General features: G+C 40.2%; 1 protein-coding gene across 3 annotated transcripts; it reads right to left on the bottom strand.

The window, feature by feature from the left end:
* Nucleotides 1-28,791: 28,791 nt before the first annotated feature.
* ATP10A (ATPase phospholipid transporting 10A (putative)) lies at nucleotides 28,792-141,809 on the bottom strand. 3 transcript variants are annotated; one of them, XM_064646237.1, is made up of 21 exons: nucleotides 141,094-141,799; nucleotides 97,529-97,733; nucleotides 81,133-81,218; nucleotides 74,622-74,728; nucleotides 74,388-74,519; nucleotides 71,843-71,976; nucleotides 69,220-69,472; nucleotides 57,320-57,537; nucleotides 55,584-55,778; nucleotides 53,577-54,138; nucleotides 48,706-48,809; nucleotides 48,409-48,535; nucleotides 45,850-46,034; nucleotides 44,181-44,502; nucleotides 42,165-42,241; nucleotides 38,248-38,373; nucleotides 33,807-34,007; nucleotides 31,513-31,593; nucleotides 31,318-31,422; nucleotides 30,789-30,976; nucleotides 28,792-30,103 (listed from the first exon to the last, which is right to left on the bottom strand). In XM_064646237.1, the coding sequence occupies exons 1-21, from the start codon at nucleotides 141,531-141,533 to the stop codon at nucleotides 29,398-29,400; spliced, it is 4,554 nt and encodes a 1,517-aa protein (XP_064502307.1). In that variant the 5' UTR covers nucleotides 141,534-141,799; the 3' UTR covers nucleotides 28,792-29,397. The 3 variants fall into 3 exon arrangements, with proteins under 3 accessions (XP_064502307.1, XP_064502308.1, XP_064502309.1); XM_064646238.1 differs by lacking the exons at nucleotides 28,792-30,103; nucleotides 30,789-30,976; nucleotides 31,318-31,422 and adding an exon at nucleotides 33,076-33,190 and having other exon boundaries at nucleotides 141,094-141,806; XM_064646239.1 differs by lacking the exons at nucleotides 28,792-30,103; nucleotides 30,789-30,976; nucleotides 31,318-31,422; ... (3 more) ...; nucleotides 42,165-42,241; nucleotides 44,181-44,502 and adding an exon at nucleotides 45,577-45,712 and having other exon boundaries at nucleotides 141,094-141,809.
* Nucleotides 141,810-144,179: the final 2,370 nt, after the last annotated feature.

Below are 144,179 nucleotides of genomic sequence, written 5' to 3'. Positions count from 1 at the left end.
TCTCACAAGAACTGGTGCAGGTCCCTGTCCCCCCAGAGGGAAGATTTTTGAGCAATCCATGCACCTGCGCTGCTGATCTCTTCCACCCAAAATGCCTCTGAGTACTTTTCCAACATAATTATGGTCATCAAGAGGATACTGAAAGCTATTTATTACATGTAGGCAGGCAGAATGGTGCTACTGCCTTCTCATTGTTCTTAGGAAGAAAACAAAAGATAAGTGAATGAAATATTCAAAATACTAAAGGTTCATACATTTAAAGGTATTAAATGTGTTTTCCTGTCAATCCTTTGCTCAAAAGCATTAGGCCCAGGGCTAGCTCACCTAGATCTTGGGACTATCCCAAATGAGTGACACTGCTAGGCCAGATCTCATAAAACAAACCGCTTTTCGAGGCCTGGTAAGTGCTTTTAGGGCCATGACAGTTCTGATACTAGACAGACAGTCAAACTCCTGATCTGCCACCAGTGCTGTTATAACATGGTTTCACTAGTCTTCTGTATGTCCCTTGTCTGTGTCCTAAGAGGATTTGGGCAAATCTGTCCACTTTGAAGCTCAAAGAAAAGTCCAGATGCTGTGGCAGCTCCTGTCAGGGTGGCAGACTTGGGACTAATTGGAGGAGTAATTAACCACATTTACTGCCAAGGAAAGCATGCACAGCAGCCCCCTGGAAGGGCTGTGCTGTACTCGTGGAGTGGGATGGCAACCCTCTCCTGATTTCCTTTTGCTGACAAGATCAAGCTGAGATCTGTGTCTTCTCCTGACTTGGGGTACAATGGCAGCTCTGATTAATGCTCTTGTCACATCCTGTATTTATCCTTTCGGCTCTTCTCCTCCATTTCTCCTGCCTGACCTGCTTCAGGAATGGGCTGCTCTGCAAGAAAGCCCCCATTCCTCTCACATGACAAATGTGACCTATCTAGCCATGATCTGCTCCACAGAGTGATCTGTGGTGGACTGGAGTTGCATGCAGTGTTTTGCCACGTTTCACCCCAGGATTCATGAGGGCTATCTTACCACTCTGCTGGGCACCCACCCCACGTGGTCTGGGGTGGTTCACCCACTGCAGGCACCAGAGGGGGGTCTGTGGTCACCTTCAGAGGCTGCTCACTACTTTCTGAAAATCGCTATTTTCATAGGTACTGTAGTTCGAATAGTAAAGTCTCCATGATCTTTCAGCACAGGCTACACAGGGATCCACACTCCTGATGCAGCACTGTGCAGCTCCCAGAAGTGGCACAAGGGGGGCGTTGGGTGTGAAAAGGCTGGAGTCACCATGTGTCCACCCCTCCAGCACCCAAAGCAGCAAAGGTCCAACTCTACCTTTGATCATGGAGGTTACTAAATGGGGATATAGTGGTAAATTATTGGGAAACTGTGATATGTATTTGCATGTTGTTAAATGGTCCAAAATGGATTCCTGACATTGCCTGCTGTCGTAGAAAGACGATGAGCATGGTCAGACAACTAGTGGCCTCAGGTAGAACTGACTCAGGCCAAGCACATTGCCTCATTCTCCCTTGCCTGGGGAGAAAGCATTTCCATACATGATCTCCTCTCTGTCCTGGAGCCTGTGACACACATTGGTGGCAGGACTATTCTAGCCCAGGACTCGTCTAAACATGCCCTGCTGTCACACAAGTGTCCTAAGCTGTGCTGAGTAACAAGACCAAATGCACTAATGAAAGAACAAACCCAATTTATCAACAAGGGTCTGTGTACACTTTACATCCCCATGAGTTTTACCAGTGTATGTGAACTTCCCCGTAAAATTTGTTATCTTTGTCCTTCCAGGAACAAAAGAGAAAGTTTTTACAGTCACCCAAACATGCCCATTTTATTAAAGATATATGTTTTTAATATGAACTGTGGCCTTAGAACTAAAAGAGCAATTTTTCACCACTAGATGGCAGAATATTCCTCTGATCTAACAATCTAATAGCAGAACAATTTGCTAAAATTAAAGAGAAATTGGAACTGTCATAATCAATCTGGTGTCTGATCAAAGTGGAAGGATCTACTGGAAATGTAATTGCAGAGGCAAAAGTTACATTTTTTAGAAACTTCTTTCTGACTATAGCATGTCAGATATCTCTCCTGTTCACATGAATTACTGGGCACTTGTTCTTCTGAGGATTTGTCAGTGTCCCCCAACATTACTCACCTTGTCAATGTGGTGCTTATGTCTACAATGAGTATTTTTTTCTCTTGCATCCCATATTGTGTCACAACTAAATGTCTGAATTACAGAAATCACTACATACTTGGGAGATGTATTTAGGAAGATGCTATAGTTGTTAATACTATAACCTCTTAAAAACACAAGCAATAGTAGGCATAGGTGCTAAAGCTCGAGTAATATAGTAATTAGACCAGCAATGGCAATATTATAAAAGAAAAATATATTTTGAATAGAGATTGAGTGGATGTGATATTTTTAAATCTTGACTGGAACTTTTCAGGAGTTTCTTTTAAATAGGGGGAAAAAAAAGTCTAAATTCATCATTGCTTCTTTACTTATAGCATACACTGAGCAGCTTTATTGGACTGTGCCTGAGCAAAAGGAGAATATGGAAATGAGTTAAGACTTCACCGTTGCCAAGTGGGAAGACAAACTTTGTGCTTAACTTCAGAGGGTTTGGAATTAGTTTCTATCAAGCAGAGACTATTAGTTTCTATTAGCAGAGACCATTAAGCAATTCTGAGTATTGTTAAGAATCTAAAACTCTAATTCTTTTCTAAATTCTACTTCCATGGGAATATCCATGTGAAGGTTTTCACAGAGATCTGAGTAACATTCAAAATAAATCTTGCAACATTTGTCAATCCTTGTTTTAAGAGAACCTTTTAAAATGTTCAAATGAAAGAATTTCCAAAAATGGTTAGCCATTATATAGAAAACAAAAGGTTTGTGGACAGATCAGAAGGGACAAAAACCAAGCTGTGACATAAACTAAGTTGTTTCAGTATATGAAACATCCACTTCGTATCTTTGACTTCTGCAGCATCCTGTGGCAATGAGTTCAATGGCTTCATTATGTACTTTGTAGAGTATGCCTTCAGAAGTCTTTGTTCATGTTATTTTCACTCTCCTCTTTCCTGTGTATTGGCAGGTACCGTGCTGGAGCAGCACTTCAGCAAGCAGCAGCAGCAGCTCACGGGGCAAACCGTAGTGAGGGGCTGGGAAGTTACCTATTCTTCCCCTTCTGGCAATTACCACTTGGCCCAGGATTAAAGCTTGCCTTGATTAAAGTGTCCCCCTGGATCACCTAGGATCTGCCCCACCCTCCCTCTGTGTGGAGCAGCTTTCCTGGTGTGTTCTCCAAAGAGCATCTTGACTCTGAAAACTGCAGAGCTGCACTTCCTCTGCACAGCACTTGTTAAGTCATGCCGGAGGGTAAGAGGGTCTTAAGAACATCTGGATTATAATTAAACAGGAATTTACAGTAACTAGACCTAAATGGCTTGAACAACAAATTTACTGCGGATAAAGCAAGATGAATTTACCAGGGTAATCCTCTGTGTTTTCTTCTGTCTTGAATAAAATGTAGCTTTGTAATTTATATTGGGGAACACTGGGAAAGCTTCATTTTCACTTGAGGGCTAATTGCAGGTCCAATCAAGACTTTATCAATGACATTACCCAGCAGTATTACTGTTTGCCTGAGTTCACTGGGCTCATTGGAGAAATATAGGGTTCAAGCTGCTGATTAAGAAGTGCAAAACCAGATTCAGGGCAGATAAACCCTCACTCATGATGTTTTAAATTATCCCATTAAAGCTACAGTGAAAGTACACAAAGAGTTTGCAGCATGGCCTGTAGTTTATTTTTCTAAAGACCTCCTCATTCAGCAGAGGCACATCAGGATAAATTCTCAACACTCAGACTCAATGCTTGCATGTCACTGATATTCATAATCTGATACTCATAACAGGGTAGGACATTGAGGTTACACCTGAATTAAACACACTTGGGAGTCCTCTCTGGCAACAGGCCAGCAAGTATGAGTCCACACTCATCACATTTTTCAGTCTCTCTTCCTTTTGGGAAATAATATTAATGCTGATGCCTTACACTTGCCATATCTCTGTGCTGTTACAGTTAGATGTCACTTTTGATGAACGGCAGACAACGTTTTTCCTCCTTTAATGCATGGGGAACTGCTAAAGAGGGGGTTCCCAATACACTGCTAACAGAAAACGAGGCTCTGAGAGGCTGACTTTTAGGGCAGCTCTTGTTTGATGTCACACAGCCCTCAGTGCTGTGTCCTCATACACTGCATCATAGATTCACTTTGGAAGGAGCCAATGGACTAATTTGGCATGTCAAAGCTAATGTTGCAAAATCCTTGGGCATATCAATGTTTCAAAGCACAGCCATAAATGTCAGCAATTTCAGCGATGGAATGAGTCACAACAAAATTATGGCTTGACCTGTCATGAAGAGTAGGCTCTGAAAAATTGGTACTCCTGCCTGTGTTTTGCAATGTATGTCATTGGCTGAGGTCACATTGAGAAGTCACTGTTGACTGTTTAACAGAAAGAAATGTTAAAATACAACCTGGTGCTTAGAAACTATTCCTTAATTTTTGCTTGTGCTTTGCACATTCATTTATTTTTCCCATTTCTTTCTGCAAGGTTATCCCTGCTGTATGAATGTCCCTGTGACATGTTACTGTCTTTCAGTGTTAATGTCACAGATACGGGGCTTTTTCACACTGTGACTCTGTTCCTGTATGTAAAACAACACAGCTAACCTTGGAAGACCACAAAAAAAGCTGTTGGTCCTCCCTTTATCATTGTCACCCAATCCATTAATAATTGGGTCTTCATTTATGGCCTATCCCTGCTCAGTAAGTTCAGGATTAAATGGAAGGGTTTCCTTAACTGAACTCCTCAGGGCTCATTCCTTTCCTCTGGCAAAAGGACTTGTGAGATAAGATTCAAGCTTGATGTCTTGGATGTGTGGAAAAAGTCCCATCCCTTATTTCCAACAGCTTTTTCTTCTAACAGTTCAAGTCCTTCTTAAGGTCATTCTGAAGGCTCGAGGGGATCCTTTGTTCTTGTGCCAGCTCTGTGTGGATGCAAACCATCACCTCAGGACACTAAATTTTCCGGTTTGCGAAGGTGGAAATCTGCTTCTGCTTCAGAAAATGGGGTCTGACTTGTGAGGGCATTTGGGAATGAATGGGAGGTGCCATCTTTGTGACTCACTCTCTCAGGCAAGATGCAAAGTAGGGTAAAGACTGTATAGCAGCAACAGGGAATAAATAGGTTTCTGTTTTGCATAGCTGTTATCCAGGGAGATAGGGCTAGAGCAAACATATTCAGTGATAAGTCTCCTTTTTTTGTCTCATCACTGGGTGTAAAAATCACTGCTCTAAGCTTGAGCAGGAAGGATTTGATGCACAGCAAGAAGTGGCCAGAATAAATGAGGAGGCATGAACACGGACCAAAGTGGGTTTGTGCTGAGAGGAGCACCTGCAGTTCTTGTGAAGACAACTACAGGGATGTCTCTGCAAATCCAGCCTCTTTATTTTTATTGTAAAAAAATTAGAAAACCTGCACAGCAGGGAAATGAAACTCCCCATGCCTCTCTAGAAATGGTGGTTCACACTCCTCCAGAGGTTCTTATTCCCTTGATAGTCTTTAGAGGGCAATGAGGTGATCTGTGGAGGACTCCTTCAGCTATTAGTCTTCCTGGGACTGAGTGGTACTGCAGAGAATTAAAACTCCCAGAAGACAATGGCCATTCCCATGGCCTCAATACATTTTATTTCTGTAAGTGGAAGAAAGGTTACAACAGAATTATTCATCCTACCCCCACCCCCATAACTTCCTTCATTGCTGCTGTATAAATTAAAGCTTGCAAGGGTTTTTCTCCTGAGCAGATTCTCAGGGAGAGTGCAAAACTCATTAAATCGAAACAAATGTTCAACCCTTTCCTGTTATTTCCCTCTCCAGTTGGCCTGTTAAAGAAAATAAAAAAAATCCTAAAACCGAAATAGAAAAAGGTAGGAGTTTCCTGTTCTGCTAACTAAAGGGAAAGGGCAAGCTGAACCATGGTGCAAACAGTGAGACCATCCATCCAAGCCTTCAACTGGGATTGACCAAGAAGGGAGAAGCAGTCTCAGAAGTGAGTGGAGGAATGCTGAGCCCCAGGAATAGCTGGTGGACAACGGGGAATGAGGCATGTGTCTCCTTCCTGGAGCACTCTCTCAGGCCACCCCTAGGTGGAGACCTCTGTGCAGGCAGCATGTCAACAACCAGCAGCTTGAGGAAAGGCTTTAGTTCAGAATCACAAATCACAGAATATTCTGAGTTGGAAGGGGCCCACAAGAATCATGGTGTCCAACTCATAAGTGAATGGCCCCTCTGGGGATCAAACCCACAACCCTGGCATTATTAGCACTGTACTGTAACCACTGCCATTTACTGAGAGAAGAAGCACTCAGGTTGACTCCAGCCATGGTGCAATGAAGAAAAATGCCACAGAGATACATTGGCTTCATGGAAACATGGAGTAAGCTTGCCCCTGCAGCAATTAGATGGAATTGTAAACAGTGAAACTGCATAAGGAATTTGAAGGGGTAAAATGGCCACACAATGCCAAACAGAGCCCCTCACAATCTCAAGTTGTGAAAACACAGTGCCAATGAACAAAATACAGCCGAAACCACAATTTCCTGGAAACTTTGGGTGGACTTTACTGGGGTCCATTGGTGCTGGAAATAGCTGTATTTCTGCATGGTAACTTGCCAGCACTGTAGGTATGGGTTTGGTAGGAACACCAGAGCCCACATGGCAGTTTCCCTTTGCCCTGGTGTGAACTAATGTCTTCATAACTCTCTGTCAGTGAATTGTATTAGCTGCAGTTCAGAGTAATCAGTCTCTCTTGGGAAGTTACCATTTGACTTTAGCACTTGCCCTTACTAAGTAATACTATAAATCTCTGAATCATCTGGCTGCCTCTGATCTAGCTGGAAGTCTGTTGAATACTTGGTGACTGGAGTGGAGGAGGGAGAGAGAGAAGTACCTCTTTGCTGTGCTAAAGTCATTCAGAGCGCTGAAAAAAGGGAGATGGCTTATCTTCCTAATGAAATTAGTTCAGTTTGCAATGTTACAATTTGTGTTATCACACTTCAGAGCTGGGGAGGAATAATTATTTTCTTAAGTGTATTTTTTTTTGGAAAGTGAAAAGATATATTTAGTTGTATCTTAAAATGACTTCAAAATAAGACCCTGCCAATAGCATAACTCACAGGTTGTTTGTAAGTGGCACTTCGATGCATTATAAAACAAAATATTTGAATAAGACAGATTCAGGGGGAGGGTGGGGCATATACTCTTTGCAGGTGGAGCACCCACCGCAGAACATGGGGAACCAGGTGCTAGAGTAGAGTATGCTACATTTGTAACATAAAACCTCTGAGTCATAAACTTAAAAAATTGCAATCCAGAAAAAGCACTGGATTTCCCGAGGGTGCAATTTAACTCATTAAGTTCAGGTCTTGCACAGTCATCTGGAGTCCCTCAGAAGCTAACGAACAGACGCAGCTCATTGCATGTGTACTGGAATGTGGAGCTGACCTTGCTTCTTGTTCCTAGTTACCTGAGAGCTGCTGTTGGCCCTACCCCTTCACACAGGCAAAGAGGCAATTTCTTGTCCCCTGCACACTTGTTACCTATGTTCTTGTGACATTGTGAATAGGAGAACAGACCCAATCCTATAACCAGCTTAGCATGGGCTGTATCAGCATTTGGAATAGATAGCATCTGGTGGGCAGCTCTCTTTGGGTGGATCTGTCATTAGTACAGGGTATTAGGTGCAGCACTGCAAGATGATCTGTGGGAGGTGCTTTAATGAGAGCCAACGTGTTCTGTTGAAGCTATATTGGCCTTATCACAACACAGCAACATCACAGAGACCACTTTGCCCTGAAATCTGTTCAGAAAAATGAGAGTGATGGCTGTGCCAAACAATGCATAAAAAAAAAAAAAAAAAGGAAAAGAAGCTCATTGTACTCAATATTTGCAAGACCATCAGCCACACCCATCAGCAATCATATCTATTAACATGATTACTATTGATAATGTACCCTTCAGTTCTGAGCTTCCTTAATTTGAATATTCATGGCACTCAGGTACCAGCTGAAAAGCTTCTGATTTTTTACCCTGAATATTACTGGGCAAAATTATTATCAATGACGAGAAATTTTTGAAAAATACCTTTCTCTGAGAATTTAATTTTGGCATCCTTTTTTGTAATATTTGGTACTCTTTGAGTGCCTGCAACAAGAGCAGAAATGGGAGAGAAATGCATCCTTGAGCACATGTTTGGTGCTCAAATTCAGCTGCAGCACCAGATCTGAATGACACAGCAAAGTAGGAAAATCATCTTTTACTCCTGAATGCTCTTGAGGTCAAAAGGGAGAAAATGCACCATTCAGCTATAGAGACTTCCAGTTTCTGAGGCAATCACTTCTTTTTTGCTGTTATCAGCTACTTGTGCTACCGTCTGTTATAAAAAATTACTCCCACACCCTTTATATCCTTGTATTATGCTTGTTTATGCAGTTCTGCTGAGGCACTTATGGAACAAACTGAGGAAGCTTGAAACTAATCTTCCTGTTATATTAAACACATGTGTGAGTGTATGTGTGAATACATATATATTTCTCTGGAGACTGGTAGTCAGACATCCCTGGATACCTTTATATATCTCCTAAGGAGAAAAGTGTATCTGCCTATAAAAAAAGCTTATGTTTATCTATATACCTATACCTATATCTATATCATAGAATCAAAGAATGGCTTGGGTTGGAAGGGACCTTGAAAACCGTCTAGTTCCAACTCCTGTTCAGTGGGCAGCGACACCTTTCACTAGACCAGGTTGCTCAGAGTTCCAGTTCAACCTTGCCTTGAACACTTCCAGGGATGGGGCATCCACAACTTTTCTGGCAACCTGTTCCAGTGCCCCACCACCCTCATAGTAAAGAATTTCTTCCTAATATCAAATCTAAACCTATTCTCTTTCACTTTGAAGCCATTCTCCCTTGTCCTGTCACTACACACCCTTGTGAGAAATCCCTCTCTGTCTTTCTTGTAGACTCCCTGCAGGTACTGGGGGGCCACAATTAGGTCACAATGAAACTGTTTCTTTTCCAGGCTGAATAATCTCAAATCTCTTAGCCTTTCCTCATAGGAGAGTTGCTCCATCAATTTGAGAGAGGTGCTCTAATCAACTTGGTAACCCTTCTCTGGTCAACGTTCTTCCTGTGATGGGTGATAGCCCAGATATTCCCAGAGCTGGATGATCTCTGTTTCCACACGCAAAGAAAAAATAGAAATAAATGTGTGAAATAGACAAAACTCCAATGTTTATTCCTGTATTTGAAATTAAATCATCGAGGGCTCTGATTTGCTCATGCAAAGCAACAGTGAGATCCTTGCCTCAGACAATCTTACGTGGACTCAAGCCTTCTGCAGCTTAGAAATGCTCAGAGGGAAATTATGAGCTCAGTCTATATTGTTGCAGGCATGTCCACAAATGTGTTATGCAGTTAGTTTTCTGGTTACCTGCTCCTAAAATGTATGTTGTACATAGGTCTATAAATACCCCAGAAGAAAGAAGGGTTGTATGCCTTGTGACTAGCTTTCCAGTCCTTATGGGAAATATTAGTTTCAGCTTAAAATATACCAGGGTTTAGTGGTCTTGAATTTCTTATGAAAAAGGAAAGCTTTTGATCTTCAGGAAGGAATGTTGACTGGAAAACAAGTTTGATTTGTATTTTTGAGGAAAAATATTGATATTTTTTATTATATGCCAGGACAACACTAACCCTTTCCCATTTTTTTGTGAGCAGTAGGGAAAGCGTATTTTGTGAAACACACTTTAACTGTCTTTATGGTTTGATGTATGTGAGACTCAGCACACTGTAAAAATGTGTTTGGTGAAAACAACAGGCAAGAAAGCCATGTGCCAGACTACTGAGAATCGGGCAATGAAAGAACTTTTCTCTCCTGTAACAGAATCAGAGGTGTAAGTTACAAAAACCACACTGCCTGCTTTCCTCCAATATGTGTGACTCACCTCTGTGACTGCTCACCTGGATGCAATATGGGACTTTTGAGGAGGGAAAGTGTTGCAAAAATAGTTGTAAAAAAGTGAAGGAAAGCCAAAGAGTAGGTGTTGTGGTGCATTTTCTGCCTCCTTTAGTTAGTTCACTCTGCCATTAGAAAGTGGTCCCCTCTTCCCACACTTGCAACAGAGCACTCCCACAGTGTAAAACAAGCCAAGGGAACAACCTTCAACCCAGCTATCAGGATCAACTCACTAGCCAGTGCTGGTGTCTGAAGATAAAATGTCAGGAGGAGGTTGTATGAGAAATACTAATTCCCACTAATGGTTGAGAGCAGAGGCATGAGCAACAGTTTGATTTGATGCATTTTCTTCAGTACTGAAACAGGTCATCTTGGATCTGTTCCAGACAGCTTATTCTTGGCTTGTAATAAAGTAAATAAATATCACTCCTTGCTTGTAAGGCAGGTCCAAGCAGGTGGCTTTCCCCTGAGGATGCTCCATCAACCACTGTTCAGCTCTACCATGTTCCTTTGATTAGGTTGAGTGTATTATATAGTAATAACCCTCTTCAGAACTTCAAAAATCTGTATTGGAACCAGCAAACAGGGATTACTCGGCAGCGTGGATGGATGGGTCTGGTGACAGCAGCAGCATCAGCAACAGCAGCAGGGTATCATTACTTGGCAAAAGCTGCAGCAGGCCAAAAACAAGAGTGAGTTCAAGGAAGCTTAAAAAACATGTCCCTGGAGGTTGTTGTTGCAGCTCAAGTCATATTTGTATCCACAGACCATGTAAGTGAGCAGTGGCAGCGATCACTCCCTAAGGGAGATGCCACTGACCTGCTTGCCCAGGGCAGCTGCTCTCTTACACCTGCCCTGTGGCTGCCTCTGCCTCCAAACATCCCTCCTATGTAAATGACCACAGAGACCATTTATATACCTATTTAATTTGCAACTGAACCCTGCATGGGTAAAGCAGAAGAGCTCCTTCTGTGGTGAGGTGTGATGCCAGAAGAAAAAGTCCTTGTTATGGAGCGAAGAAGGAAGGGGCACTTCAGTTCTCCTTTGACTATTTGTTCCCCTCTTTGTGTTAATTGGTAACCAAAAAAAAAAAAAAAAAAAGAAAAAGGTAATGTAGAAACAATAAGCAAAATGAACAAACCTAGAATCCATCCTTTGCTGTCAAGAGTTCTGCACCACAAATGCCAAAAAGCCACCAAAATACCCAAGGCTGCAGGTGCAGGTCCTTGCTCTGAGGGCACTGCAGCCAAGCTAAGCACATGCCCTGTGAGGGAAGAGCAGCTTGTGTCACTTGTGGTGACAGTGAGCACAGCACCGCAGCATATTTGCTGCAGGAGCAACACTCTCACTGTTGTGTTTTATGTGGCAATGAAGCACCTTCCAAGAGTGTAAAGCTACTGGGTCAAAGCCCATGGGGAGCTGTGTTCTTGCTGGTGTTAATTATAACCAAGTGGAATCAGGGTAAGGTATGGCAGCCATTACACTGGGGCACAAGCCACTACCTCAAAAAAAAAAAAAAAAAAAAAAAAAAGGCATTTCTGACTGTCTTTTTTCCAAGCCTACACAAGAGTTCAGATTTCCCAGGATAGACACGCTGACCTCTGCAGTTCCCAAGCACAGCCAGATTGCTCTAGGCTGTTGGCCCTCACATCACTAACTTTTTAAAGGAAGGGAAAACCCCTTAGAAAATCCAGAGTTTTCCTTTAAGCTTTACTTTATCCTTCTATAGAATCACCGGAGGCTTCCTTTAAAATGAATAGGGTAATGTATACCTCTTTCCAGTATCCATACTGCCTGGCAAAGGCATAATATATGTCTGTTACTGCTGTGGTGGTCTCTTGGGGGTGCAGCATTTTCCTCCAAAGCCTTTCATGGACTCTTGATAGCCCTCTGGGGCAGAGCCTGAAAGCACCTCACAACGAGCCCAAGGGATATCCTCTAGCTTTCTGGAGAAGCCTGCGGTGATCTCATTTCCCTAACAAATAAACCCTCCCCAGGAAAACCTCTGATCTCACGATTTGGAATAATACTCTTCATGTAGATCCTGCTACAAAGGATGAAGAGCTCTGCCTGGAATTGGAAGGGTGCACTTAAAATAAGAAACCTTGGTCCTATTGAGTGCCTGCCTTGTACATGCTTTTGGTTGCTCAGCCAGCAGGTCCAGACAGCAGTGTGCTGGAGGCTGGACATTTGCAGCCCTTCAGGAAATCCAGGGCTGAGAACCAATGTGCTGACCACCAGCACTCACCCCCTCATCAGCGTACTGCCTTCTCATGTCTCTTCTTGTCCACCTTAAAAATTATACAGTGAATGAAAATCCATCTAATGGAGCTTGGTCTGCAAACATGGCAGGCTGGGGAGGTCTGGATGGTCCCCAGAGCACCACATGATATTTAGGGCCATTTTAAATTATTTTTAATAGAGCAAGTGTCTCTAGTTTAACCATGTTGAAAGCATCTGAATTATGTCTACAATCCTAACAGGTGCCAAAAGGAATTCCTGCTGAGCTTTTACATGAAAGATTTCTTCTGCTTGTTGCTGAAGGCAATCATCTCTACATCTTTTCAGGGCTTGTAACCTCAAAGATCAAAAAACAAATCTCTTAGTCATATTTTTGTCCCTGAAATCCTGTATCCTGCTTTTTACCTTTTACCAGCAAAGGTCTGTGATTTCAGAGTGCAGCTGGTAGCCCCTGTACCTCTCTGGGCTCAGCCCCTTTCTTCTCCTTTCTTTTGTGTATACGTGTTTCTTCCAGTTTACCAGCTCCATTAAATAAATGGATGGCTGTTATGATTATGCTCCATGCTGAGCTAAATGTTACTAGCAGTGTTAAAGGATTGCTATAGAACAAAATGCGGCTGGGGTAAAAATACAGTAGTCAAAATACAATTTAAAGCAGATGGGTTTCAAAAGTGCTTTAGTTGGGCAAACATAATGCATACTTTTTTTATCAAAATATATCCAGATCAATATTTGAAATCACATGGGGTCTCTGCTGGAATATGACTGCAATAAAAATTACTCTGTCTAGGATTTCACACTGGACTTTCTTTGCTCTCTAATTGAGGGAGAGGTTAGAGAAATGCTGATGCTGAGGGTACCGGGATACCTCTGAAAGTCCTTCAGCTTTTCTTTGGTGTTTTCTGACCAAGGGATATAAGGAAATGGAAGTCAGGCATAGCATTTCCTTCAGGCCCTGCTAAGTTGCAAGACACAGGGTTATAAAGTTATGGTGTTACTAGCCCTAAAAGCGGTTGTTTTTTGAAAGTAACATTCATTAATTATGATTTTCTTTTCTCGTTGGGATACTTGTACTTGGATTTGTGCTACCCTCAACTTTTCAGAATGAAAAAAAACCAGAAGAAAGTGTTTAACAGCACTTTAACACTTTCAAGGTCTTTATTTTTTTTTTTCAGTGGGAATGGTTCTTCTGACAGATGTGCATGGTTTGCAAAAATCTAGTAGGAACATGTGGATATTGGAAAAAGCCATGTCATTTCTAACTGTTAATGTCCCATCTGCCTCCATAAGACTCCAAGCCCTCTGCAATATCTTATCTCATCCTGGTCTTGATGTGGCTTTTTATATTATTGCCCCTGCAGGGATGAAAACAAGCCCCACTGACAAATAACTACATGCACCACAGAAATGCAGCTTCTGGACCAACCTCCCCATCTGTACCTTGGGCCAAGGGCCAGACATTGGAGCTGAGACAAAAAAAAGAGATAAAACTCTGATTTACTCGTTTTCTATACACCTGCATGCAAGCAGATGCAGAATATCCTTGCCATGATGATGCAAGTGCACACATTGTCAAAGAATTTAAAGGATGGATAATAACTTCCTAATTGCATTTTTAAGGAAAGTGCATATGCCTGCTAACAAGCTGTAGAGGAGTAGCATGGAAATCGGCATCCCTCTGCCCTACTGAGCCTAGCAAATGCTATTTAGAGCAGTTTGTTTTAATTTTAGTGGAGAGATTTGCTTTAAAAGCTTGTATTCTCTATAGTATTATGCAACATATGCCCTGAAAGGCATGTTATTTAATCTGTTTTCTTGTTTGTGTACAAGATATTTAATGCAAAAGGGAAAAAAGGGAATGCAGAGGTTTTCTACTGTCCTCCCCTTAGCAGCTTTTTGAGGAGGGTTGAGCAGAAAAAGCAAGGGACATAGTGTTTCTGCTCTGGTAAAGATGACACTGAGTGGATGCACTTTGGATGGGCAGGGATGAAACCTGGAGGTGTGGAGTCAAACTCTGCCTAGCTCCTTGTGCAGGAGGGGAGTTTGTGTTCTCCATTAGCATAAACAAGATAAGGATTGTCTGTTTTGGTGTTTCACAGGCACTCCAGCCATTTCAGGGCATGCCAACAACCTTACAGGGCAACTGCTATCTGACACTACTGACAAGTCGTATGGGTACAGCTGGGCCTCCTCACACGATAGCATTGATGCCTCAGTCCAAATCTTCAACCAGAAAGTGGCGAAACTTGGAAAAAAAGATCTTATTTTTTAGCACAAACCAAAATGCAGGATTGTTTCTGTTGCTAACCCCAAGAATGAATGGCTCTATAGGCCCTGTCTGTACATGAAAAGAAATCCAGGACAATTTCTGCCGGAAAGAGACTTTCATTTGGGGGTGGAGTGGGGTGTGTGTGAGGTGCTGCTCTACAGAAAGCAGTCTCCTTCCTTGGTTCAGCTTCGGGCTTTCTGCCTGGTATTCAGCTTCTGGCCTCATCCCGCACTTCTCCCATGGAGTGAACTGAAATGGCTATGCTCACACAGGGCTCTGGAGAGCACCCTCAGCCCTGTGTTCAGACGTGGCTGCTGAAGCATTGCCAGGGTGGTGTTTTGGGGTGTTTCTGCTCTCAGGAAAGGCAGCTCCATTTTCCCACATTTTGCCAGCAAGAAGAAAGAGATTCTCAGGAACAAAAATACATAAAAGCCCTGTCGGTGGAGATGTTTTCCCAAGGAGAGACTGGGAGGATGTAAGGTTGAAGAAAGGTGAAAAGGGAAAAGGCTGTATGCAGTTTCTTGACAAGTTTTATATAGAAAAAATTCCTATGCCATTGTTGGTGTCCTCAGCAGCTGACTCTTTGCCAAGACACGAACCAAAGCTTCAGGGCAGGAGCAACTTCGGTGAGGCCCAGAGACCCAGCAGGTTCCCCACCACTGGCCGTAACTTCATCCAAGACAGGTAGTTCTCCATCTTAAAAAAGCACAATAAAATGGGATACCAAACTTTTGGTGATCCCCAGTCCTTTGTAACAAGCTCGTGGTGGTGGAAGCAGGCACAGCTCCAGGCCCTTGATACTGCTGGACTCTGCAGGACTTTCGGGTGCAGAGCAGCCACCCTCACACGTTTCCTGATGCTGGTCATGCTTTTTGAACCTGACAGCCTGGTGAAGCCCCTGCCTCTCCAGGCTCCCCATCTCCGGCTGCTACTTGCATGGAAACAAAAGTGACACAATGCGATACTCAGTGTGACGCAATGCAACAAATGGGGTTTTTTTGAGGTTCAGGTTCAGGAGAAGGGGAGGAAAGGAAAGAGATTTATTAGTCTGACTGTGGGAGTCCTGGCACCCCTCTCTCTGCAGCTGCCCAAGGTGGGCTCAGACTCTGATATTTCCCAAGGAAGATTTTTTTGGTGAGTTTTCTCCAAGGCTGTGCAGCTCCTCTGCTTTTATGGCCCATGGCAGCTCTGCAGGAGGCAAAGACGTTGCCTCCCTCCCATAGCCCTGGAGCAGCCTCTATCTCCTCACTGGATGGAAGCAGTTCTCAGCCTATCCTGCCACCTCATCCTCCTCTCAAGCATAATTCCTGGCTGTCTTGTCTCACTGGAGTACTAAGAAAAAAAAAAAAAAAGGAAAATGCAGTGTTTCCCACAGATCTCCTCACCTCCATGATATAGTTGTGATTAAAATACCCAGGGCAGCACCTCACTTGGCTAATTAAAGGATTTTTCTTGGCACAAAGGAGCCTTCTCAAGCAGTGGCTGAAGGAAATAGGACAAATCCTGACATCAGAAGTGGCAGTGCTTCACTTGAACCTCCTAAATCCTTTATCTTTTGTGGGATGATCTGACTGCCACAAGTGACCATACTTTGAAAAACCCTTCTTGTCAAAATTTCTGATAGCAAAATTCCTCTTAAACGTACTTGGCATCAGGTCATGCTGCCAGGGTATCCCTGGCAGTGACGGTGCCCAGGAGGATGTGAGGTGGATGAGAGTAATGCAGTAAATGCAAAAAAGATCTGAGATTTCACTAAATACTTCCATAGAGATCCAGAGTGCTGCTCAGATTGACAGGAATTTTCCCATGGAGCAAGGCTTGTACTATAGCTCCCTACCATGAGGGGAGAGAATAAAACAGGGCCCTCATTTTTTGAGAGCATGAGGAAGGACCCACTCCTCAGGAAGAGGTTTTCCTTCAATAACTGAGTATGAAAACAAGCCCTCCAAAAAAATGAAAAGGGGAAAAACAAGGTAGTGGCCAGGCTCAAAAGCAATATTTGGGGTGGAATGCTTTGTAATCATGCACAGCTATGTTCTAGGTTCTTGATCTACCTCACAGATGTGTTGTGGCCAGTAACTCTAGATGTGCTTCAGTTAGAAAATAATAATAGTAAAAAAATGCACAGTAATCAGCTGGCACCTTCCTAAATTGATTCAGATGATGGAAATCAAATTATGGGAAAGAAAAAAGTACTTGATTTTGTTTGCCTTTTGATATTTTTAGGGAAACAAGCACTTTACAGAGTAGATGAAAAAATATATGGTGGGCTGATCCTGACCGGACAGCAGGATTACTCTCCTCCTCAGTTGACAGGGGAAAGAAAATATAAAAGACTCGTGGGTGGAGATAAGGACAGGGAAAGATCAATCATCAGTTATTGTCACTGGCAAAACAGACTTAACTTGAGGAAATTAATTAAATTTATTACCAATCAAATGAGAGTAGGATAATGACAAACAAAACCAAATCTTAAAACACCTTCCCCTCAACCCTACCTTCTTGCCACATTCAGCCTTACTCCTGCTTTCCTCTGCATCCTCCCCACCACCTGCACAGGGGGACAGGGAATGGAGGCTGGGACCAGTACATCATGCATCATCTCTGCCACTCCCTCCTCCTCAGGGGGAGAACTCCTCGCACTCTTCCCCTGCTCCCATATGGGGTCCCTTCCATGGGAGACAATCTTCCATGAACTTCTCCAATTTGAGTCCTTCCCACAGGCTGCAGTTCTTCATAAACTGCTCCAGCTTGAGTCCCTTCCATGGGGTGCAGTCCTTTATGAACAGGTTACTCCAGAGTGGGTCCAACGCTGGAGCAGGTTTGCTGGCAGGACCTCTGACCCCAGGGTCCTGCCACAGGTCCTGTCCTGCCAGAAGCCTGCTCCAGTGTGGGCTTCCCATGGGGTCACAGCCTCCTTTGGGCATCATTCTGCTCCAGTGTGGGGTCCTCCGTGGGCTGCAGGGGGACAGGCTGCCTCACCACAGTTTTCTGTGCAAGGCTAAGAGTTGGACTTGATGATCCTTGTGGGTCCCTTCCTACTCAGCATATTCTGTGATCCTGTGATTCACCATGGGTGGCAGGGGAACCTCTGCTCCAGCACCTGGAGCACCTCCTCCCTGCTTCTTTACTGACCTCAGTTTCTTCAGGGTTGTTGCTGTTACGTATTCTCATTCCTCTCTTTCAGCTGCTGTTGCACAGGGGTTTTTGCCCCTTCTTAAATCTGTTATGCCAGAGGCCTGCCGCTGTCACTGATGGGCTCAGCCTTGGCCAGCAGCAGGTCTTTATTGGAGCTGGCTGGCATTGGCTCCACTGGACACAGGGGAAGCTTTTGGCATCTTCTCACAGAAGCCACCCCTGTAGCCCCACCATTACCAAAACTTTGCCATGCAAAACCCAATATGAAATAAAAAAAGAAACCTGAATATTCCTAGACAAGCCCAAATTAATTCATACATTGAGGGGAAACAAATTGAAGTGCTGGTAGTTTAATAACAAAAAAATCATACAGATTTTTTTGAGTTGTGGAAAAAATTGGGGAGTGTCCCCAAGTTAAGGCAGCCTGTGGAATAACAGGAAAAGAAAGGGTCGAGCTTTTCCCAGCTACCTTCAGACTATTGTTTAAACAATGTGCTTTCTCAGGTTGGTGGAAAGAGATGGATAATTGTGAAAACAGGGGTGTAAAAAGAGAGGGTGTATCTCCACAGATGCAAAGGCTGGATGCTGAGCATAAAAACTTCAATTTTAGGATAGTCTAAGCCTGTGTGTCTAATCCAGCTTTTTTTTTCTCCTTTCTTAAACTGTGCTAAATCCCAAGATGATGGTCGATGGCAGGTGCTTTGATATAACCTTCTTACCTTCTCAGAGCAAACACATGTAGAAGATACAAAAAGGGGCTGCCAACAGGTGCTTCCTGAAGGGGAACTTCTGGCTGCAGAGGTGGTCGGCACTTTTCGGCTGTGGGGTGAGAGGTTGCACGAGAGTCAGGAAAGTTGCTCTGTTCCTGCTGGGTTTCATTTCATGGTTTGAATGGGAGTCATCAGTCAGTTTTCCTCCTGGGCATGTGGCTGAAACAAGCAAGGAACCTCTGTCCTGGTAGTCTGATAGATGATCAGTTCAGTCTATAACTCTTACACAGGCCTTGAGGCAATTTGCTCTGGCCTGCAAATACAAGATACAGCCATGCTGGGTGCCAAAATGAGATGTCAAGTTGCGCTGCCCTTTTCAGCGAGATGAGAAATATGCCTCAGACATGAACACAAATATCTCGGAGGCCTGCCTACAAACCCTGCAGGTTTTTGTATAAGGGAGTAAACCTGACATCTGTACATAGAGCAGGATCTCAAATACAGGCATACCCAGCTCCTCTGCTCATTCACTGGGCTTTTATCTGCACAGTAGGAATTTGCGCAGGGAAGATGGCAGCTGCCTCTGCAGGGGTGGCATTCTGTCCCTACCAGTAGCCCGGAGAGCCCATGGCAGCACCTGCAGCACACACACGTCTTGTACCCTGCCAGGCTCTGCTGCATCCTGTGGCACCCAACAGCACTTTGCTGCATCCTGTCATGTCCCCTTACAGCCTGCTGCCCTGACACTGAAGCAGAGTTCATTTACTCTTTCTGCCTGTGCTGGTGCAGGGGAAAGGTGCTGCCTTCCCAACCAGCCCTCCTTGGTTAGTACAGAGATGGCAGCTAAATGTGAGTGGGATGGTTTATTCAGCTGTGCCCATTGACTGAATACATGTCACTGAGGTAATTTAGGCCAGGGAGATGGCTCACTCCTCAGCTGGTCTATAAAGGACTGGAGAGAGGGACTCTGAATGCCAAGATTTGTGGAGCCACACGTGTAATCAAGGAGAGGAAAAGAAAGAAAACACCTTACTAAAACTGATCAGCATTGTGGCTTCTTTTATTTTGTAATGCTAGAAACAAAATTAATTCCCCCCACTATTACTCTTTCTCTACTGGCTTGTGTGTTATTTCTTTGTTTGGTTTAAAGCCTGTCTGCTTGCCCTGCACTACCAGGGAAAAGCTCTAGAACCAGCCCCGCATGGGAAGCTCCTGATGACCTGTGGGAGGCAGCAGACAAGTTTGCCTTTGTGTGATGGTTTATTTTGGAGGTTTATTTTGGAAGTTTCAGACCCTTGAAAAAACGGGGAGAGGAGACAAAAGTAGTAATTAGGTATAGGGTTAGCTAGCAGTGCATGTGCTTTTTTGGGAAGCTTGAAAAACAATTTCAATATAGTATGGCACTTTTCCATATTAACGGTAGTGTAAAAATATCCTGACCTTTGACATGGTCTTCATAAACCTGTCTCAAATTGGTTTCTTAAGGATAAGTTGCACATAAATCTGAAGCAAATATAATTGAGAATATTACAGATTTTAACTTTGTAAGGAGCAAAATCTGGTTTTCCTACTTGGAGGCATCTTGTTACAGGTTTAAAATATCCACACTGCTTTCAAATTAATGGAACAGGTTTTTTTTAATTAACTTTTTTTTTCTCCCTCTGTGCAGAAGCACTTTCTGTTTGTAGATAACAAGTGTCTGGAAAAGAAGGTCAGTACTGGGAATAGAGGGATACAAGGGCTTTTTTGGACTTAAAGCAGGTGATAAATAAAAAATAAAAATAAAAAAGCCCACTCTGTGGTAATATAGTCACTCATATTTTTCCTGTTTTTTGTTTTTTTTTTTCCTGCTCCAAACACCAGGAAATGTAAATTGCCTCTTTCTTCAGACAGCACTAAATTACCTCTAAGTAGTGTTTAAGAGCCTATTATTTAGAACTGAAGAAGTCTGCAGCTCCCTTCTGCTTGCTTTGAAAAACAAAAGTGTTCTTCTCTTCAAAACCCAGCAGTGGGTTCCAACCTGGCCTGACACAGCTGGAAACAGTGACCTCTGGGCTGTGCTGTGGACCCATCCTTGAGGATGGATGAGGATGATGAGCTGTAGAACTGCTGCTGGTGCAGGGCTGCTAAGCAGGAGAATTTCTGCACTCAGAGAGCAGTGCTGGAAAGAGAAGAAGACAGGCTGATTTTTATTATTTTTTTAGCAGCCTTTCTCTCCATTCTGTGGTGCCAGGGGGTGGAAAATATGGGTGGTGCACCTATGCATAAAAATTTATGTGGTAAAGCACCTCCTGGTGTACACAGGCTTAGGAGGGCTTCTGTCCCCAAGCTGTCCCTTGTCAACCACCCTTCCACTCATAAAAATGTGATATTTTGTATTTTATTTTTATAAAGGACCTCTGGGACAAAGAACAAACCCTGGCTGGAGTATATGGGATGAAATTGCTGTAGTGCTACACAGAGAAGTAAAATTGGCTGGAACAAGATCTGAGTGAATGTTTATATCAGACTGAGAAGAGAACAGGGAGCTGGGCGGAGAAGAAGAGTCCATGAGTGCTTGTTTGGAATGCATTTGGACGAGGCTTAGGTTGGCTGTTAGGAAGAAATTCTTTACAGAGAGGGTAATGAGGCATTGGAATGAGCTGCCCAGGGAAGTGGTGGATTCTCCATCCCTGGAGGATTTTAAGATGAGACTGGATGTGGCACTTAGTGCCATGGTCTAGTAAACACAGAGGTAGTGGATCAAGGGTTGGACTTGATGATCTTGGAAGTCCTTTCCAACCCAGCTGACTCTATGATTCTATGATTCTGTGTGTTTCCTCTGCTTGTGCTGCTGCCCCTGGAGGGAGATGCGCAGGGGCTGGAGGTGCCCCGTGCAATAGGGAAGGTGCAGATTTGCCAGAGGCTGGGAGAGGGCTGGGATGGTCCCCCACCTCCACTGTCACCTCTTCCCAGTGGGGACCGGTGGGGGCAGAGTTGTCCACTGAAACCGCTTGATATTTGATGTGCCCCCAAAACCTCATGACAGGAGACATCATTTGACTTCAGTCTTGGATGATCTGGCAAGGTAGTGGTTGCTGATGGGCTACAACAGCAGCCAACTGAATGTGATAAAACCACATGGGGTATTTCTGGAAAATCCAACAAATTTCTTTCTCTCCTTAGCACAGAATAATCCAAGACCCTGGCTTCCTTGCATTGTGGGCCTTGGTTAAAGCAACATTTAATGGGCAGAAAATGCCTCACCTGGTTTTGATGGTTGTAGATACATGAATTAGTTCACTCTTAATCTCCAAAACTCAGAAAAATTCACATAATCTGAAGCTCTTGGTACCTTCACTGATTTTGATAATTTCCACAGGGGCGAGAGTCTTTGCCTGCAGTGCCTCCAGTAGTGTCGTCGTTTGCCCTTGTTTTCAGCATGACACCAACTCAAACTTTCTATTTCCATCATCTTACAAGGAGCCGAATATTGAATTTCTTTCAGTGATAATGGTTCTATTGAATTCCTGGGTGTTTAGTACAACAAACCAGCTACAAAGTTAATTGTGTCTGCGAAATGACAGGGATCTTACAAACTGCAAACACCCAACCCACTCGGGATAAAATTGGTTCATGGAGCTTTAACAGTACACACGGCTGATTGAAAGAGTTTTTTGGTAATTTGGGTTTTTAGTAAACACAACCCCCACATTTTCATCAGCATTTTGATTAAAAAAAGGAAGAGCTTTGCATTTTCAGGTTTTTAAGGTGAAAAGCTCAATATCCCCCTTCTTGCTCTGAAATGTGGGAGCATTTGCACATAACGAATAGGACAAGAAGCAGTGTCAGTCCCTTCAGCGGGCAGCTGGGGGGGTTGTGAAGGACGTGCCGGACAAGACACTACTTAAACTAGAGGCATCTCTGCTGTTTCCATTAGCACACTCCTGTTTTGTTTCTAGGTGTGTAAATAGTGAGCAATATCTCAGTTACGGTTTGAGTTTCTGAAAGTCCAAGTGGCTTTTTGTGGGCATTGTGTTTTGGGGAGGAAAATGAGGAAGGGTGGAAAGGTGGGAACTGCATCCAAGCAAGTCTGGCTGCAAGGACAGTTCAGTGCCTTCGTGCACGTAAAACAGGTTGTCCAGGAATAAACCAGAAACTTTAAAACCTGCAGCTTTTGGAAAATGTGATGAATAAGCACGTATAATATACCACTGGGAATTTTGGGCCAGGAAATGCTAACTTTAGCTACAGCAGTGCTGTGTCAAAGGATTGCAGGGCCAGAGTGAGAGGCCCCTTGGTTCAGTTTTGTGTCAACACTGCCTCTGGAAACCCGCACTCTGTCCTGGCTAGGGCAACTGCCCAGATAATAAAGAGAAGTTAAAGTGCCAACACGTCTCCCTGTTGAAGGAACAGGCACTCCACCCAGTTTGAGCGGTTTTTATTTGCCTTGTGCCAGCTCTTCACTGACACCTTTTCCAGTCTCTCAGAGGGCTCTTCCAAGCATTTTGTGTTCACTAAGAGACTATTTCCATGCATGGTGTATTTCCATGCATTGTATATTTCCAGGTATGCTGCAGCAACAGCCATGACCAAGCTAAATGTTGATGTCTTTAATCTCCTTTTAAGAAGGTTCTTCTTTAGTCATACCTTGCACAGGGCTACATCATAGGCAGGCACATGCAAGATAGGCTCATGAAACAGGACTATTGTGGGTGACCCAACTAAAGTCCTTCCACCAGCAGAGCTGGCTGCAGGACCTGGCTGTCTTTGTCTGCCCTGGCTATAATATGCTAAACCTCCTCTTGAAAGGATTTATGTAGTGCTGGACTTCATGTATCAGGGAGACATTACTGCACGGAGCAAAAAGCTGTACTTAAAGACACACAGAAGCTGCTGTTCAAAATAGAGATAATTCCTCATGCAGCTGTGTGAAAAACCTTCCTTAAAAGTTAGTCCTTTCTTTTAACTGCTCTTTTCCCATGTAAATTAAGCACACTCTTCATGGCACTGTTACCATTTTCAACAACTGCTTCTAATTCTATATTTTGAGATTTAGGGGTGGCCACTCCCACAGGAAACTCCAGGAAATTTTGAAGCACACAAAGTACCAGTGATCCCTCTGAATGTGTGATACACTACAGGGTTTCGCAGCCCAGGACAGCTGGAAAACACTCAATTTGATACGGTTTTCCAGACCTAGAGACACTTCTACATCTTTCCCTGTTGAACCTCTTAAGCCAGGGCAAAACATTTGCTGGTTTTTTTTCAACTTAAGATACATGGGCTGTGATCATGCAGTCTCCTTCAGCATGAAGAACTCTCATGAGAGGCACATGAGATGATCACTGGAGGTATTGCTAATGGAAAAGGTGCCTGTACCTACAGTGCAGCAACATCATGTATATGTGCTTCAAGGGGCCCCTTCAGATGGCAGCAGAGGACTCCCCATAGTGTCTTTAACTGCCAGAAGTGCAGCCATCCCAGGGGCTTTCCAATGCTCAGGATTTATATTAGCATGGGAGAGAAACAAGGAGTCATTTATGCAATATACAGGAGATTCCTCATGGAGCAGATAGTTTCCCTGCCATGTTATCTGCTGCTTCTCTTCCCAGTCACTAGCAGCCCAAAGTTGTCCTGGACACCGCAAGCACATTTGTGGTCTCAGCCTAGTGAGCAGTGGAGGGCTGCTTGCATCCTGCTTGCATGGGTGGGCACTGGGGTCTCCGCTGCTCTGGCTCCCGCCCTGGTTTTTGACACAGGGAGGAACACTGGAACTAGTACTGGGACCTGCCCTGGTCCCTGGTTTGGGAAAGCTCCTGACCAGGGCACAGTCAGCATGTTCCTGTTTGCAAAGCAAGTGCCAACCTACTTCCATCCGAGTCATCATCGTTAGTTTGGCATCCAATCCCATTATCCATTCTCAGCTGCAAGTAACATGTCAAATTCGCTTGTGGTGCAGCTCTAGTGAAATTTAAGCCCCATGGAGTAAAGTCCACCAGCAGGCAGAAAGGAAGATGTGCAGAACCTTCGCAAAGGCAAAACCAATGTGGCTGGAAAACTCTGAAGATCCCCTCATCTCTCCAACAGCCTTGGGACTTATGAATAGCATCCAACAGTGCCTTTCCTTCTCCACTTTGCTACATCTGCATGACCCTTTCTCTAGAAGGTTCTGCAGTGTCTTTGGCATATACTTGCTACTGCTCCATCACAGCTCATGGCTTGTATCAGAATCATTTTCTGGAACTGCCACTTGCACTGTTACAAAAGCACAGTGTTGAATTTAATGCTGGACTGAACAATGCCCAAGACACAGATCAGTCTGAATCAAGAACTAACTGCTGCAAAAACATGAGGCTTTTAAAAATTCATTTATTTAGTTCAAATTTTGATGCAGATTTTATGTTTGTTTTATGAATTGTCAATCCCAGATGATTCAACCACACGCACTTCTGACAGAGTTTAAGTTGAACATCTCCATATACTGAAATCAGTATTTGTGCAAAACCCTTTCATAAAGCAATTTTAATGGATAAACCTCAAATCCTACCTATCTGCTGTATGTGGATCAGGTGGTCAGCCTATAATGTTTAGGATGTATAACCCTGGAGTAGAGCAAAAAGTGATCATGACACTAGAAAGGTGGCTCAAGGCATAACAAAGCAGTACTTGCTGATTAAGTGGGTACAGCCTTCAGGAGATGTACTGGGAGCAAGCATGGACTGCTGCCCTTGGCAGTGAACTGAATGTGAATAAATGACAAGTCAAGCTTCTGTGCAAGGTAGTTGAGGAAGTTATATAATAGAAGCAAGAGCAGTCTCTCTTTGAATAATTTGAAAGGGTTTGAGGAAATTTTAATCAGGGAGTAGGGCTGTGGTTCCCCAGCCTGTGCAGGAGAGTGGCAAGCAGGTTCATGACTGTCTGGGCACCCAGAGCAGTGATGTATAGCTGGAAAATCTTGAGAAACATATTGGTGCATTGTTTTGCTCCTGTTTTGACATTTATGTGCCCTGTTCTAGTGCCCTGGTATATGTGGGAGATATGATTTCTGAGATTAGAGTGCCAACCTGATAGAAGAGTTCTGGCTGTTTGTAAAACATATCCAGAAGAAATTTTAAAATGGTTAAATCGCCAAGAAGTTGGTTCACATAAATAAGAACAAGAAATATGGAACACTGTGATGCTTAATTCACAAGTCGCTTCTTCTCAGTCATCAATTTCATCTGGACTACTTCAGCCAGCAATGTCGAGCAGATGTAGAAGTGCTTGCTGAGTTCACTGCATATATTTGAAATGGTGTACAGGGGGCTGTTGTTGGTAAAAGACCAAGCACAGGTATTGTTTTAATTGCCTTGTGGAATCTTTTAATAAATAGCTGCAAGCTTTTTGTGGGTTGGCCTCACAAATTTAAAGCTTTGTTTTGCCTGATATAACAACTGCTCAACTGCACCAACAGGAATAACTTTAAAACTTTACTGCTATTTTATTAAAATCAATGTATACAGCTTGAAAAGGCAATTAGTATTTATTTAGCTAAAATGTTTCAAATATTAATCGCAGCTTCAAAATGTTGACAAGCACTAAAGCCCAGCAAGTAACATGCTTTGATGTGTTTCTCTTCTGGCAGCTGAAGAGAACTGATTTAAAATGTAAATAATTAGTTTGCCTAATATTTTCTTTCAAAATGTGAAATCTGTTTGGTTTTTCCCCCTCAAAATTGTGGTTTAAATTACATATATATAAATATATGATTTTACAATGTGTCTCCCAAAAGAAAATGGATTCAACTTGCTTCCTGACATCCTACTGACTTAGTTCTGTGCCTCTAGGTAACTCACTGTATAGATTTGGCACATGTTGGCCTCAGTGTGGCAAATTTTCCTATTTATCTGTAGGCACACAAGCAACCCTGCTGAGGCCACTTCTCCATTAAGGTCAGCAGGATTTCTTAGTTTATTTAAGATTAAATTCATACATTTTTTAAGGATTGCTGCCATAATAAAGATATTTTATCTTTTAGTATGAAGGGAATATTTACACCTTAGGCATTTCAAAATATACTTTTAAGGAAATTTTTTTTATTATTTTGCAACAAAATAGACCAATTATTGAGGCCTGATTCCCAGCTGGGGTAAGTCAGCTTGCAGACATTAGAGGGGCTATGGTGGTTGTAGCAGCTGAGGTTCTAGATCTAGTTTCCCCAAATATATGATGCAGATGTACAACTTTTATACTCACAGTGGCTACTTAACAGATCTATCCGGCAATGCAGGAACACCTCACAGTCCCAAAGGAACCCTTTTACACCTTACCTACACAAATAGTCTTTGAAACACTGAAAGCACAACAACTAAACTGAATTTTGTATCACAAAGGCATGACCAGAGAGGAATTTAGGTTCTTTTTGAAAAGAATATAATGACATAGAGCTCTGAGCAAAAGCCCAGTGATGCTCCAGGCCTTTCTGCTGCCAGCATGAGGCAAGTCCCATGAAGACCTGTGGGACACCAACTCTGCTTGTGGAAAGATGTAGAGGAGTCAAAAAGCTGGAGAGAGCCTCACCAGGCTGTTGGGGCTGCTGCAGTAACTGATAGAGGGCACACACATGTGACATCCCTGGTAAGCTTCTGCTATGACTGAATTTAACGCCCTGCAAACCTATGAATTCTGCCCACGTCATATTGGATACTGTGTCCTTCTGTGATATCCTGTTTTACAAGCAGATGAAGGTTTCTAACCAGATGGCAATATTTACACATTTCAAAGTGGCATTCAATTTCCCCTCTGACATTAAAAGACACTGAAGCTCCACACAGATAAGTTATTTACAATGGCAATCTTTGCACAGTCTGTGTTAAATACAGCCAGCTAACCCTGCAAAAAAATTACCTACAAAGTCATCCCAACAGAGTTTCTATCAAGACTGAGAAGGCTGGTAGAGCAAGTAGAGATGTCTGGGCCTACCTCACCTGACTAGAGACCTTTGCAAAGGTGGTCTACAGCTGAGCTGAGTCCTGCAGGCTTCTTTCCCAGTGACTGGAGGGTGTGTGTCAACACCGACATCCCAGAGGCTCCTGGCTTGTGTTGGCATCTGCCCACCTACCTTTGTGGAAACCATGTGCCCACTAACTGTACCATTTTTATCACAATTAATATAAAGCAGAGCAATGTCAAGAGTTTTCAGTCAGTAACAAATTAGTTGAAGGGTGTGCCTTCCTCCGCTAAAATTTACACACATAAACCCATGTTCCTCTTTAACTCAAGAGTAAAAGGAAGAGGTTCTGCTTCACATTCATTTTTTTCAACTCAATCATGTGCTAAAAGCTATTCACAGGAGACTGCAATAGCGAGTCCCTTAGTGTCTTTGCCCTGTCTCTAGTCAATTCTAATCCCAAAATGTAGTTTAGCTACGTGTGGATGTGTCATGTTTCATCAGGGTAACACATTTACAGACTGACTGCTCTTATTTACATTGCTTTCATCTCTCCCTTTCATTGGCATTTTACAGGATCATATTATCAATTCAGCCTTTGGGAAAGAGGCCAGTGTATAAATCTTTAGAAAAAAAAAGATCCTGAGTAGATTAGCAAGTGACAGATGGTAGGCACTGTGTCTTACCATGCTGAGGCAATCCACATGGGAGGCAGGTTGCCAGGCACAGAGTATATCATGAACAAATTCTGGCCTTACACAACCGATGGCGAGCAAGGCAAAGGCCATCCAAAAACTTGTGATGAGGAAAAGAAGTGCAGCAGCTGCTTCATATGCAGTCATGGTGACCAGGTATGAAAGAACCAACCAGCTTTCCAAGGCTAAACCCCCCAGGATCCACCGGGCTGGCACAGTGCAGCTGCACACCCACGTACCAGTGGCAGTTTGTGATTCACAAGCAATGGCTCAGGCGTAAGCTCAGAAAGCAGCTCCCTGCTTTTGGGACTGGAGCTAGCCTGCTTTAGACCAGGCTCAAATACTCTGCATAGCACTGCACCCTTGCAGCTGGTCATTCCCCTTCACCATCCCCAAGGACTCAATTTAACCTGGCTGAAACAACAGCAAAGGTGCCTAACAAAATTCCACCCTGCCGGTCCTCCACCCCAGCAGCAAGCAGGACAGACCTCTTAAGCAACAGCAGCCTATTCATGGTAGTGCTCCAGCACAGATCACAGGTTTCCCACCTCAAATGCTACAGCAGACACAATATACCAGTTCTTTGCCACCAAATCCTCCCTCATAAACAAGCAGCAGTTTTTTGTTGGAAGTTGAACAGCCTGATGCAAGGCTATGCCCAGCCAAATGCTACCTACTCCAAGTGAAGGGCTGACTTACAATTAACGCCAGACTGGGAAGTCATTTTGCAATATGGATGCTTATTTATTTATTGTTTTATCATGACACATAAAATACTATGGCTGCAATATCAGAACATGGTGTCATTTATAAAATACCAGTATTATTAATGCGTTGGTAAGATACTGTTAACATTTACAGAGAGGTGTATAATAATTCCATAGCTTTGCTTAATGGGTTGCTTCAGTGACAAAACACCCTGGCAAGCAAATGATGGATGGAATACAGTAACTCTTTATTATCATGGTTTTCCTCCTTAATTACTAAATGGCCTATAATGATATCAATAATTGTTGCTGAATCTAATCCTTTTGAATATGGTAGATAGATCCTTTGCTTTTACAGTATGTGTCAGAATAAAAGAGAAGCATCTGAAAAATAAGGAGATGGTATTTCCTTACAAAATGAGATGAAAAAATAAAACAATATATGGAACTTTCAAGTGTTTCTTTTCATATTTAAAGCTCTTATTTCAATATACTGTATTTAAACATTCTTAAATAATCATTCTGTACCTTTGATCTTTTGTTTCACCTTTGGAAACAAATAGAGTAATCTCATTATAAATGTGTGCAAATAGAAAATATATAAATATATTTACGGCCCACATCATAAAAAGGTGGTCTCGGAATTGTCATTTTTACAGTGATCAGTTGGGGTTCCTTTCATTTTGTCCTGCAAGTTATTTGAGCTCTGTTCTTTTAAGCCTTTGAAGTCCACATGCAGAGAAGAGCCAAGCACACACATACTGTCCTGTGTTTCATTTTGTAAACTGCTTGATGACGCCTGTAAAACAGTCCCAATGTGACTGAACAGTGGAGTTGATGTGATCCACTTCAACAAACTGAAGTCTGCTTGGTCGACTGCTGAGCTCCATGGGAATGTTGTTGCCACAGGCAACGACTCCACCTCTGAAGTGCCGCATCTAACTTCATGAAATCCCATGGACCTTTCCAGACTACTTGCTGATGAGGGGAGCTTGTTTTCCCCATACAATACAGCACCGTGGGGAGAGACAGTCACAGTCTGATCTGTTTTATGTTCTGCCTTTGTTTGCTCTTGGAAAAGTGACTCACTTGTTTGAGGAGATGTTGGCAAAGGTGTGCTTTGGTTATTAGCCTTATAACAATCACTAGTATTTGAGCCAAGGCTTGGTGAGAAACTGTCTGCAAAGGGTTGTGTCTGACGTATCGTCTCCTTTACATTCAACTTGGTCAGAAGTTGGGTGCGAATCTCTGGGGCCAGTTTACTCAACTGGCGTCCAAGCTGAAGCTGGGTTGGGAATAGTGTTCCCTGAAGGGTTCTGTACAGGAATCTGCAAGAGGAGAATGTGCATGTGAAAAGAAAGGAAAGAAGGAAATACCCAATATGTTATTAAGAGAAAATATTCAAGACAAAAGTACAACACAGAAAAATAAGAATGTTCTATATGTTTTTCTTATGCTTGACACAAGCAAGCTTGCAGATGGAAAGCTCTGAGTGCTATGCTAATATTTTGATTAATAACAAGCAGAGTAATAAATCTATGTCTTTAGCCAGTGATCCACCTTGTGATTACACACAGTCTTTCATCCTTCCTGGTGAGGAATCAAAGGCAATGGGGATCAGCCTCCTACATCCACAAATAGCCAAGTAGGTCTACAACATACTATCAGAAATTCTGTACTGTGCACTTTATGTGAGGATGGATTGAATCCGGAAGCATCACAGAAAACCTCACAGGGTAGCAAATCTCTGCATGGCCAGGAAGTTCAACCAACAGTCTATAATTATCCTGATCCTGTGGTCTATGGCCATGAGCTGTGGTCTTTTCTTGTGGTCAGGAGCACAGAATAGGTTAGACAACCTGACTTCATAAAATCAGCTGCTGAAAAAAACTGATTTGGCTGGTAAGGCAAAATGAAAGAGAAAGAGTGGAAAAAGAAATGTTTCTTGCTCTCCCAATCACATGCATAAAGTGCCTTCATATATGAGAAAAGATATGAGAGAAGATACAATACCTGGGCAGCAATGCAACGACTGGTGATATAATGCAAGTGAAATAGAATATAGGGTCTCCCATCAGCCTTTCCATAGTCCAGTAGGGATTGGATGGAGGATGGCAGACTGGGCAGGAAGCATTGTAAACCAGAGCCACAAAGAAAAATAAAATGATACTAAAGATGCAAGATGACCAGTGGAGAAAAGTCTATACCAAAACAAAAAACAACAACAACAAAAGTATAATGAATCTTTATATTCTGAGAAATTTGCTGTGACTCTTAATTAAAACTTAATTTCTGGAGTCAAATCCATGCACAGCAAAGAGTTTAGAACCTTGTATACTTAAAAATTCTCATTATAGATAAAACTCTACAAAGCTGTTTGCAGGTCACAGTTTAAAACCTTTTTCATGTTTGTTTAAAATGCTTACTAAAAATAGAATATGCTGAGGGAAAGAAACAACAATCTTCTGTTTTTCAAAGATAGTACTAAGAGAAGAATTATGTACATGCCAGTGAGTTTCAGTGTAGGCTGTGGGTACCTTACCCAAGTTTTGGTTTCGATAGCCAAATGCAGTATGATGGTGAAAAGAGCTATTGTGGTGATGGGAGTTCCCCAGGAGAAGATGTCCACCTCCGAATCATAGTAAGTCTGTAAGAAAGGAGACAGAACTTAGCCTAAGCTGTATTGCCAGTTCTTCTCAAAATGCTTAAAATAGAAAGGCTTAAACCAAACACTTACAAAATAGGGAATGAAGAAGCAAACCAGACTTTGGTACATAGCATCAATCATGTTCATCCAAAACATGTGTGGTTGGTACTCCTGTGCCATTAAAAAAAAAAAAAAAAGAAAATCAGATCATAATGAAAATGCTATTTGCCAGGATAGTTATTTTGAGGGGTATATTTCATTGGGCAGTTTTAAGGGCTTGGGCAAATACCTTCATAACTTCACCAATCACTCAGCTAACCTGGGGGATGAAGCCTGAAGAGTCTACCTGCAAGTCACTCTGTTCTGGGATAAAAGTCATTTGCCTCTTTTCTTTATTTTTTTTCCTGGCAGAGGGTGTAAATTGATGCTCAGGCCAGGAAACATTTATGAATGTGCCCAACTTTATGCACTACAGTTAGACTGCTGATTTCAGGAGGAGCTCTGAGAGTTTTAAGAACATGAATAAACGGCTTCTACATCACATACGCACAAGCACAGAGTATTTATTCACAAAAGAGAAACCAGAAAATTCACATATACTTAGAGAAAAAGATCCACAATGTCAAGCTTTAGTGGTAATTCATGCATCAATGTATGATATGTTACAAATATGTACATAAAACATACATACATATATCTCTATGCATGTGCAGAAAATTGCTTGCTAAAAACAATATTAAACTAACATTTTGGTTTAAAGAACTATACAATTGCAGAGGTATGGATGGTCATATAAAGTACCCAGATATAAGAAAAAATAGTTTGTAAATGGCAAAAGTTTTATTTAGTTTTGGGATATAGTCTACATCTCAAACCACTAGGTTCATCAGGGCTCCTTCCCTTTATGGAGAATATCAGTGCAGCCTAAAAATGGGAATTAAAAGATGCTTGGAAAAAATTATGGTGATATTTGGCTTACTGAACTAACACGTAGTTAATTACTGCATCAGGTTGCTCAGAGGGACTATGGAATTACCACTGTTGGAGACATTGAGAACTAGACTAGTTAAAGACCTGAGAAACTTCATCTAGGTTTGAAGCTGTTTTGACCAGGGGTCTGGATCAGATGGCCTCCAGAGCCATTTAAATTATTCTGTAATTCTATAGGCTTCGAATTGGTGATATTTTTTTGAAGGAGATCCTACCTGAAGCAGGATTTTTAAGTTTTTAAAATGCCTTTTTAGGTAATTATGTGAAGAATATGACCAATAGATTCCAAAAAAAACTTAGAGTGATCTCTGGGCTTGTCTATGAGAAATAATTGTACTGTGAACCTGGGAGAGTTCTCAGTTTGCCAGCTGAAGATAGACACAACCTCCCAACAAGCTTAAGCCATTACAAGATTTCTATCACCTTAAAAATATGCAAGAAAGGAAGGTATTAATATTACAGATTTTTAAAGTGCAATGCACTGGAACAGAAGAAATATAGAAAATGGAAAACAACAGATGAAAAAGACAGAACTTGGAGTAACAGACTAAAAATATGTTACACTAAAATGCTCTTTTCATGTTTCCAGGACGGTGTCTACAATGCCACTACATGTGTGGGGTACCAAATGCAGGTGTACACTTAGAGGTAAAAAACACTCACTGTCTCCTCTCAGAAGACACAATGTCAGACACTTTTAAGAAGGCTTTTCCTTGGAAGGAATGTCTCTGTATGGATAGTTTTGCCAAGCAGCAAGATTTCCCACAGTACACTGTACCTGTAATTACCAGAAATGGTTTGGCTTGAATCCCTCCTGGAATTCCTTCTGTTTTCATTGTACAATTCAAGCAGGTGAGGATGAGGTGTTTTCAACAGATATTTCAGCTGAATCTGTCATCTGCTGGTGACTACCTCCCTCAGAGACTAAGTCTATCGACCATGCTTACTCCCAAAGCCATCTTTCTCTTCAGACTGTTTGTAAAGGGCTGGGGCCTGAAGTTTTGAGTAAGTACTTTGAGGTTATTCTGTGAAAGCACTAAGCTGCAAGGTGCAATCTGTTTTACCTTTATGGTTATTTGTGAGCCTGGGAGGTGTTCAGCTTAGACTGACTTAAAGCATCCAGCCTTCTCTCTTGTCACATATTAAAAATATAGCTGGTTGGGGGTTTTTTGTTCATTTGTTGGAAGGGGGGTGGTTTTGTTTATGTTTTGGTTTCATTTTTTGTTTAAGTGTACTTTTGACATTTTGACTCAGATAAGAAATATCACAAAATAATAATACTGACTTCTCAGACTGTTTTTATCAGTCATATATAGCCTTTGGGACCTGGGTTGGTTTTCAGTTGAAACTAAAGATGTTTAGTAAAGAAATTACAATAAGCAAGAAGTTTTTACCTCCATATTCTGTCCACTTTTATAAAGCTGAGGCACAGCAATTAACACTTCAGCAGGCACATCCTTATCCAGAACACCAGTGATGAGTTGTGGAAGAGAAGAGAAGAGTAAATTAAAGAAGATGAGATACCACTGGTCAATCATTGATGAGCCAGAGAATCCACAGTAGAACTGGTACCAGAAGAGAAGGGCCACAAACATCTGAAACAAAATGAATAATGCTGTAAATACAACAAGATAAGGAGGATCATCATCCCATTGTGTTCTGAAACGATTCCAATTTCAGTTTCTGCAAGGACTTATCTATGAATGCTAAACTTATGAACAATCCTTCTGAGGATACCTAGTCTAACTCACTTCCTGATGTATGGACCTCTTAGCTAAGCTGCAAACATTTGGCATGCCTGCAAGCCTTTGTGCTGCTGGAACCTCAGATCTCAGGCATCAGGGATGACTTCACATAAAATTAACTTTCGGTTCAAGTGAAATGCTGAGGTGCAATTTAACTAACTGTAAAAAGCTCTCCCAACCACCACTGACCTCTAGGTATATGAATACTGATGTCATAGCACTCACATGACTATTATAAGAACAAACATTTCCATAATAATATCCTCTGCTGGCTTGAGATGTTTTGGGAGGCTTTTCTGGTCTACAATAGATAAATGAAAAGCTTTTTAGCAAGGCCAACATGAGACCAGCAGCAGCAAGGAAGATTAAACTGTAAGGTCTAGAAAAGTTGTCTTATCTATTCTCTCTCTGTATTTTGACATTCAGCAAATTAGCAGTGCTGTAAAGATTTCTCAGTCTCCCTTACTCTTCAGCTCTATAAAGAAATCGGCTGCATACACAGCTGCAGGGGGATGATTTGTGTAGTTGGGCTGGAATCACCCAAAAAGAAACAAACCACACAACTGATTTCTTCTACACTCTCTTCAGCATGAAGAATCTTGAGGGTTTTAGGGCTAAGGAGAGGTGCTAACCTCACCTGTTGATGGAGGATTTGAGGCCTAGGAAAAGACAGGCAGCTTCCAAGAAAAGGAAATAAACTCCCAGGCTTGGTTCTCCTAAAACTACAATTTTTATTATTCTCTGTAAAGTGATTAACACTAAACGAAAGGCAACTAGAAAAATGTTGGAAACTGGTCCTCAAGGGTTTTCCTCATTTTAACCATGAAGAAGGGAAATGACATGACCTTTCCTTTCACTTCCTCCTCTTTTCCAATTCTATTCTCAAAAAGCTTTCAGCCAGCTGAAGAACATTAACCCTTCACGAATTTTAGATATACAGAGGAAAATATAGATCTGTTCTATCTGTGCGCAAAAATGTGGTTGAAATTTAAACATAGGAGGAAAAAATGTCTGTGGTCTGCTTAGTCAGTGAAAGCTGCTGTAAAGAAAGTAAGCCTATCTTGTGAAGTGAAATTGCCACACCGTAAGAAGGTCAGTCCTGCAGTACATAAACGTATATATATATATTTGTGTATATACATAGTAGACATATGCTCAGGTAATGTTTGCATACTACATTGAAGTGGCTGGTATATCAGAGGCAACATACATCTCACTGTTTGCGAGCTCATACTATAAATTAACCTATTAAAAGTTAAATGGTAGTATTTTTTTAAGGATCATCTCTAGAAATCTTTCTGTAAATACCTTTCAAGAAAAATATCTTCCTCTGACCCAAATTGAGTTACCAAAGCTTCAGTACAGTTGGGTGGGACATGGCAATTTCATTCCAAAATTGAACATATTTAGAAAATTATTTCCTTTCCACACCCAAAACCAAACAAAATTCCTTGCGTTATTTCTCAAAAAGAAATTGCAATAAATACGTAAATTAGGTACCTTTCTCTCACTCATTTAAAATAAAAGAAAATGCAGCTAATCCAGGAACTAAGAAATTTTCTCTCTAGAGCCTTGCTAATAGTAACCTCTCTTGGAAACAGTTTGGTTCTGACAAAAATGGGTAGTTTGATTAAAATACAGTCAGCTGAAAATTTTACTAGCACCTCTAGTATGGGTCTCAGCAGTACTGTCGAAGAAAGCTGTACAAACAAATGAAATTTCAGCAGCCAAGCTTAAATCAGACTTTTTCCCCCTGAAATTTTATTTTGTATTAAATAAGTGTTTAATTCAATTTCAGATAACATGTTCTTTTTTCCTTCTGTGCATTACCCCCCTGAATAAGACAAAACAAATTTAGATAGAGATTTTAAATAAAAAAGGTTTCCTTTCTTTCCCTGCCAGATGAGACTGTTTTACGAAATGTGGTCCCAGACAGAATCTCTCAGTGAATGAAGAGGATGTCAAAAAATGTTCAGTGCTGTCTTGCAGAGATAATGTCTAAAGATGTGCATGCTTGTGGAAGTAGAATTTTGTTTACATGAAATCCCTTTTCATCAAGCTCATATATTTCTAGTAATTCTATGCTTTAGTTTATATTTTACTTGTATTTTTATCGTCTCCACCAAGCCAAACACCTTTTTGTATAAGTCAGCGAAGTTCCCAAATGGCTTTTGCAGCAATGTGGAGTTTAAAGTTAAGCAGGTTCTAGTGGAGAACGGAGAATTTCATAGTATGAGCAAATGGTGAAAAACACACTTGAAGAAACAGAAAACTTGCAGAACATTTGCAGTGTAGCTATCTCAAGTCTCTGTGGAGAATCATCCAGAATGGTCTCCTTGCAAAAGGATCAGGTGCTCCTACATTTCCTTTTATAATAATCTTTCCTTCAGGGCAGGCACTGTGTCAGACATATTCATGTCTATATGCTGGATACCCAATTACAGCTTTAGAGTCAGTAGCAACAAGTATTTCTCAGAAAGCTCTAAAGGGTGTCAAAACAGAGCCAACACAAAGAGATTTCCTCAGTTATTTTCTAGCCTTGAGGCGGGAGCGTCTGAAAATGTCTTACTAAAACTGGCATAAAAAATAATACTTGTAATCAAGGGGAGTTGTACCAAAGAAAATGGAAGATTTTAAAAAACTGAACAAAAATGTAGATGTATAAATGGCATCTCTGACTGCTTATTGCTTGAATGTCTTATGTTTTTTACTTCTGTTTTTTTTTTAGCTATTATTTTGATATAAGATGGCTATGCATACACTTCTTGGAAGTTCCGATTTGATACCGTCAATTGGTATCTTGAAATATCCAGCACTGCGGGTGGGAGTACAGATATTCGGCATCATTCAGGATCAAGCCTTAAAATTCAGGCCTTTGAACACCGGCACATATTTCACTGCTGTCCTTCAACTGGTGTCTCTCCACTCAGTGCAGCATTACTTGAATCTGCTTGCTAGTTCTGACTCAGGCAGCACCTCAGACCGCAAAGTCCCTTCTTTCTTCTGTGTCTGGAAGGACATTTGCATGCAGTTTCTGGTCTGACCACAGAAGGCATTCTAACATGCTTGTTTTAACACAAAGATGCTTTATTAATTCTTTAACACCCTTAGGTACTCCTGTGATGTTCAAAATTTTGAACAAATTATAGTTTTCTCCTGATAAAAACTGAGGATTAGATTAAAATTGGAAAGCAACTTTTACAAAACTGAAAGCTACTTTTTTTTTTTCTGATACTGAGGATAAAATCCAGCCTCCTGCACACAATTCATATATTGCCCTCTGGAGCAAACAGAGGTGTGAGTGGTCTAGTTCTCCTCTTTTTCCTGCTTCTTCATATGCCCTGCTCCGAAGGTGATTTGCAGCTGTTGCAAGTGAGCAAATCTGTGTGCCTGTCAGTGACTGCCACCCAGCTGGTGGAGTTCTTAGTTGTCTTGTTAGGCAGTTTTCAATCAATCATCTTTGTACTTCAAGATCAATGCAAAGGGCCTTTGTTGAGGCAAAGGAGTTGAGCTGCCAGTGGCTCAATGCCCAGTACTGGATTCACTCCTGTTTCATACACCAGGGAGGAAACTGTCTGTTCTTTATCATGGTGTGCTTCCTTGCTAATGCACTCTTTTGCTTAGTTGGGTGTAAGATAAATCAGGAAAACAACTTCCCAGTTTCTGCATTTGAGACACAGAAAGGACTCAAATTATCTCAAGTCACTAGGGAATATGTGCAGCGATTCATAAGCAATGATGAGATATGGTCAGAAAGAGAAAACACATTCAACCACTACTTTGGACCAATGCTGGTGGCTTTGGCATTACAGACTCCTGTATCTAGCCAACGAAATTCTGCAAAACTACTTTATAAAGAAACTTCTCTGAAGCAGTGCTTGTTATTTCTGTTACCTAATTTGCACATTCAGCAGCACACTGTAGCTGTTATGGAGTGGGTCCTGTATTTCTGCAAATGGCAGCCAGCTGTCTTTCAACTCTGCAAATTTCTTTGCAAATAAACCATTTTAAGGCTGACCTAATGCTCACTTAGCACAAAATAAACCCTGGAAACATGTGGTGCTACAAAGGTTCCAAGTCAAACACTTACTGCATTTTTGTAGAAGAAATACAGCACCATGTTGGCGAGTCGAGAATAACACCAGTGGCCATGAACAAGCAAAAGCTTCTCCAAATGCCTGAACCTTGGGATTGCAAAGTCACTTGCCATCACCGCCTTAAATGAAAGAAAAGTTGGAATCCTTATTGTAAAGCGTCACTTTCAACAACAACAATGAATTTAGTCATCTTCTCGACTCATACAGTCAATAGAAACTGTACTCACGAGGAATGAAATCCATTACAGCGCACATGAAAGGCAGCTATTGCTCCTTTGATTTGAAATACCCGTGAGCAAACCCAGCAACTTGGCAGAACATGCGATGCGACCTGGTTGTCGCCCAAAGGAGATTACAGTCTACATTCCAGATGGTGAAAAGCAACAGCAAAAGGCGAGAGGTGGGAGAAAGGCTGGCAATGGCAGTTGCCTGAGCATGAAGGCTCAGGGTCTATGTGTGAACATCTTGGTGGCTGTAACATCTTTGTGAAAACTACAGTATGCTTACAGGGCAAAATGAATTTCCAAAGAATAAAATGGAAAAGTACAATTAAGTGGTTGCATCATAATTACTGGACATTAAAAGACAAAACAATAAAAAGATTAGTTTTAATTACATTTGCTATGCTGGTTTATGAAGTTTACTGGGCTGTCCTGAGATATCAGGATTTTGAGGGATTTTTAAAATTGCACGCTTTCTATAACTGTATATTAAAAAAAATACACTAGATGAGACTACCAGGGGACTGTGCAGACTGTCAGATCACACTGACAAAATGAATCACCCAGTTTCTCTCTAATTCTTACTAAATTTCAGGGTATTGTACATCTAGATGAGACCTTCTTGTGTTATCACAGCTATTTCATGATTTTCCTTAGCCCTAGGATCACATGAAGATTTCATTTAATATTGTTTTACATTTAATTTCCTATATTGGTATCATCTTTCTTTTCACAATTCGGCAAAAACATGAGGAAAGGTGAAAACCTCCAAAGGGGCAATATCACACTCTGCTGGGTATATTTTGACTGTATTTTTAAATGAGACATCTTTCCTATTAAGTTTTCCTAATTCCCTTTCCTGGTAAATCATCATAAGGGCTCCGTTTTCCCAAGTAAGTGCTTGTATAAGCTATTAAAATAAACTTTAAAACAGTATGCAAGAGAAGGCATAGGAATGCATTGCAATTTAAGAAGTAGATGTGTATAAGCATTGAGACATTTTTTAATATGTTGACACATTCTAGGATTTCTCAGGTACTGAGACACACTTGTTATAACCACCCAGCACAGAAGTCTGATTTGTCTTGCAGACATACAGTTATCTTGCAGCCTGAGGAGAACAGAGCTATGCTATGTCTGCTTCCTTGTCCTCCACACCATCTCAGCCTATTCCAATGTCAAAACAAACCCGTTAGCTTCGTTTGTGCTTCTAACATAGTACTTCACAGCACACTGTGAGAAGTGTCAGGATCTTTTTCTTTTTTTATTCTATTTTTATTGCAGTGAGGAACACAGTAAGGAAGATAGTGTTATCCAATTACATTTGCATGTTTACTTAGTCTCAAAATATCCCCTCGATTTTCACGTTTTATTTTTTTCTTCCAGCTTTTTCACAGGAAAAAGTGAATCATGCTCCACATGCTTCCATAGAATGTGGAAGGAAAATGAATCAGACAGTATTACTGTTTTGGACATCTCAATGCTCAACGCCTTCTGAGTACCTGCGTGAGTACGAATCTGACAGTTGTTTATAGCAGAGAGTTCTGCATGATTCCTCAGAACCTGGCAGAAAAGGAAGGGATCTATAAACATTTTCCACTCTGTTGAACTTTCATTTAGAAAAAAACAGATAGTTTAATGAGTTAATGAGAAAATAGCTTTCAGATCTGAATAACTGCAAAGGCCAGGGGCATTTGAGGACTGGTTGTTGTAAGTGCATGAGCTCAACTGAAAGTGGCATAAAGGGGAGAGGAGTCAAAAAAATGCTACAAGCACTATATGTTTGCATTAGCAAAAAAAAAAAGAAAAGATCTGAATACATAGGTGGCAAGAGCTGGTAAGTTCTTAAGAGATGATAAGACCAAGCAGTTTGGGGGAGACTTTTTTTAACTGATAGGCTTGGCAGGGCCCCACAAAACCAGTCTTCTCTGGGCTCTCTGGAATTTGTACTGCCTGCAGAGTGATACTGCAGAAGTCATGCAGAACTCTCAGAGCCTGATGAAGGCTGAGGAACAACAAATACACTTGGCATCAGCTTAGTCCAAGAATTCCTTTTCTCCTGCTCTCTCCAGCCACCAAAGGCAGACTCAGAAGGTCTATGGCTGGGATGTCATATGCACAATGAGTATCTGAATATTTTTACAGTAGGGTTTTTTTGAGTCTAATTTACCGCTGCTAACATGTTTGGAGAACCATTCTTAACAGATTACAGCCCTGAAAACTGTCTGTTTGAAGTGCACTGATGGCCTTTTATTCGCCCTGGAGATTACTTTGATTGAACTCACTGGATGATTAGAAGAAGGAGAACAAGTGTAAGTGCTCTGCTGGGTCAGGCTGAACCCTGTCTTCCCTAGTATCCAGGCTTCAAGAATGGCCAAGAGAGGATTCAAGGATTCAAACACATTGAAAGAGTGCATGAATAAATAAGAAAAATCTCTACTGACTTTTCTCCAGTGTACTGTCCTAGCTTCTGGTGATCTGCACGCCAGAAAATGCATAATTGACACCCAAGTTCATAGCTCACTTAAATTTTTGTTTCATAAGTTTGTGTGTTGATCCAAATAAATAAATTATAGCATTAACGCAGTCCCATGGAATAAAATTCCATAGCCAACGTGTGCACTGTGGGAAGGAGGCCTCTCTTCTCTTTGGAGCAAAACATCCAGCCAACATTGCAAAAAATGCAATGTGGGTCAGAGAACCACCCACTGGTAACTAAGTTAAGGAGCATGCTCATCTGCTCAGGTCCTCAGGATGGAAACACTTCCCACTTTCTCTGAAGAGCTCTTTTGACATATACTCAACTACTCTATTTTCTCATGCAGTCAGTCTGCCCAAATACAGGGTAGGTTGTGGAAATGAGGTATCTTCCTCATTCTCTGCATCTTACTGCCATGTCTGGTACTAATGTGGCAACTGAACTGCACTAGCAGTAGAGGAGGTGGAGGTAATAGATAATACATTCCATACATACATATCCTCTCTTCTGGGGATGAGAGAAGTGCCTCTTATTCAGTGGTAAATACATTAATCAGGGGCAGAACGCATCCAGAAGACTACAAGGCAAGTCCCCTTATCCTGCTGTTCCCTGTGACAGGAAATGTGGAGAAAACCAACTCTTGGTATAATGTATAGGGAGCAGTGGTTCTGCAAAGGGCTGCAATTTCCTCTTTCTTCACTGTTTTGCTGTCTGAATAGGCTGAGTGAGTGAGATGTGTGGGTGACTGGGCTAAGGGCCACCACCACACATGCAAATAAGCTGCATGAGTTGTATTGTTGTGTGCAGCCACTCCACAGAAGAAGTATACCCAAGCAATATAGGAGAGAGGAGAATAAAAGCCAGAATAAGATGAACCTTTATTTCCTAAATAATGCATAGCTGAGCTTTTTTCCTCCTTTAAACCAGTATTTAGCTAATTATTTCTTTAATCATATTGCTTAGAGGGATCCAGTAAGTTGAATTTTCTGAGATAGTGTGTTCAAACTCACCACAGATCTGAGAACAAGCACAAGCTCAAACCTAAGCTGAAAGCACCCTTATGAAACACAACTGGCACTCCTCAGCACAACTTCCTCCTTCTCCTTTATTTGTGCTGACTATCCCAGAGGCAGCTTGATCAATCTGACCTGTGGGAAGTGCCTGTTTCACCCCTTCATAGGAGTGCCTTCCACTGAATGAGCAATATTACCTGCATGCCTTCTTGACCGGAGATCCCCACACCAACATCTGCCACTTGAATCATGCTGACATCATTAGCACCATCACCTAAAGATGACAAAATACAGTTTTGTTGTTACTAGTAGACCAGGAACACTTAGCAGCAACAAAGCAAAGGAAAAATAGTTGTTACAGAGTTGTTACTCATGGTTGAGTAGAGTAAGGGGAGTGTGTACTAAGTGTTGGTGGCTTTATTAAGGGAGATGTGGGGTAGAAAAAGATATATCTTTGGAATATAAGGTTCAAAGGGCAAAGTTTCCAAGACATTGTGATCTTTGTAGACCTTTTTATCATAGAAAAATAAAAATAAACCGAATCTGTCTCTTTTTAGTTCAAGTATTGGGCCTGAACTGCACCAATAGTAAAACAGTGGAAGGCTGAGAATGAGCTTCTCAGTACTTCTGCTTCCTGATTAACTGTCTGCCTGCAATCAGGTATGACTAAGAATTATATGTGCAAGGAGGCCTAAAGCCAATGAGGATGTCTACATAGTACAAATAAAAAAAAAATTTAAAAGTAGATGAATGAAAGAAAAAGTCAAGAGACTAGGGTTTACAGTCCAAGATCTACCATTAAATCTACTATAACAGGTAGATTTAATTGGAATGGTTGCACAGTTACCACTCCTTGCTCTGCTTCCACTCACGATACCAAAAGTGATAGGTGCCATAGAAAGGATACCAGAATGAGACATGTATCTATTCTGAACCTCTTAAATTTACAAATGATGTACTAGTGGAAAATGAGACCTTATTAGCTGATGACAAGACACTTGGTTTTAAACTTCAGTGGCTGAGGTGTACATCACTTCTCCCCACAGTTTCCCTGTTGTTGGCACACATAAGAGTGGTATCTGATCACCTGATGTCTTTGTGACTGTGTGACATAGCCCCGAGTTAGCTCATGTTGGTCAAAAGGAAAGATGCATACAGCTAGGCTTTTGAGCCAGAACAGGAGCTTGTGCTCAATTCCTAGGCTCAAGATGCTCAGAAAGAATGAAAATACCGGCTGCCCAGTCTCCTAAAACTAGTGTTTTTAGGCATTCTGGATAATTCAAGTAAAGGAGCCAGACGTTTTTTACAACATATGCAAATGGTTATGTCCACAGTCAGTCAGCCACAGATATAAATTCAGTAGGAGGGAGGCATAATTGAGCAAGATATAATACATTAAGCATGAGGATTATGATAATCAGCACATGTTTGGTGATGAGGGTGTGACACGAGTCTGGTAATTATTATATATACTTAGTAGGGTTACTCATGGGCTGGTCCAACCCACGTGTTCCTGCTATGACTAACCAATACAGGTGGATGAAAGCAAGTGTGTTTGTGACAAAATATGCTGCAATCATATTGTCTAATGCAACAAGAGCCTAAATTTCAGATAGGGAAAGAAGAGCTGGTTGACTTGTCTTGTGTAAAAATCATGGAAACATGGAAGACCCTGTCAAATTTAAGAGAGGCTGACTGCCCCTTCGCCAATTGAATGATTAGCTGTGAAGAAGGGTAGCTGTTGGCATGATGTCAGTTGTAAATCCACTCTCTGTATACTAACAAGACCAAGTCATACCCTGTGCTGTATGGCTGATTCATGACAAAAAACACAGAACCTTGAGTTTAAGCATGATTGGACAAAACAGTACTGAGCATAGCATTTTTTCTGTGCAATACAGTGATTGCAAAATGGTGCTTTGCACAGCATCAGCTAACCCAGGTCTTCACAGCTGTGTTCAGACATGTCAAAATCTCATAGCATACCTGGGTTCTGGTTACCTAACTTCTGTAGGAAGAAATCCCAAATACTACTTCAGAGTTCTATCTTGGTTTTCATTAAATAAGTTAGAATAAATATGTTAGAACTGTCTAACATGTTTTCAGACAAAACTGGAAGGCTGTTTCAGGTGTGAGGAAGCTGGAAGGGTCCTACTGGAAGTCAAAAAAAATCAAAACTCTCAAGACAGGCTAGTTTAAACTGAAGTATTTACCTATTGCCAAGGTCATTGCTTTGAGTTTGTCTCTGACTAGTTTCACTACCATGCTCTTTTGGAGTGGGGTAGAGCGACAACACAGTACTGAACGGCATCGCTTGGCTAGTGCAAGAAATTTATCTTCTAGCGTAGGTTCCAGGGCATAAGCTAGAGTCCTTCCATCAATCACTAGGCCCAAGCTGGAAAGCACAGAGGCAGAGGGTGGATAGAGAGGGGTGAACCCAACAGTCATGTTTCCAGTAGCTTCGTCTATTGTGTTGTTTGAAAATTTAGACTCTACGCATTGCAGACACTGTTCCAGCAAGACAGCACATGTCTCCTGAAAAAAAATTCAAAATAAATATGCTTGAGAGAAAGGAACATGTATTCAAAGGCTTCTGTTTGCTGCATGATTAGGCATAATGAATATGGGGAATGTGTTCTATTTGCTGCACTGCTAAAGTTTTAATTTCTAAAAATTTTCTTTTCTATTTGCTCCAAACACAATTCTTGCAGAAGTTATGACAACAATAAGGAGTAGAAAGGCTTAAAACCTAATTCTTCTTTAACATGCAGTATTGTATGCTAAACTTATTTCTTTTAGCTCCTTCTCAGAATAACAGTGCTGGGAAATGATATATAATTGGTACTAAGTTAAGTACAGTGATGAACACCATTATGTATACGCCCACAACTCAGATCAAAGTGTTATGCATTGTTAAAGGCCAATTAAAGGTTATTTAAGCTTAATTCTCTCTCCTAGCCATATTTAACTGAAAGATGTTATTGAGAATATATGAACATTTAAAAGAAATGCTATTGGTCTTACAGCAAAGCATGACTAAAAAGAAAAAAACATGGAAAATTAATTTACCAGTTCAGTTGATAACTCAAGAACGGAAAATGCTGTTATCTTTTCTTCCTTTTTGAAAGAAATTGGAGCTGGATACTGATGGCCTACCTCTCCTCTGCTGATCTGTAGTCCAACTTTATCACCTCATTTAAGGACTATAGCACTATCAGTCTGGTTCCTTGTATGTTAGACTGTATCAGTAACCAATTTGTGACTGTCTGCTTGCAACAAGTTGAGCACAGAAAAGATCAGTAATTCAGAAGGATTAGAAAAGGTATATTAGGAAGCAAGGCATTACTGTAGATGTGGTTTTCTGCCTCTCAGTGTTAGCATCGAGATTTAAGTATTGCTTCTATCTCCAGAGAAAAAGCCACCTGAGAAAACATGAATGACTGAGTTATCTAAATACTACATATCAGTGGCAAAAAATAAAGCACAAATTCTCAAGAGGTTATCAACTGCTTTTTTCCTCAACATGGGTTTAATAACAGGCCTTTTAGACCCATTAGTACCAATAAACAAAACTAGAAATGTTTTGAGAATGCATACCAAAGACAGGCATTTATGCTGCTATGGCATATTTTCACTCATGGTGGAATTCACTATACAAAGTTACATATCTTCAGTAAATTTATGATACATGAGACTATGATTTAGAAGTACGATTCACTGAAAAATATTCAAAGAAGTGTCCTACCTGAAAATTATGGACGAAGCAGGAAAAGAAGAAAAAAAAAGAGGGAAAGGAAAAAAAGCCATCAAATTTTTAGTTGTACAAATTGAAAATAAGGCAAAACTAGTTCATTGGTAAACTTGTATATTGGATCTGCTTACTGGTGATTCAGCATTCAAAGTGATGATTTCTTCATCGTGATCTAGTAGCTTGCAGGCATATGCGATATTAACAGCTGTTTCTTGCTTGTCTCCAGTAAGAACCCAAATCTGCAACCCAGCTTTGCGCAAGTTTGCAATGGTTTCTGGAACACCATCCTGTAAACGGTCTTCAATGCCAGTGGCACCTAAGCATATAAAGAAAGTGAAATATTCTCTATTAAATGAACACTTAGGGTTCCCCAGTTCCCCTGAAATTGTAAGCTTGAATTTAAAAAAAAAAACAAAACAAAACCAAAACAACCAGCAGTCATTTTTATTGGGAAACAGCTAAATTACCAATGGTTGCAAGATTTGGGCAGCTTTTTGGGGCTATTGAGAAAGAGGAGAGGAAAGTAGCAGGGGTAAACCCTTGCATCAAGAGTCAGCAAATCTAGAATTCAAAACTTCAAAAGCAACTTGATGCCACTTCTAGTCCCAGAGGTTCACAAGGCTTATTGTCTCTATGCTCTGTGCTATCTTTATCATTTCTTCTGGATGTTGCTAGAGAAGGCATTAGTTCTCAGAGACATTTCAGTTCTTAAGGGTCCTTAAGACCCTTTTCTCAGTGAGAAGAGGCTGCGTCACTAGAGATTTCTCCCTTTTGAAGGGGAATGACAGCAGGACTGCACCTTGGCAGCAGCACATTAGGCTGCAGACATAAACCTTTTCCTGCCTTGTTGCTGCTCGTTGCTCTTGCAGAAAGACACTAGTGGCCAAATGAGATATAGCAGAAAATAAATCATAAATCTGTTGGCCATGATGAGAAAGTAAAATGTGTCTTTTTCATGCTTTCACTGTATCTTTTCACCTGTTTATAAGAGATTGGGTCTCTTTTTTATGCTTACATAAATCAATTGACAGAGACAAGATTTTCATATACATGAAAAGCGGCAAAAAGCCACTCAGGATCAAGCTCAGTGTAACCACTGATACATCAGTGCTCCACTGAGTGTCAGAGAGATTTCAATGTGAGGAAATGCAAGCCTAGCTACTAGAGAGTGAGGAGGTGACAGACATGCAAACTACCTGGAACAACAGGAAAAACAAAATAAACTTTTCTCAGCTATTTATTATTCCTATGGTTGTTCCTTGAAAAAAAACCAATTAACAACAGAAGTCCACCAGTCATTTACGTGAAAACACATTCTTAGGGCAATGTTGGGAAAGCTATTATTATCCAAACTAAGGAAAATATATTCCTTTTCCAGTCTCACTTCTTATTCCCACAACCTAATCATAACTGATCATTGCAAGATACAAACCACAGTATGAGGTTCTTGGGGAATGACTGAGCTGATAGTTTACTACTGGCTAGAGCTCACTTGTTTTTCTGGCAGCTCAATTTCACTTTTTTTTTTTCACCCTAGAGTGCAGCCAGCGCCAACAGGTACAACCATGGTGGAATCTTTTTCATAGAATCATAGAATCAGCTGGGTTGGAAGGGACCTCTGAGATCGTCAAGTCCAACCCTTGATCCACTACCACCGTGGTTGCTAGACCATGGTGCTAAGTGCCACATCCAGTCTTATCTTAAAAACCTCCAGGGATGGAGAATCCACCACTTCCCTGGGCAGCCCATTCCAAAGCCTGAGCAGCCCATTCCAATGCCTGATTGGCATTGATTACTGTGGTCCAAATTAGGCAACTCATGCCCCCCTTTAAGTCAGGAGAGAGAACCAGACACTTCAAGGAATGATTCATCTAATCCTAAAGTGGATATCTAAGACAGATCAAATGAACTGCACTTTCTTTTTTTGTCTCTCCATTGGCTGTATGTTGAGCCTTAGAGATCTGTATTGGAGAGATCAAAAGTTGGGTGAGGTGGATCTGCCTCCCAGAGACAGGCATGTTGGCAATTAGTGAAGATTGTTTTCTTTGACAGTGTTGTGGCTGTCCCAGTTTCTTCGCCAGAGAAAGCAGTTGGATGCATGGAGTAATAGTGACTATGCATACATTTTAGAATCTTTCAACATCTCAGCTCAGAAAAGTATGAGCAATACTTTTTACATACACTGATTTTAACTGCAAACCCTTGCCACAGAACACACAGGCCCTGAGTGCATGTGCTGAGAGTGATGTGTATGAGAGCTGATGCCTCTCACAAATGCAGTTTATGAGCCTTGCTTTATGCATGTCTCTGGTGTCCCTGGAGTCATGGAAGTCTCTGACATGTTGAAGCGGCACTAAGCTAATGAAATTCTGCAGACAGTTTGGGCCAAGTCCTCCTCTTGTTTAGAGCAGCAGTTCCCATTTATGATATTATGTCAAATTCATCCCTGGTATACTCCACTCATTTCACTAGTGATAAAATGATGGCAGGAGCAAGGAATACAGGGTATGTCTGCTATGTTAATTACATCCCATTCCTTTGTGATGCTTCACATGACAGCCACGATAAAGTCCCAAAGAAGCCAATTTCTGTACTGTCAGAAACAATTTAAGAGAAAGAACAGATTTCATAGCCAAGCTTCCAGAAATTTTATCACATTTTAGTTTCATGTCCAGCTCTCATTTCATTACCTAAGAGATGCAGATTCTTCTCTATCCGCAGTGCAGACTGAAACAGAAGCTCTTCACGATTTTCAATAGAGGATTCTGCTTCTAAATGAGTTTTTAACCAACAGGCATACTCTTCTTTGCTGAGAACCTATTTAAGAGTATGTGAGGGCACAGTCAATGTGATGCAGAGGCATTCATACTTTACTGAATAAAATGAAAAAGAAGTTATGAATCAAGAACAATAAATTAAATAAGTGCCTTCAGTAATCTTTGTCAAGAGTCTCCTTAAAAGCAAACTAAAAGGCTTCATTTACTTACTCTTTTTGCGATACAGAGAGTCCGCAGCCCATCTACAGCATACAGATTAAGGTAATTCTGGGTTTTGCTTCGGATTTTTTTTTGATGTTTGCCCTGAGGGTCATCTAGATAAGAAGAAAAAAATAAATTACTGATTGAAAAATAACAGCAGCTGAATGGCCTCAGAGAATAAAAACTTGTATACAGTACTCATTGTACCAGCATTTTATGACTGATACTTTTAAAGAGCTGTTGATGTTTCCTGGGAAACTCAAGTAAAACATTCCATTTGAAAAAAAAATAATCCTTTTGTTCTATCTTTTCTGTCTTCCCTCTTCAAAAAAGTCACTGTGAATGTATGTGAGAAAGACCTTCTTTTTATTACTCCTTAAGTATTTCTTTGGCTTGAATATTTTAAGAAATCATGATAATGTTCACAGCAAACAATAACGTTAGAAATAGAAGTATGATTTCACATACACTACTAGCAAACACTTTTCCACAGCTCCTAATGTGCAGAAAAATGACAGTTAAAAATAGCACTTACTTTTTCACCAAGGTTAATATCTCAAAAGAAGAGGAAACAGTGCTCTGTTTTGTATATGTAAGTGCATGAAAGTCCTTCTGTCCATTAGTGCTGTACTAATACTACCTATCAGCCTGAATCAATGCAAGAAGTTCTGGGTATGACTATGATTTTTAGAAGAGAATTTACATGCAGAGAGCTCAGAGATAGTTTCTACCTTGCATACATCAGCACAACTTCCACTTACCTTTACTATTCATTTAAAGTCATTTGTAAGAACTCAAAACCAGGACTGAGCATCTGTTTATTTTCTCTCTTTAGCTGGGATTGGTTCAATGTGCTCCAGCACAAACACATATGTGTATGTTTCCTTCCCAGGAAGGAAACTGGGAGCTTGGAATCCCAATATTCTGGTTTTTGTTCCATTTATATCAACGACTTATCTAAACATTTCACTCACTGTATAGCTATTTCCTCACCTTTAAGGACTATCCTATCCTCTCCAGACCTGTAAAGCTGGGAGTGTACGTACTAGTTGTTCCTAAGGGACTCTGTGAAGATTGTGTTATTTTCTGCATACCTTCTTTCAGTTCCATCTCTGATTAAGGTCATGTGGTGAATACTGAAAGGAATATTCTCATGGGCCTGTCAACCTATCTATGCTATCACTGTTGATTTTCTCAAAGGGACAATACAGATATGCTATTACAGAAGAACTTCCCTAGAAATATTATTTGCAACTGGAAAGCCTTTTCTTACACTATAGCTTGCAGCTCCAACACACACCACCAGCTTACTTCAGAAGCTATTAAAACAGCTCACAACTAGATTCAGCTGCAACAGAAAGTGGAATATGCATATACAGAACTAGCAGCCTAACACAGTTTCATTTAGCTTCTTTTCTATTTGTGCATGATAATCTTTTTGGCATATGTGACTTTGCTGTGTAATATAAGAAACTTTTTTTCTGGAAGAAGTACTGCAGCAAACCTTCTTCAAGACTTCCTGTATTAGTGAGTTATCTTTTTCAACTTTAGAACAATAAAGCAGGCAAACATTCTTCCTAATTTATTGTGATACCTTACCATTCTAGAGAAAAATGCCATATTTTTTGCACATCCCATATGGGAGTGGCTTATTTCAGTGGCTCACTGATTCCAAATGATGAAAACTTCAATAGGTGCTTAAACACATCAAAAGTTGTTTCTTTCTCTTTAAGGTTACGTGGTGTTAATCACTTCAGATCCGTCTGAATACCATGGGTGCTAATGCATGCATTGATCATAATGTCAAATGCTTATACCTCCTTCAATGAACAAAGACAGTAATTCTCTACAAGTAGAGATGTGCACACCATTTTCTGTGCGAATTCTCAATTCCAGTGTGGAAGGCTGCATCTCCCTCCTTCACCAGCAAACCAATGACAGCTAAACCCCCTTCTAGCTGCTCGTGTGCCTCATCAGTCCTACCCTGAGATTTATCTCGTGCTCTGAAGTTAGAAGTTAGGGGGGAAGGAATCTCTTGCAGACAAAACCCAGCTGTGGAGATCCTTTTTATCTGGGATGCAGTGTCTATGCTGAGCAGTGTGACCACATGCACCCTGTCAGTGAAAAGTAGCAAGTAAATCTTCTCCAGAAAAATGATGGAGCGCTGGTGGCCTTCTGCTTGCTTCATTTCCTTCCATAATCTCAAGCTGCAGAAAGCCAGCCCAGTCATTGTTTTCTCAATGACTTATGTTCACAGTTCCTGTGCGAGCTGGGTATTGACTCAAACAGTAACTTTCTTATTTATGAACACAGTGTCTGTTGAGATAAAGTAAAAATAATACACTCTTGGGAATAATTTCAAGGCTTTTGGAAATGTTTGTACGCTATCAGAATACATCAGGTTCACAGTCTTAACTAGATATACAGGCAGAGCAAATGGAGTCAATTCATAAACATTCTAAGTTCTGAAGTTCATAGTGATTCACACTTTTCTGTAAGACACAAATGAAGCTAAAACATAATACTTCTGATTTTGGGCTCTTCCTCATGTCATATTTTAAAATACTCTTCCTCCCAAACAGGCACTTCTGTGTCTAACAGGACCCAGTCATGCCATGTGGTGCTTGAGCTGGGAGATTATGGAAATAGTGTTGCGTCGGTCCTTCAGTCTAAGGGCACAAATACTCCGAAGTCTGAAGATACAGGCTTGACTGGTGCAGAGTTCACATGTCCCTGAAGCACTAAGAGCAAAGAGCAAGCTGTGGGATTGTAATGTCGATTCACTTATTGGTAATTTCCTTGAAAAGATAAATGCCTGAATTCTCGTAGCATTACATCTCCTCTCACACTCATGTTTCACTGTCACCAGAGAACACGGATGAAACCAGTGACACATCCTACAGTATAGATAATAGCCACAGCATAAATCATCTGAGGCTCCCTTTACCTGGAAAAGATCTCCCTGTAAGGGGAAAAAGATGCCATACCCGAGGGAATAAACAACACATCCACTGACATTAGGATACTGAAGGCAGAGACTGCGAATTCAGTTCCAGGAGTGAAAGCTGCTCAAGACAAATGTCAAAGGTTTTTCAGACAGATCTGCTGAAACATACAGAATTACTGAAGCCAGCAGTGGTTTAAGAGGACTAGAAAGCAAGGGTAACTGCTTATCATGTTCTAGTGCCTGCACTTTACATTGCTTGCAAAAGCAAAATATACTAAAACTTATAGTTCAGTTTGGGCTAAAAATGAAAACCAAAAAAACCCCAAAAAACCCAAAATCAAACAAAAAAACTCGCACAGTTTCAAAGCCACCTTGAATTTGCTTGTCTGTAATGATGGTGGAATCTGTATTTGCCCAGCTACAGAAATTGCTCATTAACACACTGACCTTCAGGAACTCTGCTTCCCCCTCTCTGATGTATACCACCTTTGATAATGTTGTTGTTGTTTGCTTTTCTGACTGGTTTTACTGTTCTTACCCAGGTGGGTCCTAGACCTGCTTGAAATTTCTCTGAAAATTCCTTGATCCATTGAATCTACTGTTAATGGACACTGAAGCTTCAAATGTAGTCTGTTATATGGTGACAAAATATTTAAGATTTGGCATAAAATAATTTCTTCTTTTCCTTTTAAAATTCAGTTCCCATTCTGAGAACTCATTTCCAAACATTATTTTCTAGGTATATTATTAGAAATTCTCAGTGCTACAAATTCTGCATTAGTATTAGTACTTTGGAGGGAAACAAGTTTCCACAGATGCTCTATGTGCCTTCTGTGATATCAGATCTTTGCTAGAAAATTATTCATGAATACTTTGCTTTTAGTTAAGGACAAGTTGTTCTTAATTCTTCTGGTTCAGCTTTGATTAATATGGCTGTAAACAGAACACTAATGCCAAACTGTTCTGTATTTCACTGAACTAAAATTACACAGTGTAAGTCTTTCACAATTGTTTACTCCAATTAATGTCAAAGTAACCACAAAGTCAATGTGTTAGTCAAACATGGGAAGTACCTCTAGCGCTTTTGGGCTCTGTCCATACATACTGGGGTAATCTTTAAACACTGGATGAAATTCAGGGTTGAAAATACAGTAAGTTAGATGCAATCTGATTAATGCAAACTGATTAATGCAAACTGAAACCCATGTGTCTCTGAAAGCTTACAGAGTTCTTCTGGAATCCAACTGATTACAATTAGTAGCTATTTAAAGTTGTCCCCGTTTCATATGACATCCGGGTGCTGGAGAATTCTCTGTTCTTTAGGGAAGTTTTGGGTTCACATCTACTGCTAGTCAACTATGTATTTGAAGCCAAGATTTCTTGTCTGAACAGCATCTCTCCTTCTTTTGCCACAACCTTTTTGTTTTGATGGCTGATTGATTCAGTAGTCCTTTAGCACCATAGTCAAACACATATAAATGTGCTTATTTATGCAACACATTGCAACAAAAGAATGTAAAGATTCACAAATGAAACAGAGGGAATCTGCAATAGGAAGTGCTTGGGTTTCATATAAAATACTTAACTGTCCAAGCACCGGCAGTCAGGTTTTCCTGACAAATGCAAAATGCTTTGGAAAGTTTCAATAAATTCTCTCAAAATAAAATTTGCTAGTAGAAGCTCTTCTACAGAAATTATTTTGACTTATTCTTGTGAGGTAAGGAACCCTCAATTTGTTGCAGAAAATTTGCTATAATAGCAAAATATTATAAAAGAATAGAGACAGCTGCCATTCTACCATTCACTATATTCACAACAAAAGCAGGCAGGTCTACTTGCTAGAGAAGGCAATAAGATATGATGACATCTTCAGCAGTTAAAGAGAACTGCCTCACCCCCCCAACCCCACTCCAAAGGTAAGTAAGAAGTGTACCTGAAGAGCAGGGTAGAAGAAGATCCATAATAACTGAATCTGCTCCTTTAGTGTAAACATTTATTTCATCTGTGAGAGGATGCCTGACCACTACTGACATCCTCTTCCTGACGGAATCAAAGCCCAATGTATGTAATACTTCAAAGCTTAAGGTTCCCAGGTGAGGTAGCTCCACTGATACCTGGTCAGACAGCCTTCCAACCAGAGAACAGTTATATGCCCTTGCTGCATAGACAAGAGCAGCTTCATCTGGACTCTCTGCTTCATAACGGAGTTCTCCTTCCTCGGGTGCACTCCCCACAGCTGTCCTGCCTTGCTGGGAGCTGTAGCCATTGTTATTTATCTGCACAGAGTATGCCAGCTTCTCGTCCAGTTTTAATAAAGTGCTCTCCGTAGATGTAGTTGAAAGCACACTTAACCCAAATCTGTGCATTGATTTGCTAGTAGCTAGACTAGATGAACTGCTGCTGTTAGATCCAGAGGTCAAGCGACTTGGAGTGAATCTTCGTATGAAGTCTTCAATGGTTTTTACCGGAGATTTTAGTTCAAATCGGTCTCTAACCTTGAGAAGTTAAAAAAGAGAAAGGAAAACCAACAATGAACAAACCCCAAAGAAAAGCTATACAAGAATTCTGACATGGATATTCAGTCTAACCATCTCCAGATAAAGAGCAGAATTTCTTTGAGAGCAAAAAGTAATGGTATTTGTATTTTGAGAAAGGAAAGTAAATGGACAAAACTGACTCAACATGAAAAAAACCCCAGACTTACTAGAACTTCAGAATTGTACCTGTGTGTGAAAGCACATGCTTCTATTAAAACTGTTTTTTCTTCTTTCACCTCCTCAGCTATGACTGATGGATAGTCTATCAATGTCGCACCACCAACACCATCAGCAGTGTATACTAAAAGCTACCATTAGTATGAAACATAGTCATTCTTTGTGCATATTCAGCGAAGGTATTAAAAAAATAAAAGTTCATGCAAGATTTTTCTAATGAGAAGTGTGGTATTAGGAAAGTTTTATGAAAATATGCCAATCTTGACAACATTCTCAATAGACACATGTTGAGATAAATAATTCCCCTGTCTTACCTTTCAGCATCAAAGCATTTTGCTTCAGTTTTATCATTCATGTCATTTTTTCATAATTCTGTTCTACAGATACTATAGTATTAACAGTAATAGCATATTCATAGCAACATACATTATATTATTGTATAACAGTGTAGCATTCCTGAAACAGCAGAATTGAGCATTCTCCAAATGTTTCCTTGGCACAAAAACACATCATTTTGCAGACTAGTTCACTTCTTATTCCAATCTGGAACAGAAGCAAATTGTAGAATTTTCTCCAAAATGGAAATTCCAGCTGCTGGCAAGCTTTAATATTACATTCCATTATAGTTTTGTGTTACAGATCATCTTGGGATTGCATTCTTGAAATTCTCATTCATCAATGACAGTGGTTTAGGTCAATTTAAGCAGTAATGATCATTATTTCTCATAATGAGCTTAAGATGCATCTTTTATATAATTTGAAAGTTTTAAGTGATGTTTTTCAAGTATATTCTCTTTTAAAACATTTTAAAAAATGTCTCAGCCTTTTCTTAATTTAATCCCTACATACAAAATATTCACTGACAGCCTATATCCTTTTCTGGTAAATCTTGAACATTTACAAATCAGTTTCCATACACACAGACATATTTATGCTTATTAAATAAATACGTTACAGTACAAGAAATCAGGGAAGTTTCAGAAGTACCTTGAAACTGTTGATGAAAGCATATCTTGCCATGGATGTAAGTGAAATAGCTGACATACTCTATTCAGCTAATGCTTCACTAAACCCTCTGAGTCACACAGTGGTTCTACAAGTCTTCTCACAACTAGTTTTAGTTGTCTCTCACTAGAACAGGAGGTTTTAGTTTCCCTAGCTTACAAGATAAATTAGTATCAAGACAAAAGAAGCTTAAACTCTCTTTTTCTGTTTCTTTAACCCACCTTCTGTCGGGGCTGATTCGGTGCAGTAACCACAACTGTATTACATATAGTCAAAGCTATGAAGAAGTCAAAAACGTCACATAGTTCTGGACTCAGATGGGATAATGGCTTTTCATGGCTCCTCATGACCTCCAGATGCTTTGCACATTCATTCACCTTTTCTAACAACCTTGGGTCAGGTGTGATGTCCTTTTCCTAAGAATAAATAGCAGTGTTTAATATTCAGTGATTCTGCAAATTTCCAAAGCAGCAACAAGAAATTAAAACATCCAAAGCAGTGTCAATCTCAAGAATTTTGTACTGGCTTTACACCGCAGAGCAGAGGTGGGAAGAACTGTAAGACACCCATTCTAGACCATAAACAGTTAACAGTGAGCCTACTGGTAGAAATGGAAATGTGAGTAATGTGTTACTAACTTTTTCACTACAGATAATTATAACAGCAATATTTATCTACTTTGGAGGGAGTGGATAGGAGAAGAGTTACATACTAATTTTCCTCCCTCTCTTCTGTCTAATTCAAGACATATATTATCTATTACTAAAGAGTGGTACACTACAGAGACCAAAAGTGTGGAAAAAATAGACAGCAATGACATTTAAAGCTTGGCCTTACATCAGAACAATAAAACGAAACCATCTTCGGTTGTTTGTTAGAGAACAACAACCATCCACACATTTGAAGTTAATTCATGTGGGTTTTTTACATTGAAACACAGAGCACTTTCAAGTTTATTTCATCAGTACTTTCCACTTATTTAATATATTTCTTGTGAGAGCAAACTCCAGTACTTCTTAACACAGGCAGAGGCAAAGATACAAAAGATTAAAAGATAAACTGATCTAAGCCTCTTTTCTCAGTAGAATTTTATCTCCCGATGCTCAGCAGTTGATGAATATGAGTAACCACAGAACCCCATGTGTAAAAACTGCAGCTTGGAATTTTATCAAAAGAGCTTACTCTTGACTGAAATCAAGAAGTTCCAGCAGTGCAAACAGCATCTTTCAATTGTCCATATTTGTAATTTGCTTTAAGGGTGAATTTGTGTTAACAGTGCAACAATGCAAAACCCCTAGATAGACAAGATTTGGCTTCCCTCCTCTCTTATTACCATTCAGCTCATTTAAAACTCCTACAGAATTACAACAGTATAAAATAAACAAAATGAAGTTGCAAGGACATTAACTCACCATCATTTTGAAATGTAAAGATTTTTACTTTTTAAAATACAACACATGCAAAAGTTTGATAACCACTGAAACACACTAAAAATGATTTTATGGTGTATGTCAACAGTGTCTGAGAATTGAAATACATAGTGTCCACCCCAGCACTTGCTAGTTTTAAAATCCTCAGACAAAAGAGAAAAGAGGCATATGCAGAACAATTAGAGCCCTTGACCTCAAACCTTACTGTACTTTCAGCTTCTGTAGATAAAAGCAAGGCATAAATTTTCTTTCCAAAATCAAGGTGTAACTAAACCCAAAGGTTTCAGATTGTCTTTACCTTCAGCTTGTTCCCACAGGAAAGGTATTTAGATAAGATCTATGCCAACGTTTGATTGTTTTTGTACAAACAGCTGTGACTGCAGAAGCAAAAACACCAAAATGAAGTCTATAAGAAGTACATAATGTGTTACAGATTTCTTTACCTTTTTTTTTTTTTTTTTTTTTTTTTAAGAAAAGAGTTCTATTAAAAGATTCAGGACATTGTGCATTTAGTTCTCATGACTTACCATTGGGCTACTGAATGCAGTGTGCTTTGAGAGTATGCTTGCTCTTTTTGCTTCAGCTCTGCTACCTGTGCGCCGGTGGGTTTTGGTGCTCTGGCTCCTGTGTATTACTTTGATGCTCTGATGGCTGCAGATACTATCGCGCTGGGATAGAGTTCCTCCTTTTGGGGCTGCCTCATCTTCCTCAGAATCAGGTTCTTGGTACATTGCTAAGCGCTTGGCTATCAGTAAAAATAAAGAGGAACAAATGTGGCTTAGAAGGAGGGAGAGGGACATCATGACTTTGTTCAACTGATCCGGTTTTAATATTATACTGTGCTTTCACAGTAATAATGAATGATTCCGTTATCAGGAGATAACAAAGTGTAGTCTTAATTGAATGGTAGTATCTAATGTAGGATACAGATAACATAATTAGAAATGTAACACAATAAAGTGTCTCCCTTATCATCACGCTCTGAAAGGCAGTTAGGCTTTGCAGTAATTCACTGCATTCCTACAGACTATTCCACAGCTCTGCCTGATGAAATCAACCAACTAATTTGGTCTTCACTTGCAGTATGAGTAGGAAACAAACAATCCAGAAAATTTTCCTGTCCTTTTCAACAGAAAACAGAAATTTCACAGAAAGTATTTTCCAGCAAAAATGTCACATCTTCCAAGTACCAGTTAACTGACATCTGAAATGTCCTCAGAACAACACATCTACAGAGCACTACTGCCTTTATTTTATATACAGAGATGAGCTACAAACAGTGTAAAAAGCCTTGTTCAAGGTCAGGGCAATCTGTTGCAGAGTGGAGATATGAACACAGGTTCTTGAATCCGAGCCTAGTGTTAAAACTACCTGGGAGTCTGTCCCTTTCTCTCTGCATGACAGGCAGGACAATGCAGCACGTAGTAGGAAAATGAGGGTACCCTCACCTGCTGCAACACTTGTTTCTACTGCCATTTGCTGCAATGGTTTACACAGAATAAAAGAGTTTTTTCAAATGATGTATCTTAGATGAATGCTTCCTCAGTCAAGAATCCAACTAAAACAATGTTAACAAACCAATTCTGGCAGTTTGATATACAGAAATCAAAAAGAAAACAGAAAGAAGAGGTGTGAAACAGCTGTGGAATCCTGCCCGTCTAATGACAGGCTCTGTTTAGCTCTAACTGACAGATAACATATTTTTTCATTCCTAAAGACCATGGGCATTTAGTAATCTGGGTTATTCATTAGGCAGACAAATGCCACTTTAACGAGTATCTATTTATTCCTTCATTATGTATTAATTGAAAGGCTCTTCATTATACTTTCAAAATAATCCACACTATCCAGATATACAGTACAAGTTACATACTTGTGGCTCAGCTTTGTTTTCCCTCTCTAGTGTAACAAATTAGATTTGGCTAATAACAAATGGTAAATCACTATAATGTAGGTTAATTATTAAGGCATTTAACAAAATAAAAGAAAAAAATTCTTTCAAAATACTTCCTGAGAAAAATCTTGCATTACATAGGGTGAGTTTGGCACAGGATCACTTGTAACGTAGCTAGCTTTACGATCAAAGAAAAACCCATCCTCACCATGCGCTACAATTTCCAAACATGTTTTAGCTGTCAGACAGCAGTTGGAGGAGTTAAAACCAGACCACACACAGTACACGGTGATAGCTTCATCAGTACAGTATCGTAAATCAGTTTTTTTCAGCTCCATCTGGAATACGTTAGGCTTTGTCTGAAATATGGGAAATGGGAGAGTTTCCAAGTGCTGGACATGAATGCACACCTGGTCGTTGCTCTAACTGAATGCCCAGGTATGCAACATCTTCCACTGCACTCTGGCTCCTGCTGGCAGAAAATTCAGACAATGGAGGTAGAAAGAGCCATAGACATAGTTCATTCCACCTGCACAGGCTGCTGCAACTTCTTGCACATACTTTGGGCTAGCACAGTTCTAAGCTGTCCTAGGACTCCTGCCCACTACTTTCCACTTTGTTCTGCTCTGTAAGCCTCTATTCATTTTCCCAGTGGAAATGAAGATCCCTATACTGTGAATTTAATTCAATTGATTATAGGTTTGTCTGTATAAGAAGAAATCTGCACCAAGGACCCAAAGTGATCTGCAGCATATACTAAGCACAGATCCAGGCCCTCGATCAAGATGAGAGCCGGACTGCTCACTGTTCCCCCCAGTATCACAGGTTCCTTTCAAAGAAAACCCAGGCATTCAAGGAAGAAAGGAAGGAGGGAGCCATGTGGACATCACAGTGTGTTTCTTTAGGATGACGCCTCAAAAACCAGAATGCAGCAGAACATTGAAGGGCTTTTGTCCTTCTCTGCACTGGGGAGGTAAAATGGAGTGCACATCTGGGGAGATATGATGGAGTGTACATCCCGGGATGAGGCTTGTGTGAGGGCAGCGCCCAGTCTGACAGCGCAAGCTCTGCCTTCATTATCTTCTGCAGGCTCCCAGTTACATGCTGCAAACTCCAGGCTGAAAAAACATTGCTCAAGATGACACATCTCTAACGTTTTCTGCACTTTACCAACATTTAAGATTTAAATAAATCATACAAAAAACATTTTTGTGCCTCATTTTTACTAGGGCTCTCAGCAGCAAAATCAGTCTTGAGCAGAGTCAGCACGATGTGTGGACATGGCTACTCTGAAGAAAAGCATAAAAAAGGTTTGTATTTGCCTTAGGGATAATCTTTTCCCTGTAGATGCTAGACATTTGAATGGTACACTGATAGAATGTTGTGCTGCTGCATCTCATAACGGGTATATTCCCTGGGAAAGGACTGGCTACAATTACTTACTTCAGCTTTGCAAAATGTGCTAGCCAGTTGGTCCAACTTCTTTCTGAACAGAGTTTTTTAAAAAAGGACATATTTTCTTAAATAATCATACCTAATTTAAGCTTCTGCTCTGAAAACACGTATTGAAATATAAGACCTCAAAGACCCTGAACTGAATCATTTTATTCCATGTATAAAAACTCCATGGTTAAGCAGAGAATGCATTTCATGTACAATACATTGTTATGCTTGCATACCATATCTCTGGATTCCTCATTGCTCTTTCTTCTTTCTTGCATTACATCTAAAAATATTTTGTTTATACAACACAGCTGCTGTTTTCTAATGCAGCACTCATCTTATTTATTAGCATTATATCAACAGCATAGTCCTTTTTAGTCTATGTAATAATACCTATCTCTTGCTCTCTATATAGGTTTTCATTGTAGCACATTGATTTAATTGTTCCTGCCATTGAGAAAAAGGAGGAAAAGGGGTACTATGAACTAGACTAGAACCTCATTTAACCAAGTCAAATGTAATTCTTTTGATACAAATGGTGTTATTTCAGTTTATACCAAAGTAAGCTTGACAACAAAAACCAGGCCTGAGCACCTTTCGACATTTTCTCAAGTGCTCTTACATATTATGCAGCAAGAATTAAGAAGTTTGAAGAAATAATGAAACCCAGTTCAATCATTATGCTACGGTTAAGGTTCATATTGCTTCAGCTGTGCATAGAGTGCTTCTTTGGGAACATGCTGCTCTCTCCACCCACTCAGCCCTCTCCAATTCAGAACCTTTTCCTGTGAACATGATAACCTGAAAGACATTGTTGTGGGATGCTTTTCAGTTTCAGCACTGAAAATTGATGTCCTTCAATAGAGTTTCTTATTAAGGGCAAGGACACAAACAACTTTGAAAACACAGCAATGCAATTCATGAAAGTCAAATTTTACTATGCTCCAGTTAATTTTATATTTATGGCATAAAGAAGAAACAATAATTAATACTTATTCCATTAACTCTCTTCCATCTTTCTGAAGACAACAGGAAGCTATAAATAACACTTCTGTAATAGTTGCTAAGTATTTGAAGATACATTCTTTTATTTTAAAAAACCATTTCTTTAATTTCATTTTGACTTTGCTTTTTTCTGTTTTATCTTCCATGCCTATGTTCTATGACAAGGTATCTATGACAGATACAGGGGGGATCTGTTGCCTTGGAATTTTTGATTTTTAATTTTTATAGGTTTTAGAAATAGTTATTTAGTGAATGTAGGTTTAAGAAGTAGCTGTATTACATCCCTTACCCTTTAGCATAGTAGTTACACATATCCAACTCTATTACCCCATTCTATATCAATTCCCCCTAAATTCCAGCAGCATATTTAGTCTCTTTTTCAAGGCAGGCCTTCATTCTGTTTAAGAACATCTGCCCCCTGGCCTGGAAAACAAGATATTACTCAGCCAAAGCAACCTTCAAACCCAGAACTTTGGAAAGCCTCCAAGGCTGAAGAAGATGAAGATGAGGAAGAGAGGGTCCTAAAACGCCCCCAGACTCAATTCCCGAGGGGAGGGTAGGGGGGCGGAACGAGGCAAAGGCCGGGGGGTGGACGGACAGGGATCAGATGGACATAATTGTAAAAATTGTAGCACCTGGGTCAGGAGGCAGGTGCCTGAGCCTGAGCAGCTTCATTAAAACCTTCCCTTATCTTACCTCCTCCTTAAATTGCCCTGGAGTTTTTTTTCTCCCTGAATCTTGTAGGCAACAGTTGCCACACAGCCAGATGTTCCACTGTCTAGAAACACAGGATCAGGAAGCTGTAAAGAACTTTCCTTCCAGCAGAATAAAATGGCAGACCTCCTAAACCAGAATAATTCAGCTGTCAGTGTGTGGGCCCTATTTCACTATGGGAAAATTCCATTTTGCCTCAAACTGTTGAACTGTTACTAAACTATCTTGAAGTAAATCTAGATGTGCAGCACTTACTCACACCACTGCACCACTTTATTTCCTAATTATTTTGTAAGTGCAAGCTTATTTCACTTTGAAGTGCACTCTAGTGTCTACATAAAGATTCAGTCAAGTAGCTAGCATGCTATAAATTTGTACAAGTGTGCTAACATAATCTTAATTCACTTTTCAAGAACTTCCCTGTAAGGACAAATCTTGAGATCAGAAAACACCAAGATTTCCCTTCCTCTCACCTCTTGGCATTAATAACCTTAAGTCCTTCATTAAGAACTCTTTACTCCATTTAGAAATAGAGACAATTCCTTCTTTTCTTGAAATTTTTCAGAAAAATTGTCAGTGTAGGTATATGCTTAGAGAAAAGTATTCCTTGTCTCTAAATATGAGTTATTCTGTTTTTTATAGGATTTAAAATGGGACACTCCCAATGTGTTCTACATCTGCTCATACTGATTCTCTCCTTAGTTATCAATGAAAATTTTTCGAAAAGCAATAAAAAATGTAAAGAGAAACTACAAACAAGTTATACAGAGTGCCTGAAGCACCCAGTTCTGCTAAAGGTTTTGAGCTTTCTGGGGAAGCCCTAAATGGACTATTCTGGTTTCTGAAGATTGTCAAATTGTAAAGGTGGCAGGTAAGTCCCCTTGGAAGCAACAGCTGCATTTATGGAAAAGGCTTTTTTGATTTTTATGCCTTTAAAAGAAAAAAAAAAATCAAATTCTCCAGCATGGCTGGAATATGCAGTCTATGTTCTCTTGACTACACGCAAAAAGAGTAAGAAAGCTCCACTACAAAACAGGCCCCCAAACTAAGAAAGAGATTTTTTTAACATAATGCACTTTCCTATGAAAATTACTTGCTAGCCAACCTTTATCAAGAAAAGGTGGAAAGCAGAAACTCTTTTTTAGATTTAGTGATTAAGAAACTTTGCTAGGCAAGAGAAAAATCACCGAGGTTTTCATCATCTGCCTTCATTCCTATAAACTTCTCTTATTATTATGTTGTCTAGAGTTTTTTTTCATAGTCATTGAAAGGAAGGGGGAGGAATTCAAAGACTGAAAAATTCTGATTTTTCAGATTTGTGTGGTTGTATTCATGGAGATTCAACTCATGTTTTGTCAACAGTTTCATGCAATGGGTAGCTAAAACTAGAAAAACAGAGATCACATCCCATAGGCAAGAGTGTGATTAATTCAGCATCTGGAAAACAACTAGGACAAATGTCGGGCCAGGACCATCTGGTTGTAGCTAAATCACGTAACAACTTTCAGAAGCACCGTCAGTTTTTGGACTTACTGTCTCTGGAATTAGCACACAGACTTGGGGCATGGCCAGTTCCAAGAATTGTTAGAAGCTGTCTACTAGCCTGAATGGAAGAGCTAATGGAATGGCCATGCAATTTGCCATATAGGGAAACAACTCCTTCGGGTTTTTTGTGGATTTTTGTGGTTGTTGTTATTATTGTTGTTGTGCGGTTTTTTTGGTGTTAACATTCATTTGGGCTAGAAGGTAGTATTAATTGGAAGAATAATTCTGGGATTTAACCAGAGTACAGTGCCAATGGGCATTGCATAAATACCCAGGAAATTTATGAATGGGACGATCATTCTTCAACTGGAGAGGCCCATGACATATCTTGCTCCTGAATTAACACTGCAAATCAAGAATAAACTTTGGAAGAGACCACAGAGCAGAATTAAGAACTCAGGTCACACAGACATGAGGTGAGAATTCTCTTCATCTGTATTGAGAATTCCAAACCACAGAGATATAGACATGTAGTGGAGAACCATCACAGACGAACAACAAGCCTGATAAATTATATCCCACAAATGCTTAATTTTCTTCACTACCTGTAAGGTTATTGGATGACTATCTTCCATGCAAATAACTACAAATAGGTCAGTAGAATCCCATCCCTATCAACATAGCCTCCCCAGGACCCAAACATGCAGCATGAATTCCCATATTTTGATCCAAATACGTGCATAATCCACCACCAAAATACTGTGACTTCAACAGTGATGAATATTTTATAGCGCTTGCATCATGGAAATGTCGGTGAGCATGCTCAAACTTTCTCCTACAGCCTTCACAAGCATTCCTGGATTCCTCTTCGGCACTAAGCTCTCACATAGCAGTACCCATGAGTAATACTTTGTACTACCTCCAGTTGGCCAAGAGATTCTGTCCCACAATAGCGCAATTTATTGTCCTCTATTATTCATGTTTTTGTCACCTCTTGTCTAGACTAAAACAATGCAATACTCCTGCGCATACCTCATAAGAAACTTAGAGCTAATAGAGAATTCTGGAGGAAAATATTTTCTTCAGCAAATTCATGAAACTGTCCCTTGTTTCCCTTGTCTCGCTCAGGGTTTCAGTTTTTATTCTAGAAGAATGCAATTGCTTCAACCCTGCATAAGGTCTGCATAAGCCTCTGTGATGAAAACCATGATTAACATATCCGTGTCTGATGCAAAACAGAACTCTCCCTCACAATCATAAAGCTCACCTTTCACATGGGGAATTTATACAGCTTTGTGGTACAAATTTCCAAAGACCACTCAAGAAAAAGACATGCCACCTCAAACATGCCAAACCTAACACAGCAGAGCGTATACCTTCTAAGTAGCTCCCAAACCCAAAAAATTGTGCACTGCACACACAGGTAGAGGTTTGAATCTTGTTTTCCCCCAGAGGCTAAGAGAAGTGGTAGACCCCAAGGGGTGGAAACCCTAGAAGTTTTGAAATTCTACCCAATGGGCGCTCCTGCAGAAATGTCAACATCTCACAAACTCACCGGAAGAGAAGAGTTGTAGTTTTGGTTGTTGAGGAGAGATGGCCATGTTGTAGGGCCACGAGGTAGGGGCTCTGAGCCCCTTGGGGCCTCTGGCCCCCTTCCAGCCCCTGGCTGGGGGGCTGCAGGGACCTGGAACAGCATAAAGCTGGGCTAGGTGCCTGTAGTTATGCCGGGAGAATGTTTTCTCCATGGGCACAGACAGCAGCCGGGACTGACCAGAGAAACGGTAGCAGAGAGCCAGGACTGATAAGGACCTGAACTGAAGGAGCAGCAGAAACAACATGCAGCACCAGAGAAAGGACTCCTGGAAGACAGAGCCAGGAGAAAGAGAGCCAGCAGCTGAGAGACAGAGTTTGGGGTAAGACTGATACCAGATTCCCCAAAACTCCCTTGGAGACCCTCTTGGAGAAGAGGGACATGGACTCCTATTTAGGAGAAGAGTTTCAGACATGCAGCACCGGAGAGAGAGAGGAGCTGAGAAGCTCAAGAGACGTCCCAGAGCTGGACCGGGACGGCCAGATGGAATGCGGGGGGAGTTGACCTTGGCTCCCCCCCCTTGCACTGCTGCCACGGTGGCAGCCTGAGAGACAGAGCACGGAGCTCTGCAAACGGGAATTTGAATCCCCTGAGGAAGGGACTTTCACGAAGATGCCCCTGCATTTCGTGATATGCCTGTCGTGATGCGAGTCTTGTCCCTGCTGGCAGTCCACAGGTGAGGCCTTCGCTTGGACCGAAGGAGAGCCGAGGGGCTTGGAGACCCCCTTGTGTATGTTGAACAGAGATCCAGCTACAACAACCCAGTTACTGCTGCATGTGGAGAAGACAGAAAGAACCCTGCTGCCTCAGAAGATGCTGCTGCTCAGAGACTGGAAGGGATCTGTCCTTCTTTCCCTCCTGGACTTTTATTTGGAGGGGAGAAGAGATCTGATCATTGTAAATACATATGTCATGGTAGAGATAGTTGTGATCATGTGTATAATGTGATATGGTATTTATTTGTACAGTCATTGTAATATATTCCCTTTCCCCCACTTTGAGTCTGGTGTGTTTTGTCTGGAAGAGCCCATCTCACATTAGGCTGAGATGTGGGAGGGGGGATGGAGTTAGGGAATTGGATTTTGGGACTATCTCAAACCATGACAAAGGGGAAGGACCAAGCTACATTTAAGGGAAGTCACGTGCCTTGCTTAATGCACTAGTGGATGGAACAGAGATATGCTGATGATAACTACAGTATAATAACAATCCCTAGGACATAAAAGAATGGGATAATTTTTCATAACTGTGAATAAATTTTAGGGAGAAAAGCTTATAATGCAGTATTAGAGAAAATTTATGAAGGTTATGCACAATCTGTTGGTTGAGTAATTAATAGACATGCAGTAGTCCTGGATTATGCTGAAAATAATGCTTCAAAAGAAAAGTTCCAAAGTGAAGAAATTTCAGAGCTCAGTCTGCCAGTGTAGACATAACTGTCCCCCCCATGTGTGTGCATGGCTCAGCCCCAGAACATAGGGCCTCCAAATGACTTCAGAGAAAAATTCGCCAGAAAGTCTTACCATGGAAAAAAAAGGTGTGCTACATCTTACCCTTGTTGTTTGATATGGCTGAATGGTGCTGCTATAACTGAAATTTCTCTCCCAGAATTTATGCCTGAGGCAAACATCTGGCATGGAAAACTTGAACCAAACAGTTAAAAGTTTAGTAAAGCTATCCATAACTGAAAACAGGATCTTATCATGAGCAGAGCCAAGCAACTGGAGTAACAGGCACTGCTACCCAGCCATAGCAGAATAACAAACTTAGGCCAAGGAGCTCAGAACAAGGATATTTCCATCCAGAGCTATCTATTTTTACAGTAGAAAATGACCTGTTATCTTCAGCTTTTGAATCATGATTGATGTACAATAATTTTAAACTAATTTCTTAATCTAAAGCACTGCTCAAAGTTTCACTCCAAGTAACAAACCACCATTCCTGAAAAAAATACTCATATAAGCGAAGAAAGACACAAGATTGTCTTTGAAATAGATAAGAAAAGACAGAGGCATTTGACTTGGTTTTCTTGCATATATGGCAGCCTTAGGTCTCTTGCTAAGTGAAAGATTTTAGAATTTTCTAATTCTTGAAATCTTCAACAAAACCTCAGGTGCAGAGCAGGATGGTGTCAGTTATAACATATACCCCTATACATATGAGGAAAATTCAGATAACTCTGGTATAAGACACAGAAAAGCAGCTGACAAATCATTTGCAGGTAAGCACACGGCAATGATATGTTGTTAATGCACACCATAAAACTAGAAAGAGCTGTGATAGATAGACATTTTCTACCTAAACAAGAAGGTTTCATCAGCAGAAAAAATAACTTATGGTTATAAAATCAGACTGCAGAACTGAGCTAACAAAATACTTGAAGGAAGAATAGTTTTCACTGTGTTATTAACACTGATTATAGAAAACATAATAAACAGAAATTATCACTATTTAAAGAATAGATCTACTTTCTGTAGAGGAGAAAAAAATAATAAAATACTGTGTAAAGGTACTGTGTATAAATGCTGTGTCGATTTAAAAATTGTATTTGTCAGAAGTTTTATAGTGACTGGAGTTACAAGAAAGCCCAAACACAGCCAAAGGTGAAAAGAATGACTGAAAAAAGAATTAGTTTATGTATTTATTTGACACCTCTGTTTGTGTGAAATTCACTCTTCTTTCACTAACATTTATATTGCAATCTGAAATCATAAGAGAAAGCATGCACAAACTAAGATTTCTGTTAAACACATTACATTTGAAGAAAAAAGATCTGAAAACTCAACACTCAGATTCAGGAGCCTCAGTTCAGTCTACATATTAGCTGATGATACCAAGCTCTTAAAAATGCAGTGTTTCAGTCAGAAATACCATCTTTCTGCACTATTTCAGTTGGCAATACCATCATTCCCAGAAGGAACGAAGTACACTCGGAAATTAGCATGAACAAGCAAATGATCAATGGCAAGGAAGAAGTAAAAAAGAATTAATAATCAGAGTGTCACAAGCAGTATCAGGAGTACAGCAACATACTCCTGGTTCTAATTCTTCTCTCTTTCTTACCTACTGTGCAGAAGTAGGAAGTCACAGCTTCTCCCTGCTGAATTCTTTTCTGTAACACTGGGATAGTAACACTACCCAAACAACCAATTTCTTAAAAAAAGAGTGCATTAACTGTAAGGTCTCAGTACTACTTTAAAGTAGGAGAAAAAAAAGAACAATCCTTGCAGAATCCGAAACTTCAAAATATCTTGTTCCAATTTGAAATCTTATCATCTTTCTAAAGTGTGTTTTAGGTTTCCCAGTCTATTTTTACTATCTCTCTTATTCTGTATCTTATTTGTAAACAGAAATTCTGTAGTGGTCTTTGAGAAAACTTTCTAATAAGTGATCTTTATATGTTGCGTAGAATAAGAAACTTATTTTTTGCAAACGGGAATGCAATATTGTAGCTGTCAATATATTCCTGAATACAGACTGTGATTTGAAGAGTTAAGATTGATTATTTAAAAAATTATAACAAAAAAATATTAGAGAAAAAATCCACAAATTACAAACAAATCACAAAATTGGAAATTAGTTCAGAATTTTAAAAGGGTGATGAGGTGACAGGGTTGACAGGGGTAACAATCCTAACATTTCCTTGTGACAAACAGTGACTTTTTACTGTTTCAAGAACCTGATACTTATAGATATTCTCTCAACTGCAGTGTTCACACAGCAGTGAAGATACCTTGAGACAGACACCTGTCACACAGGAGCACTGAAAAGAATCTGACAAAGGTAACATAAAATATGCTGTTTGATCAGATTATGTCTCTTGCTAGTATGTAAACCTGCAGCTTTGTTTACATTTATTTCGCAGTACAAAAAGATAATCTCATTCCGTGTTTCAATCAGACGCTAATCTGGCTGTATGCTTAAAGCTGTTATTTTACACTGTATACTTCAAACACAGCAAATGATTGTGATACCAGTAGCACTATTCAATTTGCTTAAATTAGCCATGTGCTCAAGTGCTTTATTACATCAAGAGCTAAAGCCAGAAGCTTTAACTGTCTTGACAACATACTTGTACTAGGTATTACAGAATTCTCTGATAAGATTGTCATTGCTAGCTGAACACAGCCATCAAATTACTCTAATCCGAAAACAGCTGTTATGGAGTTTGCTGAGTGTGCACATGTGCAATTTCTTTTGTTTTTCTTTTTGATTTAAGATTACAGCAACTTTTATAGCTACTTCAGATTGCCCAAGGTACAATTGTTAGATAGAAAACAAGACCATGAGCTCACCGTTATCATCATGGGAATACTCTGTTCCAGAAACAGTGCATCTTCGGAAAACCATCTTGTTTTCAGTAAGTGTCCCAGTCTTGTCGGAAAAGATAAACTGCACCTGCCCTAAGTCTTCTGTGATATTTAAAGCTCGGCACTGCAGTTGAGAGTCTGTTTCTTCATCATATAAATCTTTATCTTGATGAATAAAGTATACTTGGCAGATTTTAACTATTTCAATGGATACGTACAAAGAAATTGGAATCAAAACCTAGAATACACAAAAGGAAAGAATTAGGAGAAAACAGAAGCAAGGATACAATAAATTATTAAAGCTTGTTAACTTCGTACTAAACTAGAACATAAAGAGGCTATGTACTTTAAGCATCTACTGTAAAGTTACTATCATGTTTGAAAGAGTTTATTTACAATGTTAGATGAAGAAAATCTGTGGTGAGTTGCAGAGCTGGAATGCATTATTATGTCTAGAAGGTTGATTATCAACACTTGGACAGAACCAAATCTTTTTGAGGCTAATAAGCTAAGCTTGAAACTAGCTGGGAAAGGAAAAGAAAAATAAAAACCTCAAGCCAAAACAGAAAATACAGTCAGAATACTGCAAACATAAAGTGACTGAATAAATTTGTTCTGCATAAATAATAGACTGTTTATAGATTCACTTTGCAGGAATAGGAGAAACAAAATGAGAAGTGCTAATCTCTCCATAGGAACAATTTCTTTGGCCTGCAAACTATTTGAATGAAGATCACATCTCATAATTGCTGCAGAAAGAGAGGTGAAAAATTTTCAACTGTTTCTTGAGGACTGTCAAATGAAATAATTTAATTTGCACCTGAGTTTTCCTCTGCAGATGTTTTTTCAGTACAGAAGTTCCTGAGTGCATACCTTACTTAGTTTGCTGAATTAGATATGAGTGATAAATTATAGCATGTATGTAAGTGGCAAATGTGGTCACTTAAACAGAAACTACAGTGAAAGGTAGATGTTTAAAGAATTCTGTTGTGAATTTTCTTAACCAATATCATAAACCAATCCTTCAGAGTAAAAAGTACTTTAACATCCTTTTTCACTCCCTTTTATAAAGGAGTTGCTGCCTCCAGTAAAGCAACCTCTTCAAGTGTCCCACTAGGCAAACTTCCCTATATCCCAGTGACATGAGATTCTACTACCTCTCTTAACTTACTGCCACCTTTACCATTCAAGATATTTCTTATCAGGACCTAAAACTTTTAACAGAGTTTGCTATCTGGCTGTGATATGGATTTGCTAAGAGCAGTATATTTGGAAAGATGTTAAAAAAGGATAAAATTTTTGTTCATACTGGGACATTGTACCCAAAGTGGCATCCACAGTCTTAGAGGTGTTGCTCCACAGAGGGTAGATAGGAAGCATAAAGCTTGTTTTACCCCTGCAGGACCCATTGCATCCTCTCTTCCTATTTGTTTAAAATAAAATACAGAATCACAGAATGGGTAAATTTGGAAAGGACCACAGTGGGTCATCTGGTGCAACCTCCCTGCTCAAGCAGGGCCACCTCAGAGCACATTGCACAGGATTGTATCCAGACAGTTCTTGAATATCTACAGTGAGGGAGACGCCACAACCTCTCTGGGCAATCTGTTCCAGTGCACAGTTGCGTGCACAGCAAAGAAGTTCTTCCTTATATTCAGGTGCCTCAGTTTCTGCCCGTTGTCTGTTGTCCTGTTATTTGGCCCAACCAAGAAGAGCCTGGTTCCATCCTCTTGACACTCTCACTTCAGATACTTATGACTGAAGCCTCTCTCATCTGTCTCTTCTTGAGGCTAAACAAGCCCATCTCCCTCAGCCTTTCCTAATATGGGAGATGCTAAAGTCCCTTAAACATCTTCATAGCCCTCCACTGGACCCACTCCAGGAACTTCATGTCTCTCTTGTACTGAGAAGTCCAGAACTGGACACAGCACTCTTAATACAGACTCACTAGGGCTGAGTAGAATGGCAGGATCACCTCACTTGACCTGCTGGCAATGCTTTTCCTAAGGCACTCCAGGATACCACTTGCCTTAGCTCCAAGGGCACATTGCTGGCTCACAGCTAGCTTTGTTGTCCAGCAGGACCCCCTCTTCAGACCTCTCTTCAGAGCTGCTTTCCAGTAGCTTGGCCCCCAGCCTGCTCTGGTGCCTGAGGTTGTTCCTCCCCTTGTGCAGGACCCTGCACTTGCCTTTGTTGTATTTCAGACAGTTCTTCTCTGCTTCTCTCTCCAGCCTGTCAAGGTCCTTCTGAAAGGCTGCACAGCCCTCTGGGGTATTGGCCACTCCTGCCAGCTTTGTGTCATCAGCGAACTTGTTGAGGCGGCCTCTGCCTCTTCATCCAAATCATTGATGACTAAGTTAAACAATACTGAGCCCAGTATTGAACCTGGGGGGGATACCACTAATGACAGGCTTTCAACTAGACCCTGTGCCACTGATTACGACCCTCTGGGATCTGCTGTTCAGCCAGTTCTCAGTGGATTTCTTTTTAGTGCTTGATTTGCTTCTTACATGCCTTAGTGGTAAAAGGGATACTACACATACTGCACATATGTAGCTTTATTACCACAAGCTATGAACAGAGGTGACAGCACGTACAACTCGATTACCTGGAAAACTATGATCACTGTCAGAAATAAATATAATGAAGCTAAAACAGGTGATAAATATTTGCCATCAGGTCCTGGAACATCAAAAATTGGTTTCTTCTTTTCACCATATTGCCATACCCATAGACCATGACCTGCAGAAGAATTGAAAGAGAGAAAAAAGCAAATTGACTCCAAGGAAAAGTGCTTATTGTATGAATTTCTTCTTAGAGCTATGTGGGAAATTTGTGTTTGTTTTCTACTATTCTGCATGACTTCTGCAAAATGCCCCAAACCCATGTCTTTTTCTGCCTTGGGATTTGGGGTTTGAGAAAGGTGTTTGTCCGGCCTTAAGGACAGCATGCAAGACTCATTTCACATAACTTTATCCAAATAAAGTGAGCTGGCTAGTCTGAGTTAGTAGTTTAGACAATTTCTGTAATCATCAAAGAAAACTACATTTCTTCAGAAAGTGATTAATTTCAGTGATATTCTGTGTTTAAATAAAAGAACTCCACTGACTGCACTAGGTCTATCACTAGTCAGCTATCACTAAACTAGTTTCTGATGGATAAAGTCAGAAGAGACTTTAATTTTACTGTGTGAATCTTGTCCACCACATGTACAGAACTAATGAAATAACAGCATCAGCAGAATCAATAGCATGGAAGCTGAGGAATGAAAAACAGAAAAATACTGAGCTGTGCTCAAAACATTTTTTCAATTGATTGTGCTGATAACTAAATAAAGATAAGATTGTTATTATTTCAGGAAAATTACGTTCTTGCTAAAGGGACAGAACGTTGCCTTTTCCAGTACAACACTAAGATTTACAGTCCTAAAAATTCTAAAATGGTATGCCTGATGCTTTTAAGGTTAAAAAAGGAAGAATTCTGCCACAAAAAGATACATTCAAACTATTTTCACTATTTGTCAGAAATTAGAAAAAAAGGACAAAGGTCTACTTGAAAAGTAATCTTTTGTAAGCCACCTTTGACAAGATCCCTTACATCTTGATACAAAAACCCAGCATTGAACTCTTGAAAAATAAATCTGCCAAGTGAGCACATTATTTTGTCCTTATACGACCAGTATGAATGGATTACCATCATGTCTTTATTGACGTGTATATTTTTACTCTTGAGAGCAAAAATCAAAAGCTCCACACTGAGAATGACCTACATAAAGACTTGTTTTATAAATATCCTTAGATTTTCAAAAGAATTAAGTGTTGTACCTCCACTTACAGTTTCTCAACAGAAGCTACAAAAATTGTCTGACTTCTACAGAACACAGCTTTTAACGTCTTGAAGCACCAGGCATCTCTGGTTTCCAAGGGCTCGAGTAAATGTCTTTCCAGCTGTCTTGTGGTTGTTACCACCTCCAGCAGTTTGCTCTGGCCCTCTGCTGGTGGCTTCCAGCCTTGTAGCAGACGGGACACAAGGGAAGGCACCCCTGTCACCTACCGTGTGCCAGCTCCTTCCCTTCACATTCTCGCCTCTCAGGAGTTTCAGATGAACTGAAGCCGCTCTCAGGGCACATCCCACTGCTGCTGCTCTGGGGGCAACACCTCGGATGCAGTGGCAGAGGGGATAGCTGCAGGCAGCGGCTCCCTGCAATTGGAACCTAACCATGACACTTCAGCCTTGCAGACTGGCTGTCCGGCACTGAGACACTACAAAAGTGTGTCATGAACTCAGTGGAAACAAATATGCTGGGTGATTCACAGCTGGAAATACTCATCTTTAAACAGTATTTAACAATACCTGGAAAAAGGCACACAGAGATATATTTAAATGGCATAAGATTGTTATTAAACTACACCATGGTTGTTAGGAAACATTCTGGTGTTTATGCCATATGACTCACATACAAACATTACAGAACACACAAATATTAAGGACATGGAATTCATATGCCATACATAAAGAGTTATTTTGGGTGCCAAATGTAAAATTCAATTCCTCCTTGCAAATGAATAGAAAAAAAAAGGCCTGAAGAGAATTAACCTGAACTCCAGCATTTCCTTTAAGCACTCCAAGAAGTCTAGAGAGTATTCTACTTCTAATTTATGCAGACTTACACTTTTACTTATTTCTTCTATGTTAGAGCTGCAGCCTTAGGGATAGCTTTTCCATGTTGTACACTGTGCTCTGGATTTAATAAATAGTACTGGGTAATAGCACTGTGCTAATTATGGTGATTTTCGGCTCATAAATTACACTGTTGACTGATTAATGGCATGTTACACTCCACCACTTGTGATTTTGATGGGAGTACATATAAAGTGGGTTTTTTTGGACTTGGCATTCTTGAATGGGTAGTAGAATCTAAGCCTTCAGATCTCTGTGCTAATAGCATATATTCAATTGACACTAAGAAGCTATTTAGATCAGCTTATGTATCGACACATTTTGATTTCAAAGAAGAAAACAGAACAAAAATTAGCATGGAGGTAGCTTTATGGACTTCATGTTTTGGCAGATACATATGTTTTCAATAAAGCTAAGTGCATGAATCCCAAGACAGTGTGACACTTAAATTTCTATTTGTAAAGAGCACTTACCAATGGCAGAGAACAGACACATGATTAGAAGTATGAGGACACACCAAAGGACATCAGCATTCATCTGTCTTTCAAGCTTACTGCGTTTGTAACGTGGTCCATTATTATTTAACAAAGCTTTTGTCTCATGCCCTGCAGAAGGAATTGCATCAAATGTGTCATATGGAATTTTGTTATTATTTTAAGGAAACTATAAAAGGGCAGAATCTCTTAAGACAGAAAAACAGCTTTTACCTGCATAGATTACTATTCCTGCAACTTCTTCTGTATTTCTAATGGTACATCCACGTAACAAAAGATTATCTTTGAACAGTCCATCCTTTTTTCCACTTTTATGTATACTACAGAAAGTTTAAAAACAGAACAAAACACAGAATATCAAAACATTAAGCTTGTTAAATCATACTGCTCTGTAATATAGCAAGCCCAGGAAACATCTTCAAATTTAAGAAGTCTTTTTCTATCTGATGGCAAAATATTTCCTTAGATCTTCCTCCTGGGAAGATTCTCTGTCAGATTTTGAAAACTGAGAATACTTACCGAAGGATCCCTGACATGCAGCCGCCCAGCTGGAGCAGCACCAGTTGCTGTTAGATATACAAATGTACTGGACAAATGCTCACTAGAGATATGCAGGCCAAATCGACAGCATGTGTGCAGCCTAGCTAATGCTTTGAAAATGCACTGGACTTCCTGTGCATGTGCAAACTGGCTGAGCAATCACAGCTAATCCAGTCCACCTAAAAGCAGCTGTGCAGTGGATATGATTAACCCACTATTCACATGTTCTTACCAAAGAAATCCTGGAAAGAAATACGGTGAAATTGGGAAAGGACTGCTTCAGAAGCAGCAATACTAAGAAAGATGTGCCAGGGATAATACGTATTAGTTCAGTTAAAAGGAAAAATATTCCATGTATTCATCAGCACGGACAACAGAAATTCCTTTCAGAACTGTCTCACCAACTGTCTAAGAAAAACCAAAATCGCCTGCACCCTGGTGATTCTTGTTGATCAACACCAAAACACATGAAAAAAATGTAAAAAGTAACATTTTCACTACAACTTATTAACTACTGTGTATGAACTGACAGAGAAACACAGAAAACAGCCTTACGAGACTTAATAGGGAAATGCTAAACAATAATAACAATCAAAAAATGGTATTAGAATATTTTTAAGGTAAAAAAGACAAACCAAATAATAATTTCAAACCATTTTTAAATGAATAAAATTTCATGTAATCAACTGCAGTATCCCAATACCTCAGAGAATATTAAAGCAAAGTCTCAAATGTTTAAATGTTCTGACCTCACTTTCAGGCGTCAAAACCATCACACTTTCAAAGTCTAAAAAATGGACTGCTATAAAAAACAAGCAAAAGCTGGGAGTCCAGGAGAAATCCTGAAAAGCACATGTGCTATACTGAAATTAACACTGTGCTGCTGCAACACTGAATTTTATGTCTACCTGGATTTGAGCATTTAAAATTGTGTGTCCTCTGAAATCTGCAAACTGTTTTAAAATTGTGCTTTTTTTATAAAGATGGAGTTCTTTTTATTTGCTTCCAATTTTCTAAGCCTTCACACCTGGGTTACATATTTATATTTTTTTCTGTTAGACTCTTTGTAAATGAGGACCAAAACTCTAACTTTACTACATAGTGCTAGGATCTCAGGCCTAAGAACTATATCAAATATCCTGAGATATGTAAGAAGAAAAGGTTCACATTGGTAAATTCTTTGTACTTGTTCCCAATCTAGTAGGACTACTTCCAGATTATTCTGTAACGCTGATTATGCTATGTAACCTCAATGGTCAATGCTTTTAGTGAGCAGAATATACCTGTAATATATACACACATTTATAAATAAGTTTATAAATATACATACATGCATATACAGTCTTTTTTAGTTCAGTGCAATATATTATACCCACCTTCTGCTCAAAAAATATATATATATTAAAAGCATTGGTGTTTCGAAAAGTGTGCTTAGCTTTTCACTTTAGAGATGGAGAAAAAGCATTAGGTTTGACAGCTGAGGTAGCTGCAGTAGTGATAAGACTAGAAATGACCAGAAATGGAGAAGGAAGAAGTAGATAATATTAAGTTTGCAATTCTAACACAAAAATGAAAGGTGGCTTTTTCATCAGGAGAGAATTTCAGCCCATCTTCCCTGCCAGCCTCAGATACAAGAACAGAGGTTTTACTTCTGTTCTCTTCAGCAAACCTCCTTAACCCGCTGCCTCACCTTTTGCCAAAGAAGCTTCAAAAACTGGGGGTTGCCCAACATCCCTCTTACAGTATGTCAATAGGTGTCAACTCATCTGGGCCTAAACTATGCAAAATAATTTCTTAATGATTCCATATTGTCAAAATTACATTGCTACCAAGATTCTGTTATTCCACTGCTCTTAAAAGCTGAATTTACATTAGCCTTTCTCATAAATCATGAGGATATTTGAATTCCCAATAAAGTCTCCAAATGATTGTTATGATTCCTGTTAATAAATGGGACTTTTAAAAGATAAACCTACTTAAGTAGTAATTGCTCTGGCTTATAATTTTATAGCCTTCATCAAGTTTTTACACTTCACAGTAACAGTGGACTGTGCCAGGTATATTGCACATGGCAAACTTTATATATAATTACTTGCTTATTTGTTCTTATTATCTCATTTTACAAAACTCCTCCAAAGCAATGGTACATCTGAAATTAACCTGTAGGTGTCAATACCCCAATCTACTGCCCTGACCCACAGGCTGAGCCTTCTGACCACATCTCATCCTTACATGCACTTGGTGCTGCTTTTTACTTTTCCATATCCAAATGAAGTCAGATAACTTAACTGTTGCTCATCAGATCTTTAGAAAACATGGGTGAAATCAAAAATCTAGGAGAAAGAAGCTGGCAGAGGCTGGAGGAAACTCTTGTTTCCCTCTTGTCTACAGTCATGCCCAGTGACTCGCTAAGAGAATATACATATAAGACAGTTGGGCATTGATGCTAAAAGGAAGTAAAAATTATATACATAAAGATCTGGATTAAAATAATAATGAAAACTAGAGCTAGATAAAACTGCTCATTTTGATAACAAACCTGCCAATTCTACAACTTTATGTCTGGGTTCAGAGACGGCCTAGATCCCATTTCTAGCCCTGCAGAGTTATAAACTTTAAGCTTATTACAAAAGTTTGTTTTCCCCTATCTGGATTCAGGCCAGTATAAGTTATAGGCAAAGAAGGAAAATTTTCTCGGTCATTATTTAAAACAGTGTCCAGCTGAAGCCTCTCAGATGCCTGGAATGCAAAGGCTAAGCCGTGAGGAAACGCGCTGGCAAGTGCAGGTGCAACGCTCTTTTTCTCTACAATTTCTCACATGGATGACACTGCAATGGGTAGTATCTAAGCATCTAAAATACAAATGCACCACGAAGTAGGAGAAATGGGCAGATCAGATGCAGTTAGCTACTACTACGCTACAGTACCCTGAAAGTGTTTGTATAGAAGTAAGAGTTTGGGTTTAATACAGCAACACAAAAATAAGTCCAAAGGTAGCTCGCTTCAGCCTTCTATTATGTTTTTCCTTGTTATGCATTTACCAGCATTAAATAACAAGGAAATGTATCAAACCTATGTTCAAATGAGAGTATTTTCTTTCACTTTTTGTTTTCTCATCTTACAAAGCAAATGATAGAGCTGGTATTACTTTCCAAGGCTTGACACTCCCAAAGAAAATATTCAACAATCTTAAACATAGTTTCAGTGATCAGTCAGAAACTTCCTGACTCTAAAGTGTGCTGAAAGTTAGTCTAGGTTGTTTTGTGGTTTTTTTTTTTTCCAGAAGAGGTGGTGTTACTGTAGCACACTAGAGAGACATCACTGTATATATATATATATATATAAAATTGTTTTTCCTTAAAAAAACTATAACATGATTTTATATCAATTTGGTTTTGATATGACAAGCTTTGAAATAGAAATACACACATGTATCCATATGATTCATATTCATCTTCATGTTATTATTAATATCATAATTATTATCATTATTGTTACAATTCCATGCTATACCTATTTCGGTATGATTAGATAAAGTTTTATGTCCTTGTCTAATAATACTTTTTTTATTTTCAGAGTAAAGCTGAAAAGTCAGAATGCCAACTATGACTTTTCTTTTTCCCTTGCCCATATACACACAAAAAGGTAAAAACATGATTTTAAGGCCAGTTTTGCTATTTTTGGAAGCTGGCACGGGATTTTGAATTTTTGCCATGCATACTGGCTAGACCCATACAGGCAGGGGGCATGCTAGGTTTTATTCTATTCTTTTTACACAGAATACTTCTTACAGGGGAAAAAAAAGTGAGGGAATATGCTTGGGATATCTGAAGGTACAGAAACTGCAAAGCAATATTAAAGCAAACACCTGAGTAAAACTGGTACTCTGTCTGTGTGTCTGCACACCCCAACTGTGTTCAGTGCAGACCGTGGCAATACAGCTGAAGAAGTCATATGTAGTAATGTGCTTGCTAAGCTTTTGCAGATAAAGGGTAGGGCCAAGCCCATCTCAGTGCATTTTGCAGTATTTTTAAATTTTTTTTTTAATATTGTGTCTCCTTTTATTCTTGCCTGCCTGTGCTACACTGGTTATAGTGATCGTGTTTCAGAAAAATTGTGGGGAACAGAGTTTTTTACATGTTTAGAGCACACATACAAAAACATTTCTGTTCCCCAAAAGATTTGTCAGCACGGACATTAGAACCAAAGAGCATTTCATATTTCAAACAGAAAAAAAAAAGTCTTAGTCAAAAGTGGAAACTTACTAAGTAGTCAAAACTTCAAGCAAACTTTGGTAGTAATCTCTCAGCACAGCTTTTACATATGGATTTCTTGACAGTCTATTATTTCATGGCACTCCTATTTAAATATCTCAGTATTATTTCTTTTCAGTTGAGCTATTATTGGCTGGAAGCTATCTGAACCATTCTTTCAAGCAGCAACCATTGGTAAGACTTTGAACAAGAATTAAGATCTGAGTTTAACATAGAAATGATATGTTTCAATGCTATATGTTGCTACTGTATGATTTGAAATAGATCCATGATTTCATTATACTAATGAAGGAAATCTAAAAAGGGGGGGGAGGAAGTCTTTATCTGTGATAAATTAGGAGACTGAGAATTTATTTGCCGAGGGGTTGGTCTCCACTATTTACTTCAAACGGCCCATGGTCCTTCAGCTGTAAATCTCTTGCAGCATAGCTGATGAGAGTTGGAAATTACCTGATGCTTTCTGCCATATTCAGAATTTGTGTCTTTTTTGCTGTGTCAAAATATATTCACATCATTTGTGAAACAATAAAATATGAAGAAGATTAAATATAACCAATATTGAATAATAGCCATCCAAAAGATGTTTTCTGCTACATAAATGGTTCTGTAACTTACATGCCACAGGCCTTTTCCATATGGAGTAAATAAGTAAAAATATAATGAAAAACAAATTTACGCATATTTTCTATGGTTTTCAACCTCTGCTCAATATTTTGGGGACTAATATTCACACAGAGTGTGCTAGAAAAGCTGCCACACTTTCCATTTCCATATCTGGAAATCGCATTTCTGCAGTACAGCAGGCTTCCTATTAATGGAGACAGTTACACACCCTCATGCAGTAATGTTTAATACTAAACTTTTATCTTTACATGAACTGTAGGGCTTTGTGCTGCTAAATAAAGGAACACGTTTTCCCACACTACAACTTGCTGTAGTTTCAAAGAAACTGTCCCGATTTACACCAGTTGACAGTACATCCTACACAATCTGTGACATCTGAGAGTAGTAACTGAGGTGGTAAATGGCAGCACTATAAAAAACTTCCCAAGTTCCAGCAATTTACCTTGTGATATTTACAGAATTTAATACTGTTTATCACTTCTAATCAATATGGGTGGGAAACCATTGTATTTGAAACACAATTATTTTGTGCTTAACTCTCTTCAGGCAAATCTGGGCTCTCTCCATGTGGTAACTGTGTGGAAAAATAAGTTTGCAAGAATCCATCTCCTAAGTCACCACAATCAGCTACGTTAGAAGCAAAGTGCTTTGCACATCCTAAAACATTTCTTTTGGAGAAGGACTGATTGGCCAGATATGAGCACCCAGTTAATGCAATTCTGTTTGTTTAGAATTAAGTCAAATGGGCATAGGTGATGTGGTAATGTACAAGCACATCCATCATGTGAGCCAATAATTTTTTTTTTGTCTGAATGAGAAGAAAAGAATAATGCCATAGTTGGAGAAATATATGATTTTCCTCAATGACACATATATTAAAAGAAACATGCAACAGATCCATCTTTATAAAAGCAGTGTCCAACGAATTGTGTTTGTTTGTTGCCTCTCTTGGACTGGTTTTCTATTTCCTCCCATTTCCAGATGGGCTTTTTTTGATGCATGGAGGGAAGGGAGAAGAGTGTCTGTAACTGCAGTGGGTTTATGCCTTCATTTCTAGAGTGTAAACTGATTGAAGATAACAACTAAATCCATCCTAAGGAATGGAAACGTGAGGCTCCCATCTCACCTTAAAGTGGGGATCCTCTACAAGGGCTTTAAATATGCAGCTCTATTTAGATGCGATGATGATGCAACTTACATAATCAGTGCAAAACAAACCAGCATTTATTTTATTCCATATTAGAGAAAAAAAATGTATACTGAAGGATATTATATGAAATACTCACATGTAACCTCGAAACCTACTTAAGTCATTGTTTGGCTTCTCACATTCAATGACACTGGTGAACTTCAAAGGGTCAAACTCTGAGTCCTGGAATAATAAAAATGTTAATTACTTAGAGCAAATACTTGCAAATTATATCCAAAGTCTCTTTCTTTTCTAGCTTTTGTAATATGTTAAAGTCCAGTTTTTTTCCAAAGGCAATCAAAGCAAAGACATTGATGACTGGCGCTGAAAACCAAAGGGACCTGAGAAAATATCCCTTACAAGGATGACTTTTTTGTTCTGCAACTGGAAGATGTGAATTTCTATAAGTAATAGATAAAAGACGCTGAGCCCAGCAATCAAATGAATTTGGTCTGGAATAGGAAAATGAAATTTACCTGGGAAAGCTCAAAATTCAATAGCATCATTATATTTCATGTTCAGTGAAGCTACTGAAAATCTAGGACAAATAAGTCAATATACTGCCAATTACGGCAATGCTAATATGAGCTTTTGAAATATTAGCAAAACTTCTTAATTGCTTTATGCCAACAGAGATAAATGAATCTACTACAGTAAATTACACACATATAGCAGAATACCTCTTTCTTAATTATCACTTAAAAACATTCTTGATTGTCTAGCTCATTATTCTGACGCTGGTATTTTTGCTGACTATATAAGTTTACCTGTAGTTAGCACCTTGTTGTGTTTGAGGAAAAACATCATATCAGAGCATAATTACTTTATTTTGTTAAATAAAAATCAAGGTTCTCCTTTCTTTGCCAGATCAAACAAACTATGCGGTGAAAGCAGAGATATCTGATCCTGGTGCTGTGGAGAAGGCTGTCTTCATCAACAAGGACTACCTTTATAAAGCTGCTTTGCATCACACTTAAATAAAAGAACCAATTGTGTATTATCATATTACTAAGCTCTCAACAGTGCTAGCACTTCATATCTTACGTTTCATAATGGTTTTTCTGAGCAGCTGTAGATCCCAACCACTACTTTTTAGAGCACACTTGTGAGACTGAGAATCACTAACCAAAGGACAAACACAGTCTTATTGCCAGCTTCTCTGAAACACACAGGTGTCTGTTTTTTTGATATTGACTCTACTCAGAAGAGGTGAAAGAAACCAGATTTTAAATTAGAGATAAAAAAAACTAGAGGATATGTCAGAATAACCACTGGCACCCTCCTTCATTTTCCTACCAGTTACACCTGGAAGAACGACAGACTTACAGTATACAGGAGACAATTCGAACTACCCACGCCTGACACTTTTGAAAATCTTTTCTGTATTTTCAAGAAACAAAAGATGATAAAGAGAACTGTGAAGATGGGCTGTCACTTAGAGACAGCTACAGCCCACTGGAGGAAAGAAAAACTTTTACATGCAGAATTCTGCTTGTAAACAAGGAAGAAAAAAAAAAAGGAGTAAAACCAAAAGACAGCTTTGAGCAAAGACTGCTATGCTGAGAATCAGACTCCCCAAATTATGTCAAGGCTGACAGCCAAGTACCTGAGCCATTGCAAGAAATCCAGATGATCTTCTCAGAACTAAATACTATTGGTATTTCAGCTCATTAGCTGTATCTCCTGGTCAGCCTTAAACTTCTGTAGGTGACTGAAGTTTGATGCTGAGAATGCTTGGAAGTACCTAGTTCTATAGAGATACCTAAGACATAATTAGGCTGTAGAACGGGGCACGTATTGTAAAGCCACACGTTCACACCCCTTTTGACCCTTCTTCCTTATCTGCTCACTTCAGACAGGCACAGACACCAGCAGTCACAAGGAAGCAACCACTGCCTAGAACAGACATCACAGAGCTTTCAGGTTTTGACATCTGAAATCTGCTACTACAGCTCCTGACTTTACACACTCCAGCAGTCACAGGTTCATGTTACAGAGACACTATACTAGCAGCCAGGGTTATCTGGCAGCTGGCTTTGCCTGAGCTTGTTGGAGAAGGTGAAGTTCTCCCAAGTCACATCAAAGCTTGCCGTGCTGGGAAAGCCTGTTTTCTCTACATAAGGCCTGCTCTGCTCTTCCAGAAGACGATCTTTTCCTTCCTTGCTCCAATATGTTCCTTGGCAGAAAAAAAAAATGGTACAGAAAAAAATAACCTACAACTATTCACCACTGTAGCTTAAACTGCATTTGTAAGTTGGAGGGAAAATGGAATAGGAATCATTTCTTGTCTTTTTATTATAACATACTATATATATTACATTTAATTTAGCACAAAATTTCATTCAGTGGTCTTAAAAAAAGAAAAGAAAGAAATTTTAACATCTTTGATGAATGCCCTGAGGGAATCCTAGACACCTAATAATAAAACGTAATGTAATCAAATGCAGGCTTTGTATGCCTGCTGAACTCAGCAGAGAGAGTGTGTTTTCAGTGCAGTACAGACACATTAACTTCTAGAGCAACTGCAAGCTTGCAGACTGGATTCCCTTTCTGCTAAGAAAACTCGCCAGCAAGGCCAGATATTTAAAAAAAAAAAAAGGTACTTAAAATCTAGAGGCTTCTAAAGTCTTCACAAAAAAAGAAAGATCTTGTAAAGATCAGAGAGGACTAAGCATACCCAACTTACCCATCACTACTATGGAATATATTGTCTTTCTCCCTCCTTTGTTGAATTCTTTTAATTTATTACGCAGCTTTGGAACTAAAAGTACTTTATCACTAAATCTAACTGTCTGTATATTTGTATTGTTACAATTAATTTGAAATATGTGATTATGGTCTTTAACCAGACAATATCTGGGAGGAAAGAAAATCTAATTAGAATAGTAGTTTACATAAGGAAACAAAGCTGAAGAATTCTGATTTATGGCAAAAGCTCTTTGGTTTATTAATAAATCAAATCACTCTATCTCTCCATCTCTTCCCTGTGAAACAGAAGGGTAGATCTACAAAGAACATTACAGCTGATGACACTGTTTTGATGTTTTTGGTATATGAAAGAACAAATATGTTAAATACAGCCTCTATGTGACTGCTTTTAGTGGTTAGAAAGAAGCACAAAGTTAATGCAAGATTTCACAACGATCAAGGTTATGTTCCTTTTTATGCTGCTACCTACACTTTGGCAGCAATTGAAACATAAACTGTAATGATGTTCTCTCTCATAACATAGAAGTTAAAGCCAAAAGTGTTTTTTTCACAGTGCACAAATCACTATTTGTGCTATTTTCTTTGTAAAAGTCCATGAAAAGAAATTATTCCCCACTACTTTTAATTTTTCTCTTACGCTGAATTTCTGCATCACTGTTAAGACACAAAAACCAAGATCAAAATATGGTCAAACATTGAACTTCTCCAGATCTTTGTGCACTACTTATCTGGTATGCCTTATTTTCCTTATCTTACTTCCCACTTAGAGAACTACTGGGCATTAAAGCCATTTCAGTCTCAAGAGGGATGAAAAGCTCCATGCCTAGATAGACTGCAATCTGAAATGAGGCTTTCCAGTGCCTAATTTCCCTGAAATCTTGACTTCTGTGCTGTTCTCATTGTCTCCCTGTGCACACTAACAAGGCCAGGCCATTCACAAAAAGCAGCTGAAGGCATTTTTTTTATTTTCTGAAAGTATATGTCATATTTATTATTTGGTACCTCAGCAGGTGTCCCAAGCTTGTGCCTTGTACACCACTGATCTGAACAACTTACTTTCTGGTTGATACAAACCTGGGAGAGATTCAAACATTGGGTATTTTATGTACTCAGGGATTCTGTAGAATGTATTTCATTTCTTCAGGATGCCTCTTGCAAGGAAAGCATTTAACATCCTATCCATAAATCCTACTTCTTCTACTTAAAACTTAGGGAAATTCATTTTTAGTCTAAGTGGAATAATGGAAAAGCTTATTTTCCTTACATAAGCAGACTTAGTCAAAAGCAAAAACCTGCTAAATATCGATTCCTTCAAAACTGAATTTCAAATTTAAGTTAAATTGCAGATGCAAAGGGTTTTGTGGCTAGGCTTTTAAGAATGCTCCAGCTATTAAATCTGATGAAGACTTCCATTTAAAACAGTATCTTGAGCTGTGTCATAGATCCTAAAAAGGCAAAGTGTTGAGGAGAAGAAAATGTTACAATGCTTCTACAGAGTGGGGAATCAACAGGTAGACAGATGAAGAGACTATAAAGATTTGTCACAAAAAAAGCAGACTGAATTTAGCTCTCTCCAGCATGACTTTGTAGCTTCAGCCGTAAAATCATTCTGAATCTCTACAGTGAAATGCCAACCTTTTCGGTTCTGCTGGCAACCTCACGAAACTGTCATAGCTCAAGGAGCAAAGCATGCTGCTCTGCCAGATGAGTTTGACAATTACACAATGTTCAAACAACATATTTCCCTTCATTAAATGCCTGTTGTATGAGTGATTTAATAGTCTGCTAGTGGTATTAATAATGCATAGTTATTAAAATGTTTTCCTTTATGCATCTGCCCTACTTTGCTTCTGCAAAAACCCGACTTTGATGTTCGGTCCTTCCTTCCAATAGGACAGCAATGAGTAAGTACCCAGGACACCCTTGGGTGACAGTGACAGTTACCCACTTATCCCATTGTGTTTACTGGCTATGCTGGGTATCTTATCCAGACTTCTCCCTGCAGTACAATTGCTGATGAGGGCTCTGGGATTTGTTTTGGCATGTATGCCTGGAGGAAACAAAAAGGGAGAAATGGAGTCATGGAGACAACTCAAAGAAAATATTTAATAGACAGAAATCTGCCTCAGCCAGAAAAATAGCTTTTCCAGCTTAAAAGCTTTTAAGGGCACTAAGAACTCATGCTCCTAATGCATTGGTCCATCCTATTACTGCTTTATATAGCAGTACCCTGCATTTACCATATAAAATTAATCTGACCTTTTATTAATGTGCAACTGGGATTACATACTGATGTTATGTATCCAAAGCATACAGACTGTTTATATACTAAAAGAGTGAAATGTTTTAAATGTCTAAACTGCATTAGTCTCTCTTGTACAATTTATCTGTGCCACTAATTCACAAGAAAAGGAAGAAACAGTTTGATCTATGCTGTTTAGGAACTAAGAAGATCCATCTGTACAACAGAATTTAATAGTTTTGTTTTCCACACTGACAGCTACTACTATAATTGGATTTCTTTTTTTTTTTAGTATTGTTCGTTTAAAAGTAACTCATGTTCACTATTCATTGGAATATTGGAACTCATGTTCAGTAAGCACTGGAACACCTGAGCAAGTCAAATACATATTAGGGGGCTGATCTTCCTCTGGCTGACCTAAGTTTTCCCCTTTGTAGAAAATAATATGAAGGAATAATGCAATATCCAGCCTGCAGGAGAGAAAATGTTGCAAGTGTTGCTTGCAAGGCCTAGAAAGACCTCAATAATTCTATGACAGCCAGCTGAAGAAACTGCTGTTACTCAATCATGGGACAAAAGTACCAAAAAAAAAATGTCAACAGTGCTGAAAATACACACATGCAAGTTCTAATGTCTCTTGAGATGGCGGCCACCCTTAGCAACACTCCAAAAATTACAGGGGTGTGAATGAATTCATTCATGGACCTTAGTAGTGCTGGAGAGTGGTAAGGGAACAGTGTTTGTCAAGGCTGAAATACAGACCCAGATCTGGACAATTAAGAAAGTGGTATCTGCCTGTTCCAAAAGCCAGTCACTGAAATAAATGAATGGGCTCACACCCTGTAAGAGCCAACCTCAGCATTAGCTCAGCGCTTCAACTAAACCACAAACGAAGCCTCTTAAGGGCTCACAAAACTCTGTGTACAACCCACACTGCTCCTGCAGAGGTTGTTCGCTTCATGGTTACAGACAGATGTAACTGTTCCCACTCTTCAGTTCTTCCCCCTTTCTGGAGAGATTTCCAGCAGTCTTTCTGCTGCATTTTGTAACTGCTGGATGAAAACATCACTTGATTATTAGCAGAAGCATTGCACACTCATTTTAAAGGAGAAGCACAACAGCTCAGATCAGCTTCTGAATATACCTTGCCCTACTCCTGCTCTGGTCTAGGCTGCTGGCCAGTCTGACTTCTTGTGGGATGAAGTTCTGCCAGAAGAAATGGCGGTGGGAAGGACTAAGACTCTTCAACCAGAAGAGGAAATGTTAAGCACTGCTCTTACATCATTCTACAAATCAAACCCAAAACATCAGAGTCCTGAAAGGAGAGAGAGTGTTTGGTAATGCAGGGGTTTCCTTATGAATGGTAAAATCTAAAAGTAGCAGCTGTAGTGTCAGGATGCAGTTAAACAGACCAAAGCTTGATGAGCCCACCTCAACCTGCAGACAGGATATCTAGATAAAAGCATCTTTACCTTGCAAGTTATTATGTTTAAGAAACATCTCTAGGATGCGAAGGAAACCTGTAACATACAGCAATTGCCTAAGGAACTGAGAGACTTCAGGCCCTGGCAATGGCAGGGGAGCGCAGAGGGAAAGAAGCAGTCCTAATGAAAAGACATCTTTTATTCCACATACTACAAGGCAGCATTTATATCGGCACTATCACAGTTTTTTCAGCCTTTCCACAGGCATTTCCAGTGTGAGAAGGCGTTATAACCAAGTCAAAACTCCCCAAGCTGGACACTGGCATGATGTCTTCACTTGGATTTGTATTTTGTTTCAACATTCACCATCACATGCCTCCCCTACTGCAAACACGGCAAGAAGAGTGCACCTTTTCCACTTAATCCCAGCTGTTTCTGTTCTTTCCTCTTAGCCCTGTGGAGAGGGTGGAAGAAAGATTAAGTGCAGTGTGAAGATTAAGTCAGTCTGAAGGCAACAGGGCTGTGGTTGCCATGTACAGTACATGGGGGAAGTTGGGATGTCTGCAGAATACTTTGGCTAAAAGCTTCCCCTCTGAACTATTTTCATCTTCTATCTATTCTACTGAACAAGCTCCTTTTCAATCAACATGCTAAAGTCACAGGTAGCAAAGTGGAGAACACCTTTTCAAGGAATTCAAGAGTGACTTTTTTCAGATACCAGCTGATTGCATGTATTTTATGAAGAGAAATTCACAATGGCCTTGCCAGTTCCAAAACTGGGAAATGAGCTGAGGGGAATGAAAATGTATCACTGTGTAGAGGTGAGGTTCACTTCCCAGTTCAGCACTCTAGTCAGCCTCACATTTCAGGTACACACAATGGTTACAAAGTTCCTGCATAGTCTTGTCTTCAGTAGTCTATATGCTTTGTTCAGGTAAGTGTGGAAATAAGACATACATGAATATGACCTGTTCAATCAGAGCACAGCAGAACAGAGGAATCTATTATTCTTGTGCAGGCTTTCCTCACAAATTATTCTCCGGGTATATGTCATCTACTTGGGACTTCTGCAAGGACTTTGATATGTTCCTCCACAACATTCTTGCCACTAAATCTGAGAGACATAGGTTTAATGGATGGTCTCATAGATGGATAAGGAATTTGCTGGATGGCTCTGTCCAAAGAGGTGTAGTCAATGCTTTGATGTCCAAGGGGAAACCAGTGAGTGGTGTTTGTCAAGGGTTTGTACTGGGGACCACCGGACATCAGTGACATAGACAGTGGGACTGAATGCATTCCCAGCAAGCTTGCAGATGACACTAAGCTGTGTGGTGTGTTTGGCACACTGGAGGGAAGCGATGCCACCCAGAGAGACCTTGACAAGCTTGAAAGGTGGGCCTGTGCAAACTTCATGAAGTTTAACAAGGCTATGGGGAAGGTCCAGCACGTGGGTCAAGGCAACTTCCAGTTATCAATACAGGCCGGGGGATGAATGGATTGACAGTAGCCCTGGGGATTAGGATTGGGGATACCAATGGATGAAAAACTGAACATGAGCTGACAATGTGTGCTGGCAACCCAGAAAACCAGCTGTATCCTGGGTTGCATCAAAAAAAGCGTGGCCAGGAGGTTGAGGGAGGTGATTCTGCCCCTCTACTCCACTCTTGTGAGACCCCACCTGGAGTATCGCATCCAGCTCTGCTATAAGTAAGACATGTAACTGGTAAGAGTGGATCCAGAGGGATATGAGGGCTGGAACACTTCTCCTATGAAAAAAGAAGTATAACCACTACAGTTCTGTGTGGAGAACAGTCCAGTGTCCAGTCATGCACGTATAAGACAACCACAGTTCGCTCTTTCATGAGCACATACACATAATGTGAAGTATCTGACCATCACAGAGTCATAGCAGAGCTTGAAAGTATGAACCCAAGTATAACCAATGAATGGAAATTTTCATGTTTTATTGAAATAACAGTTTTGAGACATACAGCCAACCACTTCCCATTGTAAGTAACATTTTAATGCAAATTTGTACTGACCTCTATGGCCTTATCAGTACTAAACTGTATAAAAGACTTGGAGGGTAGCAGCAGGTGGAGAAAAGAGAAGTGGGATGAGGGTTCATATCGTTGATGCTGAAATAATAGAGGAGTTCCTCATATTATTGCTCTGCCTTTTCTGGAGAAAAGCAGACCCCTTCTCCACCTCAGTACTTTCAAAGGAAAGTGAGACCATACTATTATAGCTGGAGTTACATGTGGTTTAATACTGTGAACCCTTCTGCTCTGGAAAAAAAGGTCTTTCCATAGTTTTCTAACCACTGATACTGTCACCTGGGATGGTGGTATCAGAGGGAAGTGTAATATGATGTATTTCCAGCTCAAAATCCCGGTCCTAAAATCAGGAGTTCTCAGTGTTATATTAGGAAAATCTCATTGCCAAGAACATATTCCAAATATTTCCTGTTCTCAGGCCAATGTATGGCTAAGGAATAAACAGTTCTAGAAATAAGCTTTTGTTCAGTAAAACTGAATTAGGCTACATCAGAAAAGTCAAGACAAAAAAAAATTGGAAAATTTCTTCTTAACTTGCTTTAAATGTAGATGTTTACTTTTCTATAACAGGAAAGCCATATAGCATTTTATATTCTCTACAGACCTGAAATGCTCTCTTGTTTTCTAATGCTTTTTCAGAGAAACAGCAGAATGAAGAAATGCTGAGCTATTGATATAGAGAATGAAATATCCTGCCTCTCTAGAGGTCAGATGCAGCATAAGCACTGGCATAATGCATTTCCTTACATGGATTTACCACTGTTCCACCACTGCTGGAAGGATTACTCTAGGAATGAGAGGTCCTTCACAACCATGACACTCAAACTTAGATTCATCAATTTCGCCCCTTTAACCTATATTTAAACACAAAACTAAATGACCAATGGCAATGGTAAAAGTACTCCAGCACTCTTCAGAACTGGACTCTCTCTCTGCCCTCCCCCTCTTCCCCCAATGCTTAGATTATTCCATCCAAAATTTTTGCTTACAGTTATTCAAATTCTTTGTCCCTCTAATGGTGCTCTCTCGAAACTCAAACTTGTGGCCTGGACACCTGCACAATGGAAACTAGAAAGAGATGTTAACTTTGCTCAAGGCTGACGAAAGAGGAAGTGAACCATCATTCTTGAGTTTTTATTTCCCCATCCCTTCCAGTGCGAGACTACTGACTAAATGGTATGGAGTGAAAAACTGTTCTCAGCGTTCCTTTAGGACTTTTAGTTCACAAAAAGTTTGCCACAGCACTGATTTCAGTCCTACTCTGCATCAGGTTGTTCTGCATGCATCTGTTATACGTTTGTTTCTCTGTCAAAGAGGCAGTATTGCTTCCTCTTTAACTAGACATGCCCATGGTTTCCACAAAAGTCATCTCTAAACACAATACTATCCAATAAAAGATATAACAATATAGGTGTAGAGATTTTCATAGGAATTCACCCCTCATCAAAGAAACAAATGTTCAAGGCATGACCTCAAACAAAAGACCTTCATAGGGTGTGATATGCTAGCATTTTGCACTGAGAAACACACCTTTTTACAAGGCTTATCTTCAGCTAAAGTGTAAAACTAAAAAAAAAAAAAGTTTTAATTTTATATCCTGGCAGAGCATAGGGAAAATCATTGTTTATTTTTGCTTGTTGGTTTTTTTTTTTTTTAAACTGTCTTTTCCCTTAGGGAAATCTAATTTTGGCAACATGTGTGGGATGGAGCACTAATCTGCTATTTTAACATGTGCATATCTGGAATTTTCAAGCCACTTTTCATCACCTTATGAACCTTCTCAAAATACTGCAAAAAAGAAAGACACAAGGAATAACCCCAAAAAGAGAGACAGTGGCTGTTCTTGTGGCCTGATTCTACCCTGTTAAAGTACTTACAGTCAAAACGACACTGAGTCAAACAACACTGATTAGTTCACATCTACTTGATTATAATAGTGTACTATTCCCAGTAAATTGCAGGTAGATGATAGCCTGAGGGTACTCATAAGACAGGAAGCAACAGCGAGAGTATAGCTATATCTGCTCTTGTCCTGCTTTAAAAGATCCAATCACACTCTTTGAGATAACAAGCTCATATCAACAGGTTTAACTTCAGCTGTTCTCTCAAACTGGGCTAGTTTAGTCAATGCAGACTGATGCACAAGAAATCTTAGATCAGTTTAGACTAAACCAAAATTTGAAAATCACTTTATTTTCTTTTCTTTTTCATTTTAATTTTTCTTTAAGTGAGTAAAAACTGAATGCAAAAGCAATATCTACACTGAGATACCAAGGCTGTCCTGTGAGTTGTTTACATGCAATTAGCATGAATTGCCCTTGCCAAAGTACAGAGCAGCCTGGAGCCACCAACAGTCAGGCTTACAAGGCAGCCCTTCTAGAAAGCAATCTTTGCTTCTCTTCTGGGTCAGCTTCTGCCTAGGACTCATAGGGAAAGAAATAAATGGTAAAAATGGCCTAATGCTTAGAACAGGGAGCTGTGGGACTGTTTTCTCTAAGTTCAGCTGTACCCAGTGTATTTCCAGCACAGCGCAGGAACATATAGGGCTGGAATAAAAGCTGGATCTGTCAATTTAGCCCAACTTCCAGGCTGGGACAGATGAGCAAATGTGCCTGCAGTAAGCATAGGCTCTGCGTTTATACATATTCCAGGAGGGTTCACAAACTGACTTGAGAGGAAATGAGACTCATGAGTTATTTTGGTGCTAGTCTGCATGCAAATGAACCTCCCGAACTGGCAGACAACAAATTCAGATGTGCTTTTTAGACAAAGTAAATAAGCAGTCACGAAGTCATTTGCAAGGCTTATCTAAACCTGTTTAATCATGCTACTATAAGCTTGTTTTAAACTAAGTTCTACTCTTGGGAAAAAATGAGAGGGAAAAAAAATGCATCCCCTATCTTCACCACTTCTGAGAGAGATACATGCACCTCCTCACAGGGGATGGCAGCTGCTACATTTAGCTTAGCTTTCAGCTGAACTGAAGCTTTCCATATAAACATCCAGGACACAGGCACTGGTTAATAAACCATAAGCTGATCCAGAATCCACAGTGAGTTTTTGTGGATTTTGTTAAAAGGCATAGTGAGTAAAAACAGTGGAGCAAGGAAATGTAAATGTTTTTCATGAGTCTAGATTCATACTATCAAAATATCCTAAATCAAGTTTATGAAATCTGAAAGGGAGTTTTGAGCTCTCACAGCCCAAAGTATCTGCTTATCCACTCTCTGAAGAGCGGCTGACATGACGTCTCAGATGGCTGGAAAACATTCCATAAGCAATGTGGAGGGTGTGGTGGCACAGCAGCTTGCCGAGTAGCACAGAAAACACATTGATTCCTCCTGCCTACTGTGTCTCCTATTAGATCCAGCACACCAGAAATGGCTGCTGTGACTCGGCAGCAGTGAGAGTGGGTTTGAAATTAGAAGGAAACTGGTAGAATACCAAGAAACAGTTGTTTTGTTTTTCTTTTTCCAAGAGATGTTTACTGGTCACTGTTAGATCACTCATGGTGAGATTTAGCACAGTGCTTTTCCTCAGCTGCACTTGCCAATGTGTCATGCTGCACACATGGACCTGATTTGTACTTCAGGGTGAAGACGGTGCACTATCCTTTTGGTTTTAAAGACATAGCATTCAGAAATATGTTTCTGACTATTTTAAACATTTCTAACACATCCTGTTGCTGTAGTAGCAGAATAACAAGAACACAGTATTTAAAGCCTTGGAGGAAAAAATGCCAAGGCCTTTGAAAACTCTCCTGTTTACTTTTTTCTTTTTTAACCTACTCACTGAGTGATTTTCTTTTTTCTTGACTGACTATTTTGAGTGTACAACAACAAGGTATAGATTCAAACTGGTGTCTTCAGGCATGAAAGCCACAGAGGATATATCAGTGAGTCTTCTCGCTGCTTGTGTACTGATACAGTATAGAATCATGTACAGAAAATACAGATTTATGTCAGACATATCCCATTCGTTAACAAACATGCAAAGCTAACAAGCAGTGTGTTCCCAGTCTACCATAAATTACTCAGACAATTCAAAGCAGTACTAAAATAAACAATATTTCTGGTCACTTGCACTATAAAGGAAAACAGTTTCTTGGAATTCACAAGCCCACAAATGCTGATCTTGGATCTTCTCAGCATATGTTTAAAGTAAAATAATGCCTCCAAAGCATTGAAGACGAAGATACAGAAAAGCTTCTATAATTGCTTATTGCTTCTTCAAGAGTCAGGCTAAAAAGATAGCAGAATTCTACTTTTGTGAACACAGATTTGGAAGGGAGAAGCCGTAAAACCTTTTACTCTCTGAGACTATGCACCTTATATGCTGTTAATTCTGAAAAGAGACACACAGAGATTCTTCAGAGGATGCTGGCAGAACAGTGGCCCTTCCAGAGGGCAGCTGTACCCAACATAACAGCACTGGGCTTGCTGGCCTTTGGAGAGGGCATTTAGAGAAAATGCTGTGGTTGGAAGAAAACTGTGCAGAGCACACCCCATTTCAGTGACCCCAAATTGGCTACCAGGTTCTCTATGAGAGCTCGGTGCAGACCTGTGGGACTGTAAATTGCATGAGTGCACACAGGGCAGGAACAGAATCAGAAAAGCATACAAGTAGCTTAAAACAACGGTTCCTACTCCCACCCCCACTCCATTCCCATGCCCAGCAGAGTTACTGGTATAGAAATAGCTATCCTTTGTTGACCTGCTTCACTGGCATGTGTTCAGAAGTTATCAGTTAGCTCATATACAAAGCACAGACAGGCCAAGCTTTGTAAAAGTTTCTTTTAAATACTTAAGATACTGCTACAGAGACAGTATTCAAAGACAGCTATTGACAGTTGATGTTTTAAGAAGAAGCTTCCAAAAAAATCTATTTCTTGTCCTGTGATAAGCCACATGAGAAGGCACGTCATTCTGTAAGGGAGGTAGGGAAAGTGTTTAGCAGTGTGGGAAAGAGAGGGCCAGGACTACATAATCTATTTGTTTGTTTTCCTGCTTGAACAACAGGGCTGCAGAATGACACAGAACAAAACAGCTATGAACATGACGGAGAGTTGTTCTGCTGAGCACAATATTAATAAAAAATGTAAAAGCATTCTTGGACAATACATGAACAGGTTGGGATGCAGGTCCTGTAAGAGATTTGGGAATGAGCTTCTCTGAGGTTTGGCAAAAGGATGGTTAGCATTAGGTGCAAGAAAATTTTATGAGATCTAACAATAAGTTCTCTCTAGTTGTCACAACTTAAGACATATCCAAACAGGAACTACACTTCAATCCAACAGATAGGCATCACCTTGTTATTCTATGCTACTTGGCCATGGTCCTACTATTCATAGAACATTTCCCAAGCAGCTCCCTCAATCTCACTGGTCTCTCAGCAGGGCAGTATCTTCAAGAACGAGTATGAGTCTATTCCCACTAGTATGGAGTGTGAAAGCTAATGCTGCTGCATGAATTAACAGTGTGCATAGAGAGGTTTTGGCCAAGACTTTAATGAGGATGGCAAGTATTCTGCTGGATAACTTATGGGGTGCTGTTACAGAGAGGCTCTGTGATGCTGCAGCTGCTGAAGACTTAGTACTTTCAAGTGTGCACTTTGCTACAACTTAGCTGATGCAGGAACCCAGGCTTGGATATTTCCTGCTTTCTCGGCTATTTTAAGAGAGTGGAGGTAGTCACGTGGTTTTTTTACAGGCTCTCTTTCAATACTTGACTCCTTGAGGACCAGTCCTGTTTTCATTGGAATGAATGAGCATTCTGTCACTGCCCCCAGTTTAACCCCTGAAAATTTACTATGGACCTCACTGCTATTGTAGCATGGCATCTTGTAATCTGAAATTTATTTAAAAAATTGTTTATCCCCATTTTTCGGAGCACACTTCTGAGATAGAAAAGTTCCATAATCATCTTATAACAGAGAGAACTAAGATATGGAAGGAGGATGAGCCGGAAATCCAAAGTGTGCCAGGTGTCTACAAAGCTGACTGTAAGTATCTCTATGATAACAGATTTCCTCAGTAAAGCAGGGTATGCTGAGCAAGCCATGCCACGTATACCCTGATGTGCTTGGCACACAAAGTTAGCTATGCTTCCCTAGGCAAGAACTGTCTCCTCAGCCTTCTTCCCCAACAGGACCCAATTCAATCTTTGATAACCTTTAACCTGTTTGAGGAGAAAACAGCATTACCACTCACTTCCACACAACAGTCTAATGGTTACAGGTCCAGTCAAACTGTACAAAACCCAGAGCTGGTCTTTAGCTGCCTGGTTTGGATCAGCAATTTAAACCTCATCACATATGCCAAAGATGAGATTGCAGGGGTAGTCCCTCCTGGTTTTTCCTACTGTATCAATGTATGTATGTAATCACTAGCTGAAGACAAAGAAGTGTCTCCACAACTGATGGCTCAGGCATACATCTAGGCTCCACAGCTCACAGGAGCAGGGGAGTCTGTAGGGTTGGCAGGTGTCCTCTCAGCCTGCCAGCTTCCAGGAATAGAGCTGAGTCACTACACACTGCCAGGAGGCCTGGGATCCCAAGACAGCTTAAGGGACTCCTTTGGGCAGCAAGAGTCTTGAAAGCTAATCTTCTGATGATTTGTACTTGGACACATTAATTCCTTTCACCATGTTTACCAACACCTACTGCTATGTGTCCAGTGGTCTTGGATTACAGAAATCCAACCATCTGCTGTGGATGAGTGGAGGACCTGGTGCCTTCCTGGATCATTCTGTGAGACAGAGCTGGGACTTGTCCTTACCTTATAACTGTACCTACAAATGCAAAACATGCCTGTGTTCAGTAACCTAAATAAAATCTACAGATTTTGTTCTACACAATGTACCTGAAGTCACAAAGGAACTCTATATTGGCACAAAACTGTGATACATCTTTGAGCACCTCCCTGAAGCTCTATCCACTGGGAGAAATTTCCTCTCAGCGGGAACAGGATGGGATGTTTGAGAAGCAATTCAATTAACTTCTCTGAAACAATCAGAGTTTTTGAAACATTTGGCTTGCAGCTGATTAAGCTTCTTGCCATGTTGGTAGCTGTCATGTCATGTCTAAATTCTATGTGGAAATCACTGAAGATTAAACAAGTCTTTATCTCATGTTTTTACAAGCCATTCAGAGAAAGGATCTACCTACCATAAAGAATTATTTGGAAGGCACCCTGATTTTTTTTCTCTTGGTTGGATTTTAACTTCATTAATGCTGATCTACCTCAGTACAACTCCAGGCTTCCGTAGTTACCTTTGATGACAGTATTAAGGACAGCAGCTCCCATTGTTTGCAAAATCTCTCAAATGAGAAGAGCTACTAGGAAAAAGATGTAGTGGAATTCTAAAAAATATTTTTTTTTTCTGACAAATACAGGAAACTGGAGTTAGCTGGTAAGAATGATGGGAGAGGAGGGCACACAAATAAACAGTATTTCAGTAAGACCATTAAAGCAAGTAAAACTTCAGGTAATTTCCTCTAATTCTGCTGACAGTAACTGACCTGGATTATGTTTTGTTTCAAAATAGTGCTGTTGGGCAGAGATAAGCACAGTGAGAGAGCAGTAAAACAGTTTTTGAGCACAGACAGCTCCAGAATGCATGCTCGCTGTCCCTTTAAATCTTGCAAGCTTTAATGCTCCAAGTGCTGGAGGGATATTCTGCAACACAGTTTCAGGCAAATTCCTAATTGAAACTGATCTGGTTTACAGGCAGGAAAAGCGTTTATTTATATTTAAGTATCTTCTCCTTGGGCAGTTAAAATGTGTTTTCAAGAATCAAGCTACAATAGAAGCCATTAAAAACCCCCAACATTTTCCAACCACACACAATTGCCCCAAATAATTCTTATTCAGATTCAGGGAAAAATTATGGTAAAACTTCTGATACTATGATGAGGTCAGTTGTTGGCAAGTGCTCTCATTTTAATGACAACCATAACAGTAATTCATTAGCACTACTAGAACAATCAGATTTAGCTGGTGTGGAGTGTACTGGTAAACAGCTACTTACTGTTTACCAATTCTTATCCTAAATGATGACTTACCAGCTCTAAGAACCTCCTCACCACCTGTCTTTGTTTTAAGTTAGTTTCACCATCCAGGTTAGCTGTTTCTATATGGCACAGCCCATCGGGATCACTCGAGGAGAGCAGCAATATGTCAGCAGGTATAATTTCATTACAGCGAAGCTGTACAAAGTCTCCGACTTTCACTTCTTTCCAGTATCTGCTTATATATTTCTTCTCATTTCTGAAAAAAAAGAGGACATTTACAGGACACATAAATCAAAAAAATGCACAGACTGGGATGCTTCTGATAGATCTGGTTTGATTTGTATCAGGAGTACAGTGCCTTTGGAAGATTCTCAGGAACTCTCCAATCACTCTGGGAAAAGCCAATGCAGAGTGCCAGGAGGTCACTTCCCAATGACTCAGAACCAGGTCTGAGTTACCAAGACACTCTTTTAAGACCCAGAGGACATGCTGATGTTAGACTTGACTAAGCAGGATAAACAGGAGCTTCACATATTCTCCTTTCCCTCCCTCCATGCTCTGAGTCACCCATCTGATCCCGTAAAGGGGAGGGAGCCATTGTCCATAATGTGCGGAGTCACTTTTATGGCAAGGGGGGGATATGAGAACAGGTCTGGGTGCAGAACACCTACTTGACTCCTGAATGTCCTCCCTCATGTGCCACCCTCTGATGCACCCTCAGACAGCTTCCACTTATTCCCTCTTTCCAACAGGGACAAACTCTGTATAGTGCTGCACATGATATCTGGACAAAGTTCCTAACTGAGAGAAATTTGCACTATTCATCACTAAATGTAGAATTACAAGGACATGTCATGTGTGAAAATGCAGTCCCAGCTGCTCTATTGAGAAAGGACGCTGTCATTTCTTTAAAGTATTTCTGCTGTATTTCCATTCTAGCCTTAATGCTGTCTGTTACATAGCTAATTTTTGCTTAGTTACCCTGAACCTTTCGTTTTGGAATACAACCACTAAACCTCTCTAGTTTTAAAGGTCATGCTAGTTTGCTACTTCTTTTATTTTTTATCTTTTTCTTGAGAGGCAGGGGAAAAAGGAACAGGTGATTGCTTAATTAATTTTAGCTAAAATTTCATGTTTTAGTTTTATGGCATGCACAGACTCACCTGTTTTCTTGGCATTTGTGGAAATTGCTTTATTCTGTTGTGCTTTTGAAAGAAATTAATTTCAAAACAGCCACAATATTGACTTGGCAAAATACCTCCCGAAAATGGGAAGCTGCTATTCTAACACTTTTCTAAGCTGTCAGAAGGCCTTTGGCTGTGTGAGCACCAAGATGGTTGTCACTGCCACTGTCACCAGAGACGATCTCCTGGGATAGCACTTTCAGGGGAGATCTCATCACTCCCTACAACTACCTGAAAGGAGGTTGTAGCAGGTGGGCGTTGGTCTCTTCTCCCAGGCAACCAGCAGCAGGACAAGAGGGCATGGTCTTAAGCTGTGCCAGGGGAGGTTTAGGTTGGATATTAGGAAGGAAATTTTGTACAGAGAGAGTAATCAGACATTGTCATGGGCTGCCCAGGGAGGTGGTGGATTCACTGTCCCTGGAGGTTTTTAAGATGAGATTGGATGTAGCACTTAGTGCCATGGTCTAGCAACCACAACAGTGTTGGATCAAGGGTTGGTCTTTTCCAACCCAGTTGATTCTATGATTCTGTGATTTTAACTGGCAGAATGGGTTTCCGAGGGAGGGTTAGGAGTGGTGGCAGCTATTTTGTTTTTTAAAGTATATTATTTTAAAATACATCACTTTCAGCAGTAATATGAATAGATTTGTAACCAAGTGGAAATAAGGAAGTCCTAACAATGTTGTTACTTTGGAGGTACTGATAGTCATGCCTTCACTGGTGTTACAGGAATTAGTAACTTAATTGCCATTTATTCACATATTTAGCCCAAATCCTGAACAATAAAGGGTCAGGTAGCATAACAAGGATGTGTCAGATCAGGTTTTACCTCCCAGAATTTTTTCATTGTCTTTTCATTACTTCCAGTTTATAAGGGGAAGAATGAAAATTATGGCTGTGATTTCCATTTTGATAAAGCCTGAAAAGGACTAGTAAGAGCCAAGTGTAAAACATGATAATCTAACAAAGGCAGGTAATGCACATACTAAGTGCTGAAATTACCCATTTTCTTCACAATCAGGCTGAAACAAACATTTAACTTGTCTTGCTAGTGAGTATGAATTGCTTTGAAACCCAGCGCACCATAACAGTACAAATTACCGCACTGCAGATCTGAAGGGTTTGTTAGCTCTGCAATCTGTAACTCTGAATCCCTTTACATGTTCTGTTGTTTTTCATTCTTTTTAATTTAACTGTGCAACTGGCTGATGTACAAATGCATGTACAATGAACAGCAGTACAAAAGCATGATCAGGCTAAAAACAGCAAGTAGTCCCATACTATGCTATAAGCACTACTATTTTTTATTTAATTTCTATTGTTTGAAAAGCATTGCTATTTTAGCATTTCCTCATCCCTCACATGCTTAGCAACTGCCACAACTGTATGCACTGTAGCAGGAAGGGTGGATATCGAGCAACACAAGGCCAAATGGCTCTGCTGGAATAAATGAAGTTGTTCAGCCTGGAGAAGAGAAAGCTGCAGGGAGACCTTATTGTGGCCCTTCAATATATAAAGGGGGCTTGTAAGAAAGACGGAGAACTTTTACCAGGGTCTGTAGTCATAGGACAAGAGGTAATGGTATTACCTGAAAGAGGGTAGGTTTAGATGAAACATAAGGGAGAAATTTCTTATGATGAGGCTGGTGGGACCTAGAACTCCTTGCCCAGTGTAGCTGTCAATGTCCCATCCCTGGAAGTGTTCAAAATGGGGCTTTGAGCAACCTGATATAATAATGAAGTGTGGCCCTGCCTCTGGCAGGGCTATTGTACTATGATCTTTAAAAGCCCCTTCCAAGCCAAACCATTCTATGATTCAATGAATCCACGAATGCAAGACCTCCTGCACATGCACCAGGGCCCGAGGGCACAACTGCCTTCATCAGACACACAGGAACAATTTGGCCTAGTATTCCACTCGATCTGCTCTAACAAGGGTCAGGTAGTGGATGGAAAATTACTGTCTTCATGGAAAATTGCTTCCTAATCCTCTTCAAACAGGGTTGCTCTGTGGCCTGTAGCACAGCTTTGAACTTGTCTCATTGCAGCCAATGAATAGTCACAGCAAGTGTTCTCTGCAGAGTATGGCATAACACTGTTTTCAGATGGGGTGGGTCACACTAGCTGAACTATGAATACATCAGTCCTTAAAGAGCATTCCTTTAATGTGATCAGCCTAATCTTCTGAATGTGCAGGTTTGCTCACCTCGAGACAACCATCATACCTCTAGCCAGTGCAAACACAAGTGACCCCAGAGATAAAGTTAAATTTTTGCCATTGATTCTGCAGAGACAGGACTTTGTTGTCCAAGTTTTATATCACCTACTAAATGTTTATTCTTACTGTTATACTGCACCAGTAAAGTTTTATGATATAGAGAGTTAGGAATGAAGGACTTTACATAAGAGAAGGAGCCCAAAATGACGACAGTCCTCTGCAGTCTCAGTACAGGGCTTCTGTGGTGGTGCATCCCCCACCCCTCTGCTCTACCTCATCAAGTCTGTTCTACAATCTCAGTAATTCTTGTTAGGCCTTAGCCTTTGTGTAATGACTTGGGCGGTGAAGTGTCCCTTGACCATACCAGGAACTCTTATGTGGCTAAGGCAGAGTGGCACTGTTTATATCACAAACACCTGTTGCCTGACCAAGGAGAGGAACAAGAAATAATCAGTAATCCCCTAACAGCCTTAGAACATTACTCACCTGTATCATAACTCCAGTGGAATGGTACCCCATTGTTACTGGACTTTTGAATAATTTCAGGAATTATCGACTTGGGTTATGGTCAGGATGGAAGCTGATTAATGACTGAAGCCAATCATCTTACGACCCTATAAAGAGAGGTCCTAAGTGAGGCCCTTTGAGCTCTCCTGAACCACAGCAGGCTGCATCAGCATCAGAGTGGGATGCCTCTCAGAGCTCGCAAGCTCTCAAGCTGCAATACTCCGAGGACTGTCACCAAAAGCTGATGACTGGTCCTGGGCTGATATCCCCCACTCCTTGAGGTTCAAGCTTCTCCCATTGAGAAATGCCAAATGAGTATTTCACTGACACTCAAGTGGAATTTTTAACAGGTACCTTTGTGCATATATATACACACATAACAGCTTTATGTCTGTGTGTGTGCATGTGTGAATTGATTTAAACACCCTACAGATAAACTGAGTTACTCTTGTGATTATAGTTAATCTTACTGAATCACTAAATTAAGTCAATAATTGACTTCTGCTAAATCCTCCAGACATAAACTCTTGCCCAGGTCTGAGGCTAAGACTGGACTCAGCCACACCTAGGGCTCCATGAGGACTTTAGAAAGCAAGGGGATCTATTCTGAATCTTGTGACCCAAGAGCAGGATTTCCCTATTAAATCCCTTAGATATCCTGTTGACCAAGTCTGAGACTAAGTTTGGATTGAGCTGCACCTAGGTTCCATGAGAAGTTTAGAAAGCAAGAGAGTCCACTCCAAACCTCATGACTCAACAGAGAAATCTCCCTTATCCCGTGCAACCTTACCCATTTGCATCCCTGACCCTTTTGTAAATCACACAAAATTGATTCTATTTTCCTTGTATGCGTCATCAACATAGTAATAGAATGAACCTCGCCATCAAACTCTGTTAAGTCACACTTTCACAAATTTATATTAAACCCTGCTTCTGCTAATACCTTTGATGGTGACTATTAAAGTGGACTAAACCACTCATTTGAGGCAGCTGCAGGCACTGTTTGCAAGGGCCTTTTTAACAAAAGCTTTTGGCAAGTTTAAGTAAACATCATCAAGCCTCCTGAAATATTTTGCTGAAAGGCTTGAAGAATTCTGGCAGGAACAAGGAATGGGAGGCACCATCTCAGTGAATCCAGTTCCCTTCAGTGGCTGCATAAAACCATGACACGGATATTTAGCCCAGAAGCTAACAGCCCACAACTCTAGTTCTACCTGCCTTCATTTATCACAAGCCTGAAGATACATTTTATTACCTATAATAGGCTGATGCTACAAGAAACAAATGCTGCAAACCATGATGAACCACAGGAAGAAGTCAGAGATACTAAATCTTTCAAACCTGGAGAGTTACATAAAAGTCCTGAAAATCAATATGCTGCCATGAACTACTGACATTCTGCAAAAGGAATGGATAGATAGTTTTGTTACTTGCTAGTTAAATCACCATGATGAACTATTAATTTTAGACCAGCTATGCCCAGCTATTATAATGTGTTGTGTTGAGCTCACATATTAAAAATGTGCATCCTCCTGCACACAACCTAATCTTTATCAATACATTTGCATGCAAAGAATTTATCTGTCATCTGTGGTTTAAAACCACGGTCATATAAATCTTCATGCTTCTCTCTGCCACAACTGGAAGCAGAACTTGCCAGTGCTTTCACTTTTCTGAGCATACCGTTGCAGGTAAACATTGACTGAAATGTAAAGATAAATAGCTAAAAAGTCAGCTGGTAAAGCTGCATTAACATCAACACTTGTTAGCCGACAACAAATGTTGCCCAGGCAGGAGTCAAACTCCTCTAGAGGTTAATGTTATTTTGCCATGATAAAGCATATCTGCTTTTGAACATTAAAAGGAAACTCTGAAAGATCCTTTTAAGTGTATGAACACAGAGAAAAATACGTTATTGCTATTAAAAATTTGTATTAGTCTACCTACTGCACATATTTGACCTATGCTCTGTTTTAAAACAGAACAGCCTACAGGTTTGTGCCAGATTTGAGATTGGCTTTGGTTAGCAGCAAAACTGCTACTTTGTTCAGCAAAAACTGAACAAATCAAAAAATATTGATGATTTTTTTTCTTCGAATGTCAGTTTATAATTTGGAAACACAGAAACTCATAAATTACATTTTCTTTTCCTATTAACTACGCTTTTCCCTCTTCTGGTCTCCTTTGCAACGTGAGCTGATAAAGATCAAGCCCATAATTTTGGTCTCTGGACATGTAGATACCAGTTTATATCTACACAAGGCTGAAGATTTTCAAACCATCTCCATTCAAATATTACAAAAATAATTGTTTACTTCTTTTGAATGTCTTTTTACTGTTTTGGCACAATAAGGAATTATTAAAAATTACTTAAGATAACAAAACTAAACATCTTGCCTCTTTTTTTTTTTTTTTTTTTTTAAGTTTGGGAAAATTATCATAAGTAATGCACGGTAAAGAAATATGAAGGCTATGCAGCTGTAATTGTTCCACTTGAGCGAGGCCAGCATACTAGAAATTTTATACATTAAATTGAGAGGATGGGGACTACTGGGTAATCATTTTTTGTTCTTCATTTCCTGTACTTTTCCAATGACAAAAATTACAGTTAATGAGTGGGATGGCTGATGCAGATTTCTTCCATCAAATCCAGTGAGTGATTGGGGCATCTGTGCTTCTATGTAACTCTGCCCTAGCTTAGTCCCAACTAAGCTCCTGTATTCATCTTAGCAGGTTTTGTAGAATACATTTACGAGAAGATTAGAAGATATTCTCTTCTACCTTTTGAGGTGTTCAGCATGTTCTATCTGGCTTACACAGCATAACTCTTCTTACATATGTTGTGGCTGCAACCCAGAGATTTTCAAACATCCAAGTGAAATCTTGTTTCCCAGTCCAAGCCCATCCGCTGACCTGCTTTTGAAGTAACAATCTCTTCACTTCAAAAGAAATCTGACTCCTTTGCCTTTCCTGCCAGCTGAGGCTGGCCATTGAACCAGTAGGATTTTAAAGAAACACAGCGAGAAATAAAGTCTGTGGAAGAGGAAAAGCCCTCCACAAAAGACAGGTGAAAGAGTTGTTCGGCATGTACAAGGCATACTTTGGATTGATTCTTGATGTCAGCCAGGTCCTTCATCTCAGGAGGTAGAAATAAACTGGGGTAGCACAAAATATGTTTCAGGTACATCTCTGCTCTCAGTGACTTAAAATATGTTCAAATCAGTTGGCTACAAGTGCCGTGACAAGTCTTCTGGTTAGAAGCAAGCTAATTAAAAAACACTTGAAGCTAATTAGCAGGACCCAAGCAGAACAGCAACTTCTGAAGGAGAACCTCAAACTGTAACACAAATACAGAAGTGTCATATCAGTCCAAACTATCTTTAGGGAGGCTCCAGCATCCAGCTGTTTGTCAACTTCATGCTCATACAGTTCTCCCAAATTGTCTGTTCTTTCCCTTGCCTGAGTTGGAGCCTTCACCTTCAATCCCCCACCTCTCCACTTCCCACACTCCTGTAGGTGTGAAGAGGGTTCACACTAATTGAGTTCATAGCACTCTATAAACACTTCAATGGCAAGCAGAGATTTGCATGAACTCATCACAGCCTACAAGAGCAGAGCTGGTGGACAGCACCAAAATATGTGAACAAAACTCCTGTAATTTATAACCAGTACCAATTATGATTTGAAAACTACGGGTGTAGCAGTTCTCGGAATTTAAAAACAAGCTATCTGTGAGACCAAGGCATACACTGCACAAAGTCTGAACATGTCAAGTATCTATGGAAACATGCTGAGAACCATTTGTGTACAAGTACAATGTTGTGGCAAAATGAAGGAAAAACATGTAGCATAAGTTAATGCCAAAGGAGGTTACATAGTGCCTAGAATATGTCTCCGTTTCACCACACATGATAACATCTGTTTCTATGAAAATAAATCATGAAGAGACTCTGAATCTGATATTAATCAGACAAAACGGATTAATAGTGTGTGTTTTGGAGAAACATTGAAGAGAATGAAATCTCTCCATGACTGAAGTTTCTAAATACACTCCGTAATCTTCACATTATTTTAATGGCACTTAAAATATATTTTCATTGACTTCAAATACTTCAAATATAATTTTTTTCTTTTTTTGGAGGATTAGCATGTGCTAATGTATTTTACAGTTGCAAGAAGCAAATATGCATGTATAGCAATGATGAGGCATAAAGGTACTTTTTATTAAATTTACACTTTCTGAAAATTGTTAATTTTTCTGCTACTAGTCAAACTTGCTATGAAAAAAGTACTCAGGAAACCGCAATGATTCAGGCTTATAATGTGGAAGTAATAATTTAACTTCTCTTGGCAGTGTTATCTCCATTATTATACCTCGTGTTGAAAGAAACCTCACTATTGTTAACTATAACGAAATATTTGCTACCTGGAATAAATGATTTTTCAGCCAAGAAACTTGTTGTTGCAATAACAACATAAAACATAAAAGCAGAACATGTAATGAAACTTTATACAAACTGAAGAAAGAAAAAGCTGCCTTTTAGAACTTGATTTTAAAACTAATGCTGTTCCAGAGAGACATCTAGTATTAGGATCTCTGTAAGTGGTATGATTCTCAACACTCGTATGTCTACTGGCAAAAATGCTAATAAAGTCCTATCACTCTTCCAGTAAAGAGATATACTGGGAGAGATGACTATCAGTTGCTTTATATATAGCAGGACAGATAGGTAACATTTAGTGTTGAGGCTTTCTAAAAGGATATCACACAAGGAGGTGGAGAAGTGGAAGAACAGCCTGGATGGGATCATGCTCACAGCCAGGTAAGATTCTCATCCTGATTACCAGAGCATCACAGATATTAACACTGAATGTTTACATTACAGTGCTGCTCCAACCCACTGCAAAAAGACTCAGCAGAACTTGGTGCTCTGAAAACATGGAAGAAGAAACAATTCCCTGCCTGAAGGGAAGCCACTCAAATAGTAGATACGCAATCACACAAATCTCCTGCATCTTCCTAAACAATCAAAGAAAAGCAGGAACTCTTCCTACAGCGATCCTAGGTGCCAAATTTTAGTAAGACATGAGCTCTATGTAGAAGCCTTCCAGGGTCCTTGTCCCCTAAACCAATAATTAATAGCATGAGGACACTTGAGAATACCATCCAAGTGCCTAACATTCAGGTGCTAGCTAGAGGAACAAATCCAGGGAACTAAATCCTCCAGTGGACCAACTCCTCCATTTGGTGCTCTCCCACTGCATTTAAGGCAGTGACCATTCCAAAGGAGTTCTTCATATCTTAATGGTACATCCTAAAAGGTAAATTTAGCATGGTTCTGCACAGTTACTGAGGAAAATACCATTCTTTAACAGATTCAGACATTTCAATGGAAATTTTATTCCTTCTCATTCCTGTTGTTCTACACATCTGCCTCATTTGATCTCAGGACAACCTGACCCAGGACATGACAATGCATTAGTATATTCACTACATTTACACAAAAAGCCATTTGTACAGAATTTCTAAAGAAATGTACTTCTGAAGAAGTGCAACAGTTTTTCAGATTAACATGAGACAGCTGAAAGATTTTTTATCAGAAAAGGTACTTACTGCTAATTACATACATGGTCCTGATGGAGTTGTTCGCTGATACTCAGTTGGGTAAACTACTTTTCTGCACATAACTGCACATATCCTTTAAAATTCTAAAGGGCACATGTTACCTAACCACTGCAGTAAAGCACTCTAGAACATTTGTAATTCATCATTTTCACATTTAACAGGCAAAATCAATGTCTCAGACTGAATATAAGTGTTCAACTTTCTCCAGTTCCCCCTGAAATCATTAAGTTTTACATTTTCCTTCCAGTTCTATTCTTGTCTGGGTAACATTCATCCATGACATCCATCTCATTTGGATGTTCTCATCTGTTCTCATCTGGGCAATCTAAAGCACAGGTTGAGGACAGGAAAAATACTGAATACCAGCTGAGATCTCAGTGGGTCCCAGGGTGCAGTGGTCACATTCAGAACAACTGAGGTTATGTTTTTCATGTTGTTGCCTCTAAATTTCTTCTGGCTGTAATTCCAGAAATTAGCTTTAGCCCATACACTGGACTTTGTTACTCCAGTGCCACACAAAACTAAACTGCTTAAAGAACTGGTGATGATTAAAAGAAAAAAAAAATTAGAAAAAACCTCTTAGCTGTAATATTATTGGAACAATCTTGCAGAGGAAAACAAATTTGGATGCTACTGTATATTTGCAGAAAAGTTTCTTCTACTCTAAACTAAGGTGTGAGACTGTATAATATGTGGGTTACTGACTTGCAAGGATATTGGAAGGATGCATTGGTGCACTTGTTTGTAATCTTATGAATTATATTTAACTGTAGAGTTTCTAAGAAATTCCTTCTCATTGTATGAGGACATGCATTCAATGGAGATAAACAGGAAAACCTCAAACTCAGGCACATTCAGGCACACCTATGTTGACAGCAAGAGGTACAAAGGGAGATTTATGGTGCTATCCTAGCTAAAATTGTGGTCTATCTCCACATCTATTCAGTGAGAAGAAAGACACTGGGGTGCTGGAGCATGTCCAGAGGGCAATGGAACTGGTGAAGGGTCTAGGGCACAATTCTTATGAGGAGCAGCTGAGGGAGCTGGAGTTGTTTAGACTGGAGAAAAGGAGTCTCAGGGGTGACCTTATCACTCTCTACAACTACCTGAAAGGAGGTTGTAGTAAGGTGGGAGTTGGTCTCTTCTTCCAGGTAATAAGCGACAGCACAAGAGGATATGGCCCCAAGCTGTGCCACAGGAGGTTTAGATTAGATATCAGGAAAAATTTCTTCCCCAAAAGGATAGTTAGGCATTGGAACAGGATGCCCAGGGAAGGGGCTGAGACACCATCCCTGAGGTATTTAGGATGTGTAGATGTGGCACATAGGAAGTGGTTTAGTGGTGGACTTGGCAGTGCTGGATTAACGTTTGGACTCGATGATCTTAGCATTTTTTTCCAACCTAAATGACACGGTAATGCTATGATAAATCCCTGAGTGACTCCCTGAATTCAAGCATAACATCTACCTCCAGCATCAATACACTCTCAAGAGGGAAGCAGCAGTAAAAGGAACTACAACTCAGAAGAATCCTAATATTTCCATGTAGCTGGCAAAGAATAGGCCTTAACTTGTTCTTCGGGCTGATCTGAAATGCACAGCTGAAGTTTGACACCTAGTGACTTCTCTTAGGCTATATCTAGCCAATTCTTCTATATTTAGCTGCTCTCATAGGTTACAGAGCCTGTCTTTATGTTTCTGGATCACTACTTGCCCCAGCAAGACAAGAATACAAATGCCAGGAAAAGCAAACAGCCTTCAGGCTGTATCTTAGTAATAACATACTAAGAGAACAATAAATTACCATATTGTTCTCAAAACAAAATTGAAAAATCTGAAAATCTCTAAAATTCTGCTATAAAATAATAACAAGGTGTTTCCCAAGAATGCTTTCTTAATGAAAATCATTAAAGCCCCATCTAAACTGGGATGTGGGAGCACTTCCCAGTATTCATGCCCAAGTACACAGACTGGGTTAGATTCTGCATTAGATTGAAACCAGGGTGCGTGTAAGCCTCAATTTGCTACGCTCTAGGTCCTAAAACAGTTTGAATTCAGCCTTATATAAGGCTGTTTCACAGAAATTCACAGAATATAAAAATGTTCCTGCCTTCCATCAGAGAAGAATTAGGAGACCAAACTCCATGCAAATCATATGCAGTGATATGAATCTTTGAAGGTTTGAGTCAAAACAATTATGCTTAGAGATGCAAATTTTATATTCAAAATTCTTGGTGAAAGTAAATAATAGAGATCCATATTGAAGAAGTGAGAAACAGAAAATGCAAAATTCTACTATTTAAAGGAAATGCCTTTAGTAACATTTGGGTAGTTCAGATTCAACAACTTGACTACTGTAGGTACCTACATATAAAAAACATTCATTTAATGCTTTCAGTGTCAACTTGACTATGTTTTCATACTATCTGTTGCTTCCCTTGAATTAAAGATGTTGGTCTTCATCTCATTAATATTCCAAACTTACTGAAGCCAGTCAATGAGTGTACTTGAATATGAAATACTAAGCTAGAATAATACTTTTCACAATAATGTTTTCACAGAGAGAAATATAGTCCTTTCCTGTCCCACTGATTTACAATCAAAATGACTATGAATTATAGTGAGCCCAATGGAATTATGAGTTACAGTCACCTAATGCAGACAGTACATCTCATCCTGTTAATGACCTTGTAATTACAGAGCTCTGCAGGGAAGCACCTTTGCCACTTGACCACAGCTACTGAACTATCATCAATAAAAAGGTTAATTTATAAAGAACAACACACCATCAGTACAAATTTTGATAGCCTGTTTCCATCAGTTTACCAGACAATACATTTTCACAATGAAGTATATATTCCCATAATAATTATCCACACTTCTAAAAAAACATTGAGATTATAACATGATTATTTTCAAGAGCTTTTTAGTTGTCAGATGTGTACATATTTCTACATATTTAAACAAAAAACTTACAAATATAAACTCTTCTTAACTATTGCCCTATTATAAAGAAATAGCGTTATTTGTTAACACTGTTTCACGGAACCTCTTTTTTAATTAATTTTGAAGATTTTAAAATCTAAGCAGGCCAACTAACAGGAATCTATATTGTGCTTTGATTCTTTTTTCATAAAAGGGTTACCTTATCAAGTTCAATCTTCCTTGGAAATTACTAAATAAATTATTTGCAAATATTGTTCCCACAATTAGAAAAAAAAGTTCATGCATGATTTTCACTTATTGTTCACTGAACTCCAAAACCAAGCTACAAATCTTGGCCCAAATTCAGCAATGTATCTAAACAGATGTCTAAACTCAGGTAGCAAAGCATTCTTTCTGGCCAAACTCCAGAAAGACAAATTCTCTGTAGTTCACATTCATACCTTCCTTGGGGGAAAAATGATAAAACATCGAAATTCAATACCCTAGAAAAAATAAATTTCAAGGTCTTTATTGCAGCCAAAAGAAGAAAGTGACTGGCTTTTGAAATGCCCAGAAACTGAGTGCAGAGCAAGCCATTTCAAAGAGACTACTTACTGAAAGGGTTTGAAACACAGAGGGGAAACAAACAGCCTAAAAGAGCTTGTGAGATCTGAAACACCTTAGCAGGTGGCAGCTATCCTGGTCATGGGAAGAGAAAAACAGCACTCAGCAGCCTGGCATACACAGACCAAAATGTTTATGCCACCACCTCTATGCGGAAGCTAACTTAGAAAGACAAGAATATTAGTTTTGAAACTGAAGTTCAATCTGATCTCACAATATGCTGTTCCAAATGAAACCAATCTAAATGAATCCTGCAGACAAAAGTTGTGGACCTAATGAAAGAAATTTTTCCCCATAGCCCTTCCTCACAAGTCTGTAAGAAATTAAAAAGAAATTAAAATATTTGAATCCCAGCTGTTTAGAGCTAATACATCACCATTTTCATCTCTATTACTCAAAGCAGTAACCAAGGGTTATTTTTCACTCCTCTCCCCATCATAAAAAACATATCTTAAATGCGTGCCTTTTGTTCCCTCCCTAATGCAAACTCTTATCAAGACACTCATTTCCAGTCTTGCCTCCATCCTTTTTCCCCAGTTGTTTTGCTACAATCACATTCCTTCTTTATCCTCAGCAATTAGTGGCTTCGAACACAATGGCTCTTTGCTGCATCCAGTTGAAAGCTAAATCCTCTACAAAACACCTTCCACCTCCTTACCTAGTCTTTGCTATACCTCTGTAAGCACTGATCTTTCCTGTTAGCACCTCATGCTTGATCATTCCAGACATTAAGTGGATTGCATTTAGTTCTGTATCTGTGAAGTTAACTAAGGAGAAGTCTTTGTAAGGAAGACACCCCAGTTTGTAAAACTCCTAAAACTGAAAGTCATGGTTGCAATCTCCCTCTGATATGGGGCTTACTCATCAAAGGAAAATAATCTCTTATCTGCAGGCATGCATTTAGACCAAGCCTCTTTGTAAATGCACAGTACAAATTCTGAAAATGCTTTCCCAACTATCCTCAACACAATCCATTTCTTGTGCAAACATACATCAAGAATTACTCATGTCATCAGGACAGAAATTCATTCTAGACACCTTCCAACATACACTTGTCACTGCACCAGCGTGCTACTGGCGTGCGTGCTGCCTAAAGCTCTCTTTGTCTATAGAGACAACAGCCATACACCACTGCACTTTCAGAACTCCCTGACTTACATATAAGCTGTGATATTAGAGCAAGAGTGTGGTGTGAGAAAGTTGTATAAATTCTTCAGAGTTAAGCTATTGTAATTTTTTTTTTGCTTAATCCAAACAAATATGTTTCCTTGACATTTTTAGACTTATATTCATTTATTCTGCATAAAAATAAGCAAAATGTTTTATGGAGCACTGGAAAGCATCTCTAGTCATTTTTTGTTTAAGATGAGAAAATAAATTTCTATTGGCCCAAAACCTTGTTTGAGAACTCTGCATAGAGAGTATCATTTTCCTTCATCTTTTCAAACAAGACACAGCAGAAACAGTGATATCATCTTAAGCTGCAGGCAGCTCCAAAATCTTCCTGTCCTACAGAGCATGCCTTCAAAAAATCCAACCTGATAAATTCTAAAAGTAAAAGGAAACCACTGAGTTCTGCAAAGGTTAAAGTATTTGTCACATACATATACATATTTAGTCTCTGGAGACTGTCAAATGAATCTGTCAAATTCACATGCTGAATATATATTGAGGGCTGCACTCCTGAAGTGACTTCCAAGAAAGTAGACAGGAGACATTAAAAATAATCCCTGGACTATTTACACTCGTTTTCATACACAGGGCATACTAGTTTTTAGAGAGAGGCTACAGAAAAATTGTCAGTGTTGCAAAGATCCACCTCTGAGCAGCAAGACTTGCTCAGTCACTCCCAAGAAATGTAGTGAGGGAAAACAAATTTCTTTATTTGTCTTTCACAGCCAGCTTTAGTTCATTTGGTAAAGCATCTTGAGTTCTGTACATTTAATGACATATAAAACTAAAGGAAACAGGAATATTTGTGTATGTGCAATATGTACAATACATCCTACTACCCTTTGTTATCAATCACACTTTACTTCCACGAGTTCATTTGTGAAACATTACAGAAACAGCATAGATCCAATTTGATTTAGAATTAATTTGAATTTATTTTTTTAATAAATCTGGAAACTGAGGATAGTGACACTGAAAAGTCTTCCCAAAGGATAGAGGTATAATGATATAATCCATAGATTGGGATTTTATGACTAATACAGTTTATCAATAGACTCTATTTCTTATTAAAGTGAATTTTATGCAAAGAAATACTACAATCAAAACCGATAATAGAGTGTATCATTCTAGGTGGTCTACCTTGATACAGTAGCTCTGTGCCCCTTAGACCCTTAACAGAGAGGGAAGTAAAGTATGGCAGTAGATAGGAAAGTGGAAATCCAGCAGGATCCAAATTTTCAGTGAAAATACTTTATCTTTTCATATGCAAATACTGATAGCTATCTTTAAGTCAAAAAGCCTCAAATGATTTAGCCTTACAGTGGAATTAATATTCTGTACTCAGTTTAACCACCTTAAACTTCAATGCTCAGCTCAGCAGAGCTCTATCTGCTGACAGCTATGCCTAAAGTTACCCAGTATTTAGCTGGACTCAGGTGCTTGGAACTCAGGCTGGACTCAGTATTTCCCCAGCGAAACATTACAAGACATTTCAAACCACACAAGTCCAGACTGGACTTCAAAACCTGTCTGAAGTCCTGTTTGTTGTAACAAGTGATTATTTATTTGAGCTAGCATGCACAGTAACAGCTTCAAAATGAAAGGTTTTAAATATGGGTCCTAAAAAACTGGGACATTTTAATGGCATTTTGCTTTCAATGGAAGCTTTTCTTAAGGTCTCAGGATAGACACAATGTCTGTACTCCAACAGAAGATGGAATACCATCTCTAAGTATCACTAAATCTATTATTCCTGGTCTAACAAAACCTATTGCCCATAGATCAGAAAATACAAAAAGGTGTTCCTCTGAGGTTAATCAATTTGAGCAAATCTAAGAAATTAACCTAAGTTCAATAATAATGTCTACAATCTGTGGAGGTAAATTCTCTAATTCCTTTACACTAAAAACCTATGGCTCTTTTTTATACAAATACAAGCAATTCTCCCTTCAAGAAGAATCGTATGTTTTGGTATTTGTTTTGATTTTTTTTCCCTAAAATAGCATAGTGGAAAAATGAGAAAAGATATAATTGTCTGCAGACTGTGACTATTTTAACTATTAATGTGCCTTATTCAACTCTATGCCTAAAGTAGATGACTTAGCAAGGTCACCATTTATGTCTTTTTATGGGTGAATAACTCCCTGCAAATAAAACTACTGGTTGCATTGTACTTATCATGATTTGATAGTATTTAGCCAATCTTTACCTAAAAAAAATATTCTGTTGCAGTCTCTGAGAAATTCTGGAGTTTATGTAAAAGTGTGGACTATTATGGTGGTTGAAGTGCTGTGTATTAATTGAAGTGACATGATGAGCCATGTGAGTCTGGGTTTTGTCACCAGTTGTAACAGGGTATACAGATCCACTCTAAATCCCTACTTTTTTGATTTTGGGTTTGGGTGGGGGTTTTTTAACTTTAAAAGAGATTTAGGTACTATGAGTTTCAAAACTTACAATCATATTTTTAGGGTGATGGTATAACACATGAAGAAATCATTAAGTGCCAGAATGAATAACAATGTCAAAAGAATCGCAGACCTCTCAAAGAGTTACATGTCAGAATTCTCACTTATGACAACTGCAGATTTTTGGCTGGCTTCTCTGGCAATAAACAGCTGCAGAAAAACACCTACAAAGATGTAATTCTAAATGTGATTGCATTTCCAAAAGCTTAAAAGTAAAAGAAGAAAAGAGAGCACACAGAAATCTGACTGTAAGTGCTGCCATCAATATAGTATTTCACAAAAGGTTTCTGGAAATGTTACTTTTAATAGCATCAAGTGTAAATAGCGGTGTAACATGGCTTATAAATTACTAGAAGGGCTGTTGACACAGGTTAATAATAAACGACAGCATATGCAATAGAGAGAGTCACAGAGGAGTGCTTGATTACTCCAGCTTTAGTCACCGTCAAAGCTAATGGTCTGTAGGCAGTGGTGTGCATCACCACTAGATGGGTAAACTAGACCCATCAAATACACAGAGTACAGGACCTAGTGAGGTAAGTTATCGTCTATCTGCTTTATTACACAGCCATGTTAAATTAAACTGATGGGTTTATTAGCATGAGGCTGTATTCAGTCAGGTTTTAAGACAGCTCCTCATTTCAGAGTCTTAATTCAGTGCTTGCAGAAAGACGCAGGATACTCAGGTTAAGTATAAGATTTGTTATCACTGTAATCAGCTCTGAAGACCCCTCTCCTGAAAACTCTCTGAAAATTATGTGTATGAAGAAGAAATGAAGTGAGCTACTAAATACAACACATAAACCTGGGTTTGTAGTCCATGGATGGAAGAGGGCTGTGGTATCTGCCCATCATGTCACAGGTCAAGATGACATGGAGATTAGGACATGAGAACACACCGAAGAACATGAGTCCCACTCACACTAGATGAGGGTGTGGATGGCAATGCTATGTTGAAACACAACAGTTGAAGGTCGGCACAATTTGTAGCTAAACACAGAGATTATTCCATCATTTAGCAGGGATTTGTACTCCTCTGACTGCTCTGCAGGGACCTCAGCAGTCCCTGGAATGAAAGGGATGAGAATCTGGGCAGAGTTCAAAGAACACAAATATGCAAACATCTTTATAAGGAAATATAAAAATAACTAAGTATGTTGCACAGCACATTCAAATAATCTGCCGAGGTGTGATAACCTTACAAATACTGGGAGCTGTTCTGTGAAAGAGGGAAAGCATATTAAGTGTGGTACAAAGGGGCACATACAGAGCGAAAGAATGAAAATCCATCAGGTGTTTTACATCTGAACAGCAAATACACTAACATAAACTATTAGATTGGGGCTACTAGACTACTGTGCTCAAGTAGCACGACATCCACACATGTTGACAGAAACTTATTTTATTCACACTTGTGGAAGGGAAAGGCTGGATAGCCCCATAGCTCATCCCAAACACTAGCACAAAAGGGGCAGTGGAACTTCATGTTTTCCCTGTGTTGCTCTAGGAAGATAGGGCTTTGCATGTTCTGAACACAACTGGGCCAAGTTGAGTGGTTACCCTGTGCAGTTCACCACAGACTGCTCACCACTGCCTTCCTGGAAGATGTGACTGATCATCACACCAATTGCTGACACAACTGCTGGTGTAGCTGCTTCTTAGGTCAGGACAGTTAGAAAAATACAGAATCCCACTATGAGAAGTGCTGGAGTTCATCTGGATCATTTTGACTGAACAAAGCTAGGAAGAGACCTTAAAAGCAGCTAAACTGAGCAGCGGAGGGAGTGGAAGGGGGTCCTGGGGATAACCAGATCTGCAAGGCTCAGCTTCAACTAGAACAGGTTGTGTAACCACAATGCTGTCCCGCTTTATGTCAGAGAGGATGTTTCTGCTGGAGGAAAGCAATTCTTTCTTCGAGCCTTTTCAAGTCCTCTCAGCTGAGAAAGCATCACAGTTTCCATAACTGTGGTGGCCTGTCCACTGCCCACTAACCTAAGACCACAAACTATCCAACACCTCAATTGCTACCAGAAAATATGGAATGTTCCTTATTGTTACTAGTCTGCACAGGATTTAAAAAAAAACCAAACCAACCAATCAACCTCAAATAAGAAACCCTACCATGTTTATGATCCCCTGCCTCATCTAGCATTTTACCTTAACCGAGTATGACATGAAGAAAACAAAAACATCCTCCCTGACCCCTTCATGCTCTCCAAGACTTGTTTTTCTGGGGGGGGTTACTTGACACGTAGCTTAAAAATGAGGTATTAAACAGAACTGCTGAGTCTGTTGTCTGTCATGGACAAGCATCTCTGAAACTTCTAGTACAAACCCAAACCTGACCAGAGAGCCTTCCTCTACAGCCACTGTCTGAGAGCTGTGACCTTTCAGTGATTCAGCTTTGTCCCTAGTGCACTGCAACACTGCAACATGCTCAGAATGCTCTGTTAGGAGGATAAATGAGTTTAATGAGTAGTTCCATTCTGGGAGACTGCCCTGCCAGTATATTCTGGGTTGTGTGGTTCATTTCTTAAACTAAAATATTCCCTAGGAAAAAAAAAGAGGACAATTCTTGGCTGCAGGGTGGATACAGAAAGGTGGTTTTCCTAAATAATAAATTAGGTCAGTCCTTAAATAAGTCATCTCCTTCTGCCTGGATAAATATTTACTCCTTCCAAACTAATATTAGGTTTATGTGTCTCCCAACAATTTTGTTCTGTTCTGGTTTTTATTAGGAGTTCTGGAGTCAGCCACGACAGAAATCTACTGGATAGATTCTGGGGATTAAAAAAAAGGAACACCAAAATAACAAAACAACCCACTTGGCTTCTAGTTTTCAATAAAACAGCCCCTGTTAATTCAGCAGCTAGGCAGCACACATTTTAAGGTAAGTTTTTTCCCCAACAAAAATGACAGTTGGAACAAACTAAACCCAAGAATCTCCAAATGGAACTTTAACATTGGAAGGCAGGAGTTTGCATTTTCAAAAACAGCTGATAATTTATTACAAATTGAATATTAGAGAGGTCTTATCCTTCCAAGGCCCAGGGCTCCAAAAGACAGCTATGTCAAAGTCACTGTTTCAAGGGCACAAGGCCCTGCTGTATGGCAGGGTGGCATGTCACCTGGGCTCAGGACAGAGCCCAGAAAACTACTAGAGAAATTCAACAGAGATTACTTGAGAATGAAAAATTAAAGGGAGAGCTATTCCACAGCACACTGTGAATCTTAAAGATGCCTGATGGCAGACAGACTGTAATTTTCAGAAGTAAGATGCTTTTCTGGTTTACAAGAATTTTTGTTTCAAATTGCTGTTCCCTAACTAATGATTTTAGTTCATCATAGAATCATAGAATGGTTTGGGTTGGAAGGAACCTTGAAGATCATTGTTACAACCCCCCTGCCATGGGGAGGGATGTCACTCACTAGATCAGGTTGCTCAGGGCACCATCCAACTTGGTCTTGAATGAACCTGGCCTTTATCCAGAATGAAGAACAGCTTCAAAGTTTTCAGTGATCATTTTGTGCTCATGAAAAAACTTTTGGATCCATTTTGAGCTTTTAGAATGATCTAAAAGTAAATCAAAGAAACATTTATTTTCAACTAACTATGCTTGGTTTTCATGGTGAACAAAACAAAGCCAAGAGAGTGGCTCGATTACTTCCAGGAGAGCAAACTTGAGAGGAAGAGAATGGATGCTTAACCACGAGGGGGTAAATCCCTGGACAAGACCAAGTAGGTATAAAATTGTCCATGAAAAAATGGAGGCTGCAAAGAACGAGATTTTTAAGGACCAGAGAAAAGCATAGTAGGGCACCCTTCTCAGAGCAGTAGTCTGTGCAAGTAGTGCAGGCACTTTAAGGCAGAGTGTGGTGCACACATGAAGGAGGCACACAGGTAGCAGGGACAGGGCATCATGAGGCAGTTCTGCCTCAGCCACACAGTAACACATTTTCTGAAAATAAAGACCCTGACACTATAGTGAACCCTAGGCAGCCCTAGGCTTCTACTGGCAGACAAGTTTCTGTCCCCACTGAGCTCAGTAAGGCATTGAAACCTACATCAATCTCAAAACGGTCGGCGAAAAGAGCACATAGGAGCTTATCACCAGGCTTTGCTGCAATTCACAGCTCCTCCCTCTAAAGAAGAAAGGCTAACAAAAACCTGAGGAATGGAAATTTGAACATTTACCCTTGGATTTTAGGACAAAGAAGAGAATTTTCTCATCTCTATATATTCTTCCCTAAAACTGGGAACTGTAAGAGCACATAGGCCTGGTATCACTAAGCCTTTCATGCAAGAAAAGCCAAGCAACAGCAACCTAAGTCAGGTTAAGCTCTCAGTGGCTTTTATGAAGAGAGTTTTCAATGTAGGGTCTCTTGTTCTGAACCAAATACAAAGCTGTACTTGTTTATCCTTTCTACCATAGTGTGTGCATAGCTGAAGCAGAACAATCAGCTTGATGAAACATTCCTAAAAAAAAAAAAGTTTAATTTTTTTTACTATTCAAAAGAGGGGAGAAAAACAAACATGTAATTTCAGTATACGCCCAAGAGCTTTTTTCCAAAAACATTTGTATTTGTTATTAGATCAAGTATTATTAGTAAGTATGCTTTGCTGGCCACATCAAAGCTCTTTAATTTATCTGTGATCAATCTGCGGTAAGCTTTTAAGAGAATACCTTTTTTTTTCTCCATCAACTAAAAAGAATAAGCAGGAAAAAAATATCCTAGACATCAAACTAATCAAATTATACATGTTTTTGGTCTCTAGCAGCTCCTTAAAAGTAATTCTGGAGAACAAAGTGGTCTGCTTTAAAATTACTTACAATTAGAAATATTTGCCATTTATTTTCCTTTCAGGAAAGTCCCAGTGCTTTATCCCAAACTCACTGAAGTCACTGAGGTTTTTTGCAGTGTTTTCCATTGTGCTTTGGAGCAGGTCGGCTGTGTTCAGATTTCTGTCAAGCAAAAGGCTCTGAACCAACCCCTACACTCCTATGCTACGATGGGTGGGAATGGGTTTGATCTCACTGTGCTCAGAATATTGTGCACAATGTTTGACACTGCAAATTTCCCCCTGTATTAATAGCTGATTTGCTATTGGGCAAAATACAGTCTTCAGTAAATAGTGAAAAACAGAATACTGTGCTAAAGTGATAAAGTAACATGTAATTTATGGTCTTAAAATATGATAAATAAATTAATTTTATTTACTTTAACTGTTCACATTACTTCTGATGCTTATACTTTTACCATGCAAAAAGAGGAAATTAATTCCAGATCCATTAGAAATACTGGGACTTGTGCTATTTAGTCCAAGCAGGAGAAGCCTCTAGATTTTGGTACTATTTATAATTTGGATTGTCAAGAGTAGATTAACAGTTAAATAAAGAACTTTGCTTTGTAATATGAATAGATAATGTGAGGCTATGTAGGAGGAAAATCTAACTAAATTGTGACCTTGTGAATGATGGGGATAATACTAAGTTTCTAACCCATGGATCAATTTAACTAATTAAGAAAGGATGAGAAATGACCTGATCAAAATTTGTTAACAGAGCAAGGCTTTCTGAGGGAGCTAATGAGGCAAGGAAAGAATAAGATTCACTCGTTAAGACCTCAATATAAACAAAGTTAAGATGGAAAACAATGCACAAGTTTTTCATTGTATTACATCAGGATGACTCCAAAAGGGATGTGGTGGATTTGCATTCAGATAAAATCTTTAAGACAAGATTTTCTACATCAAACAGCAAATGATGTAGAAATCTTTTTAAAAAGTTGCATCTTGTGTCATGAAGAAAACATAGTTATCAGACAACAATTATCTTGGTATCACGAACTGTAATCTGTTTTCCGTGGTGCATTGCCTTTACATTTTTTAGGCTTTGGTCAAAACATAAGTTTTTGTACCTGAAGTGCCCATCAACATGCTATGCTCCAGCATGGAGGTCTTGAAACTACTTTTAAATGACTTTATTTCTAGTGACAGATCAGAAGTAGGAAGCTGTTAATTTGTAGGAGAACACTTTTCAAAATTCAGCTTCCTCACACCATTTTCCCCTCTTAATTAGGAAAACAGTAGTAAAATTAGGCATTTGTAGATTGTGATTCTTAGAATTACTCGGATGCCTTTGCAATCTGAAAGGTTAAAGCAGCTTTATTTCAAAACACCTGCCGTGTTACTACTGGAAATAGTGCTTTTCTACAGCAATTCGCACCCTGATCACTTCCCATCTGAGGAAAGTCTGACTACCACTGTTACTCCGCAAAAGCTGTAATGAGATTGAAGCACAGTGTGAAAACAAAACTTTTACAGATAGTTGGAACACTTCCATTTTTTGTTTATTTGTCTGGCATATTTTTTTTTCCCAAGAAAAAGCAATTAAGTACTCTCTGGAGGAAAGAGACTTAACTCATCATCCTTACCTGTCGAGTAAGGATCTCTCTGTTTAAAGCATGCCTCACAGCCCTCCTCAGAGAAAATGTGCACCTCAGCCCTTCCTACAAGTTTGTTCAGGTTGTATTTATAGAATAAACTTACAGCTTCTCATCCCATAGAAACACTAAAAACCTCTTTTGTTCAATATCACTGTCTTGAAATAAACAATGGCATGACAGCAGTAAGTGTGATAGCAGAATGACTAGGTACAGGTTTGGGGTTTTTTTCCCAGTAGAATATACTAAATTAGATTTTATCCCCTTGTTATATTTGTAATGTTCCAAAATTGCGCAAAAGGGTACTGGGACAACAACTTAGCTGAGATGGACCAAAACAGCTGAACCAAATAGGTTCAAATAAGCAGACCGTCTTGTAGTCTTTGTAGTGTTCAGTCCCAAAACTGGAAGCAGTTTCAGCCCCAAAAACACGACAGCAGAAAATTTACCATTTTACTTGCCTAAGTGATAGCAGAGGGTTTTGTGATTTTTCTTACTTTTTTATGCGCAAGCATTTTTCTAGTGAAGTACAGATCCAGCATTTTAAGCCTACTGACAATAAGCTTGTTTTTATCTTTCACGGAACCAATGTGTAATGCCTCCCGCATCTCCTGGCATTTGTAGATGCAGGTGGAAAATTACTGCTGGGTGCATTTCAGGAGATGTCCAAGAGCACATAGGCAGATTGTCAGAGCTGGGGACAGGAACAGACTTTAACACTGCTGAGTTCCAACACTGAAGTAATTCTGTACCTGAACTGCTATAGTCCAAAGTCCTTCTATGGGCCTGGTAGGAAAGATGTCTTTCATTTCCAAAGTTTAGATCTTGTACATGTGCTTTTCGGGATGTATATTCTGTTTTGAAAAATAAAATTGCTCCTTCTTTTCCCGTCTTATTTAAAAACTTGCCCTTCTTTTCCCTCTCCTTCCTGCTCTGTGAAGATCAAAACAGAAGTCTTGGAAAGAAGCAGAAAGATGTGCCCCTATGACCAAAAAAATGTAGAGAAAGTCACATTTGATTTAAATTTTTCTGTTATGTGTTTCTTCACAGAACAATTTATCTCTATCAGCTCTTTTACAATGTCTCTTTCCCTTCTACATAAAGCAGAACATTAGTATTGGTCCAAATGGCCTAATGTTTATAAAATTATTATAGAGGTACAGAAGACATCAGGGGCACATCAGGAGACTCTTTGAGGTATGTGACATTTTCCCTTCTTTTATGGAGGATACCATTCTGCAGAGATGTCAATGCTATTGAAAATGAAAATGCATTTAAAATGCCTGTATATATCTGAGAGGGGAATGCTTCCTGTAGCATCATCAAAGCTTCTAGCACTTAATTTTAAATGACCATGAATAGCATTTTAGTATCCCATTTTTTATAAGAAAACCTGAGATATTCAGGAAATGTAAGAAGGTCACCAAAGTAATTTTCTAGAAGGATACTACAAAGGGTTAACATAACATTTCTCCTTTGGCAGTAGATCTGAGTGAACTTAGATACGCTCCCAGCTTTGGAAAGCCTGTGTTTCTTGGGTGAGTGGTGACACTTGGGTGAGAGGTACATTGGCAGAAAGGCTCCATTCACCAGTAAGACGAGGTTGACTTTGGAGGGCTCCCCTGGCACCATGCTGATGCAGGGCTGGGGGTGGCCTGGGTCTGGACTTGCTGCTGGGTTTGCTAGCTTCAATCACACTTGATAGGAAAAGTCTCTCCAGTGAGAAATGAACCATGACAATTGCTGGAAAACAGCAGGTGTACTAACAAAATTACAGGAGTTTTGACAAAATTGGGCCTATAATGGAGCATGGGATTTGATGCTAATAAGCAGCTTAGTGATACAGGCAGCATGATGAGAAGAGCTGCTTCAGAGAGAGCACATCCTGGCCTGTATAAAGCAATAGAACCACAGTAATTAGGCCTAAAACTCAGTTACGTTTAGGTTAAAACTGGTAACAAAGTTTGATATTTACAACAAAGTCAAACAGAGGAGGGGTCTGTTAGTATGACTCAATTTTTTTAACATCAGTGTAAAGGTAAAATACTGTCCCGTTAAGACCATCTTTATGCACATCCACATCCACCCTCCTGGTGAGACAAGGTTTTTATTTCACCTTATTTGAGCTGTCTGGAAATGAGGGATCTCATCTCCTCTACTTGCTTAGATGCCTCCACAGCAGATGGCAAGAGGGGTGAGGACACCTATGGTGGGTGATTCTTCCTAGCAGAAGATGGATAGGATCAAGAGCTATCTGGAGATGCCCATCTTTTTGCACAGGCTAATGTGTAGGAACAAGAGTTTAGTGGGACTGAATGCCTAATTTCCAAATAGCTGAAGACATGTAAGAGAAATCTCATGCTGATCTACGTGGTTTCAGAGAACACCAAACAACTTCAGCAGCTTAAAGGAAATTTGGCTGGTGGATACAGAGGCTAATTTATGCCTTACTCTCACCCCTCCCGAGAACCCCAACTTTCCTTTTGAGCAAAAGACATGTAAGTCTTTTATTTTGCTGGATAGAATCACAGAATGGTTTAGACTGGAAGGGATCTTCAAAGACTATCTAGTCCAACGTCTCAACTATGGGCAGGGAGGCCTTCAACTCAACAAGGCTGCTCAAAGCCCCACTCAAACTGACCTTGAACACTTCCAGGGATGGGGCATCCACAGCTTCCCTGGGCAACCTGTTCCAGTGCCTCATCACCCTCAAAATAAAGAATTTCTTCTTAATGTGCAATCTAAATATCTGAGTTTAAAACTGTTGCATAATCCAGTCCTAGAGAAGGTAAGTGAACACTGAATTTGGCTTCACGTTTCCCTCACTTAACAGCACTTCCTCCAAACAGGTTTTCCAAAAACACTCCCCTTGTTTTCAGTTTGATGACATAAATTTATTAATCCTCATGGCCAGGCGTTTGCAGAACTCCTCATTACCTACAGCTAAAACCTGTAAGACTGTTGCATGAGAAAGGTTTGTCATCTTCCGAAATATTTTCAGAATAAACATGCTAGAGACAGTTTCAGTATTAACCTTTTTGCTTTGAAGTCTTTATTTGACCTTTGGAACAGATATTTCACAAGATTATTTGTAGCTAAGGAATATGATGAACTTGAAATATTCTCTTATTGTGTGCAGTTTTGGTCACTGCAATCTAAGAAAGATGTTAAGCTATTAGAGAGCCTCCAATGGAGGGCAACGAAGATGGTGAAGGGCCTCGAGGGGAAGCTGTATGAGGAGTGGCTGAGGCCACTTGGTCTGTTCAGCCTGGAGAAGAGGAGACTGAGGGGAGACCTCATCCCAGTCTACAGCTTCCTTGTGAGGGGCAGAGGAGGGGCAGGCACTGATCTCTTCTCTCTGGTGACCAGTGACAGAACCAGAGGGAATGGCCTGAAGTTGTGTCAGGGGATGTTTAGGTCAGATATCAGAAAGAGGTTCTTCACTCAGATGGTGGCTGAGCACTGGAACAGGTTCCCCAGAGAAGTGGTCACAGCACCAAACCTGACAGAGCGCAAGAAGCATTTGGACAATACTCTGAGACACATGGTGTGACTCCTAGGGATGGTCCTGTGCAGGGCCAGTAGCTGGACTCGATGATCCTTGTGGGTCCCTTCCAACTTGGCATATTCTGTGATTCTGCCCATAATTTGTTACAGCACATACGTTTTTATTTTGTACTGTGCCTTTACTTCTGAAGTGTTACACCTCTACCAGCTGGCAACTGTTATTGTGCAGTGACATTTTTACAGTAAACACGCATTTCTGAAGTGGTTATTTCTGCATATGGCACTTCCAAATGTTTTGCTTTGTCTTAACTAGCCCACCTTTTTTTTTTTCTGGGGTGCCTGACAATGCTCTTTAAAAATCTTTTCTATTTCACAGTTTCCCTGGGAATTGTGGAAGAAGTACAGTAATTATAATCCATTTACCACAGTAGTGTTGGGACTAATCAGGCCCTTACAGATGTAGATACAGATTTCTTTGTAACTGAAACTACATAGTCTCTCCATAACCTATAACAGTAGTTTTTCCATAATCTATTTGCAACTTCATTTAAAGAGATTGTGAAATCAGATCTCTAATAATGCAAAAATCCAAGAAAAAAATTAAAAATCAAGCTTTTCCACATAAGATAGCTGATTTGAATATCCCTGAAATGAGAAAATCAAGACACTGAACTTCCATTTGGTTTTAAGGGGAATCAAATCACAACAAAGACCTCTTTTAAAAGTTGCGGTTCAAACTGCAAAACCTCTTGAGATAAACCATGATTTTCCCATTTTGAAGACTATGACTTTGACAACAGAAAGGGTTATGCAGCTTGCTCAAGATCCTTTTGAAGACCCTAGTGGAGATCTGCTGATTCCCTGTAAGTGCCCTTAAGATTCAATACTGTCCTCTTTCCCAAAATGATTGCCAAGGCCTTTGAGCAATTCAGCAAGACACTAGATCAAAAACAAAAGATAAAAGGAGGCAGGAGGGAACATGACTCTAGCATAGATGGGATATTTAACAGTGTTCTGGATCAACAGGAAGGGAACAGTAAGCACATCTTCATTTAGCGATGCCCCTGAAGCCCTGACTTGAGGAGGATATAGCTTGCCTTGGGACTGTTGATTTTCTCACACAGGTGATGTTCCCATCGTGCTACAGGGAGAGTTCATGTGCTTGTGAAGTAACATTAGTCTGTCATGATACAGCAAAGTGTCGATCAAAAAAGAAATCAAGGGTTGGATGTAAAGCAAAACCATCACAGAGCCCTAGTTTTCTCCCAGGGCTCATTTCAAGGCCCAGTTATAAAGCACTAAGAGTTCATTTTTCTGACATTAGAGAACACAACTACATTTGTCTTTTTCCTTATTTTTTAATTTATCTTAACATTGGTCTTATCTTAAGAGACCTTCTAATAATCAGATTTTGCATATTTTTCTCTGTCTCTTCCCTAGCTGATCTCTACAGTACTAACTAAAAAGCCATTGGTTTTTTCTATCTTGCAAACACAATGTTTTGTTCACAGAGGCTGGTAAGAAACACTCTGTTTCTAAAAACATGCAAGCAGAAAATAACTCAAGAATGCTGATGTAAAAAATAACTTGTTTTGGCAAGTTTAAGTATTTTGTGTGTGTGTATCTGCAAGGTGTTGGTAGGAAAGCTAATCTCTACTTCATCCTAAATATTGCAGAAGAATAAATAAAATACAAAACCCCCAAATACCAGTGCTTGCCAAGTAGGGAAAAAAACCCAAAACACAGTGGTAGAAGAAAAATATTTACTTCCCAGCATCTGAAATTGTTATGGGTATTAGAGAGTATTTAGGAAAATGTCTTCTAAAAAAACACCGAAGTGTTATTTTAATAACTTGAAACAGGAGACCGAGTCAGTGCTATTCATGTGTGAAGTCTGGCTCTGTTCTTCCTTCTCTTAGCAGGCTGAATTAAAGACTGCTTGTACCACCCTTGCAGACTGATCTCTTTGTCAACCATTGGCCCTCTCTGTGCCAAGAGAGTTCAAAGCACAACTTCAGAAGTAAAGCACTGCTCCTGGAAATGTAAGCCCAGGACCAAAAGTTTGAGCTGGCCAAAGCATAATCCCAGGACATGATGAAAATATTGGATTTCCAATTTCTTGGCTGTTGTGTACTGCCTGTTCCCAGGACCATAAAAAACCTGGTTTTTTCGGCCATCAGTTCCTGGACTCTTTGAAGGCCTGCAGACAAAGACCTACCTCTGCTATTTTGTAATGGCTACCCATTCAGTGGCTGTTTGCTGTCTATTGCTCAGAGGTTTCTTGATAAACAGCACAGCTATGCAAACAGAGAGCTGTCCCAGCATACAAACTGCTAAGAGAGCAAAACTGTCACCCTGGCCATTTTCTCCTATAACTCCTCAACTGCAAAGAGCCCAATTGATGTTTACAAAATGCCCTCTGCTTCCTCACAAAGAAACAGCTATGACTCCACTCATATCCATTTTAAGACTTATTGAACTCCCAATCATATTTTTAACTTTCTCAGTCCAAGAATTGATCAGTTAATGGTGGTGTCTACAGCTGTAAACATTGTAACCTCAGTATTTCGTCTTGATTAGAATGTGTATGTCAACCAGGCTCACAGAGTCTTCTGAGGTGGAAAATAATCTTGAAATTCAAGTTGGACACTTCTGAACCAACTGCTGTACAGTCAGCTTTCCTCCTAAAGCAGTGTGACTGTAACAAAATGTTACATGCCTCACGCAGGCTACCTAACCAGCCTTACTGAACAGCTCAGAGACATGAATCCGAGTCATTCTGTGCTGGGCTTGCCACACCAACACAGCAGCCTGCTGCACTGCTGGTACAGACCTACTTGCACGGTGGAATAAATGTGTCTTTTAGTTCCCCATACAAATTACTGAGGACTGCCCTTACAACAGAGAGAGATGCAGACAGACGTCAAGTATGAAAGCCAGTGATGTTTAAGGCCATGGGAGGTGATCCCAAAAATCATAAGGAGGGCATTATATTGACCAAAGGAAGGGCTGACTTGCAAGAAGTGTCTTATTATTGAAAGCCAGGTGAAAACTCATGGTTCAAAGTGTTCTCCTGTAGACTTCTTTCAGGGTAAACATTACTCTGGAACATGAACTGCCTACATTGCTGTGGCACAAATAGGCTATTTTTCTGAAGCTTCATAAAACTCCTAAAAATATTGTGCTCCCTTCCTAAAAATTTAAAGACAGCTTTTTCACTTAATTTCTCAGCAAAAATGGACTCGGCAGAAATATGGCAGAAGGATAGCAACTTGCAGAAGCACTTGTTTACTTCTACTTCACTTGAATATCTTAAGCCTATATCCAACTTGCTTCATTTTCTTTTCAACCCTGCATCATGAGTCTCCTGATAATGTGACCTGTGCTGATGTGGTAGATCACACCTGTTATCCACGTGTCTGAAAAAAACAAAGGAGTGTTTTGATAGGATTCTATTTCTTACAATATACTTTCTGATCCAAAGTCATTAAGGAAACAATGCATTAACTGCCAGTATTAAGAATGATGGCTTACTATGCCTTTCAATTAAGCTGAAATAACCCCACAAAATTAAGCACAGTCATGCAACTTGTAAATGCATTTACTGAACATTCTTACTGTCTTTTTTCAGTCTAAGAACAGTAAATTAGAGCAGGGTGCAGGGTCCTGTACTCCCACCAGCTGTGCCCCATCCACACACAGAAAACTGTTAGTCATGTGAACTTGGCCATGTTTGAGCTGACAAATTCTCTTACAAGACAGCACAGCAGTAATGGCCCACATTGTGTCCACAGGAACAACCACCTCTGCATGGTGCTCTGAAGGTGTTTTGATATACCAGCTGGGTATGAATGTGTGCTGTATAAACACACCTTTTACAGCTGGGAGTTTTAAGGACTGGCATCCATGTAACCAACTGCACAGGAAGTCATAAGAAAAAAAAATCTCTCTTTTTCTGAGCTTTGTCTCTTATTTGATTTAGACTTGGGCAAAAAGATGAAAAGACTAAGCTTTCTAGATACCTGGCGCACACTGCATATCACCTTAGAGCTCCCACTAAATATGTGCAGGTGTGTAGCACCATAATAAAAGTTACAGCAAACACTGACTGGGGACCCTTCTTGCACAGACGGTATTTTCATATTGTGTATGATCTCGGTGGAATAATCTGCTGTGGAATCTAACTGGAACTAATGAGTTACAAAAGCAGATCAGAAAGGAGTTAGCTATCAATGAAGACACATCCCACAGAAGTCTTGGACATCTGGATATATACTCAGTAAATGGAAAAGTAAGAACTCTGCTCCCAAAAAAATCAGCAATCAAATTTGCATCTAGTTTGAATAATGCTCAACTAGCAGGGGCAATGCATCATTGGTCTTAACCACTTCTCTCTGTAGATTTGACTGCATTTCTAAACTTTCTGCCAGTGGTGAAAAGAATGTTTTGTAATTTTTTTGCTTAAAACTTCTTAGTAGTGTGCAGCACTATCAACTCAGGCATGCTTTCTGTAATTGCAGATACTGGTTAAAACCAAAACAAATGAACAAACAAAACCCCAAACACGAAACCTTTCTAGAAGTTGCCAGATAGGACAGCTGAAGGGAATGCTATTATGACTAACAGGCTGGATTCCATGCACAAAACAGCTATTTCTAGTGATAAAGCATAAAGGTTAAACAACTGAGGACAAGACTGCCAGATGTAAAATGGAAAGTTTCCAATTTAAGAGCAGCAGAGGAAGAATATGAATTAATATGGGAGGACCAAATTAGCATTTTAAAAATCCTCCATGCCAAACCAAATGCCACTGCAAATAAACTCAGGAACTCTCCTCCTCCTCTTCTGCTCCCTGCATTCCAAGGAGGATTGAATTTAGAATAACCATGGGGAATTTTAGAGAAATCTTACACTTAAATGAAGTGCAAAGTCTTTGAAAGATAGAGAGACTGTATGTTCTTCAAAGACACTAGTACTGTCTTTATCATGGTAGATTCTTCTTCAGTAAGTCTGTTTAAAAAGAAATAAATGTTTTGGACTTAAGTTTTCTCTTTAGTTTTATCTTTAGAGAAATTGGTAAAGATAAGATGAATTCTTTAACAGTTTTGAAATAGAGTATTAACTACCTTTTTGTTAACTGGAAGAACTGGAAGAAAAGACAAACACACACATACCCACCCCCACACTCACCAAAAAACTCAAACAAAACAAAAAAAAAAACCAAAAATGAACAAACAAGAAAACCCCCAACCAAAATAAAAAACACATTAAAAATGAAACACTTTGCAAATACACAAAATCCTCCTAGACTACATTTCAGCGCTACTTTTGTTAGTTCTACATATAGAGATACACTGTCAGTCTGGGGATTCTATACTGCAATGTTCTTTGCAGATGGGTCTTACTGGTCTTACACACATCTTTCTGGCATGAGCTGGCAGATATCAGTCCACTGTGGTATTCCTCAAATTGAAGATATATCATGGATTGTACAGTCCATGACAAGGACTATTACAGACTTTAAACCGGACTCTCAAACAATGAGTGCACCCATCAGCACTACTAGATTGATGGTTGGCTGGGCTGTGGTACAGTTTTTCTGTTGAACCTGCATTTTGGAAATCTCCCACAGGATCTGACAGAAAGAGGAACTTCCACACACAGCCATGATTCCAACACAAAAAGCAGACAGGCACAGGGAACTGCACTGAAAATAAGTGAGAGACATTTATAAGACAAAACCTGATAGGATACAGTACATTTAAGCCTGAATGATCAGGAAGACCAGAGTGTCAAATGCTGCAATTAGATTAACAGGATTCAGAACTTTTAAGACAGCAAACAGTGGCATGACATCTTATGATGCTGCACCTCTTATATGGCTACAAGGTATATCTGCATGAGCCTATGCTCCCATATGGACAGGCACTAAAATTCCAGCACGTAAATTGGTAACCAAAGATAAATCAGTAATTATCAAAATAGGCAGAATAATTTCACCATTGACCTCTCTGATTCACCTGCAGGTCTGAACATCTCAGCCTACTGGATGGAAAACAGGAGCCCAGTAGCCCTATATGATATTTGTGAGACATCTGACAGTGAAGTCCCACTTTCACTCTTGTAATGTCCACAGTTATGTCAAGCACACAACTGCCCTCTGCATTTTACAGACACAGCTTACAAAGTGGTTTTAGTTACCTAATATTTAGGTACATCCAGACAAACAGAAGAAAGCAGAACTAGGAACCTCCTACCTTGTTGCAACACTCATCCCCTAAAGCTGCATCTGAAATTAAAGAGCAAATAACATCCCAAAATACAAAGATTCCTCCCATTATGAGGACAGCCTGAAAAACTCCACAGAAATGCAAATGCAATCTGCCATTAAAAGAGGAAAATTATCTGACAAGAACTCATTGTTTCTCAGCACTGAGATAAATGATATAAATATATTTCACAAGTATGAACAATAAGTTAATGTCTATTGCTGAAGGCAGAATGTGGCAGAAGATGAAGCGGGGGATACTGGGTTATCCCCTTCACCTGACAGGTGAACATACTTGCATCTGTGATTCTCCAAGCTTAGTTCTTAAATAAATCGTAAAGTATATTGAGCAGGACAGGCTACTTACTCTTCTACAGTCAAAAAATCATATGGAGCATTAACAGGAATTAAAATCTATCCCTTCTGAGTTTAATGATGGGATGGATTCATCTTGCCTGAACTTAGCTGTATAAGCAAGTCAGCTAGTTCAGCTTCACCTGTATCATCACAGGAGAGAGAAGGACCTCTTGATTCAAACTTTCTAAGGCGTCTCAAATAAGCTGGAAAGATTTCCCCCTGCTCCCCCAGACCACTCAGAGCTCTCCACTGATTTTGGCACAAGCATAGATGACTTGGTCAGACTGGACATATACTTTTAGCTAACAGACACGTGAAATAAATCTCACCTAAAGAATATGACAAATTCTGTTAGGAAATACCTTTGTCAGGTCAGAGAGAACCTAATTAACACTTGAGAGGGCTTCTTGCCAGGGAGCTACAATCAGCAGCTCACTACTGTTTACAGGGAGGACAACTAATGGCATATGCAGAAGGGTCAAGATGCAAATCAGTGGCTCTGTCAGGAGATAGGCACCAAAGTCCAAGCTCCTCTGATAAAACAGGAACCTATGATAGTGAAGGAAGGAATATCAAGATGCTCTCAAACATGCAAATAAAATCAATACAGATCTTTATTCTGACAAACAGCTTTAGGTTCACAACTCTGCAGGTATACATCAGAAGGAAGTATAGCAAGGAGAAGCTGACAATTAGAACATGGAAATCCTAAAAAGGGAGAAAAAGAAAATATAGAAAGCATCTGAACCTCCAAATGTAAGTGTAGGCCCATGCAAAAATAATGCACTACAATTGAAAGATTAGACTTAGGTGAATTATACTTGATTTCTTATAATCTATTTTTTCCCAAAATACATTACACTTTTCTAATGTACTTACTGAACTTCCCGAGTCTATAAGGGTTTGTCTGCTAAATTTGCCTGCTAAATTTGTTCACTGTCATCTCTTCTGAGGCATCTTACTCTATGTTTAGATTTTGAGAATATGCTCACAGATGTATTTAGGTGACTGCTGTTTAGCCCTTCCTGTGTCAGCCTCAATATTTTGGGAGTTTTCGCAACAACTTTCCCAATGACTTGTTAGTGAACACATAAAACCAGCTAACATAGACAAAATAGGCATAGTCAGGTTGCTACTGGAAGGCAGAAAGGTGAACAGACAAGGGTCAAGCATACAGGTATATGGCTGTGCAACCCAGAAAAGGCCCAGGAAGCATAAGAGAATATACAAAGGCAAAAGACCTGTGTTTACAAATGCTGTCATTTCACAGTGGACATTCTATCCAAAAGGTCCAAGCTGAAACCTCCATCAAAACTACAGAAATACCAAATATTCTACAATAGTGTTGACACTCTCAGTGTTAATGTATCAGCACAGATATGTAAGAACTGGAGTGCAGTTGTCAGTCAAACATTTAAACTCTTCCTTGAAGTATAAAAACAAGTGACCTCCATGCCTGTCATAACAAATCTCCGGCAGAGTCTAGGTTTATGAAATGACTGGGCATAATGCAAATGTTGGCCACAGCACTGAAGAGAGTGGCCTACTTGTCACTCTAGAGAAATTGTGGTCAGAAAAGAATAAAATTATAACAAAACAGCAGAGGAGAGGAAGATGTTTCCCACTCTTGAAAACGCATGCCTTGCCAGTTCAACACTGTCCTTTAACCAACATGGTCTGAAGGATGTGGGCTGACCATTGCAGAGATGTTCACCTGCAACAGTTCTGAGAAACAGAGTAAAACATTGCTCCTGTCGGAGCAAAGAACCAGATGGTAGTTTGCCAGCTCAAAAGGGCTGGATATCCCCAGCAGCTCACAGGACAGAACACTATTAGCTGGGTGGGTAGCAGCTTTCTGTGGACAGGCTGTGTAGCTATGACCTAGAAAGAGTAAAAAAGACAAAGACATTCCTCTCAGCTCATATCTTACAGGCACTGTAAGCTCTAAGTTTGAACCCCACTCATTGCCACTTCCTGGACACACAGCAAAGATGAAACCAATTCACTCAGAAATATATAGGTGATCTTCTTAAAACTAAATCTGAGGTTTGCTTTATCAAATCTTTCAGAAGCAAAGATACACTTGTAAATGTACATTTCCTCAGTTGAGCTCCATATTAGGGCTATTCAAGCTTCTCCTTTGCATGTCCTCTCCCCTGTGCACCACTACTAGCACCTACCTAGGAAAAGCTGCTAGCTAACATCTTTTACACTTATGCATTGTGGCTGCATTCTGGGTGTGAGTCAACTTTTGTCCTTGATATGCATCAGAGGAAGTTGCTGTCCATAACTACACAAATTTACCCATAAGAGGGGAGTGTTCTGGCTTCTAGCATCAAGGTGGCTCCTCACTTTATGTTTATGCCATTCACTGCAGTGAAGCTCTCCCTGGCTCACTGCACAGACTCCCACTGTCTTGCTTCCACATTCTGGCGAGACAAGGTGAGGCAGTGTTGATGGGCAGTAGGGTACAAATAATGTTTTTGCTGTGTATCTCTTCTGGGTAAAAACATGACTGGCCACTAACACAGCTGCATTGGTGACAATGCCCAGGTGAAAACACTAAGGCTGAAGGTAAGCCATGAAAACTGGTTCACTTCCCCAACTATATGAAGCGAAACAAATTGTTCTGCTTTTCATGTACTTAATTGCTTTCAATATATGTGATTGCTAAAACCAAGTCTACACAGCATAAATCCGGCAAACTGAGCATAACCCTGAAGCCATGCATTTGGCTTGCCAGCTGCATTGACTATACTGTGTATATACACCTGCCCTAGTTAGAACACCTGGGACCAGTTCATCACTGTGTGGGTTTAACCCAAAACTGTGTATTCTATGCCATCAATAGACCATTTACAGCAGCCACCCAGAGCATGCCTGACCCCTCAGGCTATAAGCTGGGTGTTAAGAGGCCTGTGAGATAGGAGGATGCTCCTGTCCTCACACCCAGTGTGGAACTCCCTGCCCTGAGGGAGGTACTGGGCATTCCTGCCTGAACCTGAGGATATATAATCTTGGGAGTCTTAGGACTTCTGTACCACTCATGGGATCCAGAGAAGGACCGGAACTTGGACTGGACTGAGACCACCACTCTCAACCTAACTGTGACCACCACTCTCAACTAGACTGCAACAGCACTCCCAACCAGACTGAGATCACCGCCCTCGATCGAACTGCGACCAGCACTCTCACCAACAGGTTTTCCCTCTCCTTTTACTTTTTGGACTCAGAGGGACCACACGGAGCTCAGCACAGGGAGGGGGTCCCAACAAACACCACTCTGTTCATGCCCCAGGGTGCTGGGTTATACATCTGGGTTTTGTGGCTTAAAACCAATTCTTTGTCTGTGTAATTGTATTTATTGTATTATTTTTATTAAATTGTTATTCTGACTTATAATCTCTTTTGAGTTGGGTTCATTTCCCCTGCCGGTTTACCTTTAAACCAGCACAACACCAAAGCCTCACATACCCAAAAGGTCTGGTATTGTAAGGAAAGCTGCTCTTGCTCAGAGCAACTACCCTGCAAATTGGGAGTATGCTGGATTACATGACAAGGAGAGATTTGGCACTCAGACTTCTCCTGTTGCTGTGTCCATGTAAGCAACCTGTCCATCCAGGAATGAGGAGGGTCTGTAAGCCTGGAGGAGGCTCACTCCTACCCAGTGACAGGGACCCTTCCTATTTCTCTAGAGGACTGGTCTGCAAGTGGGAGGAATGTCCTGGCTAAGTTATGCCATGCTAGCTAGTAAGCAGTTCCATAAATGTTGCTTTTTGCATGGTTGTCATGGGTTTCAATTCTGGTTTTCAGTTCTGCTAACTCAATGACACTTGAAAGGTAGAATCTGGAATCACAGTATCAGGCAGAGTTGAACAATACATGCAATTCTTTTCTCCTGCATAGGTTCTCTGGAAATGCCCTCTGACAGAATCAAGTAGAGCTGTTATTCTTTTGGCCACCTTTAACAATAATCATGGTCTCAAGATAATAAAGACACATGACAGGAAGTAGATCTGCACACAAGGTGGCCACCTATAATTCTGGGCTGTGGTCTGTGATCATGGTGTCTCCCTGGAGCAGGATGCGTAAGTGCAAAAATTAATCTGGGGACATCACAGGTCTTTCAGTGCAGATTAATAGCATCTTCTTTGGCAGTTAGCCAGAGGCATGTGAGACAGCCTACAACGGCTCTCATGACAGCCTATACAAATGAAAGAGCTTAGTAAAAATAGGAAAGCATTTTTCTTTTCCAGTAGAGAAGCTCAGGCACTTAGAAAATTTGCCCTACACTGATTAGCAAATGAACTGCATACATACAGTTGGAGAGAGAGATGGGTTCTCCTGTGCATTGCAGCTGGCTACATCTCAGAAGATTAGCACAGACACTCCTTGCTACTTGGATAAACTACTGCAGAATAAAATTGCTCCCTATCAATCTAATGGAGAAGCCTCTACTACATCTCCCACTGAGTTTACTCACTGTCAGGCCAGCTAAAACTGAAGCAAAGGACAAAGTAAGATGAACAAAGCACTTTTTCTCTGAAATTCAAGGAGGGAACACTGACTTCACCAACAGATTCAGACTGCTACTTTCTTCTGTCAGCTTTCTGTGCACTAAACTCACTCACAGAGAAAACTGAGTAATTCCAGGTAGTTTCCTTTTCAATCACATCAAGTGACATTTGTGTTCTGGGAGAGATGAGACAAGCATATTTCTTTTGGTGAGAAATGTCTTATCTGCCAGCACGTTTTGGGACAAGAAGCTGCTCTGGACTATTTGGGTAGTACTCCTCAGAGACTGGTGTAGTCAGCAAAATAAGAAGTGAAGTGGTTGCAGGGCATGTCATCATCTGGCTATTTCAGAGGCCATGAGTGGGATCTGCTGTGCCTTTGCGAGGATTTGGTAACACTGCTGTACCTTGTTCTCCAAGGCTGGAATTGCTTTCACTGTCGGGTTGACAGAGGGGAGGAAAAAGAGAGCGTATTTTGGAAATTATAGAAAACACGTTGACTATGTCAAACTCTCTTCTCTCCTCCTCTTCAGTTTTGCAGAAATAAATTAACATTTAATGTAAAACAGTCTGCTTTGATAGCTGCCTGAATGCCCCATTAAACATTTTCCACACCTCAGGGGAGTCAAATATCCTGTAGTAAATTGCAATTTGTCATGGATTTTCTAAGTCACAGGTTGACACGAGAAGCAGTTATCAGTCTCTGATCAGTATGCAGAGGCCATTACAGTCTTTAGCAATACTCCTCGATGGACACAGCAAGAGTTAGAGAGTAGATTTAAAAAGCAAAGCTCTTTGGTTTTGAACATATGGCTCCTACAAAAATGTTAGCGAAGTTTATTTCACCAACACAGCACTGAGTCAGTAATAAAATGTAATTCCCTGAAGGACAAGTGCCATTGTTTGTTGTGATTGTAGTTATCACTATTCATCTTCTATTTACATACCATGTAAATGTACACCATACTTTGTAACAGCACAATGAAAACAAAGCCCCTTCTTAGAAGAGTCTTAACACTTCTGCCCCAGTGACAAATCTAGTTCTATAAAATATTTAAGAGTAGCAGCAGCATGCAACCTGGAATTACTTGGAGCAAACCTTTACATGTGTGATCCACAACTGCAACCAGAGCCAGTGAGCACTGGAGGACAGTAACTGCAAAGAAAAAATCACCATCCTATCCTCCAAGTCCAAGATAACAATGCAGAAAAGTAACTAGCCAAACAAGACTTCACTGTTAAGACTGAAAATCTGTAATCTCCGTTCTTCAACCTCCATCCCTGGGTGATGGAAAGGAGGAAGAGGAACAAAGAGAAAGGACTAAGATCATCACAGGTTTGCAAAACCAATTTTCTGCAGGCTGGGCTCTAATGCCTTTTTAACTTCCCTCCATTTAAATCAACTAAGGGTTTTGGCTGTGATCCAGCATTTCGAACATAAGCACCTGTACAGAATTGAAATTCTAGGTGACCTGTAAAACTGTCCTCCTAAAGTAAGTGCCTCATTTCCTCTGTATTGCCAAATAAGAGACGCGCCCTTAAAGGCCTCTGGAGAGAGGCCCTATTAACTCCTTTTGGCTAAGAAATCTTCCCTCTTTGCCTGTCAAGACCCTGACTGCTCTAACAGGCACACCTGCAAAGTCCATCACAGAGCAATACAAGACTGCAATTCTTCTGCATGTTTCATTCCTCAACATATGCTGCCAATTCAAATTCAACAGCTTATTTCAATTTATTCAAAGAATCAGATCTTTTCCCTTTCCACCATCTGACCCTAGAAAGCAATAATCTTCTGAAGGACTCTCCACAACATTCAGAATTTCTAAAGGAAAGCTGCCTTCTTTCTGTGAAAAGAAGCTGCAACTCTCTTCAACGTTTTACTTTAGGTTGCTGTATTGGGTCTGGCTGAGCTGGAGTTCATTTCCCCATACTAGCCCTCACAGTGCTGTGCTTTGCATTGATAACACACCGGTGTTTTGGCTACTGCTGAGCACAGCATCAGTTGTGGGCAAGATCCTGGGAGGGGGCACAGCCAGGCCAGCTGACCCGAACTGACCAAAGGGATATTCCATACTGTATGACATCAGCTCAGATATAAAAGCTAAGGCAAGGAGCAGGAAGGCGGGCATTCATTGTCTCCAAGGGCTGCCTGCTGAGAAACCACTATGCATGCTGAAGCCCTGCTTCTCAGAGGTGGCCAACCACCGCTGCTCATGGGAAGTAGACAATAAACCGTGTTACGTTTTGTTTTGCTCTGCTTTTGTGCATGCAAACTTCTGCTTTGCTTTTGCTTTAAATAAACTGCCTTATCCCAACCCACGAGTTATTTTTCCACCTTACTGTCTCCCCTGTCCAGCTGGGAAGGGGAGTGATAGAGCAGTGGGGTGGGCACCTGGCATCCAGCCAAGGTCAACCCACCACAGTTGCATCATTCTTTGCTGTTCTGTTGTCTCGTAAGTGTTGCTAACTATGAGCCATGGAATCATTGATTCAGCAGTGGCTGTATGAGAATGGGTCATCTGAGTCCACACCACTGGGCAGGCAGGAGGAAGAAGGCCTAGTCATTGTACCAGCTGTCAAGCAGTTAGAATAGCAGGAGAACAGCATTTTCCTCCAGATCAGTTACTGTGCCAGAGGACCTCAAAGTAGACTCTGCTTGTGTGCTGTTGAACCTCCTCTTGATGAGCTGCCCTGAGCAGCAGTAGGCTCTGCCTATCGCTGCATTCTCTGTCTTGTAGATCTTGCATAATTACTTGGTGCTTGTATCTAACAGGGGACAGGTACCTCAACAGCCAGGAAAGCATGTATGGATTATATATAAAAAGTATACATGACAGAACACACAGTATCCAACTCAAATCTTTCCTTGGTCACTAAACAGTACATAAAATGAGACAGAGGGCTTTTCTCTGCTACTGTGAAGCAAAAGTCCCTGTCTCCATTTGCTGACTGTTATAATTCAATGTTGTTTTGCTGTAGTCTGTGTTTGAGGTGGTTCTCTTGCAGCTGTGTGGGAGGCTGGCAGGAGAGGGAGTGCATCACAGCACAGTCCTGGCACTCAGATGCCCTCTTGTAGAAGGCCTCTTTACAAGCTAGGAAGTACTGACCAGCAAGAGCAGAGTCCCTGCCCCTGACAGACCTAGGGCAGCACTTTCATTAACCTGCCCTACCTTCAGCAGCATCTCTATCGAGGACAGCATTTGCATCAAAGTCTGCCTTCACAGAGAGGAAGTGGCAAAGCAGGGGGAGGGAGAGACAGAGAGAGTCTAGCTTGCTCAAAAGGTAGTAAAACTGATAAAGGATCAACATTGAACAGATGTGAGAAGAAAGCTGTCATTTATTACTTCCTTATGCAATGCACTTCAACATTTTTCCAGAAACAAAGAGACTAAGGAAACAAAGTAAAAGTCACGATCAATCCCTTGTGTTTCTCCTGGCATGACACCTTTCTGAGAAAACAGCTTTTCTGAACTCACGCCCAGCAACTTCAATGACCTTGACACAAACCTCTCACTCTTGGTACCCTGTCACTCAAGTTAGCAAGAATCTTAGCTTTCATCTGCAAAAGTAGCAAGTTTCTAGTCCCATCTTGCTCACCGGGGCTGAAGGGTGTTCAAAAAGGTGACTTGCTGAAGCTTTAAAAATGGGCAGATTAAAAATATGTAAGCAAATTATTTTAACCACATATTTCGATTGGATTTTTTAGTTGTGGGAGGGAAGCTTTTCCTAGGGACTACTGGAAGCTGAAAACAGGTGAGCTGCTACTGGCAACCAGGCTTCTGCAGTGGGCTGTAAGCATGCATTGTTCAGCTCTGCTTCCAGCCAGAAAGCTGTGCCTGAATAGGTGATGGAGCTCTTAAACTTCCAGGTTCGCTGCCCCACAAGGGCTTGGCCGACACGTGCCTTTGATGCAAATGCAAAGGAAAACCACTCCCAAATTAATCTTGTGTAAGTGTCACTCAGCAGCAATCTAAACTATGCAGTAAAAGGAACAATTCTGACTTTTACTCTGCAACACCACAAGTGTTACAAAGGGCAGTGCACTTAGTTGGGATTCCCAAAAGACCACAAGTAATATTAACACCAAAGGTACACCTTTTCTCATAGTCATGTCTACTTTTTTTTGGCATATGGAGAATTGCTGGGAGAAAAACATTCCAGAATTAACATCCCAATTCTAGTATACATTAATATTTTTAACATCTTCTGCAGCAGGTACTTATTTCTTTTCAACCTAGGAGACACAAGAGCTTATTTCTAAACTGATTTTGTTTGGAAAAGGCCAGACTGAGCATCTTAATTAGCACTATTTTACTTTACTGCGTGAAGACCCTTACAAGACCTCCTGCCACCCATCTCCCTCAACACCAGAAGAGGTCAGAGTTAAAGACAACTACAGGCAAGAAAGGCACTAGAAAAAGGCATAGGTTAGCAATGCCTGTTTGTGCGATTTGACTAGGCTGCTTTCAGTTTAGTATAGAAATAAGTCCATTTTATTTGTGTTTTCATGCATGCATATCTGCTGATGAAGAAATATCTCTGGGTGAGATTTCTTATGTGATGTTAGTTTGTGAAATAACCTGAGTCTGCTGATCTTAAAAATGCAGTCTGTTCTGAGTTCTTTTTCAGCATTTTTTTTTTCACAGAAAACCCAGCCTATTTCGAGTTTTTTTCAGTGCATTTTTTCACATGCCTTTCTTGCAATAGGAAAGTTGCTCTGTCTCAGTGCTTACGTCAGTACAGAGGACCCCTCCCAGCTAGACTGTGGAATTAGAGTGTAAGCTTCTTGGCACGTGTTTTGTTTCTGTTCAACTTAGAAGCATCAGAAAAAGAATTAAAATCTGCTTTCTCAGAAAATATATTCTTCTCTCATTCCCCCGTAGCCTTAGCCTACTAGGAGATGACAGTCTAGCTTTCAGAGAAAAGCAAAACAAATATTCTGTAAAGCTGGATTCTGAGCACATAAACGTTGATGCAAAAGTCCTTTCAGTCTGACTCACAAATACCAACGCAGTGCTCTAAATGTACTGCCCAGATCATTAAAAAAATAATAATTCTTAAGGACATAAATGACCTAATGCTCCATCACAAGCACTGGGAAATAGCAAAGTCACAGGGAATGATGACACTTGCGACGATAAATGAAAGTGAATGTTCAATGGAAAGACTGGCTCATTCTTTAGAAAGAGAAACAAAGTTTAGGCTTGCTAATTCACGTCATGAAACCTCACATACCTAACTGAAATTCAGGAGCCTCTAGCCTCTATCCGTCCTTCACTCATTGAAGATTTAACAGCAGATTGAGTGAGGTCTCATATTATTATAACAAAATTCATGCCTGAAACTGTACACGAGTGTAGTTTACTGCTCACATCGAGAAGTGTTTTCATAAAGTCTTGCAAATCAAACACTGCTGTGATGCTTACATGTGCTTTGCAATGCAGTGTCCTTCCTTTAAAGAATAAAACACAAGTCCAGAGCATACTTGTAGACCTATAAAAAATGTTTCTTACTCATAAATCAGTGATTCACTGTGGGACTCCACCAGTTAGAGAAGCTTCACTTTCACCTGCAGGACTGTATGAACTCCCGCAGTAGTGAGCAAAGAGCTGGGAGATACCAGTTCCAGGGGCAACTGGAAGTTTCTTTGCACTTGAAGTGGAAATGCAAGCCCTCCACAATGGACCTGCTCACTGCCCTGCTTCCACATCTCCACTCGCCTGAGTCCTCGTGCCCGGCGGGACCCCAACGCTGGCTGCCACCACAGCACTGCCGTCCCCGGCACTCACCCTCCATGCCTCACCTGTTGTACACCAGGCACTCCATGTGGTTGATCTCCTGGTCGGAGCGGTAGCGGCTGTAATCCTCCCAGAGGTCCTTGATGGCGGTGACCGCCAAGATGAAGAGCACGGGGGCCAAGGCCAGCTCCGGCTGGAAGGCATTGACGGCTGGCACGAAGTTGAGGAGGGCGATAAATACAAAGTAGACGTTGGCCAGGCGGTGGAATTGCTCAAAGAGGTTCTTGGGCAAGAAGGACAGTGCCGTGTACTTCGTGGTCTTGAGGCGGTTGCAGGCCAGGACCGTCTTCTTGGGCTTCTCCGTCTCGGCCTCAGGTAACAGCAGGCTGGAGCGCACCAGGCGCGTCTTACTCTCCTTCTTCCTCCGCCTCCTCTTCCTCTGCCTCTCCTGCCCCTCCGGTAGCACCTGGGGCGCTCCCTCTCCTCCTGCAGTGCCCTGAGACATCGCTGCCGCCCCGTTGTCCTCGCCGGGGCAGCGCGGGCAGCTCCCACCGCCAGGCACGGCCCTAAGTTATCATCCTCCGCCGCCCGCCACGGCTCTCCTTTCCTCTTCCCCTTCGGGCGCGGGCGGGGGGGAGGAGGGCTCTTTCGAACCCGCTCCCAACCGCTCTGCTGGGACCTCTCTCGCTTTCTCCTCCTCCTCGTGGGCCGGGGATGGGAGGTGGGCAGGCGGCGAGCCGAGCCCTCCTCCCGCGGGCCTCGCCCCGTCCCGGGCGCGGGGGATGCGGGGGATGCGGGGCTGCCGTGCCGTGGCCCCGGCGCGGCGCTGTCGGGGCGCGGGCAGGGCCGGGGGGAACGCCGGGGGCCGCCCGCCGGGAATGGGGAGCGGCGCTTCCGCGAACAGCCTGCCCCGAGCGCCGCGCCGCCCCGGGGCACAGACCCGGGGTGGGACACTTTCGTCGGCTGCTTTTGACTTTTAGTTACGTGTGGAAAGCAGGAGGAGGGGGTTTGAGTGAGGAAATTAGAAGTTCCTACTGAAGCGTCGGCGCTCCGCACCGGCGTTCATCCACTGTGCTGCAGCAGCAGCTGGTGGGAGTTTTTACCATCTGACTCACGTCAAAATACTCCACTTTCTGACTGAGACCGTGTGCCGTGGTTGTACCCAACCCTGTGCTTGGTCTGGGAGATGCAGTGCAACATCTCCCAGCTGCTGACATCATCTCCATTGGTGGTGGACGTGGTGCCTGGGACAACCCCAAAGGTGGAAACCGAAAATGAGGTTTCTGATGGACTGCATTAGGCACTGCCAGCCCCACACATGTCCAGGCAGTGGTGTGCTCTAACACGTGTTCGCCTCTATCGGAGTTTTCTATTCCCTTGTAGTAGGGTAGGTCTTTCCAGCAAGGGGTGGAAAATGCCAACCTCTCACTCTGAGGTTTGCACTCCACACTTTCTGGAGAGAGATGCAGTTGTGGGTGATGACAGAAAGCATGATGGATAGACAAGAAATACAGATGAGGATTATCCAGATTGAAAGACTTAGTCTAAAATCACAAGTAAATAAACGTAGTAAATAAATGCAGAAGTTTAAAGAACAAATAATATGAAAATAATGAAATTATTTCTACCAGGTGTGACATAAGTCTTTGCAGCATCACTTCAGGCTGAGATTTAAGAGCAGACCCTTTAGATAAGGGATTCCTCAGATAGCATGAAAGGCTGCACCAGGTCACTCCAGGATGTGTCTAAATGGTAGCACAGATGCATTTTGCGGTGTGACCCTTGGTCCTGATCCTGTGATATCTTAAGGTGGGTTCATATTGAGTACAATGGCAAGCCCCTGATACCTGTCAGTGTGTTTCTTGTTATCACAGAAAAAAGGCATGAAGTATGCACATCTGGTCTTGATATGAAGTCATGCTGTGTCTCCATCCTTCCTTCTCCCATTTGCAATATGTTTGTAGTTTGCTTTTTAAAGTCCAGATAATTATGAACCTCCTTCAGACCCTGAGCCACTAGGTGAGTGCTAGTTCAGCACATAACCTGATATTGATGCTGTGTGAAGTCACAAACCCTTTACCAATCCTGCTGTCAACTCTTCTGATGCTACTGCAAACCTAGTAGGGATTTCCTGGGTTCCTCAGCTCTTGGAATATGGAAACAACAAGGTTTTACTTAGTGCAAGGGGAAAAGGGAGAATTGGCCTGGATTTCTTTGCTAAGTCTGCTCCTTTGTTGATAAGGGAAAAAGTACAAAAATATCAACAGAAAAAAATGAGATAAATTAAAAAGACCCTTCTGATTTCAGTTTTCTGTCTTTATTTTTTGTTTGGTTTTTTGTTTGTTTTGCTTACACTTGGGGCTAACTTCAAGAGTGAGCTGGAATGAAAAAAAATCCTTTTCCTGTGCTTCAGAAATGCTGAAATAGGATGAGAAGGACACATTATCACTCCACAATATCCCCACAAATTGATCTTCACCCATCCAAGGGCTCCTTAGAGGCAGCAGTGAATACTTCAAAAAGTGAGTTGCTGGGCTTTTTGCCACTTGCCTGCTGGCCTCTACGATCCATTGCTGTGTGGGGCTCTGGTTCACCCCTGGCCCCCAGGAGCTCAAGCGCTGTTCAGGCTTCATCTTTTCTCTAGACGGCCCTCTTAGAGCAAACTTTATCTTTATTAATGCCAGGTGTTTCACGAGTGGCTTTAGTACAGCACATCTGAATAGAAAGATGCTGCAGACACCAATGTTGTGGCGTAGTGTGAACCTGTGCTGGGAGGGGAAGGGAGCCAGTTACGCAGTGTCTGAGAAACAGGTGCATCCCCCACATACTGATGCCACATAAGAAGTGATGTATAGATCAAGTTTAGCACTGCAGATTCAGCAAACGGTAACTGAAAGTAAATTGAGGATTAGATATCTAGTAACATTAAACTTTCAATCACAGTGCTCAAGGCAAGGTAAGAAAAGATAAATTCTCATGTAACTCTTAAGCTGCTTAAGGAAAACACTTGTGTATTGGGAAGTTTGGAGAGCCTAACCTGGCATGAATTGTACTTACGCTTAGGGATATTGGCCAAATCTGCGACACCAGATATCCCAAAATTGTCAGTTACAACCCCATAGTTATAAGAAATAGTTCATAAGTCAGTGGG

Source organism: Pseudopipra pipra, chromosome 2, assembly GCF_036250125.1.
Source record: "Pseudopipra pipra isolate bDixPip1 chromosome 2, bDixPip1.hap1, whole genome shotgun sequence".
Classification (NCBI taxonomy): Eukaryota; Metazoa; Chordata; class Aves; order Passeriformes; family Pipridae; genus Pseudopipra; species Pseudopipra pipra.
This window is presented reverse-complemented; position numbering and strand designations above follow the sequence as displayed.

What these genes read in the sequence shown, in the direction of transcription:
- ATP10A (XM_064646237.1), bottom strand. Translation starts at nt 141,533, where the DNA reads ATGTCTCAGGGCACTGCAGGAGGAGAGGGAGCGCCCCAGGTGCTACCG. An exon ending in CTGCATTCAGTAGCCCAATG is followed by an intron (nt 55,779 to 57,319) that starts GTAAGTCATGAG and finishes ATTTATTCTTAG; the next exon opens with GAAAAGGACATCACACCTGA. An exon ending in TCTTCTACCCTGCTCTTCAG is followed by an intron (nt 48,810 to 53,576) that starts GTACACTTCTTA and finishes CTTCTTATCTAG; the next exon opens with ATGACCCTCAGGGCAAACAT.